Genomic DNA, 126,982 nt, shown 5'->3' with positions numbered 1-126,982 from the left:
AGTCTAGGAGGGGGATTTGATGAGCAGAAGGCTTGGGAAAGTGGGAGAAGAGATGCAATGAGAGAGGGGTATTATAAATTGATGTAAGGGATGAGAGAAGAATAACGTAGCGGGGAAAATAATGAGAGTCTCATCCTGCTGGTCTGAAGCTCGCCTCTGCCTCATCCACTTTGATTACAGTCAGACAAGCCAGCCAATCAGGGTTAATTTCCCATCACTGCAAATCAGTCGGTCAGTGACTGGTTTTCAAGGCAACCACAAATATTTCCCCTGGTTAGCGACAAATGTGCTGATAAGCTGATGAATGAAGAGGTGGATGCTTAAAAGTGAGTTGGAGGTTGTCAGGCCTTGCTGCATGATGATGATTGTGAACTGATGCTTATTGAGGAGTTGGAGAAACCAGGAACATGAAAGCCAAAAGGCAATGAAAGTACACATCCACAATCTGGCCGTTCTGATGGACCACAGCTCAGAGATTGCAATTAATGTTTGTCTTTTGAATAAACTTTTTTTTCTTAAAAAACACAGATTGCCTCAATGCAACCTGCAGTTTCACTTAGAGTTTCCTTTTGTTTAGGACTGTAGGATAAGAACGTCCATAAGCAATTTCAATTTACTGGATGATCACATGAATTACCTTACGATATAATATGTATAAACTTGAGAATGAGAGTTAGACACAGAATGACAAAGAGAAAAAGGTTTTAAAGTGTTTGATAGTGTTTTAAGAGCAAAAATTAAGTTCTCGCCAAAGGGAAAAAAGTGACGTTGCCACAGAACCAGTAAATCATGTCAGAGCATCTTACAAGCCTGGAGGAGAATTCAGTGGTTTCCCATCAACTTTCTGACTCCTGAGTTGTTGTTTTCTCTTGTATTGTTTTATATTCAAATGTTAAAATACAGATGCAGAGAGGTCTCGAAACAACGATTTGGACTTAGTAACTGACTGAACCTCTTTTGGGTCAGATTCTGGCCACTCCAAACAACTTTCAATCTGCAGTTTTCAACTTACTTAATATTTAGGGTCGTTGACATGCTCCATCACCCAGCGTTTACTAAGCTTCATTTGGTAAACAGCTGTTATGTGACGATATTTTCCCCTTGCTGATGGACAGCTGTTCAGGTCCAGAGACAGATGTACTTAAACATAGTTGTTGTTTTTTTAGTTTTTTATTGAAAAGCAGTATCTCCCTTTGTGATGTCCTACCACGAACCTATGCAAGTAAATGGGTGGGTGGATGTTGTCTATCTCCACTGAATGCTTTAAGCATTTAGCTGTTACTTTGGGGGGCTTTTTCACTTCAGTGAGCAGTTCGAGTTTTGCTGTATATGGGGATCTTCGTTCAAAGGCAGACAGCAGCAGCAACACTGGGCCACTTAGCGTTTATCACTGATATAAAGTCTGTTTAAGTGGAGATGGATCCTTGTCAAATCTCTTTACCTTGTTACTTTGTAACACCTTCCAGCAAATGTGTCAAAGACTCCAGGTTTGCCAACTCCTGACACAATTATCGTTTTTCCCAGCCAAAACTGAATGTTTGAACAAAATCACATATTAGAATCAGAATCAGAATCAGAATGGGTTTATTGCCAGATGTTGAGGTTTACAACATTAGGAAATTGCTGCGGTGCTTCAGTGCAAACAATAAGAATTAAAGTGCTATGTAGAAAGAAAGATATATGTGCATGAGATATACATGAGATATATACATGAGAATAAGAATTATGAGTGCTACGTAGAAAGATATATACATGAGTGCAGGTGGTGATCAGTGCCAAACATGAAATGATGCAGTGACACAGCGTAGGGTCATGTGTTAGTGGCGGGGACAGTCATGTGGTTATTGTTCATGTGTCCAACAGCAGAGGGGAAGAAACTGTTCTTGTGGCGAGAGGTTCTGGTGCGAATGGACCGGAGCCTCCTGCCTGAGGGGAGCAGGTCAAACAGACTGTGTCCAGGGTGAGAAGGGTCAGCTGAGATCCGGGCTGCACGCCGCAGTGTCCTGGAGGTGTACAGGTCCTGCAGAGATGGGAGTCTGCAGCCAATCACCTTCTCAGCAGAGCGCACAACACGCTGCAGTCTCTGTTTGTCCCTGATAGTGGCTCCAGCGTACCACACGGTGATGGAGGAGGTGAGGATGGACTCGATGATTGCAGTGTAGAACTGCATCATCGTCCGTGTTGGCAGGTTGAATTTCTTCAGCTGCCTCAGGAAGTACATCCTCTGCTGGGCTTTCTTGATGACGGAGGTGATGGTGGGCTCCCACTTCAGGTCCTGGGTGATGGTGGTACCCAGGAAGCGGAATGAGTCCACAGAGGTGATGGGGGTGTCAGTCAGGATGATGGGGGGGAGTGGGGCTGTGTGCTTCCTGAAGTCCACAATAATCTCCACTGTCTTCTGGGCATTCAGCACCAGGTTGTTGTGGCTGCACCAAGACACCAGACGTTCAACCTCCCTCCTGTAGGCAGACTCGTCCCCGTCCGAGATGAGCCCAATGACGGTGGTGTCATCTGCGAACTTGATTAGCTTGACAGACTGGTGGGTGGAGGTGCAGCAGTTGGTGTACAGGGAGAAGAGCAGAGGAGAAAGAACACAGCCCTGAGGGGAGCCGGTGCTGATGGTCCGGGAGTCCGAGACATTCTTTCCCAGCCTCACGTGCTGCTTCCTGTCCGTCAGGAAGTCAGTGATCCACCGGCAGATGGGATCAGGCACATTCATCTGGGAAAGCTTGCCTCGGAGATGGTCTGGAAGGATGGTGTTGAAGGCAGAGCTGAAGTCCACAAACAGGATCCTGGCGTAGGTTCCTGGGGAGTCCAGATGCTGCAGGATGAAGTGTAGAGCCATGTTGATGGCGTCGTCTACAGACCTGTTGGCTCTATATGCAAACTGCAGGGGGTCCAGGAGGGGGGCCGTGAGGGTCTTGAGATGGGAGAGAACTAGGCGCTCAAATGACTTCATGACCACAGATGTCAGAGCCACGGGTCTGTAGTCATTTAGTCCAGTGATCCTAGGTTTCTTGGGGACAGGGATTATGGTAGAGGACTTGAAGCAGGCAGGCACATGACATGCCTGCAGTGAGGAGTTGAAGATGCCAGAAAACACTGGGGCCAGCTCGTTTGCACAGTGTCTGAGGGTGGCAGGAGACACACCGTCTGGGCCGGGAGCTTTCCGAGCATTCAGACTCCTAAACTGCTTCCTCACATCTGCTTCATGAATATGAAGAGTTGTGGTCGGAGGAGGTGGTGTGAAATCCTCTTTTGTGTGGGGTGAGGGGGCGGGTGTTGCAGGTGAACAGTTTGAAGGTGGTGATGGCTCTATGGAGGGGGGAGAGGTGGGGGAATGAGTGTCCAAAGTGCCTCTATTGTTGGGGTCGTTGGAGGTGTGAAGGCTGCCTGATGGCTCGTCAAAACGGCAGTAGAAGTCGTTAAGGGTGTTGGCTAAGAGCAAGTCATCAGTGGAGTGGGGGGTTTTAGGCTTGTAGTTTGTAATATTCCTAAAACCTTTCCACACAGAGGCCGAGTCGTTCTCTGAGATCTGCTGCTGCATCTTCTCAGAGTGCTGATGTTTGGCAATGTCCACTTCTTTAGTGAACCTGTACTTGGCCTCTCTGTAGCAGTCCCTGTCTCCGCTTCTGAACGCCTTACTCTTTTCCAGCCACAGCTTTTTGAGTTTAGGAGTAAACCAGGGTTTGTCATTGTTATAACTCACCCTGGTGCGTGATGGCACAATGCTGTCCTCACAGAAGTGGATATAGGAGGTGACAGTGTCCGTAAACTCGTCCAAGCTGTTAGAAGCAGCCTTCATTGTGTCCCAGTCTGTGGTCTCCAAACACGTGCGAAGCTCCTCCACAGCCTCGTTGCTCCACAGTTTTTTGGTCCTCACGACAGGTTTGGAGAGCTTCAGCCTCTGTCATTAACACCATATTAACACCAACAACAACAAAAAATCTATAATTGGCATGATAATAATCAAATCTATTTTCTTTTCTTGGATCCTTTCATTTCCATTTTCCTTTTTTACATGTTCCTCATCTAATATACTAAATAAGGCACATGGTACAGTATGGATCAAAAACAAGTCACTCAATAGGGTATTAAACTATGTACCCACTATCCCGTCTCTCCATCTCCAGCTTGGCTTCTTGTCTTTTTTTCCCTGGGCCACTGGCATCTTGTATACTTCCTCTTTCACTCTTTCTGCTATACTTGTGTCACAAATCACCACTGACACTCATCTCCACCCACTCCAGCCTGCCTACACTCCTGTCTTCACCCCTCTTGTGCACTGTCTGCTGCTTTGGATGGTTGACTCCAGGTATTTAAACTCATCCACCTTCACTACCTCTACTCCTCGCAGCGTCGCTGTTAAACTCATCAATATAAACGGGAAAACGGAGGGGAATACTATGAAGCAAGTGGTACACAATTCAGTTCAGTTCAATTCAACTTTATTTATATACCACCAAATCACAACAATTGCTGAAAGCCAGGTTTTCATTGCGCAACTGTCTTGACAGGTAAGAGATTCCCATTATCACGACACTGATTAGCAACTCTTAACCCCGGTTGTCAGCTTCAGGGTCTGAGCATGCTCACATGAAATGGGGTGTTTGACTTGTCATCTGACTCTCCTTCTGCAGAAAAATGGTTCAACCGAACAACACCCACTCCAATCTAAGCCGTTATCAGAGGAAAGGTGACACAGATCTATAAAATACAACACTTATGCTGTAAATAAAACTAATAATTCATTTTGTGATTTAAACTCAATATTTTAACTGAGATATATGTTTATTATGTATTTATTTTACAACTTGGAGCACTCTTGATGTTGTTGATTTCTAATGTGACAGCCTGACATGGTCCCATAGCCTAATAGAGAAGATCAGATAAAATCACAGCCTATGAATGCTGCTGTTTTCTAAAAGCTTAATTTTCAGCTGTGTAAAACAGACACAGCAGTGGATTAGGAGGACAAGAACGTACACATTTTCTGCATTTTGAAAAGAATGCATGAAAATTCCAGTGAGAATGCTTTACTTTAAAATTTACAGCAGCTTCATTCAGTGAGTATAAGCTCTACAGGTTGCATACATACTCCCCCAGAAGAGACTTTATATCCCACTTAAAGGCACGCTTTAAATAAAAGAATCAGTGAAAAATGAGACGCTTCCAGCAGATGTTAAGCAGACACTCTAAACATAATCTGCTTTGGACCATTTGTTCAGCATAAGTTACCATAGTGCTCCAGCCAGTGACACTGAAACCTCTGATTTAAGGCTCAACATACCTGGCTAACTCATTAATCTCGTCTCACAGTGCACCCTTTTTGCACAATCTGGCAAGAGAGAACCGAGAAGACTAATGACTAACAGGAAATGTGGCAGACTAAACACAGGTGAGACTAATGAGGGCGAAGCGTACAATCACAAAGGAGGGAAAAGAAACAGACAAGACTCAAAAACTGACACTATAAACAGAATATGAATGACAAAATAAAATAAGAAATAGCTAAACACAAACCCAACATCATGCCAAATGTCAGAATGTGCTGCTTTTATGTTTAACAGTGCAGTAAAAATTTAATTGATCTGAATTTTTCAAATACTGGTCAGATTTAAAACCCAAAATCTCAACTGCATTTTATTCAATTTTTAAAAACTACTTTAGATGTGAACACTGGACAAAAAAAAAACAAGAATCCGCAGATGAATCCATAACTCAGATAATTGCCATCTGTAGCAAAGCTATGTTTAAAAACCCCCAAAACTGACTGTTCTTTTCATTACTATTATTACATTCTGAATCATTATTCTTGCTTTGAAAACATGCTTTGGCAATATCGCGCTTAATTGAAATGAAATTTACGAGCTGCAGTACAGAGAAGACAGAGGACAGAGGAGACAGTGTTAGCCTGACATTGAGAGAGCTTTGAGGTTAAATGGTTAAATGGTCCAGGCCCTTAAGTGCCCCCACCCCACCTCCTTCATCTCATCCTCCCTTCGTCTTCCCCATTTCTCTTTAGATGCCTAATATAAGGAGAAAGACATCAATCATAACTCAGCCACAAACACACACTGAGAAGCACACACGCACACACACGCGCACACGCTTATCCCAATCTACATGTATATTATGTAGTATTCACAGATGGACACTGCACTGTGCTTGTGTGTGCATTTTAGAGATTCCAGAGACTTCCAGGGTAATAGAGAGATTCAGAAAGCGTGAAAGAGAGATGGAGCAATAAAGAGTAACTCTCTTGCTCCCACTCCTACATCTTTACCCCCAGCGGACCTCAAAATATTGGCTGTATTCCACTGCAGGTTTTTTTTTAAAGAAAGCAATTATTATCTGCCAAGTTTGAGGATAATTATGCAAGTTTTAAGGGCATTGTTTAGTTCTGTTAGTCTAGCTATAATGTACGAAAATAGATTTTAGGAATCACCCTGCTGAGATCAAAGTTAAAGTATTGTGATAAAAACGAGAGCAGCTGATCATAACAGTGCATTACAAATGGAACAAGACTGTTTTTCTGCCTACGGTTCGTTGATATGTAATTTACCTCATCATCCGCCTAAAAGAAAACAGTTCAGTAGGAACAGGATCTACTTAGTTTAATAGTAATCCAGCGTGCCTGTTTTAAAAACATCCACTTTGAGAAACTGACTTCAGTCCTTATTAAATGTTAATGCTTTTTTTTTTTTTAACTTAATGTCTGCTGTCAACAGTCAGAGCAATTAAAATCAGGAAAAACTGCAGGTTCTCGGGCTGGAGTTGACCCTTGGAAACAGACAGTGACGTCATGTAGCTGCTGCGAGCGTGGAAAACAACTGTTAGTGCACGAAAACAAGATAATGAGTAATAGAAAAGCATAGAGAGATCATTTAGAGAGAATATTAGCCTCAGACCGCGGATTGACTATTGTTTGCCGTTTTGTGCTTTTAAAGCTTTTTATTTTCATTATTTAAAAATATTAAATCGCACATTTTGATGTAGTATTCAAGCCAGCGGAATTTAAATGTAGTAGATGGCCTTTTCCTGTGAATATGTGCGTGGTTCCTTTCTCTTCAGGATATAAATTGTTCTTCGTGCTGAAGGATGTGGAAAAGATGTGGGAAATCACCTTATATTAATAAATGGCTTTTCATTAATGAATGGACTTAGTTCAGCTCTGCGCTTGGAGTGCTTACACCCACGCACAAACACACACTTCTACACGCACACAAAAGTCATACGCAGAAGGTAGCTTGCACTATGTGCTGCTACTAATTGAATCACGTATTACATTTCCTGGAGGATTAGCTTAGTCTGAGAAACTGGTGACTGCATGGGCTGCAGGACACTTGTTGTTTGTGCATCTGTTTGTATTCTGTATATTCACTGGGACGGAGAACCTTTATATCAGTTATTCATCTTGTCTGCTGCTCAATCAGATACTCAAGAACCCATCTCTCCCTCTTTCTCACCTGCAGGGATTACAGGAGGTGCAGTGATGGGACACACTAAGCTGGTTTCACAGTAAATTAGCATGCTGCTGTTGTGCTGGCCAGGAGGAATTATGAATGTGCCGCAATGGTTCCTGATGGAAGAAAGAGGCCGGGTGACGCACAAAGTGCTGGTTTTACTGGGTGATTTGCTGTTGCAAAAGCTGACTGTTAAGGGATTCCAACCTTCCAGACCTATAGGGGTCACATAAATTATCTATCCATCTATCTATCTATCTATCTATCTATCTATATATATATATATATATATATATATATATATTAGGGGTGCAACGATACACAAAATTCACGGTTCGGTTCGGTTCGATACTTTGGTGTCACGGTTCGATATTTTTTCGATACAAAAAAAATGTTCATGCCTTTTTAATTTGTCATTTATTAAAATTATAAATATATATTTTAACTCAAAAGTACAGTTTTTAAATTTAACCCTAACCCTTGTGCGTGTTTTTTATTTTGACAGCGAATGCGCACCTGCGGACCACTTATGTGCAGCCCTGGTTATTTAGCTCATCATATTGCAGCCACAGAAATTATTTTGTCCATGAAACCATAAAGCTGCACTTTCTTTTTGCCTTATAGTCTGATTTGTCATAACTTCTCCGTTTTGTGGTAAGCTTTTATTTGGCTGTCACTTCTTCACCCTGACCTGTCTTATTTGGCTCAGCAGAACTAAAATATATATCTGTCTGTGAAGGTTCTCAGTCATCCAGGTCATCGTAGTCAAATATAAATCCTGCTGCTTTTACACACGGACTCACATAAGCTCAGCGATTCTCTGCGCGATCAACCTCTCACATGTTTAAGCTGCGGGAGATTTCACTTGTCATGTTTGCATAGTAAGCTAACGATTAATAAGACGATGTCAGAGGAATTGGTGCACAAATTATCATCACTCACAGATCAGTGCTGTCGCTCTCTATACACAGTTCGCACGATTGCAAAGTGAAAGCAAAAAAACAAGCGCAAATTCAAACGCGATTTCAATATGTCACATATTGACAGTGGCTCACCGATGCCAATGACATAATTACCCAGCTACATTTCTGAAAGAATGCAAAAGCATTGACATATATTTTTCCTACAATAGCCCGACGGGCAGGGAAGAGATAGATTTTGGTAGCCCGACTGAAAAAATCGCTAGCTCCGGGACGTCGGGCTAGCGATATTGCAAGCCCTGTATCTGATTGAGGAATCACTCATCTTTGGAAAAGAGAGTTTATTACAGAGAAATGTCTCTTTCCAAAATAAAAGCTATACTATCCGCTTCTTCTGGGCTATATTCTCAGCAGCATAAGGAGAATCATGTGCTAACAGCTGTCTAAATGACTCGGCTAAAGTTAGTAGCATGCTTGTTGTTTTTGTCTTTGCACTAGGATGATGTCGGCGTAAATGTGCAGTCATATTCGTTGTGTTCCCGCTAGTGCTTTCAGGTTAATCTCGTTGAAATGACCTTAACGCCACAACACGGCAAATCTCCGTTAACGAGCTACCGCCGATCACTCCGTGCATGGGGCTAGACGGCCAACACGTTAACGAGCTAACTGCGCTAACACACTAGTTCACACCAATGTAATTGAGCATTGCATGGCACATTCAACATACTGTTTTACTTTAGTCCATGACTCGCTTACCTTCAGGGTCATACGTCACATGAAAACCAAAATAATTCCAAACGCCAGATCTGAATGACGTTCAATTTGCCTGTTGCAAGGAGAGCTTAACTTCTGTCTCGCTAGCTTGCCCTGCGCTCTTCCTTCTGACTATGCTGTCTGTGTTGAGCGCTCAGTGGATCTGCGCTCGACAGTGCAGCCTAGGCGGAGTAGTCGAACACAGATTCACTGAGCGCTCAACACAGACAGCATCGTCAGAAGGAAAATTGATAAAATAAATTACAAATGTTGTATTGTTCGATACATATGCGTACCGAACCGAAAGCACTGTATCGAACGGTTCAATATCGATACGAATATCGTTGCACCCCTAATATATATATATATATATATATATATATATATATATATATATATATATATATATATATATATACATACACACACTACTCTGCCAGGAAGTATGAAACAATTATAGAATAATATGAACTTTTTTAGAGGCTAGAACATAAGGAGTTGGGAGCAGCTTTTGACAGATTGGTTTTAGGTTTAAATCTGGATGTTAAGAGAGGCCAGTAGATGGAAATCTCTCACTCAAGCTGATCTACTCTACGATGATCTATATATAAATACAGTTCCTATTTTGAATCTACTGTTTGGCTGGCACATTTCTGTGTGGGTATTATTTATGTTTCTTCTGCGACTGTGTGGGTTTCCTCCCGCAGTTAGGTCAATTGGTGTTTCTGAGGGATGTGCGAGAGTGTCTGTCTCTCTGTGGTAACCCTGTGGTGGACTGGCGCTCACACTGTCCAGGAGGTGCTCCTGTGCCCTATGACAGCTGTGATAGACTCCAGCTGTCCAACTACCTGTCACTAAGTCAGGAAAGTGGTGATGGATGGATGCAGAGAGTTAGATGAAAAACTGATACCACTTCTGCTCGGTGAAATACAGGTATACCAAATTCCACTTACCAGAGGAAATGGGGTCGGCATTACAGTAGCCCTGTTTTTACCCTGTGGTAGTTCAAGCTAGCAGCTGTTGTCTCCAGCTTAATGCTAACAGTACAGATGTGATTCACGCATCTTACTTCCAGAAAGCAAAGTGGGACTGTTTCCCCAAATGATAGGCTATTTATTTGCGATGCAGAACGTCATTGTCAAGAATACTGAAATTCCTCCCCTCTTGGTCTCTGTAACGAGACCTGACACTGCCTCACGTCACCAAATGTTTGTCTACCTTTTGTTTTGTTCATATTATACATTACATTTTGCTGCACCGAGCCTATACTAATAGATGAATTTAAACACTTTAAAAAAAAAAATAAAGGTGTAGCTGGTACATTGCCATGCTAGTATTCTGGGGTCACCTAGGCTTGATGGGCAGGTGGTCAGTAGCTTGTTAGCAGGCTCCAGCTGTGAGCACACTGTGACCTTTGACCTGAGTTTGGAGCTTCAAACAGTTGGGAGCTCTCTGTTCTGTTTTCTCTCTCTGTCTCTGAACCTGCTCGTGTAAAGTTTGGGTTTGGGTCAGAGGTCAGGGAGTGAGAAGTAAATAATAATATGGTAAATATTCACACAGAGAGCAATATTACAATATTTATGTTTGATGGTGCTATCCTGGCTGGTGTGTGCTCACCACTGCTTTAGTTAAACAGATTATGGAAACTGCTGCCTCACTTCAACAAAATACTGCTGTATCATTACAGTGGATGATACAGCATTATTTTGTTATTTATTTCATGTATAAGCTACAGATCTCTTGTTGAGTCACTGATGTGTGTGTGTGTGTGTGTGTGTGTGTGTGTGTGTGTGTGTGTGTGTGTGTGTGTGTGTGTGTGTGTAAATACTGCTGTGTCTGTCTGTTACTACAATTAGCTGCAATGGGATGATCTCTAATAATCTTTTTTCTGTTCTCACCAGGATAAAACAAAAGACGATGTATATTTTTAAGCACTATAATGTCCTTTATATTGATTAAAACATTGCAAATTGTTAAATGTAGACAAACTACGAGGTGGTAGGATCTACATAAAGGAAATATACACTCATTGGCCAATTTAATAGGTACTGATCAACTACTTATTAATGCAAATATTTAATCAGCCACTTAAAAGGCAGCAATTGAATGGATTTGAGCACATAGACATGTTAAAAACTACCCGCTGGAGTTCAAACTGAGCATGAGAATGAGAAAGGTGATTTAAGGGAATTTGAATGTGGCATCAGACAGACTGGCCTCAGTATTTCATGAGCTGCTGATGTACTGGGATTTTCTTGCAAACCATCACTGAGGTTTAAAGAGAATGGCCCAAAGAAGTGAAAACTCCTTGCTGATGCAAGAGGTCAGATGAGAATGGTCACAGGAATGCAATAACCATTTGTTACAACCAAGATATGCAGAAGAGCATCTCTGAACCCACATCTCGTCAAAACTTGAAGCACGTGGGTTACAGCACTGCCCCTCCTGTTACCTAAGAACAGGAACATTTTGAAAACCAAAATTGTACAACAGAAGATTGGGGAAACTGTTGCCTGGTCTGATGAGTCTTTCTGCTATGACATTTTTGTTACCGTCAGAATTTGGCGTAAACAACATGAAACCAACATCCTTCCTTGTATCAGTGGTTCATGCTGCTGTGCTGATGTAATAATGTGGGAGATTTTGTTGCCATACTTGGGGGCCTTTAATACAAAGTGAGCAAATGCCATAATCTCCCCAAATATTGTTGCTGACCATGTCCATCTTTATGATCACAGTGTTGCAATAATTGGATGGCTGCTTCCAGGAGGCTCTGGTTCCTTGAACACGGCAATGGGTTCACTGTACTCAAATGTATTCCACAGTCACTAGATCTCATCCAGCAGAGCACCTTTGGTATATGGTCAAATGAAAAGCTCTCATCATAGATGCGAAGTCAACAATTCTGCAGCAGCTGTGGTGATACTGTTGTGTCAGTAGGGATGGGTATCGTTTAGGTTTTATCCGATACCGGTGCCAAATCGGTACTTTTGAAACGGTGCCGGTGCTCAAACGGTGCTCAAACCGGTGCTTAAAGAATGGAGAACACAAAATTGGTCCAAAAACCTCTCATGTTCAGCTGGTTTTTGTAAAAAGATAACAATGTTAGCCTTTTCTGCAGCTATGGGGCATATATGGTATCACTCTTGGCTGGAAGCAGTGCTTAAACAATGGAAAAAACACAAACTTTGTCCAAAAACCTCTCATGTTTAACTGTTTTCCACTTTTTCTTTGGTCATTTTAGCCTTTTTGGCCAGGGTGAAGGGAGTATCTGCCATCAAACAAGAAGACAGCCGCATGTAGCTATGATGATGTTTGCTAGTTCACCTTACATGCATTAATGTAATAACGTGGTTAGCCTACTCAACGTAAATTACACACGAACAACAATTAGCTACTCACGCAGAAAAGAACGGCTGCTGCCACCATCATCCGTCATCATTTCTGCTACACTGGCAGGGCTAGGGGCCAGGACTCTCCTCTTCGTGTTTTTGGGGGATGTTGCATAACAGGCAACCCACCCGCAGTAGATGCGCTCGGTGTGAGGTCTCGCAGCAAGCTATCAAATACGACGTATTTCTGGGCTTTTAAAAAAACGCTATGCGTCGCCAGGTGTTTCATAGGATTTGAGGTGTTACCTCCTTTGACAGTATCACAGTATCAGCTTGAAGCACTTGTTGCTGCTGAGTTTGCATATTTTGCTGTGAAGTACAGCCAGACTTTTGACCGCTTCGCCTTGGACATTTTTAATCTGTAGCTCTGCTCTACAAGAACGTACGTACCTGGGCCCGCCTACTATCCTCGGAAACGTAAAATGATTGGCTAGAAGTGTATCACAGCTCAGGAAAAAAAAGCACCGAAATAAAGCACCGAAATGTGCGCTGCTTTTCGGTCTGGTTACTACCGTTTATGTCAGAACCGGTGCCATCATGGCACCGGACACCGGTACCCATCCCTATGTGTCAGTGTGGACCAAAATCTCAGAGGATTGTTTCCAGCACCTTTTGGAAAGCATTAAGGCATTTCTGATGACATAAAGGGCTTCCAGGCCAATATCAGCAAGGTGTGCCTAATAAATTGACGAATGTATGTTTTTTCAATGAAAACATAAAAACATAAACATTACTTTTTTAATCTTAAAACAAGGCAAGGTCAAGTTTTCAGTCATTTGTCAGTGCTTACTTATACATTTATAATAGAAACTTGATTGTTAACTCCCAAACCAATCATTCCAAAGCTTCCAGTAGTTATCAGATTAACAACATTGTGGATCTTTTATTGAAAACCGTTAGTTTCCATTAGTGTATTAAAACAAAATAGTTAGAATAAAGAAACAGAATGACGATGATTTTTATTTATGTGGTGAAAAAATGGTCACCTAATGGTTGAGTTAAATAAAAATAATGGGCTATGGTATTCCCATTATAGGAATCATGGAATTAAAAAGCTTTTCAGATGTGCTGAAACGTTTATAGTGTCTGATGTTGGAGACACTTACACATGGCAACAAAAAGAGATGATATATGAGACGCCAAATGTATTATGAAAACCTTGAAATGAGGTAACTAAATGCTCTCTGTGATAGATTATTGATGGCTGGCATGTCATCTCTTTTCTTCTGCCATGCTGGAGTCAGTGAGTAAATCCTGGAAGTAACAGCTCTGAGTAACTGTGTAGATAACTGGTCAAATATGTGAAGACACTGAATACTTGGCTTATTTAAGTACTGCTGCAAATGCTTCCACTGTGACTGCACTCTGGATATAATATAATTTTGCGACATGCAAAAGAGTGCCAGAAGCCAGAACTGGCATGGACCACCCTCAGCTCAATTCACACTTATCCCTCATTATTCCATCCATCCCTGTGGTCTCACGAGGGGACAGTGGTGCAGACGACAACACTGAGGAGCTGATTTGCTCCTCAGTTAGAAGAGAATGAAAGATGAGTCAGAGGAGGACACTGAAACGATGAAGAGGACAAGAGTGGTGTTCACAGGCTGTGTAAAAACAAGAGAGACAGAGGGAAGAGGAAAGAAAACAAGATCAGAAGAGGTAAGTAGTTTACAGTGGTGTGTATACAGTGTGTAGGAGGAGTGCAGCAGGAGTAGGAAGAGTAGAAGAGGCATTGACTGGCTTGGCAAGACAATAAAAATAGTGCTGACATGGTACAGTTAATGTGTGTGTGTGTGTGTGTGTGTGTGTGTGTGTGTGTGTGTGTGTGTGTGTGTGTGTGTGTGTGTGTGTGTGTGTTTGTCAGCAAGTAACAGGGAAGTGGGAGAGTAGAAATGAAATCCTTCCCGGAGCAGTGATTTAAAAAAGAAAAGAAAAGAAGGAATTACGTGAAAACAAAGAATAGAAGTCCGACTGAAGAAAGAGGATAGCACAGGTTGCTTCGATTATGATTCCAGGTGTTAAATGGCACCTATTTAGTTAACTGCTGACAGGATCGATAGGGAAAAATTGAGAAGGGTAGGGAAGATGGAGGGAGGGAAAGTGGCAGAGGAGGATTGGAGACGGTGGGGGCAGCAGGGAGGACTGTGAGAGGAAATATGGTTGCCATGCAAAAGCAATGGAGAACAGAGGTAAAGGAGGGAGAAAAGAGAGATGGAGGGTTGAGATGATGGATGTGCTGCTCTCGTTTTGTGCCCCCTAACGAAGACTCTAATTAGTGTTTGTGTAATTCCACACTGTCTCCTCCGCCTGCTCATCTTAATTAACTACATTCATCTTCCCCTCCCTCCATCCATCCCTTTTTCTCGTCCTCCCTCCCTCTGCCCTCCTAAAATAACATACTGACTGTCTGAACCCCACCTGGACCAGACCTGCTTTTACTTACTCACTATCTCGCTTCCCCTCCCCTCCCTTCCTTTTCTGCCACCCGCTTTTATTCCCCCTTTCTTTCCATCCTTTTCTTTTGCTGCATGTCTTCTTCTTCTGTCTGATGTCTTTCTGCCCACCTCACCTTGAAAATACTCTGTAGTCCTCTTTTCTTTTTTTAATGCTCTGTCTCTCTTGTGGCTGACTCTGTTAGTGCTTGGCTAGTGTAAAAGCCTGCCCACCCCCGTGAGTCTCCAGGGCCATGTATTGTGACGGGCCATTTAGTCCCCCTGGTCATTAATTTCATCAATAGGCTCAAGAAGTAGCAGCGACAGAACCAGAGGTACATGGCTACTCTAAGTGACTCATACATTAAAGTCGACTGACATCTCCCTGACCAAAACAACTAGCCAAATTCAGCAGCAACTGTAAAACAAATTGGGGATGACACGAGGGAACCAAAGCAAGGAAACAAGCTAAAAGGAGTCACATAAATGATTTCAGTGGCTCCAGCTCTGCTTCAGCGGCGTGAGGACCATTTGAGTTTAGGGGACAGTTACAGAACTTGCAATGGCAGTCAGAGGAGAGGCAGAGACAGAAGGGGGTGTGTGAAGTGCATTTACAGATGGAGATGACAGGGCTGTTGATGACTGGTCTGTATTGTGTTATTGTAGAGAGCAGCGGACGGATCGGAGTCAGTCTGAAATGGCTTTCCCGCTTTCAGCCTTTCAGCAGTCAGTCAGTGTGACAAAGGACTGCTGGGAGTCAGAGCCTGCATTTCACAAAATCCAATCTCATCTCTGCGCATACACATGGACACAAATGAACACACCAGTGCCCTGGCAGACTTGCATACAGAGTGGTGAATATTCTGCCCACACCTTTCGCACAAACCCAGTCAGACATTCTGCCATACAGGGACCTTAGCACTCACTGTTGCACAAATCAGGTGTCATTCAAAGTCACTGCAAGAGAGGGAAAAAACTGTATTTATGTTTTCTGTACTGTGCATGTGTGTGTTTGCATATGTTTGTGTATATGGATGTTGTGGATGCAGCATGTTTGCTGAGAGCAGCAGAAATTGTTTTATTATCCTCTTTGGTGGAGACACCCAAAACCCACTTACATCCATAATGCACCATCACAACCCAGAATGTATTTCATCCTTTAAATTTGCCGGCAGCCATATAGGCATCACACTTTCTAAATCCAGACAAGACACACACACACAAACACAAATGGATAACCCACACACATGCCGCATTGATAGCCATTACAAGCTAATAGGTCCCACCTCCCGCTGAGGGTCAGAGGTTAATCTGCGCTTTTTCACAGCAGTCGAGCAGAGGAAAGGGATGGAAAGGAAGAGAGCGTTGGGGAAATAAAGGCTGACAGAGGAAAGAGGAAGCCAAGCAATGAGGCAACAGAGATAGCTGAAATAAGGGGATTGAGATAGAATAACAAAGAGGAAGCTACAGGCAAGAGAAAAAAATGGAGATACAGAGGAAGAAAGGAAAGAGACAGAAAGCAACAGATACAGGCCCGGATGACACAGAGTTTCCACCATGATGGCCTGGATAGAAGAAAAAAAACATCTCCCCACAGTTCTTTCAACTTCCTGCACATTTATGATGCCACCATCAGATGCACCAGGAAGCTGTCCTTCAGGGTGGAAGGTGCCTTTCGGCATTGATCTTAGATAAGCTTAGCCACTGGAATACCTAACCTTTAACAATAAAAGGAAAATGCAAATCTGACCTTAGATGACAGTGTATGTTAAAGCTCTTCCCACTCACCTAATCTGGGTGCCCACTGAGCTCGGCATCACCTGTGCTGCTGCTGTGGCTGATGAAATGTAGATGTTACAAAGAACGGGTGGCAGCTGGCTTTTTCAACCTGCACCTGTTCATTTTCTGTGCACGTGTGTGTGTGTGTGTGTGTGTGTGGGGTGGGGTGGGGGGGGGGGGGGCATGCGTGTCTGTCTAGGAGAAGGGGTTTTGTTGTTTATGTCTTTCTGTATGTGTATGTGCGTCCGTGCCTGTTGTCTTCAGTGTTTCTGTGTTGTCTGCAGAAGTACACAGTACTGAGACTTCTGATATATGAGGCGTCAGGAGCGTTTGTCTAAATAGCCCCAAAGCTGCAGTTGCCCTTACACTTACCCTGCAGTACTGGACATTCACTTTAACTGGAACCTAACAGAACCTTGTGCTGAATGACAAATTCATGAATTTATCTGCATTTTAAAAAAGAACGTTTGTGGAAAAGAAAGATTTCACAGGACTCTTTGCAGTCCATGACTCACTAGCTTGTAGAACCATCTTTAGCAGTAATAACTTAAAGTAATCATTTTCTGTGTGACTTTGCCTCACATCGTTGTGGAGTAAATTTGATCTACTCTTCTTTAAAAGGCTTTGTGGGCATTTACTTATTCACAGTTCTCCTAAGGTCCTGGCACTGAACCACTGAAGCACCTTGAGTCATTTCTTTTTCAGCCATTCTGTTGTAAATTTGCTGCTGTACTTGGGACCATTGTCCTGCTACATGACACAGTTTTTCCAAGATTTAGCTGTTGGACAAATGGCCTCATGTTTGACTGTAAAATACTTTGGTAAACAGAGGAGTTTACAGTTGAGTGAATGACTGCAAGGTCAGCAAAACGAGCCCAAATCATCACCCCCTCCACCACTGTGCTGTATTAATTAATTAATTTTCTCAAATAAGGCAAACCTCTCCATTTTGGTCTCAAAGGTTTCAACTTGTTCCCAAATTCTCGAGTTTTGTTCAGATGCAGATTTTTAAACTGAAGCCATGCTGCCATGATTAATTTTACAGAAACTAGGCTTCCTACTGGCAACCCTTCTGAACAAGACATACTCATTCAGTCTTTCTCTAATTGTACTGTCATGAACTTTAACACCTGAATGCTCAAGATCAGAAAACTCCCAAAACTTCTGCTTTTGTAGAGGGGATCACACCTTCCAATGATCAGTCAACCAAGTGCATTTGATTAGCACTGCTCTTACCCTAGTCACTGCCATGGAAGAAGTAATGATGCTCTTTTTCATAGGGCTGCGAGGATTAATATTAAATTGCTTATGCTATTACTTTGGGACACCTATATCAAAAGAAGATGTAAATACATTGACTTAATTGAGTTAATTTGGGCAATTAACCCCAAAATAAACCTTAATTCAAAGTTAACTAACACATACTCATTTAGACTACTTTCCTTTATTTGTTTTAACTTTTATTTTGAACTCTTTAAACTTTGGTCATCTTGTATCCTTTCTGCTCGGTTCATCACGCACAGATGTTGCACCACAATGACTACACTGATTCCTTTCATTTGAATGGATGGTGCTCAAAGACCATGAAAGTCTAATCCAATGAGCGCCATTACTTTGCTGTGGTGTGGTCTATCACAGTTTTGCTGCTCTATGATTGTAAGTCCATTCTTTTACTAAAACAAATATTTCAACTTGTTTTGAACTGTTAAATTAAAAAGTATATACTGTGAACTATGAAATTATACCAGCTTCTCTTTTTAGGGAAGTAATTATATGAGTGAATATCTGTTTTACTTATTTCATTTGGCATTCGATTCTTTTATAAAATCCTGGCAAGTAACGTGTATTTGACTAACATGTTGCATGCAGACAGCGGAGGCCTTTGTACAGTTTTAAAATGGTTATGCTATAGAAAAGGTAAGCTCAGTACATCTGCAGTAATTGCTGCATCTCTCCTTCCTCCTTTTCTTGCTTCTTTATCTACAGTGAGCCCATCGTTCTCTTCAGTGACGCACCCTATCTGATTTATGTCAAGATCCTTGCTTTAAGAAAAAAATGCAGAGTAAGTGACTGCACGAATGTGTGAGCGTGATAGTGAGAGAGACAGGGAGGGCGGGAAGAGAGATCTGCCATTGTGCTCGCTCTCTCTATGTGTGAGATGCTGGTTAGATATTTGCATGAAGGCTGTCGTTAAAATGATACACCTCTTAGCCTCGGCTGAAAATCAAGATTCCCTGAAGGCGCTGCATCAATTAAAAATTACAATTATTTATCCAAAGTGAGACATAATCTCGACACTCGACTCTAAATGACAGAAACAGCGTGAGCGTTTACTCATCGCTGGAGTGTTGATTGCCGTGTGTTTGCATGTGTGTCTGGATGCCAGGGTGTAGCATCTTCTGAAGCCAACTAAACTTCTTCCGACTTTTCTAAACGGATCTCTCGCGTTCTTTTTCTTTTTTCTCCTCTAAGAAATCTATCAAGAGTGATTCCCTGCATTAAAATAGCACGTGAAACAGGAACCTCAGCATTCCAGTTTTTTTGGATTAGCGCCAGTCTCTTCTCATTGAAATTTGGGATCATCCCTCTCTCAGCTACTGACACTGACTTCTGATGATGTGGAAGTTAAATAAATAAAATCATTTCTCCATGGTAATTTTCGTCAAACCTGCCAAACGCAGCCTAAATATTTGACATGGAAGGGGAGAAGATCAGTGAGAAGTGAGATCAAAGGATGTGGGAGTGGGGTGTGCGCGCGCGCGCGTGTGTGTGTGTGGGGTGGGGGTGCATGCGTGCCAGTGCGTATGGGCGCTTGAGTGTGTGTTGGGATGGTGCAAGTAGTGATGAAACGTATTCTGCACTGTGATATTTTCAACACCACCAAATTCCACTCCAGCTCCACCACACATGGGAATAATCTAAACTCAAAGCAACATCAGTGCGTGCACTCGTGTGTGTGTGTGTGTGTGTGTGTGTACACGCGTGTGTGATGGTCTCCAGTCACAAGCGACTATTCTTCATATTCCTGTCGCCTACTCTTCTTCCCTCTCATCTTCCTCTGTCTCCAAAACAACACGCGCGCACACACACACATAAACACACACACAAAACGATTGTATTTGTCTTTATCAGGCCCTCCATTTTCTTCGCCCCTCCTTGTGTTCGTCTCCTTCGTTCAATATTTCATGCCGTTGAGAGCGTATCTATTCTGAGCTCTCTCTTTCTTTCTCTCTTTCTATATACGCCCTCTCTACCCCCTCTTCCTCCATCTCTTCCTCGTCTTAAAAAACCCTCTCTCCACACATCACTCTTGCTGTCCTCTCCCTCTTTCTGTACCTCTATAAATCTCTACACCCCCCACCCGCCACCCCCACTCTCTATATCTCATTGCACTCCTAATGTTCTGTGCCCCATCTAACTTTTTCTCCCAACCCTGGCTTCCACTCTCTCAGTTCCTCTCCTCTCCCTCTCTTTACTCCTCTTCTCTCTCATCTCCTGCGTCCTCCTCTGGATCAGTTTGCGTGACTGTTCGAAAGTATCAGCTCCCCTTCTCCTTCCCTTAACCCCACACTCCTTTTTCTTCCTCTTTCCCCCTTGGATTCCCCTCCAACCAAAACACATAGAAAGCCCCGTTCTCTCTTTTTGCACCTCTTTCATTTTTTTTGGCATCCACCCCCTCTTCCTCATCCAATCTTAGTGGCACCTTTCCTTCTCTCCCCCTCTTTTCTTTCCCTCCTACGACACTCTTCCGTACTCATCTCCATCTCCACCCCTCACACACACTCCCCCGGTCTTCTCCTCCTTGCTCTTAGGCTGTACCAGTGTTGTTTTAGGCACAGCGGTGAAAGGTAAACAGAGAAATTGAAAATTCGTGTCAGTCAGTCGGGTGAGAGAGGGACAGGGAGGGAGGGAGAGCAGCAGAGGTGGTGAGGGAGCGGGAGGAGGCGGGAGGAGTGTCAGTACAATTTACTAACACAACAGTGAACAGTGAAGCAGGCCAAGAAACGGAGCGAGCAGGAGGCAGAGTGAGAAAGAGACTCCCAGTTCAAGAATGCCATCAGAACAAAAGTATTCAACAAAAAAAGGCTTTGCTGTATATTCACATGATGTTCATGCACATACAAGAGCCCTGCTGAATTCATCTCTGCAGTGCTTACTTCCTGGTGCCCCAGGAGAGGGATGTGAGCCCTATAGGGGCCTAATATCCAATTATCAGTGCTATGAGAAAGCTCCGATTAGATTTCGAGGTTTCAGAAAGAAGCCCTTGACAGATGTGTTGTTGGCCGGCTATGGGTTGGAAATGTCATAAGAGCCTCTGTGTCACCGCATGCAGTCAGCCCCGAGGTCGTTTCTCATAATAACCCCAATACAAAAGTAATCCAATAGCACTGCAACCCACGCCTGAAAAATCCAACCTGGATGATTAGAATTGACAGGGGCGTTTGCTGAAACAGAGCATGTCAGCGTCTGTTTAAGGGAAACCAAATGGAAAAGCGAGAAACCGAATTTTTATTATTCAAAAAAGGACCAAAACCGTGCCTCTGTGAGGGACAACTTTGTCTTCTTGATCTATAGTTTCCTTTAAAACACAGTCATATAAGATATTTACTGCCAGTATCTTGTAGCCTGTATACACTCAGTCGCCCATGTGCTATAGGATGAGATATAAAGGGCATGTTTACCTAACTGGTGATTTAGATTTCCTCACCTGCTTCTATAGTCACCTTTTTTCCGTTCTCAATAAACCAATTTAAAATATTCAGTGTTTTTGTTACTGAAGAAATAGAGATTGGATAAACCACAGACGCTGCTGTTAAAGATGCACGCTTCACAAATATTCTAGTCTTTTAACCGTGTCATCCCACCTTATAGGAGGAAACATCTTGAACTGTTTATTTTTTTTAATGACTGGGAGAAATAATTATTTGATCACTTCTGCTCACTTCTAAAGAAATGAACAGTCTCTATTTTTATGATAGTTTCGTTTTAATAGAGAGAAACAGAAAATCATCTATAAATCTAGAAAAAAAAAACTTCCACATTACATAAAAGTTATAAATTGATTTGCATATCATTGAGTGAAATAAGTATTTGATCCCCAAGAAAATCATGACTTATTGGCGAGCACAGCAGTAGGACGTTTCTTATAGTTGGTCACTAGGTTTGCACACATCTCAGGAGGGATATTGGCCCATTCCTTTTTACAGACACTCTTTCGGTTTATTGGCTGACACTTGGCAACTCACAGCTTCAGCTCCCTCCACAGAGTTTGTCTAGGACTGAGGTCTGGAGGCTGACTAGGCCATTAAATGACCTTATTGTTCTTCTTTAGTCATTCCTCTTCTTACTTTGGTGGTATGTTTTGGGTAATTTTCATCTTCAGTGTTCTGGCTGAGGGAATGAGGTTCATACGGCACATGGTCCCATCCATTAGTAGTAAGTCATCCTGTACCCTTATCAGAAAAACAGACAATGTTTCCACCTCTGTGCTTGACTGTGGGGATGGTGTTCTCTGGGTCATATTCAGCATTTCTCTTGCTCCAAACATGAGGTGTCTTATTGATGCCAAAGAGCGTGCTTTTTAGTTTAATCTCACTACGGCACTTTCTCCCAAGCTTCCTGTGAATCGTTCAGATGTTCACCGGCAAAGACGGGCACGTATGTGCACTTTCTAGACCAGGAGGATCTTGCAGGCAGTGAAGGTTTCGATCTACTACGACATAATGTGCTACCATTGGTGTTCTAGGTGACTTAGGTCCTAACTGCCTTCAGATCACAAATAAGCTCCTCCTGTGTAGTTGTGAGCTGATCCACCATCTTTCTCATTTCGTCACGATCACCCTCGCCCCATGAGGTAAGATCTTGTGAGGAGCTTTAGACCGAGGGCGATTCGGTTGCTATTCTGTCTTTTTCCATAGAAACGAACCCAGCATTAAAATTAGAGACTGTTCATTTCTTTGTAAGTGAGCAAACTTACAAATTAAGCAGGGGATCAAAAGATTATTTCCCCCACTGTAAGGTTACACAATAACACCTGAACAAATTTCATTTGCAATAAAGAGGCAATGAGATGGAAGTTAAACCCCCAGAAAAAGTTAATAAGTGTCCCTCGAGTTTTTAATATTGCATCATAGCCAGGAATAAAACTGGTCAACATTATAAAGGCTGTGTGATAATAACTTGGGAAATTTACTTATTTTGTGAAAAATGAAATATATCCGACTGCTGATTAAGATGCTAGTCAGCAGTTAGCTTAGCACAAAATCTGAAAATGGAAAGTGTGTTTTTATTTTTGAAACTTTTTTTTATTACTGTTTTCTATCATGGTGGCAGCATGCAATTAAAAGTGGGCAGGTAGAGGAAAAAAACAAAGGAGGGGGGCTTCAGAAGAAAGCACAATTTATGCTGAGCTGAAAATAACCTTGTTCATATTTAGCACACAGAGTAACCTCACGCTCTGAAAGAATATCATTTTCTCAAAGTTCAAGCACCAGTCTTTTTAAGGCAGAACGATTGAATACGAGACCAAATATTCACTAATTAACTGTACCAGATGTTTGACTGTGCTGCTGTGATACTACACTGTCTAACAAGATCTATGAACTGGACAGGCTGAGGAAGAATGATAGACAGAGGGGCAAGGAGAAAAGGAAAAAGAGGAGTGCTTATTAAAAAAAACAGCCTCCTTGATGTAACAGAGATGGAGAGAGAAGCAGAGGAGATCTGGACACCACCAGAAACAGAGCTAACAAAGGACAGAAGCAAACTACCAGGTAGAACGTTGCACACAGAGGAGAGAATTTTCATCGAAATCTGAGGGGGGAAAAAAGGTGAGAAGAGGAAGCAAGGATGGACAGAGACAGAGGGGGATAAAATGGACAGCTCGTGAAAGGGTTGGAAGTACCGGAGAAGACAGAGGGATTCCCCAATGGCATTTCATCCCTTTCTCTCTCTTTCTTGCGCCCCTTCTTCCCATTTCCCTCCTTTTTTCTCCCAATAAATCATTCTGACTTATCCTTAACCAACTCATTCCCAGCAGGCAGCTAGAAAACTGTAACAATCTTTCTCCTACCTGCAATTTCTCTCTTTCTCTCCCTCTCTCCATGTGTCTCCTTTCCTGTCTGGTCTGTCTCTCTCTCTCTGTATCACACACACACAAACACACACACCTTAAACACATGGTTGTGTCAGTGGAGGTGAAAGTGGTGGTCGTGGTGGGGAGGGGATTACACCTTGTCCCTGCAGGACATGCAAAGAACTCAGAATCTATCAGACACTGTCTGGATGTGATCTATTTGTGCATTAAAAAAAAAAGGCTGAATCTTAATATTACGGAGGCACATGACTTATCTGCAAGGGTACAGTTTGTATATTTCTGTGTATTAGTGCCCGCAGCGCACGGACGAGCCTGCGTGCGCTGCACCAATAACAGAATAGCAGGTGATGCTCCAACAGCGCTGTATTAAACTGACTTACAGTGTCTGGGGATCAAAGACGGGCAGTTGTGGAGAACAGGCCTGCAAGTGCGCCAGTGTATGCGTGTTTGTAGCTTTTGTAATAAACGGAAACATCCGACAACTCAAGGATACACACACACACACGCACACACACACACACGCACACACACACACACACACACACACGTCCTTCGGTGTGTGTGTTTGAGTGCGGTGAGGGGGTATAAATACAGATGGTCGCTGCAGACTTCTCTGGCACCGAGGGAGATTCGGAGCTTTTTACTTTCACGCCATCGGTGGAGGTCGAACAGTTGACCAAAAGAAGAAGAAGAAAAAACTTAAAGTTGCAGTGATGCCTGATGGACTGCAGCTCGGCCACGATATTGGAGGAATGCGCTTTTGTCGCTCGCTGGGGGTGGAGTTAAAAAGTGAACGAGTGCTGCCTACCAAACAGAGAGAGGCGGAGAAGGAGGAGAGAGAGAGAAGGGAGAGAGACGGGTGGGCAGGGTGCTCACCGTAAAGGATGGTTGTCGGAAAGAGTCTTGAAGACCTAATGAAACTGGCTGCTTGAATTGTTTGCAGCGATAATAGAGCTCAGTGGTGTGCTTTGCGTTTCTCGGATCCTTGGACGGAAAAAGAACTGCAGTAGCATCCTGATAAAGAAGAAAAAGAACAGTTAGGGACAAAAAGAGGTGGACTTGCTCAGTATCTTTGATTTTTGCATCGTTTTTTCATCCTTCATTTTTTTTTCTTCAGTAGCCTGAGCCTTGTTTTTTTCCTTCCACATCTGCAGCACGTAACTCTTTCCCGGCGCACCGGGCTGTTTGGTGCTCAACGAAAGACCGACCTCCCGTTTGGACCCAGTACCGTCCTCCCACACTCCTCTGGCGGGTTCACAAGCAGCAGTTCCCGGTGAGAAGAGAGGATCAGCTCAGTCAGAAAAAGCAGGGGGGACCGCACATACGGACAATACTCCCCCCCCTCCCCGTTTCTTTTTCTTTTTTTCCCTTTTTTTTAGTTGAAGCCCCCAGGATTTGTTGGGGAGGGAGGGAAGGAGGTCTGGTTTACGGAGGAGGGGAGGGTTCTCAGTTACTTTACAGCGCTATAGACTTTTGAGTTTTTCCAACACTTATTTACTACATCAGGTATGGACTTTGAACGTTTTGTATGAATGCATGAAGCATCTGTTTTCCCCCTCTCCCGTTTGTTAGGCATTTGCTGGGATGTTTGAGTCGCGTTGGTTGGTGGGGTGAAGGGACCGAGAGTGTGGCCGGAGAGACCAAAGGATCGGAGGCCGAGAGAGGAGCCGAGAGCATGGCTCTGGTAGCGCTGTCTCTCTGGGTGCTAATAAGTCTCACCTGGGCGAACCTGCTCCAGGTGTCAGCCAACAGGCATACCGTTTACTGGAACAGCTCTAACATACAGTAAGACCCCATTTTTCTTATGTTTACCAGTCTGTGTTTGTGTGTGTCTATTATTTCTCTTAATCTGCCCCCTCTAAAGGGAAGAAAATGATGTGCTCTGTCTGGCCCGAGCTGACGTATTTGTACCATCACACTTGAACTTCATCAGTTGTTTATTTCTCTTGTGAGCCTTGCTTCTAAAGCCTCTATCAGCCTTGCAGCAGTCACCTTCTCTGTCTGTCTTTCTTTTTTTTTAAACTTAATGGAAGAAATGATGTAGATCCACAGGCACTGTTTAAGCAGGCCTCTCACGTTTCTCCTAAGCTATTTTTGAGCCCCAAACAGCTCTGTCAGACCCCTGCTGTGAAGTCAAGGTGGCTCCAAACCATCTTTTCAACACCTTCTGTTGCACAACTGGTCAGACATATTTGGTTTCTGTTCCCTACTCAGCCACCAATCTCTGCTTGTAACATTTTACCCCCCCCCTTCTCTCCCCGTCTCTGCTACACCTATGGTGGATGAGAACAGAGAGAAGAAAAGGAAGGAAATCACATGTGATTCTCTTGCCTTCCTCTCCTCTCTCTGTCTTCTCCTCTATCTGGTTCAATTAGGAGCACTTCTTCATCCTGACCCCATTGTGTTGTAGCAGTGTCACTATTCAATCTCTCCTTCCCGCTCCCTCTCCAACTTGCTCTCTCCTTCTATCCCTTCCTAACCCCCTTTCTTGTTTACACTCAGTCCGTTGGCCTTTTTGTTATCCTCCTAATCCCTCGCTCCTCGCCCCTATCTCGAATCAAGTGAAAAAGCTTTTTCTCTCTCTCGTCTTTCTTCTTCCCCCCCCCTCTTTTTGGAAAGCTGCCTTTCTAATACTGTCCTCTTGAGTTCAGGGCTCTGCCACTGGATTCTTAAGAATGAAGCGTCAGTCTGCTGCAACACACTCTGGGTTTATGTTTCCTGGTAGAATTCATAGTAAAATGTTGCATGTATTAACAGCCATGTTTCAACATGGCCTACAGGTACTTTGTCCTGCGCTTGAATGAACACAGATGAAACGTGGAAGCCATATTTTTAGTAAGTTGTTAGATTTAATATAGTCGGCTTGTCTCAATAATGTCAGAAAATCACAGCTTTATGTGTCAGAAGTACAGAAGAGAGCACGCACCTACCTTTTCGCGCTCCATCTTGCAGTGAATCCTGTCTTTGTGCACAAAGTGTTTCGGATACCAGGTGTCCCTCAGAGCAGCTCAGCATGTGATATTTACCTCTTCAACAGAATTTACCGACCTCCTCGAATGAGCAGTCGGATAAATAGCGGTTCTTTTATGACTGTGCTTATTAAAAGCATAAACAAAGTGAAAGGTCAGAAAATACGGCGTTGTTTTACTTTAAGGAGGATGAATGAGTCTGCCCGCCAACGGTTACTCAAGGCCAGTGATTTTAGTTTACAGCGTGGAATAAAACAAAGAGAGGCAGGTGTATTTATACCTCGCAGCAGAATTACTACACATAAAATGCTGCGTGAAGTAATAGACGCGGAAGGTATGAGGATATTCGTTGTGACGTGAGTGGAAACAATATTAGTTTTCCTGAAAGTAAGAAAATAATCTCTGCACATTTTAGAGAGTAATATTGCACGCACAGTTGCTGCTAATGCATTTTAGCCGGTATTTATTCTCCAAGCACCGCCCGCGTGGAAGGTGCTCATATTCAATTTCTATATTCCCCCCCCCCGCTATAAAAATTTGATAATAAATGCTAATGAAATTCCACCTTCGCTTTTTATGTAAGAGACAGAAGTTGATTTTGGTAAAACGCAGGAAAAAGAAACACGCTAAAAGGCATAAAAGAAAGGCGAGACGTGAACCCCAGACCTCGGTTCAGTCAGCTCGATGTAACATGAGCTGCGTTAACCTTGGTGAAGTGCAAACTCAATTAAGCAATTTCAGCTGATTTTTTTTTTTTGTTGTAAATTCAGCGTGTGGTCATTTTTTTCTTTCTTTTCTTTTCTTTTCTTTTCTTTTCTTTTTTTTTTTAGAAAAAGCAGGGCAAGAACTCAAGCAGTCTGGAGCAGCCTAACCTTTAACCCTACTGTCCAGGACTCGAGCACTGCAGAGCCCAGCAGTCAGTCTTTTCTTTCTCGGCAGGTTCCCTGCCTTTACTGTTTTCATCCCAGTGGCAGAATATTCTTAGCCCCTGCAGTGTGAGTCTTTTATAAAAGACTGTGTTTAATTAAAGAACAAGCCGCATCTCAGCGGACCTGCCTCATCCCTGATCTTCCCCGTCTTTTTCTCTCTTTCTCGTTCTCACTGCACACATGCACAATGACAATGCACGAGCAGTGAGTGGGGCTAACTTTTTCAATTCAGCCTACTTAGTGAGTTAGGAGACAAAGGGGCCATGGACAGTGGGACATAAAAGACAGATAAACGGCAGGAGAGCCTGTCTAATCTACTCTTTCATTCACTACTGAACCATTTTTCTGCAGCGCAGATCCTATTTCCAGCATTTATTTTAATCTCTGTACTCAACAGCACAACATCCGACATTTGTAAGGTTGGCTGGCGTGTCTTTAGCCGTTGGCGATCCGCCTCCCTGGAGTTTCTCTAACTTGCAGTGTAGTGTGGAGGTTTAGAAGGCCAATAATAAGCTGTAGTATTGCTGTCAGATTGAGTGGTAAACACATTGTAAAGCCTCAGGACCCAGCAGTTTCTCAACCAGCTTCTGACCCCAAGCCACTCATCAACCACAAGAGACAGGCTGAGACTGTTACCAAGCATTAACTATTTCACACACACACACACACGCTTGCAGAAATGTGGGTCTGCAGGCCTACATTTGTGCGCATGCTAGCTCGCCCACTTACATGCGCAGCTTTGTGTGTGCACGTAAAAACACACGCACATCGCTGCTGTGTACTTTTTTTAACTTCTATAAGATGGATTATTTCCCACGTTTGCGTCTCGCACAAAGGCTGGTGCCACCGCCTATCAGTCACTTGTCACTGATATCCCTGGGCATGAATGTGTGTGTAACGGTGTGCATATTTTTTGCGTGTGTGTGTGAGAGTGAGTGTGTGCATGTGTGTTTGCCCTGTTACAGATGTCTGTGTTCATTGATGGGTGACCGAAACAAAAACAAATCCATCAGCCTGTTAAATCACACATTATCTTCCACCACCTGGCAATTAACCACTGCTGCGAGTGTGAGCGCGCGCGTACGCGAGCGTGTGCGTGGCTATACATGTGTATGCGTGTAATTTAATAACACAGCAGTTAACTGATTTGCATAATAGATATCTGCTGATATCTCTTAATTTATCAGTTGTATATTTTTCAAGCAATTAGGCTGCGGATAAACAAACACATAAGAAACTGTAGGCATTACGTGTGCGTTGTGTGTGTGTGTGTGTGTGCGTGCTTGTGCGTGTGTTTGTTCATGACACTGTCACCTCTATGCATACCTCTGGAATAAAGCCAGCTGTTGCAGGGAGAATTTACTCCTCATACCAATGCACATGTGCATGTGTGGTAATCGATGCCAAGGTGGAACTTGTTTTATATTCATCCGGCTTGTCGGAGTGAACAGAGACACGTCACGCAAGGCAGGAGAGAAATAATGCCAGGAATATGAGAAGACTGAGGCGGCGAGAGAGAGAAACACTGCGAGACTGGTTGGAGAAGGGAGGACGAATTCAGGTGGATGCTGTGTTGAATTGTAATAGGGCACGGGCAGGGCGGCCTTCATAATAATGATGATAATAATGCCCGGCCGGTGCCCTGATCCGCGCGGCGAGTTCGTACACGCGGCTGTGCCTGAGAAAGAAAGAGGGAGACTCTAAGACAGACGGGAGGGTCGAGCAGGCCAATCAACACTCTCCTCGACAGCAACGCAAAACTATCGGTCTCTGAGCCCTACTCGGGACAACAGTATTTACATTTATAAGTAGCTGCACAAAGAAGAGTATTACTCACAATCACCAGACCCGTGGCATGCATGTGTGTGTACAACCCATCTATCCGTGATGTTTGAGGTGCCACAGCTGTGATGTGTGTTGATGCACCCTTGCAGCAAAAGCCTCACACAGGGTTCTAACTGTGCTATAGACATATTTATCAGACTGTTCATTAGTAAGGAATCATGAGGCCACATGGTGTACAGGTGTGTGTCCATGCGTGGTGTCAGACGTTCACACAGAGATGTCATTAATTAAAAGCAATAGGGAACACCTGTGTGATGGATGACTCCTGTTTGCGTAACAAGATTCAGTGGTCTTCTCTGTCCTGCGCTGCTCCTCACTCTTTATATATGCGTGTGCATGCTGCAGTCATTTTTTTCTGATTGGACAGTTATTGCTTGGTAGGTGAGAGGAGCAATAAGAGATGCAAAGGAGGAAAATAAATGAATTTTTTTTTTTTTTTAAACTTTGCAGATGAGCCAGATATAAAGGGTGTGTGTCTTTCTCTCATTCTCCTGAAAGCACTCATAAGGTGGTGGTATTTTAATTTAATGTCGATTTTATGCGATATTTCCTGCTTTGTCAAATAAACTTGAACTGCATGTGCTAGAAAGTATGTTGCATTGTTTTGAGTTCTTCTTCACCTTTCGCCACCTACACTTTCTTCCTGTTTCTTCTCTCCTCTCCTCTTTTACACTTTGAAATGTTGACTAAAGCCATTTGCCGTGCATCTTTCTCAAAGCTCACACATGAAACACTCAAAAACCCTGAAAAATCAAGCCCACCATGTTTTGGGTTTTTTTTGTTTTTTTTTCTGCATCTCGATTGGCCCTTTCATTTCCTCAAATGTTGTCTCGCTTACACCATCGACTAATCGGAAGCGTTGCTGTGAAAATGAAGTACTGATGTTAAGTGTTCGTGCTTGCTTGGCCTTGGGTTTAGCACTAACTGGTCACTGTAATGGTTGGATTCAAAAAGAGCTTTTGGGGGGTCGAGGTGTGGGGGAATTTTACGGCTGTAATTCTACTAACACACATCTGAGAGTCACTGTGAGTCCGGCAATTGTGATCAAGCCTGGCAAAAAGTAAAGGTCTCACAGGTACAAATATCTGACCCAGGATTGGTATTGATTTATGTGACTGCTGATCTTGTTCTGGTGGTTCAGTGGTTAGCAGAGGGTGTTGTTATCAAGCCTTTTAGATTCCCTGTTAGAATTACCAACACTGTGTTGTTGAGGAGTAGAAATGCTTTCACCTCAGAGCTGAGTTAAACAGTCTTTGCTAAATTAATCTTCCTACACGACCTCGGTAAGAGAAGTAAACCATCGATCTAGAAAGAATATGCCTATTTTTATGACCAGGAATAATTAAAAACTGGTGCATGTGTTTGATAGTAATGTGGTTCCCTGTATTTATAATCCTATCAGTGTTTCTAACTGGTTGAGAATTTATTTTTGGTTGTCAACCTCATGGGAGGTGGAGGTGTAGCTTGGTGGGCTGCAGTGAGCTGCACATAAATGCTGTATTGTTGCAGACCGAGTCAGTTTTAAATTTCATCTGCGTTTTTACACAACCTTGTCGTGAAGAAATACTGAATAAATCAGTATTTCTTATAGATCAGTATGTCAACCGGCCAAAACGTCAAGGCTAATCCACATATGACCAGTATGTATTGATAATGTGATATCGATTTACTTGGAAATTGTCAGTGTTGGGTCTTGGATGAGTGACCTATGCGATTAATGACACTGACTAATAAAAACAAACACATATTTCGGACACAGAAACCTCTTTCATTGTATATTACAAACAGTGATTGGTATTGAAGCTTTGTAGGTCAGTGGGTATAATCAATAACGTGTTGCACATAATTTCCAGATTTGCCCTTAGTAAAAGATCTAATCACACTAGTATAGTAGTGTTTCATCCAGTCTGTAACTTAAAGTTGGTTTTAATTGCTTCAGTATATGTCTACATCTACTGGAATGTGCATGTATATTTATGAAGAAAGCACATATTTTATTTTGGAAATTCTGTGCTAATAGTCACAGTTTGACTAGGAAAGCTGATTTAAATAACAGAGTAGAAAAGCTTGATCATGCAACAGACCCAGTGGTGTGGCTCAAATCATGCATCAATATGAGATTAATTTCTTTAGAAGCTGTTATTTAAAAAAATTTTCTAGGTTGGTGCTCGTGTGGCATTTGGAACGTGCATGTGTTTCCTTATTGGTGCTTCCAGCCACTGCAGTCTAACCAAAGACGGGACTAAGAGTGTGAGTGATTGCTTTTCTTGCTGTGTTCTGTGTTAAGGCCACTGTATACTCTCACAGAAGTGCTGTCTGGACAGTCTTAAAGTGATTAAAAGCTCAGGTGTTCAGACACGGTGGGCGAGTGTTGTCCAATTAATGCAACTTTCCTAAAGCAACAATCTGACAGCCACACCTGGGCTCTGGCCAGGTGTGAAAATTGGGTGATCTCAAAATGCGGTGCAAATTCTTTCCTCCATCTCACTCGCTTCACTCTACTCACTGCCCAACACTCACTGCTAAACTGCACTGTGTTATAGTAACAGTGGGATTGCTTTTGTAGCAAAGCACAAGAGATTGCAGCCAAAATAGGATCTGAAAAACAGCCAGGGACAAATATGAGTCAGCTCTCCCGTTACTTACTCTCAGTGTTTTTGAATTACAGTAACTCTTCTGTGGTCCTCAACAGAGAAAGAGTCTTACTACAAGAAAATCAAATCATTTTTAAGCATTGAGTCTGTTGTTCACCATTTCCATTTCTGCGTTGTCTGGAGAGGTGGGCAACATAGTATACAACATATAGTCTCAAATTTACATCATGATACCAAAAAAAAATTGCAATAATGATATTTCTGATGATACAGAAAAAAAATTAAAATGAACAGTGATTGATTGATGCTTGCAGGCAGCAGAATTTATAAGTAAATGAAGGGCATTTTTCATCCTTCATTTCCAATAAGATGCTGTCACTGATGTCACCGTTTCTACTTTGAAGTGTGAATCTATTGAAACAAGGTGCCGGCAGCAGCATTATATTACAATAGTAGTGACACAGCATTAAACACAGTGACACAGCGTCACTCAAATGAAAGCACAAAAGTACCCCTGTAGTGTTTTTCTGGGAATTTTAAGTAAAAGTAAAACATGACTTAACAGTTCAGTTTAACAATAGCCAACGTAACTTTATGTTGTAGCCCTAAAGGTGTATATACACTAAAACAGGTGTGTTGTTTCGACCTTTATCAAGAACAGTTTACTTGCATGTTTTGTTGGAGGTTTCTGAAGTAGCTCTCGTATTAGGTGCTCTTCCTCTCAGACATGCCTGGACTTGTCATATTGTTTTCTGTATCTGTGAGTGTTTCTTGTTGTTGAACATAAACCCATGACGTTGCAATATGACACTTTTATATTGCATAGTTATTGTGAACTCTATGGTATGGCACAGCCCTGGTCGTCTAGTCTCTCACCTAAGCGTACTCCAAAAATATTTAACCTTATATGCATTGCTAATAGTTCTGCTTTCTTCTTACCGCTGTACCACTGACTCAAACTTGACCACTTTCTAAGCTTAAACAGATGCAAATCACCGCGTACCTTAAAATGTAAATGATATACTTGCACAATGGCACACACGAGTTCACACAGTCAAACACATTATCATCTTTTCTGTTAATGCTCTTAAAGTCGAGGTCTGTTCAGCATAACCTGGAGTTTATCTCAGGACAGAAGCAGTGTGTGCACAAATCAAATGGTGACTGCAAAGAGGAGTATCCTCAGAAATCACGTTGCAAGAACAAGAGGGGCCACATCAGAGTCACCGAGTCACGCAGCGCTTTAACTTAAAACGGTGCCGTTTGAAGCGGATGAATTGCCTTTTTCCTTGACGGCCAAATTATTGAATGACCGTCTTCCCTTGTTATCTGTAGATTTTAGGCAAAGTATGGGGTGCAACAAGAATTTATCTTTCCCACCCATGTGTTAAATTTGAGCAAATTGTCCGCAGAGAACAAGTCCCATAGCGACGAGCTGGAGTCAGAGCAGACAAAACACACACACATAAACACAGATGCACGCACTTGATGTTGTTGTTGATATGTACATAATACTCTGAGCCGCTGTCTAAGCTCCAGCAGTGTAATCAGGTGCTAATAACAAGGCTGCGATGTTTACAAGCTGTTTTGGTGTGTGTATGTGTGAAGTATATGTGAGCATTCTCTATATTCTATTCCCCACCAGCGCTCTAGGGGCTTTGGGGGTACTAATAATGACTGTCAGCTCCTGCACAGACACACACGGACGCGCACGCACACACCAGATGCTCCAATGGTGTGTTTGTGACGCGGCTAATGATAGCAGCAGAGCGGCAGTCTGAGGCCATATGCTGAGCCTGATCACAACAGAGCGGAGTGGTCTAGCGTTAATAAACTCTACTGACGTGACAATTAGTATTCCTCTGCATAAAGACAGTACAGTTCCACGTGAAAAATGCAGCTGTTTGCATCCAACTCTGCACAAACCAGGAATCAGCTGATGCCAGCCAGGACAATACAGAGGCGCAGCAGGGAAGGAGAAATGTTTCTATTGTCACTGCTCGCTGGGTAGAAATGTTGATGTTTATTGTTGAGCTTCAGTTATGAATATTGTTATCGGCTCGTCAAGACGTAAACATCATCAGATCTGAATTGTGAGGGAATGATGGGAGCTTTTATTGGGAAGTTAGCTTCTCTGTAACAGGTTTTCGTAAGACAGGAAGAATTGTGGTGTGAAAGTCTTGACTGTGAAGGTTTGTTTTAGCACCTGGTAGTAGGGAAAAAGGTCCTCACTTCAGCAAAATGCACAGGACGCAGAATTATGCTTATTCCATCCACAGAGAGACAGCATGTAGAGAGGGAGAGAGTCTTTAATTGAGGTTTTATCCATTTAAGCTGTCACTAAGAGGCCAACTCTGAAACCTTTTAACCACTCTCTTCTCAGTAATGACACAAATCAGAAAGGAAATGTGTTTGTGTCTGAGCTTCAGTGCGAATGTGTGCGGGTGCGGATGTGTTCATGCGTGTTAGCGTTTGTGAAGCAGGAGGGTAATTATGCGGAAATTGGGAAATGGCTAAGTGAATTATGACCTTGTTTCAGCAGAAGGCTTTAATCAGTCCCAGCCAGGCCAGGGAGGGAGGCAGAAATGTTCGCTGCACAAGCACTCTGCTCCTGATGGCCACAGCAGCCAGTCAGTAAAGCTGACAATCAGCCGGTCTGATGGGTCAATGCAAAGCAGTCACTCAGACTGCTTTAGTCCCAAAACCACCTGCAGAAAATGTATGCATGATGATAAGGCTGAAATGAGGGTTGTTGCATTCATGACACTTTGGTTCGTTTTTCTTCATTCTGTATCTGCGCAGCACATAGACTGTACATAAAAGATGCAGCCACTGAAAATTCCAGCCTAGTGCCGGCGTCATCACCATATTGTTATTCTGGAGCCAGCAGCAGCCACATTCAGAGAAAAAGAAGTGCTCTGCTATTGGCTAGTAATAGCAAGCTTGGATAGCAAGCTAATGGGTGCAATGTACAGAGTTAAACAACAGAGCAACAACAGCAGCGATTTCATTCTTCAAAACTGAAGCAAAAACTTCTTGAACACCTGCCAACAGGCCATATTATTTTTGATATAATTAATAATACTGCAGAAGTCACTAAAACCACAAACACTGTTGGGAGAGCTTCACTGAGACGAGGATCGGCTGCCGCTCACTGTGTGACTGAGTGACCCCAACTTTAAGCCTGAATATAAAAAAAAATAGTGAGTTAAACAGTGTTGTAAACATGCTAATATCATCTCTAAGCTTGAGCATTTAAACCTGTTGATCTAATGGGTTTGACTCCCAGTTTAAGCCGTCCCCAAGTGGCTACTGAAGAGTACTGTTGGTTAGGTGGGCTGGTGATTTATTTTCATTATCAATGTCATGTGACAGGTATACTGAAAACACAGAGCCTCTTTTTTAATTTTTATACAGCCTTGGTGCTAATTAAAAAAAGATTTCAAAATGCAATTATATCACTAAGATCATTGTTATTGAAATCACTTAAATGGACATTTCCATTACCAATTAATATATTATCTGAAGTCTAATCGACTGTAATATTCTCAGATAATTTGTGTGATATAACAGGACAAGTGAAATTTGCTTGTTACATTTTAATAGAGGCCAGAGTCACATGTGACATCACCAGATTGCTTGTTTTCTGACCGCTAGCTCAAAATCCCCAAAAATGTTCAGCAGAAAAAGCTTAACCAACTAACTCATATCTGATTGATTTCATGTCCGATTATTGTAGCTTTTGAAAGTGTCCTGTTAATCGTTTTACGAGGCCCTACAATCCAAACGAACATATATATACCACATATTTGTCGTGATCAAAAGTGGAAACTTGGTTTGAATATGACGCAGGAAAAGCTGAGGTTTGTATTTGTAGCTATAGCTTGCTTACTTTGTGTGCATAAATCACGACTACAAGTTTTGGATTCATTTTGGAATGAGCTTGAAAAGGTTGTTGTGCCGTAATGTTAACTGGTTCCAGGTGGTGCTGCATAAAACAAGCTGTATGATTTTATTTATTTTTTTATCAGAAAATATGTAGTAGTTCTGCCAAGCATGCGCGTGCTGTTGATGTTGGTCTCAATCTCCGTTTTTTTGCCTGTGATTTCCTGGTGGTTTTATCTGTGCCTTCATTGTTAATGTGTTTGTGCGTACACATGGATGCTTGTGTGTGGGTGTTAAGTGTTCATGTACAGCATGAAAAGCTCCTGCTGTTCTGATGTGTGTAGGGCCAGCCATGCTGCTGTCAGTCAGTGTGCCTCAGAGAGCCTGTGCCGCTCTTGGTCTGGTTGTCTATTTCTGCCAAAGCTGGATCGATGGTGTCCTACAGACTCTGCACTCTTCTCTTGGATGTTTCAGCCTGTTCCTCTTCTCTCTCGCTGTGTATCTGCTGCTCGGCCCTCCCTCCACCTCTTCATCTCACTTGTTGGCTCGGCCTCTTGGCATCACTTCCTCTTCTCCTCCTCATTGTCCTCCTCTGCATCATCCTACTACTCTCAAGTCTCTCTTCACATCAGACAATGAGCTCTCAGTGCGTGTGTGTGTGTGTGTATTAAGTGTATGCATTTATTAGAGCTTCTTTATGAGGGATTCCTCTTGTTGTATTCACATCTTGTCCAGGTTGCACTTGTGTGGTGAATGCCAATGTGATGCAGCGGTTCTGTACTAGTTTTAACTGGTATGCGTTTGTGTGTATGTGGCTTTGTACCAAAACAGTTCATTCTACAGAAATTAATCCACAATGATTCATCAGTTCATTGTCTCTCATTTGAGGACTTGTGTGAAATGTGTCTGGTTTTGGATAAAAACAAGGTATTTTACATTTATTTAAAAAAAAAGTAAATCATTAAGATTAAAAATAATTATTTTAACTACTTTTGGTCAGCAATAAGAATACAGTTAATATGTTGAAGGCTAAAAAAGGAGTTTATTAGTTTTTAGCACAAATTTCCTTAGAGTTTTAAAATGTGATCTATTTATATATTCCATTATGTGTATCTCTGATGAGAAGACTGAAAAAAAACTTACCTCAAAGCATTACCTCAGGCTGATGGAAATTGTGTTGGAAACACATGAATTATTGAGAGATTAGCTGATGATTCGAATCATAATCTGCAGCCTTAAATTGTAATTTTATATTGGTTATTGCTGTATTGTTAAATTTAAGATGCTAAAATTTCAAACTCAGTAATGATAAGCTGGAAAATACTCAGAACTTGGTAAAGTTTTCAGTACTAGTGGAGAAAAAATTGACAGAAAATTAAGACGCATCGTTTTTTCGTAAAGATCCAACAAATCGTAACATCAATGACAAAATTGTGTTTAAGTGCAAAAAACATCTAACTGTAAGGTGTGTGTATGACAAACACGTTAACACTCTCCTAGTGCAACAAAGGGAAAAAAAAAAAACGAGTATTTTTAGGCCGTCTGAGGTAGTGCTCTGCTTTTGCGTCATTCTGCAAAATATTTGCTTTTGCGACACCAAGATGTCTTAGAATTGCTTTCGTTTTTTGGCATTAACTTCGACTGCATTATTACATAACTCGTTGACTTTATGTATTTACAAAAATGACAGATTTAAATCTTATTTCCCTACTTATTTATAGACACCATGTCCTGCTTTTTTGTCACTGGTGTTACTTTAAACATTTAGCACACGTAGCCAGAGTCACAGAATATTAAAAATTATACAAAAATAAATTATATGTTACCATTTCCAATCAGGTGTATGCAGCCATCTGTTTGCTATAACTATGAAAATACTTCAAAATAAGTAATGATTCATTCCTTAAGTTTAACATAATTTCATTGATTTAACTTTATTATCATGTCAGTGTCTGTGACACGTTTTATTTGAGACAGGAAAAAACACACACACAGTAACATCGAGGTAAACCGTTTGGAGACACTTTGTTTGAACGTTCCTGACAAAAGGAGGATTATGTTATAATATTCTGTGAACAGCTTTTGATAAAGTTTTTCTATAGATGGGCGTCAATGATGTTACCATTAAGTAAGTAACAGCAGTGACAAATTTTCAGGAAAAATGCTTTTAACAAAATAGCTGCTAAAAGGCATCAAACCTGTGAGACATACTCTACACAAAAACATATTATTATTATTATTATTATTGACAATAATTTTTTGCTGTTTTTATTTTCTTTGTTTTTTACAAAAAAATTGGGTCAAACCAGTGACTTAAAGTGTCTTATGAAATTATGAGACAGAAGAGAAAAATTACAATACATTCTATAGACCGTCAGGAAATATGTCTCAGGAAGTCAAGTGATGTCATCAATGTCATGATTTTATTTCAAAATTTTATTTCTTAAACGGAAACATATGTGACATAGCTCCACGGGACAATTGCGTTCTTTATATATATCACATTTATTTTAAAAAATTGTTATGTCATGTTTATTGTACATTTGATAGGTACACTTATATTTTTGTATTTAAAAACATTTTTTTAAACTCAAAAGTGTGTTTATCCCGGGAGAAACCCTTGTGTGTTACTTGCGCCTATATATTAAATTAATGCCTCCAGAAGGTTTAATTGTTTAAATAACATAGTTTGTTCTTATATTATTTTTAACAGAAATAAAAAGGTGTTTTTCAAGTGTTATATTTCTGCAAAGGCTAGGGACAAAAATCTGATTTGGCTCTATTTTTTCATTGCTGATCAAACAGAGTTGCTAAGTTAGCCTGCCACTGGTTTTGTCTAATTGCTGGTAGACTTTTCTCTGCTCCAATCTGGGATTTTAGGAGAAACATGACACCTTTTAGACACAAAAAATTGTGTTATCCTGATAAATTAACGCTGTCTCTTAATGTTTAAGATGGCCAGGCTTTACTAACCTCACGAAATTCCTCATAAAATGTTATTCAGTCTTGTGAAGGTTCACTGCTGTTCAAGTGTTCAGCTGCTACTGAGTGGAGAGGCTGCGTGAAGGTATAAGTCAGCTGGAGGAGGCAAAGATAGGAGTGTTGGTGTCGACACTGCTGGATATTAGTGTCTAATCCAGTAGTAATTTTTAATATCTTTTCATCCCTGATGTCTACAAACGCCCTACAGGTAAACTGATGATGACAAAAACTGATGATGACAAAGACATCAGAGAAACTGATGATGACAAATATTATCTTGATACATTGTCCTCTATAGCGATGGCGTCACAATCTGTAATATGTAACAGCATCTTTGTAAATGAAGGAAAATATGCCCTCAAAAAGCAGGTATTAAGTCTTCACTGCAATCTATTGTGAAGGTGTGTGTGTGTGTGTGTGTGCGTGCGTTATATTATTATTCAGTTTTAATAATTTGTCAGTTAATTGCCTCTCTGATTTGCTTTCTCATTTGTTCACCATTTTCCTCCTGTGAATTGCTTTTTCTTCACTGTGAGTTAGTTAACTTGCTCATTTTACACTTATTCATTTAATAAGCTCGATGATGAGGAGTCGTGAAGTTGTGACTCTGTTACGAATTTTCTGGGGAATCCATTTTCGAGCATGTTTTAATCAATCAGATAATGTTTGACGCCAGTGTGTCATTGACGTATTGGAAGAGAAAGCAATGCAATACACAGCTTTAATGATATTTGGTCTCCTAATTCTCTGGGTGAAAACCAATAGATATAATCAATTTATAAAATACTTTATTTATTTATTTCTGGCTGGAATCCACTAATAATTGTGGTTTTGTGGATTTATACATCTGAGGAGCTCCATAACAGCTATACAAATCTAGTGCTTCTATAAAGCAGCTGCAGTTATTGATTTACATGAAATGGATATTAATAAATCTATGTATGTATTGTCTATGCTTGCTCTGTTTTTAAGCATGTTCACGTGTGATTCTCTGAATACCTTTGAGTTTTCGACCTTTAGTTTGGACTTCAGATGTGTTTTTTTTTAATGTATGTATGTTATATATTTTAATGAGGTGCATACATGAGTACACTGAAAAGAGTTGATGGTTGTCAGTGGAGGGAGAGGAGGATGGCTGAGAGCTAGCAATGCTGCCTGGCCTCTACGCTAACACCCACGCTGTCTGTAGGCTCTACTCTCTTCTCCTAGCTTTGAGGTACGGCAATGTGGTAGCGCCACCGTAGTAAGACTGCATATGAATGAGTGTGTACTATCTCTCAGCCAAGTTCTCTGTCCTGAGCGCCTGTCTTGTTTTTAATGAAAGCTTTAAGTCCAGGACAGCTGCTGGAGGTGGCTACATCCACTTTCTTTATTTCACATGTGCGATGGCGAGGGAGAAGGAGGGTAGAGGATTGGGGGGTGGAGGGGCGCGTGGAGGATGTGGGGGTTGCAGGGTTGTTGTAATGAATGTACTGCAGTTAAAAAGAATTCTGTGTCACTTCCCGGGAGAGAGGGAAATAAAGGTGGTGGCGGGGGAGAGGGAGATGTGGGAGGAGATGTTGGGAAATAGGATGTGTTGTGTTGATGGAGCTGAGTTCTTCGCAGCCAGACGAACTCTCCTCCCATTCTAGTGTTTGCGTGCATTTGTGTATATGTGTGTGCGTGTGTGAATATGCGTATATGTGTTGCACTGGGGTGCAGAACGAAATCAAGAAAGAAGGCATGTGAATGCCCCACAGCCTACGAGCATACCACCCACACATTTTACCCACATGTATTAGACCCATACATATGCATACTTCTCCCTTTTCTCCTCCTCTGCTGTTCTTTCCATTTTTCCCCTCTGCTTTCTCACCTCCATCCATGCACAAACACACACACACACACACGTACTATCTTTCACCAACACATGCACATATGCCGAAGAAAAAACTGGTTACACAGGGGCAATCTCTGTCTTTGCTCCCCATAGATTCCTCAAGGGGGTACATTGTTATTTGCTACCAGCCCTGATCAAATAAAATGGAACAAAGAGAACACACTCCGTCACACACAAATTCATAGAAACACACATACAGTCCTGTTTGCAAAATTGTGACTGAAGAAAAAAGAACGGCGCCACCCAACCACCCACTCGCTGTGTGTAAAATGTCACTCACACTGCACACACTCGAGTGTTTTCCCCTAGAGGTGAACAGTAAATCCCAACATATGTATTGCATCACGCATTGCTATAGTATCAGATGAGATAATCAGAACCTCCAAGCTACTCTCCTCTTAGGCTGGATGTGGCTTTGGAGATGGATGAGGATAGGCAGAGAGCGGGAGAGCAGTTTAACTCTGCATAAGGCATATCTGCTGGCAATTGTTGTTACTTAAAAAAAAGACAGGGAGCGCATACAACAAGAAGAACCAGACAGAGAAAAAAAATAATTGATGGAGGGTGAAGGAGAAGGAAAGGGAGGGCACCAAAGAATAGAGAAAGGAGGGCCCTGCCGAACAGTACTGCCAAAACCGAGGTCAATTGTGATGAAAATGGCCGTTCACATGACCACAATAGCGGCTGAGTGACAGCACTAAAGCGGCATGGACGGGCTTATCCTGATCACTCAGGGCCTTGACTGGGGAAATCACAATACCCTGGAGATCTGTCCTTTTTGGGCTTGGAGGATCACAGAGCGCCCACGGTCCCAAGCTTTGGCCCTGAAATGTCCCCAGCATTACCATATCAATGCTTCCCCGGCTATTCCGCCAAGGACCAGGGCGGCTAGTGATAGTGCCTGCCGGTTAGCATCGTCCTGTGCCTTCACAAGACTATTCAGCAGGGTGTCAATGCTAACTCAATACTAAGTGTGAATGGGAAGAAGTGTAAGCTCACCCCTGTAGCGTGAACCCATGTCTGCTGTGCATTCAGGCCAGCGTTGGCGTGTATATGATGCAGCTTTCACACATGCACTGCAGCCCTGGGCTTTTCTAGGCATTGCCGGGTGGATCTGTATGTGTCTTAGATTTGACTTTAAACAGACTTCAGCTTGCCAGCTCTGTGGTACAAAGTCTGTGTACAATAACGCTCATGCGGGAGCAGTGCAGCTAATTGTTTGCTGAATTCACAGCAAGCGAGGGGGCGTCATGTGTGCCTCCTGCACACACTACCCAGGTGCCACCCCTTGCCTAAATTAAAGTTAATATTTCAGTAGTGAGAACGCGTCTGATGCGGACTTCATGCTGTGTGCTACATGTGAGAAAGGGCAACTTCAGACAATACTCGGACTCTTGATGTTGTCTGCAGTTGGAATGTGTGAAAACAGCCCTTTTCCTTGTCTCTGCCTGACTCTTTCTTTTCATATTTCAAGTTGCTCTTATATTCTGGGGCTGAATGTTGAACTTTTTAAGTGCCAACTGATATGTGTCCGCTGGCAGAGATTTGAATACTTGAAAAATCTAAAGACAGGCATCCAGTTCTTGCTCAATTCAGACCAGTTTCTGATTCTAATCATATTTCTGCCAGTTTTGCACAAAATGTTTTTTATAGAAAGTTCTCAGCCAACATTTAAGTTTGTTTAAAAACACAAAACGTTTCTTAAAAACAACATGAACAAATTTGAACATCCACATTAAGAGACAACAGTGTGTGTCGCACTTATGCGACTCAAAGCCCCACAGCAACAACTTGGAGATTGCACGGCTAAAATTATTGCGACCATGTGCAAAAATCTTGCACACTCATTGCCTTTGAAATTCTTGCTTTGAAGAATGCGGCCAGGTCTGGGATCGCTTGAATTCAGTTGCCATCTTGAAATGATCAAGATAGTAATAAAATAGCAATAAGACACATGGTGCAGAAGAAGTGATGTCATTCTCGAGTTAAAAACATTCCAGTAAAAAAGTTTCAGAAGTAAGAAAAATAGAATTTGTTTATCTTTTTAGCTACGGAGAGGCGTTCATGTATCACTACCAATAAAGTGCAATACTTGTTTGTTTGCCTGATCAGCGGTCTGTGCATACCAGACTTAGCAAGTCTCCAACACACAACAATGCTGGTTCAGATGAAAGTTTTACTAATGTTTACGTTCACCACGGCCATCTTGGATTAACCTGGATTAATCTGGATTAACCTGGATTAACCTGGAGTTGGTGCGGATGCTTTGAATTTCAAAGTCGAAAATTTGGACTTCAGACTGAAACGTCAGTCTGCTATTAGCTTGTGACTGAACAGGGTCGAGTTGGCAGCTACATGTTGTAATTAACTGTGATAAATTGGTGAAAATCAGAAATGTGTTGAGATCTGCTACAAATCTCTTCCTGTCTACATACAGACAAATACACGATAACTATTTACATCCAGAGTCCAGACAGAACCTCACAAACTTGAAAGAGAAATTCAGAAATTCCTCACCAAAACGAGTTACTGCAGTCAGAGTCAGATGCAATCATTTGGAGACAGCTTGCCTCCCACGAACCAACCTGTACAGGTGCTTTGTGATTTAAAGCGGTCGTCCAGTTACATGCTGAACCTCTGGGCAGTCAGTTGGCTGCTGAAGATATTTGCAGTCGTTCTCTGACAGCAACAAACAAATGTAATCACCAGGCAACCTTAAAGTTTTCTTAGTTGCTCTATTTTTACTCCAATATGACTGAACAACAAATAGTTTAAACTTAGTGTATGTGGCTCTCGCAAATAAAAAGTTATGCTTGAACGCAAGAGAATAAATTCTACATGAAGGTTTTGGTACATCATCTCTGCTCTTACCATCTTTGTGCAGTTTGCTTCAGATAGAAGACGACCGAAACAACACAGTGGAGCAGGGTGTGAAAAATGAGAGCGCATGATGTGAGAGCAGGTTACAGCCTCCCCGTGTTCTAAACTTATTATATCACATGGCACTCGCAGTATATGGCCTTTTAGATCATTATAATGGGATTAGAGATAGTAGTCAGTAAGAGTACAAGCCACAATGTAGTGATAACCTGATTATTACGCAACGGGGAGGAAATGGATGATCTCGAGAAGAAGGGTTACTTTTTAAACTGCGAGCAGAAGGTGCGGAGTATGAGAGGGAGAGGGCAAGGAAGTAAGCAAGCAAGGAGGAAATCGATGAAAGTAAAGTAGAGGATGAACTAAAAGGGCAGTAAAGAGGGAAAGAGGAGGAAGATAGGTGAGATATTGGCCGTAGACTTCTTGCTTTGTCATTGGAAATCAGAGCCACGGGGCAGGACACTGTTTGATTTGGTGTTCTTGTTTAATCTGTCAGTCAACATGTTCACAGACACACACATACACACACACACAGATAGCCTCCAGTCTGTTACTGAATATTGGCAGAGAGCTGAGAGGTTATCATGCGTCGTCAGGTGCCAGACTGACTCTTGGTAGCAGGTTTGTCATTTGTAATTAGAGAGAAAAGGAGAGTTGGCTTGTTTTTTTTCTCCCCTCTCTCTCCTCTGTTCTCTGGCTGAAGGCTGTCTCTTGGTATCGACAGACAGAAGTGATGGGACAAACACGCACACACGCACACACAAATGCATGCACTGACACACATTTGATGGGCCAAGTTTGATTCCATTAAGTGGAGTTTGTCAGTTAGTCAGTGAAGTTTTGGGGGTGAATGCTGATGGCCCGACAGTGAATCCCACACAGATAAACAGGATCTGAAGCAGCCTGTTCAGACGCTCACAACACTGAGGGTGACTGAGCAGTGGCACCCCTAACTATGACTATTTTATGTCAGTCACATACACACACAGTCACACACAGCCTATCTGGTGTTGTATGGCTATGTGGTCACGGTCCATGCAGCTCTGAGTTCTGGTCACGGTTAAAAAGGCTTCCTTCTGGAGAGGAGGGGGGAGTGGAGTCTTAAGACGCGGTAGGATGTGGAGTGGAGGAGGGAGTAAGAGGAGTGGGAGATAATAGGAGAGGGCTAACAGTGGGGGTGGGATGAACCAAAGAGGGAGTAAAAAAGGGGAAGATAGAGGCTGAAGGTGGGTTTTTCTGAGTATGAAAGCCTGCGTGCCTCCAATCCTGTGCCATTGATGTATTCTAATGCTAAGTGTGCAATGCTGGGCCCCGACTGGTCTCTGGGAGAGACGAGGCTTTGATAGGCGCAACCAAACTCTGGGACAGATCCCTCGCATGCCATTCATATGTATATCTGTGTGTGCGCATGTACAAACAGGTTTTTTTCACCATTAAAGTAACTGTTTTTTGGGGGTATTTGGTCGCATTTCCATATCAATGTGAGCATGTTTTAGGCTGTTTTAGGCATCACACACCCTAATCCCAAATTAGCCCCAGGTCCAGTGCTGGTGGATGTTTTCATGATCTGTGTTTGCACAGTTCGGTGAGTGGCTGCAGTGCAGCAGACCATAGCTGATCATGTAACTGGCCATCTGCAGAAGAGGGCAAAGTGCAAAAATCTCAAAGCTTGCCCGATCTCTCCAGCCGTTGCTTGAAGTGCGTGTTTGCAACACGATGCTTGCATGTGTGTGTGTGTGTTGCGGCGTGTTTTTGTGCCGATTGCTTTGTTTGCCTTGTGTTCCGGTCTGTGGCTGATTACGGCGTGAAATTCCACACACATTGTATAGCAGTGGGGAGCTTTACATGTGGACAGACACACACAAACGGGAGCACACGCACAATAAGAAAGCAAAGCGAGAAGTCAGAGAGGCCTGTTAATGACTGTCAGGGACAGAAAGGGAGTAGGACTGTGGCGGTGTCAGGGCTTTGTGATAGATGCTGGTTGTTAAATGCCTTGCTCATAGGTTTATTTTTATGAAAGAAAGTGACCATTCAGATTCAGCAAGATTGATGCCATTCCTTTCCTTTTTCTCACTTTTTCACACACGCACAATCACGCACTGCCTGGATCCTAACACTCCTCCCCTCCCTCCTCATCAAGCCCAGAAGAGTCTCTCCCATCAAGCGACCCTTCTTCCATTTGAGCCCTTTGCCTTGTTTTTCTCCCCTTTCCTGCTCAGATTTGTTCTCCTTCTCTCATGCTTGTTCATCTTACTTCACCTCTGTTCACCTGCTACTTCATGGGCTGCTGTGCACACGCCCCCGTGCATATACGTGTAAGCATATATGTGTTTTTGCTAGAGATAGGCAGAGGGGTGCGTCAAAGGGTGTTCGCCTTAATGCTTTCATTGCTTTCCTTTCTACTCAGAAATATGATGGATGTTTCAAAACAGAGCGAAACTTGAATATCAGTGCCAGCCACTGATGCTGCGTTCACCTCGTGCGCGCGCGTGTGTATGTGTGCGCCTATGCTCAGAGGCACTGGAGGTTATTTGATCTCATTGTGTTGTTGGAGAGGAGGCTGCTCCCATGCTTTATGACCGGCGCTGTAGGGAGATATACAGGTTCACCTGCCTCTCCTCAACAATCCATCATCCCTCTCTCAGCAGACAAACGCACTCCCCTCATCTTATTACTTCCTCTCACACTCTCAGAAACATTTAAGACTTTCTCTCGCTAGCTCGCACTTACATGCAGCGTAATGTATGCGCATATTCTCAGTCTTTCTCCAGTTTGCTGACAGAAGTTGATAGAAATGACTTAAAAATGACTGCGTGCTCTCACGGTGACAGACAGCGTGCACGCGCGTTGTATTTTGGTAGTGTTGCTGCAAGTGATTATAAGTGTGGAAGTAACGCAGCTCCTTCGTTAAGATGTTAAGTGTGTGGTAAACTGAATGAGGACGACGACTCAGCTAATGACTGTTTCTGCACACTTCATCAGATTGTTCGTCTGCAATATTGCCTCATATCACTCTCTGGCAACATTGGCGCTTAATAGTCTGTGTACGTTAGGATAGTGTTTGTGTATGTGTGCGTGTGCGTGCGCCTGATCACGACGTATATTACTTTGTAGAGCCATTACAGTTTAATAGGCATAGTAGAATGTGCAGTGCATTAATGCTGCGGCAACATGAAGTAATGATACAATAAAACAATTAAATATGGTGGAGGAGAATTACTTTTTGAACAAGCCGCACCTAGAAGCAATTTTGAGCGAGACGAAATAAACAAAAAAGTACAGATCAGGCTTATTAGGAGGGGAGGATGAGCTCTGGCTCTTCTTTTCTTCTTCATTGACTAAAAAAGGTCAATATGACTGTAAATCTGCTGATTCATAGATGGATGAATGAAAGAGAAATCCCCTTTAGAGGGAGGTGATTTCTGAGTAATTATGGCCCTATTAGAGCAATTGCTGTTATCAATCAGTCTCTTTTTAGCAACATTGTTTAGAAAAAAACCCCATTTACAATTATGCAGAGCCAAATTCCATTTCTTGTTTATGCATTTTTTTTTCTAATAAAAGGTCCAGAATTTGAAGATGTTCAATTTATGGTGATGGAAAATAAAAGAAAGCTAATTTAAGAAGCTGGAAGCAGCAAATGTTTTGCAAATGTTTGCTTGAGAAATGACTTAAATAATTACTTGATATGTAAATCGCCAGAAGTTTTTTTTGCCATTCAGTACAAGCCAAATATTTTCAGTGGTAAAATTTAATTGCAACACTTCCCCAGCTGCTGCATAATATTGTGAGACGTACACATAAGAAGGCTGTTATTGTCGCTCCCTTTGAAGCTTGCAACTTTGGCTGTTTTCTGCATTGGTTTCCTTTGGGTACTCAAGTAAAATCAAGTATTTTATATAAACCAGCACTTTAACGGTCCTGCTGAGTGTCCTGTCTGCAGTTTACCTCTCAAATCACAGATGGATTGATATTTATTTTGTTTTGTTTTTCCCAATATTTTCAGCTTGTAAAGCTGACCAGTGAGTGATTGCTTATTTCTAAATCAAACAGCTTGTTTCTCACTTAGAACTTAGAAAAATTACTCCTTGGAAGATTTTCTTCACACTCAAGGGCCATGTCGTTTATATACTGTAGGGTTGTCACAGTACTAGAATTTCAAAATCATTACTGAACACCCCGGTACACTCAATGCTCTGTACTATTTTCGATATGATGAAAGGGTTTATTTTAAATAAAGATTACAAAAACAAATAACAATATCTATTTGCAACACTATTTTTGTGTTTATGTATGGCAAAAAATCATTGGTATCAAAAAAGTATCATAACTTTAAGGTGTGTGAGACAAGTGGTTTAAAATATGAAACTTTTAGGTTGCGCTTCTGCTGACTTGGCTCCATATTTTATTGCTTTCCAATGGACCTGGGAAGGTAGGCTGCCACTCTTTATACGCATTTGCTGGTGTACTTTTCTCAGCTTTGGTGTGGGAATTTAAGATAAACATAAACTTTTTAGACATAAATAATTAGCCATAGCCACTAGCTGCTTCCTTAGTAATAGCTTATGTAGCTATCAGCTAATTGCTAATAGTTTATTAGCTAACCATAGCTAACCCCATGTGTGGGCAGGTTTACATCTATACTTGTACAGTACTCCACTGTAGTTCGAACTGACCTCCCGAAATTCCTGACAAAGGTTTGTCCAGCTGCTTCAGCAATGAGTGAGAGGAAGGACTGTGTTCACACCTTTGTGCAGTCATATTGTGCAAAGGTGTGTGTCAGCTGGAGGTGAAGGTATCATTGTTGTTATACATGTGGCCACAAATGAGTATGTAATCACATAGGAATTTTTAGTAGTGATTAGTATCTGAGTATTGTTTTCTTTTACAACCGCTGAAAAAGTAACACGGGGACACTTTAATTTTTCTCAATGAAAGTGCAGTAAAACAGAAAACAAACTGATGCTCTGCTTTGCATTTAATGTAGCAGCAGTTCTTTGATGTACGTTTGCGTGCGGCGCTACTTTCCAGGTAGCTTGTATCTGTTTTCTGGAGAATTTCCCAAAATTCTTCTACAGGCTGTCTCGACCACTTCTGTCTTTTCATGTAATTTCAGGCTGACTTGATGATGTTGAGATCGGAGATCTGTGGGGGCCGCAGCATCTGTTGCAGCGCTCTTTGTTCATTTTCTGGCTGAAAATGGTTTTTCTGTACAGTAATTTTGCTCAGTGTGGTAGCATTGCTCTCTCTAAAGCCAGCATACATGCTAATGTCCATCTCAGTTGTGGTATGTTACTTTTTCTTTTTTTGTACAGAAATTTTTTTTTTTTTTAATTGTTACTTACTAACTTGGTTAGGTTAGTTTAGAAGAGAGTACTGAGATGAGATAAGCAATGCCATTGCATCCTTTCAATTACAAACTGTTCAATGCTGTGTCGATCTGAATCATAGGATGGCGCCGGTGAGGTCGGCTGCCGTCACGACTGCTCCGACCACTTTTTCTTTTTCTTTGTTTTTTAAGTTAGTTTTCAGCGTTTCTAAATCGGCAAAATCACCACCATTGGGTACATTAGGTATGACAGTGACACTCTTGTTTCTATTGGTTTACAATGTACTCACAATTCGAAGTTTTTAACTCCGGATCCGAGCTGGCCGAGTGAGATCTTGAGGGAGAACAAAGGGAAGCGGCGGCGGCCTAGAGGGAAGCGAGCCGGCGTCAGGAACAGGCTGAGAGCTCGTGCACACCGCACACCTCTGCCTAGCATCCTGCTCGCCAACGTCCAGTCACTGGAGAACAAGCTTGACGACCTCAGGGCCAGAGTAAAGTTCCAGAGAGACATTCGGGACTGCAATCTCCTCTGCTTCACCGAGACATGGCTGAACCCAGCGGTGCCGGACCACGCCATCCAGCCGGCCGAGTTCTTCTCGGTTCACCGCATGGACAGGACACGGGACTCGGGGAAGTCAAGGGGAGGCGGCGTGTGTTTAATGGTGAACAACAACTGGTGCAACAGTGCGAACGTTGTTCCTCTCACACGCTCCTGCACACCAAATCTGGAACTACTGTCCATCATGTGTCGTCCTTTTTATCTACCTCGGGAATTTACATCGGTCGTTATAAGTGCCGTTTATATTCCACCACAAGCGGACACGGTCACCGCCTTATGTGAGCTGCATGAGGCACTCACACAGCACCAGACACAACACCGGGACGCTGCGCTTATTGTGACGGGGGACTTTAATAGCGCCAACCTCAAACGCGCAGCGCCGAACTTTTATCAACACATCTCCTGCCCCACCAGAGGTGAAAGGACACTGGACCACTGCTACACTACGGTCAAGGACGGCTACAAGGCACAATCCCGCCCTCCTTTTGGTAAATCTGATCACGCCGCCATCTTCCTCATCCCAAAATACAAACAAAGGCTGAAACAGGAAGTTCCGGTTCAGAGGAAGGTCGCGCGCTGGACGGATCAATCGGTGGCTGCGTTACAGGACGCACTCGATGACGCAGACTGGGGCATGTTCAGAAACAGCTCCGATGATGATGTCAACGTGTTTACGGAAGCAGTTGTGGGATTCATCGGGAAACTAGCGGATGATACCGTGGAGACAAAGACTATCACAACGTTTCCCAACCAGAAGCCGTGGGTGGATAAAACCATCCGCGACGCTCTGAGATCCCGCACCGCTGCCTACAACACGGGACTCATGACGGGGGACATGGACCCGTACAAAGCCGCGTCATATAACGTGCGGAGGGCGGTGAAAGAGGCGAAGCAGCGCTACGGGAGGAAACTAGAGTCACAACTCCAACAGAGTGACTCTAGGAGCCTGTGGCGGGGACTAAGGACAATAACGGACTATAAAGCACCAACAACCGGTATGACGAACGCGGCCGTGACTCTGGCAGACGAGCTGAACACTTTCTATGCTCGCTTCGAGGCTGCAGCTAAGGTCTCCAACAATGCTAGTGTTAGCGGCGCTAACGGCTGCAGACAGGAAGATACTGCCAGCACCGGAAACGTGCTCGTCATCTCCGAGCATGAAGTAAGGAGAGCCTTCAAGAGAGTGAACACCAGGAAAGCAGCAGGACCAGACGGCATCCCAGGTCGTATCCTAAGAGACTGCGCATACCAGCTAGCTCCTGTGTTCACTGAGATATTCAACATCTCTCTATCTCAGTCGGTGATCCCCACATGCTTCAAAGAGTCCATCATTGTTCCTGTCCCGAAGAAACCCCACCCTGCTTCTCTCAATGACTATCGCCCTGTAGCCCTCACCTCAGTAGTGATGAAGTGCTTTGAACGCCTGGTCAGAGACTTCATCATTTCTTCACTACCAGACACACTGGACCCACTACAGTTTGCTTACCGTCCAAATCGTTCCACAGACGATGCCATCTCTCATCTCCTCCACACATCACTCACTCACTTGGACACTAGAAGGGGGAATTATGTTAAAATGCTCTTCATAGACTACAGCTCTGCATTTAACACCATAATTCCCTCCACACTCACCACCAAGCTGGAGCATCTGGGACTCAGCTCATCTATGTGTCAGTGGATCTCCAACTTCCTAACTGGCAGACCACAGGCAGTAAGGATGGGCGGACATGTCTCAGCCTCCACCACTCTCAGCACTGGAGCCCCCCAGGGGTGTGTTCTGAGCCCCCTGCTGTACTCTTTGTACACATATGACTGTGTGGCCACTACCAGCTCCACCACCATCATCAAGTTTGCTGACGACACCGTCGTGGTGGGCCTGATCTCTGATAACAACGAGACGGCCTACCTGAAGGAGATTAGGAATCTGGAGAACTGGTGCCAGAGGAACAACCTCCTTCTAAACGTCAGTAAGACAAAGGAGCTGATAGTGGACTTCAGCACTAAGCAGGAGAGGAACTACCAGACCCCCGTCATCAACGTGTGCCCAGTGGAGAGAGTGGACAGCTTCAAATACCTCGGAGTTCACATCACGCAGGACCTGTCATGGTCCTGTCACATCAACACCGTGGTGAAAAAGGCCCGTCAGCGTCTCTACCACCTCAGACGCTTGAGAGACTTCCAACTGCCCTCCAAGGTGCTCAGGAACTTTTACTCCTGCACCATAGAGAGCATCCTGACGGGAAACATCTTAACCTGGTTCGGGAACAGCACCATGCAGGACAGATGAGCTCTACAGAGGGTTGTGCGGTCAGCTGAGCGCACCATCCGCTCCGAGCTCCCTGACCTGCACTCAATCTACAGCAGGCGGTGCTGGACCAAGGCCAGGAAGATCGTGAAGGACCTCAGCTATCCCAACAACAGACTGTTCTCTCTGCTGAGGTCAGGAAAGCGATTCCGCTCCCTGAAGACCAACACAGAGAGACTGAGGAGGAGCTTCTTCCCGCAGGCGATACGGTCTCTCAATCACACCACCACACAGTACTGACCCACACATACAGTTCTTACACACACTGGACATTCTGGACATTGTTTTCACTTCATTACTTAAATCACGCTGCTGTTATTGTGTATATGCTGCTGTTATTGTGTATATATTTATTTATATTTCTTCATACATTCTTATATAGTTCTATATTGTGTATTTTGTTGTACAGTTATTTTATTTTCAACTTTAAATTATATATTTTATCTTATTCTCCCAGTTAAATTTACCCTTCATTCTAATTTGTGTTGTACAGTTATTTCATTTTTAACCTTAATTTATATTTTATTCCTTCCTAGTTAAATTTACCCTTTTTAATTTTTCATATTTATTTCCTATCTTATTCATAGCCTTTTCCTTTTTTGTTTTCTTTAGGTCACGAGCAGTTGTCCAAGCATTTCACTACATATCGTACTGTGTATGACTGTGTACGTGACAAATAAAATTTGAATTTTGAATTATTATTTTTTGGATGCATAATTTCTGAGGTCTTCTGAGCATAGGTCAGTGGTTGCTGAATGAATAATGTCACAAACAGGCTGCGAGATCTTCTTCCAAGAGATTGTGCAAACCGCCAAATGGTGGGAGACTAATTAAGATCCGACCTCAAACCATATTTAGCGTGGGCGACAGCCGTATGTGTATATCTGTGTTTAAATTGGTGATATGTTTATGTGATGTTAAGTGTAGGAGTCAGATTGACTGTAAACGTTGAGTCACTGACCAGACTAAGAAACCACCGGGAAATTCTGTGGTGATTTGCCAGTTTTTATGTAGGTGTTAGTTTAAAAGTCTCTCCCTCTCATTCTTTAATCTTTTTCGTCTTCTTCTATCTCCCCCCCCCCCCCCCCCCTCTTGCTCTCACGTGTGTCTTTATGTAGTTGTTTATTGGGATCTGTTGAAAATTAGAAATCGAAAACCCATTTACAGAGGTTACCTACGTAAAGTCAGCCTATTTGTCTCCTGTGAAATCGAAACTTTACCCTTTGCCTCTCTCTTCCTTTCTCTTTTCCCACCCTTTGAAGCTGTCTTTCTCTCAACCTCTCTCTTGTGGGGAGGGAGGGGGGGGGGGGGGGGGTCACAGCTCCACAATGGAGAAGTGATAAGAGAAGAGATAAGGTGATTGGGAAGAAATGAGGGAATTTCTTAAAGATATAGGGATGGACGGAAAGGTCGTTGTTGGGGAATAAAATGGAGACAGTGTTAGGGTGAAGCCAATTGTGGCACGAGATGAAAGCTTTTTTTTATCCTCGCTGAACAAGTAAAGTCAATCTTTTTTTAAAATGTATAATGTAAATATGTAGTTCAACATAGTGGCAATTTCTTTCTACCATTTTCATCATTGTAAGGCATTTTTTGAGAGTCTCAGGAAGTGACCTGAGTTACTGAAGAAGTAAAAATACTGTGGAAATTCACATTTGTTTTCAGGGAAAAGCAGCACCAATTGCACCTTTCTGAGCGTCCCGAGCTGCACAGGTCATAAAGCTTCCATCAGAAAAGTTGGTAGAGCCAAGTGCTGCTGGGACTGATGCTAATGTCACTAATGTCCCTCTGCATACTGGTGTGGGGAGAGATTCTGTGGTCAATGTACGGTCAGTGTAGGTGTAAATATCAGAGATCTATTTAAGTTACATGCAAATTTTATAAGAGTAAAGTCCACAGGTACAAATTTTAGGATCATATAGTATTGCAGTAAGAAATAAACCACCTTTGTGGTATAGAAACCCGAAGGTTGACACTGGATTTTATCTACTACTGCCCGAGAGCTTAGACTGGAACCACAAAATGTAACTTTAATTGATCCAAAATAAAATTCCTTGAAATTTAGTGGCTGAACAATAACACTGTGCACAATGTGATAACAGTGGCAAGGGTTCACAATCCAAGCCAGCAATTTGAACTCTAACTGCCCTTTTTAAATAAATGTACCTATACAAGTACAGGCTTTCCAACACAAATGTTTATGACCCTGGTGGATTTCACCCAGCACGAGGGTGAAGATACGCTCTATACCAGTTATTTAAAATAAAAGAAAGCTTGGTGAGAGGGTCATCTTGGGTCTTGTTTCTGGACTGTAACACCTCAAGCTACAGCCTAACATTTAGCTGTACCTGAGGTGGGTCAGGGGGTTTGTGGTGAAAGAGAGCAGAGAGACAGTGAATTTTAAGCTTGCAGAGATTTTTCCCAGGGTCAACAATTGGAGATTATTTTGATATATAGTCACACACGACTTTACAGTTACAGTTACAACACATATCTCAAGGTTTTAATGTATCTAGTGTCTGTTAATGAAACAAAATGTGATTAAATCGAAGGTCACACGGCAGGAGAAAAAAGCATTACACGAAGCCATCTTTGTTTACTGTTTCACACTCTGTACCAACAGTGACAGTGAAACACAGTTATGTCATGGCCAGCAAAAAGACAACAAAGATGATGAGACTCTGGTGGTCAAATTTTAGAAAGGAACAATAAATGCAAATGTACGTGGATATGAAAACTGTGCTTTTAATATATACTTGCAATAGTGTGGCTGTGGCTAAAGTAAATGTGGAAGAGAAAGACATGAAAAGATGGGTTGAATGATGAGGGTGTCAGATAGGGAGTTGTTAGATTAAACCCACGAAGTAGTTTAAGTAAATACAGCTATTTGGAGTAAAATAGTGCACAGAGCAGTAAAATTGTATTTTAAGAACACTGCAATACTTTCACAAAATATTTAGAAATTTGATTATATGATCAAATTGTTAGAATAACTTGGCATGCACTGTAAAAATTGATATTTTCGGGAAAAGCAGCACTGATGCAAGCTTTCTGAGCCTCCTGAGGAGCAAATATGTAAATAAATAACATCTAAAGAAATGATAAAAATAATGAAGCGTTGATGCATACACCTGGTAATATGAAGCGAGTTCACCATACCCATGATGTCTTTTGGTTATCTGGCTTTACATACCTGGCAATCAGGATAAGTGGTCACACTAAAGTTGTTATCAACTTGATAAGTTCACCGAGGGTTGCCCCTGTGTGTTCACATGAAAGAGGCAACGTGGGCAGCATCTGACCCGTCACAGCGTGGAAATCAGCTGCTCTATCTGCAGAGCAGCTGATTTTACAAAGAAAGATGAAACTATAGTTTGGGAAAAATATGAAGAAGTTACACACATAATACAGACTGAAAACGACACAGCTGCTAGAGCCAAGTCAGCATCACAGCTCTGATGGATTCTAATAGAGTATATCAATAAATTAGCATTAAAAGACAGAGTTGGTTTTTATTCTTTCTACTGCAGCCTTGGTGGTGTTTAATAATCTGAGTGCATTTCAGTATAAAAATGAAATTCAGTATAGTCTATATACAAATTTGATAAAAGGCTTATAAGTACAATGAGGTGCCCTGTTTTAGCATCATATATATATATATCAAACAGGAGAAAAATGAATCAAGTTGCTGCTTCTTATAACTGATGCACATCAGCGAAAGCTTAGACCCTTTTACTTCCTGAACTCTGATGTCTGAGGGATGTTCCAGGAATGGTGGCATTATTTCCTGGAGAATTGGTTGATCCAAAGGCAGTGAATTCATACCTGTTGATCTCTTACCTTTTCTCTCAAGTTACAAGTTACCGTTATACCCTTGTAAGAAGTGAACCACTTTTGTAGTACAGAAAACCCAGGGTTAACCCTAAAGTTACCTTCTTACTTGATAAGAGGAAATCCTGCCTGGTTCTACAGGCCTAAGGCAGGTCTCCGGGCTTCAAACCCTGAATGTAAAACTCACAGGAACCACGAAATCTTTAAATGAGTCACAATGAAATTACTTGAAAGTGATTACTTGAAAAATAGACGTATATTTGGAGTTTAAAATCCAACCCAACAATCTGAACTCTGAACAACTCTCCTTTTAAATAAATATAGGTATACCAACACAGAGCTTCAAGTAGAAATCTCTGTACTTAAGCCTGGCGAGGGGTCAGCTTAGGTCTTGTTCCTGGAATCTATCTTCTTCCACACCTCCAGCTGAGTCCTGTATTAACATTTAACTGTACCTGAGGTGGGTCAAGGGGGTTGTGGTGAGAGCAGACAGTGTGCTTTAGGCTTGCAGACATTTAATGTGTCTAGTTTCTGTTAACAATGAAACAAACAGTGATTTAAAAGATGGTCACAAGGCAGGAAAACTAACAAAAGAATAAATGCAGATGCACATGGGCACACAAACTGTGATTCCATATATATCTGCAATAGTGTGGTCGAGGCTAAAGTGAATGTGAAAAGATGAGAGAAAGGAAAAAGATGAGTTAGAGTGGTGAGAGCGTGAGATGGGGCGTTTTTTAGAAAAATCCCAGGAGATAGTTTAAGTAAATACAGCTATTTGGACTAAAATAGTGAGATAACAGACTGATAAAACTGTACTTTCACTGTAACACTAGCACGGAACATTTATAAATTTGATTATCTGATCAAATTGTAAAAAGAACCTGGCATCTGACTGTAAAAAATATTAGATATTTGTGGTGAAAAGCTGCACTAATGGCAGCTTTCTGAGCTTCTTGAGCTGCACACATTATAAAGCCTCCATCAGAAAAGTTGGAAGTGAATGTAAATGACAGGTATTAATGCTTTTAAATGACTGGTTCTTTTGTTACTTTTTAAAAACTTTTGTAAAAACAGTAGCAGGGGGCTAAAGTATCCACAATGTTCTATTTTATGTCTAAAATAATAATGAGGAGACCTTAGACCTGAGCCCTGTGCCACGAACCGAGTTAAACAAACCCAGGATATCAGGATGATCAGTCACACAAAGGTTGTTATCAGCTTGAGAAGTTCACACAGTGTTTCCCCTCTGCGTGTTCACATGAAAGACGCGGCGTTGGAAGCATCTGACCACGCAGTGTGGAAATCAACCGCTCTATCAGCACAGTGGCTGATTTCCATAGTGTGATAGGACAAATGCTATATTAACATTTGTTTGTACCTGGTTGGGGGGGGGGCGTGAGTCGGTTGTGGTTAAGGAAGAGGGGACAGTGTGTCGATCTTACAGGGATTTGTTCCAACTTTAAACCACCAAATAACGTGTGAATTATTTCAATAAATAGTTATACAGGAGTTTATTCAGTCGTGACACGTGTCAGGGTTTAAGTGTTTTTATTTGCAGTTAATAGTGAAACATAATGTGATTAAATAGAAGGTCACAAGGCGCGAGAACAAAGTGTATCCTTGAAAAGGCAAGTTTGTTTAAATGTTTGACACTCTGTACCAACAGCAACGGTGGAGCATAATTACATCATAGCCAAGAAAAAGACAACAAGACGAAGGTGGTAAGATGTTTGCAAGCAACAATAAATGCGTGTACGCACAAAAAAAACCCCCAAAGCAAAACAATGAACCAGTGCGTTCACATATTCCTGCAATAGTGCGGTCATGGCTAAAGTGAATGTGAAAGATAGAAAAAGATGGGTTTGAGTGGTGAGAGTGTGTTATTTAATGATGCGTGCTGGTTTGAGGATTTATGGTGAGAAATGGCATGGTGTGAGTGTGAGAAAAGAGAGGGGAGCGCAGAATGATGGAAAACAGGATTAGATAGACAACGCCGCGGGGAAGTGGTTTGGGCCCGTAGCGAGGAAAACTGTGCGAGTAAAGTGACAGAGAGAGCCAGTGTATGAGAGCGAGAGAGAGAGTGTTTGTGTGTTGGTGGGAGACGTAGGGCGGGAACAGAGTGGAGCCATAAACGAGTCAAGGTAGGAAATCGGGATAACCAAGAGCTGGCTAAAGAAGGAGTAAGGAGATGTTTTGGGAAAGACAGAAAGGAAGTAAGGGGAGAGGAAGCTGGAGAAGGGAGAGAGAAAGTCAGTGTAACTGTAACAGAGTCTGACACAAAGCTCTGACCTAAGCTAATAGCCTGTCTATTAATATCTCCTGCTAACGACTGCCACTCCCTGTCACAGAGTGACAGAAATCGTAATCCTTGTTCATCAGTTTTAACTTTTACTTCCTGAATAATGATCCTAATAAATTCTTTAAATATGGAGAGCAGAGTGACCTCCTGTGTGATATTTTATAATGACACTGCTGCAGTATCCTGGCAGCAGTGCGGCTGTGGGTTTAAAGGGCGTCTGCTTGGTTGAAACTTTAGATTTACGAGAACGTGTAGGAGGGGATATGGATTGAGTAACAAATACTGTTAATGAAAACGGTACGGTGTGGCATGTGGTGAAATGCTCTTGTTCACGTTGTTGATAAGAGCGCTGACACCACTGCTATGTCTGCTGGTTGAAGCTACAGTCAGCAGAAAACTGTGTAATATAAAAGATGCAGACGTTAGGAGACGTTTGCATCTCTAGACCAAGCTAGGCTCCCGGTTACCCCTTGTTTTGTCTTTGTGTCAAGCTAAGTTAGCAGGATGTAGCTCACTTTAAACAGTTGCAGTTGTACGCCTCCACCAACCAGTCAAAACTGCAGTTTTGGGGCACGCTCACACCTGTAGTACATTTGAGTCAGAATCAACTGATGAGTTTGTAAACTTAGAGCTTTTCCTTGAAATTTGGTTTCTTTTCACTGACAAAAACACCAACCGATGTCCAAGCAAATCAAACCGCACAAGAGAGCCTTCAGTCTGCTTTATTGCCCAGATGTGGGACAAGAGCAACAAAAGTAAATACAGGAAGAAGGTGCTACGTTCTGGTCTAGTGGATAACATTTAGGGTTTACATTAATTTTACAGCTAGCTGTCGTCTGTGTATTGTACATGTCTATGGTGTTCTGCCATCATCCCGCAATGCAAAACACACCTGGCTATGGGAAGGTGCTCAATCTTGCAGTGTACACAAGCTACATGGGTTAGTTTGAGGTCAGATCACATTCTCACTATAAATAAACCATTATAGAGTTTGTTTGGAACCATATGGAGACCACCTCCTCCAAAGGGTCTCTGTGGGTTTGTTTTGGTCTGCACGCGAGTCCAATGACCATGTTCGCGTCTGCACAATGAATTGCACAACGGGAGAGTGCGCAACCCAGAGTTTAGTGTAAACAGACATAAACATTGCAGATATGAAAAACACCCCTAAATCTCTTTCCATCCAGCTGTGGACTTTGACCTTTAGGGTATAAATTGTCTTTTTTTTAATCCTATTAGATATTTGTGTGGGAGTTTTTCATAATAGCATCATAGCTTCATAGCTTAAGGGCATTTGTACCAAATTTAGTGAGAAGTCTCTAAAGACGTTAAAGAGATTGATTCAAAACAAGAAGATAGATGGATAAATCGAAAACCTGAAAACATAATATTCCTTCCCCTGCATGTTACAGCTCGATGTGGTATGATTGTACTTGCTCTTTTTATGGGTTTTCATTGTGGATAGTACCCACTAATGTCTTTGGTACTAAGAGCACCTGCTTAAACGCTTTTTAGCAGCTTTTCCCCCCTCCCCCTCTGCTCACTGCCTTTAGCCAGGAGTCCAACTCAGCACCATGTACAGATATCTGAAATTTCTGTGTTTCTGGTAGAACCCTTGACATCACCCTTAGTAAAATTCCAGTGTGAATTCTGGAGCCAAGTATTTTGATCATTTTGAAATTGGCAGTGACAACTGAAGAGTGGATCTGACTGAGAAAATGAGGGACACTGTGTGCTTGTACAGTACTATTCAGTTACAGAGTGTACCTCCTGAAAACATAATCTGCGTTCTCAAATTCAAATTCAAATTCAAATTTTATTTGTCACGTACACAGTCATACACAGTACGATATGTAGTGAAATGCTTGGACAACTGCTCGTGACCTAAAGAAAACAAAAAAGGAAAAGGCTATGAATAAGATAGGAAATAAATATGAAAAATTAAAAAGGGTAAATTTAACTAGGAAGGAATAAAATATAAATTAAGGTTAAAAATGAAATAACTGTACAACACAAATTAGAATGAAGGGTAAATTTAACTGGGAAGAATAAGATAAAGATAAATATATAAATTAAAGTTGAAAATAAAATAACTGTACAACAAAATACACAATACACAATATAGAACTATATAAGAATGTATGAAGAAATCTAAATATAAATAAATATATACACAATAACAGCAGCTGTACAAGTATTAACCGGAAATGAAGAATATAGTGACCAGTGTTGTGCAAAACCAAAGTCCAGAATGTCCAGTGTGTGTGTAAGAACCATATGTGTGGGTCAGTACTGTGTGGTGGTGTGATTGAGAGACCGTATCGCCTGCGGGAAGAAGCTCCTCCTCAGTCTCTCTGTGTTGGTCTTCAGGGAGCGGAATCGCTTTCCTGACCTCAACAGAGAGAACAGTCTGTTGTTGGGATAGCTGAGGTCCTTCACGATCTTCCTGGCCTTGGTCCAGCACCGCCTGCTGTAGATTGAGTGCAGGTCAGGGAGCTCGGAGCGGATGGTGCGCTCTCGTCCTTTTATCCTTTGTTTATTCTAATGGAGACCATCATTTACAAAACAGCTGTAATAAAAAGGTCTTGAAACTGGTCAATGGGACCATAAATATCAGGTAAGTGTTTTAGTGAGGTCAAAAACAATACCCAAAGGGTTGTTTTCTTATAGACTTTTTATCTTTTTTGTAGCCAGAGGAGCTGCCCTCTGCTGGTTATTACATATAATGCAGGTTCTGCATTGGCTTTACTTTTTAGACCCACAGATGCTTCCATGTACTTTGCAACAAGCGACACTCTTTTGATGAGCGTTATGTAAAAGAAAGAAATAACAATAACCAAAAATCTGTTTTGTCACTTCTCTGCATTTTTGTCTGTGCACTGTGAAATGAATAAGGAGAAGTGCTAATGCTTGTGTAAACACACGCTAATGTTCCTCTCACTTGACACATTCTCAATTAAAACTTGATTCTAATGTGGCTAGAATTTGATTTACTTATATCTTACGTTTTTCTGTCTTCATTGTTAATTCTGCTTTAATGCACATGATTACATACATTTTAAGCACATCTTGAAATACCTCTCAGCCTCATTGAGGTCAATAACTAACAAACAGCTCAGAAAGCCTCAGGAGCCATCTGATTCAGTTAGTGTAGGTAATCTGTTTGTGTCAGTGAAAAGCTAAAAACTGCAGCGTCCTGCTCATCGTAAAAACTAACGACTGGTTTTATCTGGAAGTTGTGATGGACGCACTTTGACTGGAAAAAACTCAAAATCAGCAGTCACATTTGGAAGATGAGCAAAAACAAAGACAACAAATTTGACTAAAAAAGTGTGAATTTTTTTGTCTTCCTACATTTTTCAATAAATAAAATTTCAATAAAATTTGATGAACCTTAATTAGTTTATAAAACAGTTCCTTCTTTGTCCCAGTCTTTATGCTACAGACTGTTCCTTCATTTGGTAGGAGCTCTTTTTTTCTACAGAAATGGGAAGCTAATGGGGTTCAAAATCTGTAATCATCTGACCTACAGCTGCATTACAAAATACTAGGAAAACATTAAAAGCTTTTGGACAAAAGGAAAAGACTACAACAAGTGAGAAGAAAAGATGGAATCATCTTTTAAACCTGTGCTGAACAAAGGTCAAACTTCTCTTGGTCCAGAAAAAGCAAGCACAGGTTAGAGATGCAGATGATACAACATTAGCAAATAGTTGTGCTACACTAATGGCTCCATGTTTCTCAATGACAGTTAGGTGGCGTTTTGAATAATCAGCAAAAGAAATACAAATAATAGTCAACGAATGGATTCTTTTCCCTTTTCCTTTTAAAAGTACATATTTACATCGAGTTGTGCATCACTAACAAATTGCTTTATAAACACTACATATAGCAACACTGTCCAATCCCTCCTGGTTTGTCTTATTGGCTTCTTTCTAAACTGTAGTTGTTGCCTCCTAACATTGTCTTGCATCTCATCCTTGCACCTTCTGCCTGCTCATATGGCCAGAAAGATTATTCAAAAAGATGTAATGCTGCAAACAAGTCTGTGCAACACACGCAGGTTTCGTTAAGTGGGAGGTCTTTGCTTAGTGAAGCATCTTTGTCTGTGTCACACGCTCCAATTAAAGACGTCTGCATCCTGAAAAGCTTAACTCTTTTGAGAACAAACGGAAATATTGTAGATGACAGTAGATCCTTCTATTTTCTGTAAACAGAGCTAGAGAATGGTGTGTGGCAAAGATGAGGCTCTTCCCTCATCTCCTCTCGTAATCCAGACCGCCTGCCTGCCTGTCTGTCTTCTTTCTCCCTGTCTCGCTGACCCTTGACACGTACGCGCATACGCAGACCAATACACACACACAAAAGTATGCATGAGACAAAACACACACTTGAATGTTTTGCTGCCTCTCTGCCTGCCCCACTTTGCTCCTTTCTCAGTGGTTATGTAAAAATGGGACTAATGTGTTAACAGTGCGCCACCACAATGCAAAATACCATACATCGAGTAACAGTGTTATGTCACTGTTAAGCGGCGCATTTAACCCTCTGTAATGGACGGCGATGGGGAGCAGTGAGACGTATTAACAACCCAATATAGGCGCAAGTACAGCGGCGTGAGACGCGCTGGTGATCGCTGCTCGCTCTCTTCACAGAGAGGGATCCTTGCAGCGAGTGTGGGAGGAAGGGAGGAGAGAGTGAGGTAGCGAATAGGTTTTAACAAGTTGAGAAGAAGAGAAGAGAGAGACAAGAGGGTAATAAAAGACAGGCGGAGACATAAAAGCTGACATTGCAGATCCACACTCAGTGGGAGGTCCAAAGTGTTGTGTACTTCGCGCACCTCTGGAGTTTCTTTGTCTCATTTAGTGTTTCCAAATGCACTGCTGATGGCTGTGTTTGCCCATTTGCATGAGAGGGAGGGAGAGACATGTCCTGGCTGTCTGTTGCTGCGTTCAGCTACTGTCAGAGCCACCAGCATGGCTCACACACACACTCACACACATACACTACATATTAATGAACTGTAGTCTGTTCCTTGGTATTGCTAGCATGACCCACTGAAACGGAGCAGTCCCTCAGATAAGAGGCCACACAGACATTACATTAGACATTAGCCACGCATGAAGCCTCATGCCGCAAGAAACATCAGTACAGCCTTAGCCCTCCCCTTCATTTTCTTGCTGACCTCTCTGGCCTCCTGCTGTCTCTTTCCCTGACCACCCTCACATGCTCCTTCCATCTCTTGCTCATGTGATTCACACATCACTCACTCTTCTTCTTCTTTTTCACCCATTTTCACCACTAGCATCTTCAGTCTCCAATAGAAAATTTGCTTAAGGACTGCTTTTTTTTTTCCCCCAACGCAAACATATATCAGCACAAAAATATGTGCACACATCATAAACAAGGATTTAATTTGTGTGTTTATGCAAAGCCAGCGTTTGCTATTCAAACCAGCCGACCACAACCAATTACAACCAATCCAATTACTGTCTACATGCAACACTTGATATCAAGAAAAGTGTGCTCAGGCCTCTGCGAACAATGCCGCGATTCAAACGAGCACACGCTGCCGATTGTGCGCGCATGCCAGTGTGTGTGCATGTCGCCATGCTGGCTGACCCGCAGGTTATTCCCCGGGTTGGCTCGTCGTCATGTCTGATTGGCTGCCTGCCGGTTTCATCACATTGCGCCAGAGACAGAAGCAGACCTTGTGGCCTCCTCACCTACAGGTCTCTCTCTCTCTGTTTCTCCTCCTCTCTGTCTCTTTCTGTCCCTCGCTGTTTGCCTCTCAGTCCGATTGAGCCGAGCTTTGAGGCGAGTGTTGGCTGACTTTGGTTTTGTCTGGCAGGCCGAGCTGTGGGGAAGCACTTTGATTGAAGAGACAGAACAAAAGCTCACACTGCTATCTTTGAAGCAGCTGTCCTCGTCCGCAAGATGGTCTCACAGATGATACGCACATGGCAAAGAAATCCACGTGAAGACACTAACGCACGTGCATACGGGATGGTTTACTCATGCGACAATAGGTCAGCTGACAGGAACAGTTGTGGCACCTGTAATGTATGTAGAAGCAAACAAACATCCCTCTCTCTCGCCTCATCCAGCATATGCTTCTCAATTTTTTAACAATTAGGGTTTTGTTTAACACACCAGATAACAGTAAAAATATCTCGCTCTGGCCTACCTGCACTCCCAAATCACTACATATTTAATTTCCTGCAATTTAAAGTAAAAAAGATAAAGATTCTTATATTATAGAGCTAAATTTTGTCTATTTTCTCCCCTTTAAAAAAATTATTTTCTCTGAAAATTCTATATTAAAATATGCAATTTAAAGTGTGAATCATGCTATACATCCATCCTTCCATTTACTTATCCACTTATTCAGCTGTAGTCTGTCCCAGCTGACGTGGCATGAGAGGCAGATAACACACTCTGGACAGGTCGCCAGTCCATCACAGGGGTAACACAATGGCACAGACGCTCACATCCATATCGACAGCCGATTTAGAATAACCGATTAACCTTACACGCTTTTCTCTGGACTATCAGGGAAAACCTGGGGGAAACTACAAACTGAGAAAGGCCACAGCCAACCAGGAGGTCTGAACCAGGAGCCTCGCTGCTGTTACTGCCAAACAGTGCAAATTCATGTTGCCACGCTTACATTATCCTGAAATTACATGTAAGTTCAAATCAAGTCAAGTGTTAACAAATTTTAAAATAAAGGACTAAACTAAACTGGCAGTAATAGATTACATTTTCTAATATTTATTGCACTTCCCCAAATGTCCACTCAAAAGTTGACCTTCATCACTTCTTTTACCGTCTCACTGCCGCTCCTTTGTTTTGCTATAACTGAAAAAATGGAGGTGGTGGAGAGTAGAGAAAACACAGATGGTGCCACGTGGCGTTTGCTGCACATGAGCCGATGAGCGAGTTAAGTCTGCCTCTGAGAGATGAACCAGGTTCAGAGTTCAGACAGAAGAGCCAGAGCCGGCCGGCTCCTGGTATTCTCAGCTCAGCGGTAATGATAAACATTACAGCAAACTAATGGATGGGCGAGTCGGTCACCGCGGCCTCTGATGCCGCTTTATCTTCTTTCTTAACACCCAACACCAGATTGCTCACAACCTCCATGGCCCCGGACAGGAATGTGCGCTAAGCAAATCACTGACCGCACGGGCCGCCAATAAAGCTCGGGTTTGAATTTCAGTCGTGCCGTGAGCGGGGGGAGGGAGGGACGGAAAGACGGAGGCAGGGAAGCAGAAGGAGGGCGCTGATGAGGGGAGGAGGGATAGAAGGAACGAAGGGAAGGATGAAGGGGTCAGTCCTGTGAGATAAGGAAGGGCAGGGAATGCGAAATGGAGTATGAAAGCGAAAACAGATGGAGATATTTTACATAGAGGCAGATAGATGGTTGACAGGAGGCGCGACAAGGGGACAGGGTGGAGAGATAATTACAAAGATAGAGAAGGATGTAAACGACAGGAATGAAAAGGAAAGGGATTATAACTTTACACTATGGTGGCTAGATTGGTAGTGGCACACAGAGAGAGACAGGGGGAGGACAGTGGCACAGAAGACGAGAGGAGCAGGTGATGTCAGACAGAAAAGACTGGAAAAAGAGCGCGTTTGAAGGGGAGTAAGGACAAAGAGTGAGGGAGAAAGTCCTTGCCAGAGGGGGACAAAAACGTCAAATAGCAAACACTTGATTCATTTCTCTTGTGTGTGTGTGTTTTTTTTGTTTTTTCTCTCTCTCCTTTTTTTCCGCTCCTGGATGTCAGTTGTGGCTGTTTGTGTTCTGACACACATCTTTGAAGGACTACACACGCCTACGTACGGCATCAAACCTTAGCCAGGTGCGCACATACACAGCACCTTCCGTAACAGCACAACAACGGTCTCCCAAGACATACCAGCGTCTTTTCATAATCCTGAAATTGGCTAAATCAAAGTGCTTTTTACAAGAAAGCGAGTCGGTTTGTGTCAAGAGAGCTCCACAGCAGCTGAGGTGAGCAGGTGGCACATCTGGTTTCAAAAGAGATATTTTTAAACCCAGAAAGGAGCAGTATACCAATGACTTTCCTTTACTATTGTTGCATTCACATGTAAAATTAGCATTTGGCAATATGTGGGGGATAGTGTAGTGAAAGCGGAGGTGTAGTGCATCCCTGGATAGCTGTAAAGTCTGGGAAAGTCAGCTTACTATGAGTCAGAGCTTTTTTTAAAGTCAAATGACAAGAAGGAAATCAGTGTCATCAGTGTCTGGTGATATCAGGGTTAAAACTATGCTTTGTGTATGTTCGACTGAATATAAAGAAGGTATTTGACTCGATGAATAACACAGCTGAGTACAAGATCAGTGTAAAAGTACAGTTGGACCTGAATTTAATGAAGAATGAACAGACTTAGTTCAGTTAGCTCCTGTGAGAATGATCAACCAGGCCATGTTCTCCTGGCTGCATGAAGATCCACATATACTCTGTGCAAGGAATGTGCACTAATGGGAATAGGAGTTGGGGACACTGGAAATTTGGTCAGAAACAATCACACTGGCTGTCCCTGCATGTCTTAATGTTGTCTTGTTTCTCTGGAATAAATAATTCCACCAAGTCCCTCTGACATGTTTTTCTTTTAAATAATTGTTTTTCATCAGGTTTTTTTAGTTTGTTCGGGTTCAGTAAGTTCACTTTAATTGCAGTGAAAATGTTACAGTATTTACTTTAGGGCAGTATTTAATTTTAAGAAAATAGTATTGTATTTTGTATATATTCATTTTGTTTTTTTGTTTTTTGTTCCTTTTAAATACACTTCAAGAAGATTGTAGGGGAGTAAAAACAAGTGCAAAGTTACTTCAAAATCCATTTTGACATACATGACATAATTTCTAATATAATTATTTTGTATTATTCTTTATACTATATATATACATATATTACATGTATAGCATCATATTTAAATCTTTATACAGTACTTTCTATATGTTGACAATACAAACCACACTTGTAAGAATCATGCAAGTGTATGATTCTAAGTTTTTGATCAATCATTAATTTTACTTGTTTTTAGTTTTAGTCTTTGTCAGTATTATGAAACATACTGCGATGGAGCATCTCATTACTTGTCTTATTTTAATAAATGTTCATAGGTTGGGGTTTTGTTGTTTTTTTTTTTTTCAGCTCTTGTGAATACACACCTTTAAAACAAACAAAAAACAATTAAACAAATTTAATTGAAAATAATGCAAACTATCCTAAAACTAAACATTTTCCAAAACCCCCCAAAAAACAAACTATAGCAGATTTCTCTGGAAACTGAAAAGTACATCAGTAAAAATAAACTACACAAAAAAAGCAGAGTGCAGTACACTACAGTATTTAAAGTTAAATGGTAAATGGCCTGTATTTGTATAGCACTTTACTAGTCCCTAAGGACCCCAAAGCGCTTTAAACTGCATTCAGTCATCCACCCATTCATACACACATTCACACACTGGTGATGGCAAGCTACATTGTAGCCACAGCTGCCCTGGGGCGCACTGACAGAGGTGAGGCTGCCGAACACTGGCGCCACCGGACCCTCTGACCACCATGAGCAGGGTGATGTGTCTTGCCCAAGGACACAACAACCGAGACTGTCGGAGCCAGGGGCTCGAACCTGCAACCTTCCAATTGCAAGACGAACTGCCAACTCTTGAGCCACGATCGCCCCATGCAATATCAAAGTGGCAACAATTTTTTTTTTCAGAATTGGACAATAAATATTTAAAATTGTTCTTTGGATCATAAAACCTGTCATGTATATTAACTGTACCCTCCTGTGTATGCGTGTTTTCCCACGTTCCCAATTGTAGAGAGTGTGAATTCCAACTAGAGATGGACCGATCCGATATTACGTATCGGTATCGGTCTGATACTGACCTAAATTACTGGATCGGATATCGGAGAAAAATAAAAAATGTAATCCGATCCATTAAATATCATGAAAGCACCTCACAAAACTTGCAACACGCTGTAACTCACCTCAGAACGTTAGCACGTCGGAGCAGTATGCATCACGTGATAGAGCAGCTGTGGCATGCAGGACCTGTCGGTGGTCTGGATAGCATGTGGAGCTTCGCTAGCAACCTGGCATTTCATCTCCGACAAAGTTATCCCGAGAGAAGTATAGCAAGTGTGTAAGTCCATCTCTGAATGTTTGTAAAGCATTCCTGTGTTAAGCTTACCAAACGATATATGGAGCGACTGCCTCTTCTTGCTGCTACTTCAATCATGAAACTGCTTAACGATCAGCTGATCGGCTTTTCTGTCGCGAGTCCGTGTCTCTAGTTTGCTTTTGGCCCACTTTGCACCAGAAAGAGGAAACCAGCGGCTGAACAACAGCAGCACGTTTAAGCTTGATAAGCTGTTGTTAGAATTTATTTAATATTACTTTCTACTCCAGGATCTTTTTCTACGTAGCTGACGCTGGTAACTGTGCAGGGGCGCATCTAGCAAAGTTTAGCCAGGGGGGCCGATAGGGCATTAACAGGGAAAAGGGGGCACAAAGACATACTTTTCTTTCTTATTCTCATTTAAAATGTCTAGCTTTTAATAAATAATTATCTGACACCCAAAGTTTTAATTTGATGCAAAATGAATAGAAGTCAATTACTGTATATAGTAACTATTAAGTCTAATATATATATACCCTAGTAAGCTATAGTACTTTTTACTTTGGGAAGGTACCATCTGTGCAGTCTGCAATTTTGTTGAAGAAAGATGTTGAATCTATTTAATATTTCTTGAAAAATAATTGATTTCTGTGCATTTTTTTTCACACTGCATCAAATTAAGGTTGATTACGTTGATTAAGCATCATGAGGTGGAGCGTGAGGGGTGGTTCCCTATTTTTTATTTATTTATTTTTGTTGTTGCTGGGAGTTGGAACCCTATTAGTTAGGTTGCTTAATATTTACGCTAAGTACTCTTTAAAATACCAGAATAGGGAGGATGGTGTAGGTTTAAGTTTATTAGATTGATCAGTATTGCTGAACTATGAAATATTTTTTTTTTGCATATAGGTATAACAGAATAGCTTTAGTGTAGTTGTTGTTTTAAACTTGAGTATGAACTTATACAAAATGCAGCAAGATATTTAAAAAAAAACAGTTTTGTTGATTAAAAAACATTATATCGGATTCATATCGGTATCGGCAGATATCCAAATTTATGATATCGGTATCGGTATCGGACATAAAAATGTGGTATCGTGCCATCTCTAATTCCAACCAGGAGTTCCTACAACTTTGAACCTCCACACATACACATAAAGTCCGAAAACAAACACTCGCATCTTGTCGGCCGTGTATTCTCACCTCGCTCTTCCAAATAAAATAAAGCGAGAGCTTTCTGCTGACTGGAATGCTCTCGTTAGCCTGCAGAGTGCAGTAACTAGAGAGCAGTGCCCATTAGCAGATTGATGTTATGCTCACCTGAGCTGACAACTTTTAGGGGAAGCTGGATGAAGGAAGGCTGACTGAAAGAGTAAAGAGATTAGATGGAAACGAAGCCCGTCTTGTAGCTGTCCTGTTTGTGTGTGTTCCCGTCTCTGTCTGCATGGATGATGGAATTTGACGCTGACTTAGTGTCAGACTCCTCGCTGACACATAGTGTAGTTAAAGATTAGAGAGATGTGCACGAAAAAAGGGATGAGATGAAAGTAGAGAGATGGATAGATTTGGATGCACTAGTGCTTTGTGGTAGGCTGTGTTTTTAGTTGTCATCTCTGTAAATTTTGAATAAATGAAAATGGACTTTCTGCCCAAATAATTTTCATTTTCTTCCTCTTCGCCCTCGCTTCTTTTATGCCTTTCTCCTCTTCTTCTTCCGGTATGCTAACATGTCTGTTTGTCTATCTGTTTGCCTGTCTGTCTGTCCACGTGTCTCACTCTTTTCCCCTCCCTGCGTGGCTTATATTAAATTTTAATTCCCTGCAGTGGAGGGCCGGAGAGCCTGACAGTGACAGAGCCTGACAGAAGTGTGGCAAAGAAAATAAAGACAGTGTGACAGCTTAGTGGGGTGGCACATGCATGTGGATGTGTGTTTGTTTATGTCTTTGAGACAGTCGAGACATTTGCTTGTGTTTCTCTGTGTGAGGACTCTTTTCGCCTGTTGTTATGTTGCTGCTCTTTGTAATGTCTTTACATCAACATGAGGAACTTCGAGTGAAAAATGTACACGAATCAGTGTCAAATCTCTTCCCTCTCCTAAAAAGTATTTGCTCGGCTGTGTGTACGTGCTTTTGACTGTTATTGCGTGTGCGCTGTCAGCAGAAAGTTGGTGTTGAAACTGATAAACCATTATGCACAACGTGGGAGTGCATGTTTGTGTGCCATTTGGTGTGTACATACTGTAAGTGTGTGCGTGCACACCAGTGTGTGTTAGGTTTAATGATCTTTTTGATGGTTTTCTGTGGCGCGTATTGAGACGGATGGTCCATATGCTCTTTATGGCCCATGCATATTTCATATTCCAGCAGCAAAGCAGAGCAGAGCAGGCATTGCTTATATGGCCAGGATGTTGCACTGGGACGTGGGCTGACTTTATGAGAGCTCATATACCCATCCCACAGCTTTGTCCCCTTTGAATAAATGCCAGAGTACGAATAAATACAACACATTTCAGAAAGATGTCCATAAACCTTAAAGTTGGGCAAAGGCACGAGATCTCAAACGGACCCATGTGGCCATCGGTTACATGATTTAACATTGGTTTACCAGGTGTACGTTTGCATGTCGTTTAATGCAAAGGACATCACTTGACTTGAAGTCTTTACATAAAAATGCTAACTTTGCTTCTTTCCATTCCCACATAAGAAAACACACAAAAAACACACAATAGTGATTGAACTGATTCCATTTTCATTTTCTCTTCTCTCTTCAGAAATACCTCTGGGCACATGCAATGTGATGCTTTTTATGCCTCCAGCAGCAACTGCAGTTTGTTTTTGGAATAAAAAGATGAAGAGTTCAGTAGTTAGAATGAGAGAAAAGACTGAAACCCAGAAAAGCTCATCAAAGAAAAACCATATCACCATGATGTATTGTTGGTTTTTTTTTCTCATCAGTCTCTGCAAAAGATGTGAAGTCACATGAAGTACACGCACAAGAACATAGAAGGAAAAGAAAACTTGATATTTTTCCCATGTTTATGATACTATTTTATTTTTTAGAAGTCTTATACTCCTTCCAAATGCAGGTGTTCTGCATTTGTGAACCACTTGTACATAGGGATGGGTATCGTTTAGGTTTTATCCGATACCGGTGCCAAATCGGTACTTTTGAAACGGTGCCGGTGCTTAAACGGTGCTCAAAAGAATGGAGAACACAAAATTGGTCCAAAAACCTCTTATGTTCAGCTGTTTTTTGTAAAAAGATAACAATGTTAGCCTTTTCTGCAGCTATGGGGCATATATGGTATCACTCTTGGCTGGAAGCAGTGCTTAAACAATGGAAAAAACACAAACTTTGTCCAAAACCTCTCATGTTTAACTGTTTTCCACTTTTTCTTTGGTCATTTTAGCCTTTTTGGCCAGGGTGAAGGGAGTATCTGCCATTAAACAAGAAGACAGCCGCATGTAGCTATGATGATGTTTGCTAGTTCACCTTACATGCATTAATGTAATAACGTGGTTAGCCAACTCAACGTAAATTACACACGAACAACATTAAGCTACTCACGCAGAAAAGAACGGCTGCTGCTGCATCATCATCCGTCATCATTTCTGCTACACTGGCAGGGCTAGGGGCCAGGACTCTCCTCTTCGTGTTTTTGGGGGATGTTGCATAACAGGCAACCCACCCGCAGTAGATGCGCTCGGTGTGAGGTCTCGCAGCAAGCTATCAAATACGGCGCATTTCTGGGCTTTTAAAAAAAACGCTATGCGTCGCCAGGTGTTTCATCGGATTTGAGGTGTTACCTCCTTTGACAGTATCACAGTATCAGCTTGTTGCTGCTGAGTTTGCATATTTTGCTGTGAAGTACAGCCAGACTTTTGACCGCTTCGCCTTGTACATTTTTAATCTGTAGCTCTGCTCTACAAGAACGTACGTACCTGGGCCCGCCTACTATCCTCGGAAACGTAAAATGATTGGCTAGAAGTGTATCACAGCTCAGGAAAAAAAAGCACCGAAATAAAGCACCGAAATGTGCGCTGCTTTTCGGTCTGGTTACTACCGTTTATGTCAGAACCGGTGCCATCATGGCACCAGACACCGGTACCCATCCCTACTTGTACACTTGTGTCCAAGTATGCGCTTTGTAGTCGTTTCAACAAATCAGCTTTGGATCGCCTTCAGACTGTGCATCAGCAGAAGATCGCATATCAATCCAGTGTTGGCTCCAGAGGTTGCTGCTAGCCCCACACAACCTGTGGTGATCAGGCTTTTCAGGCAGTGGCACCAAGGTTGTCTTCCACTGTTATTACACTGTATAGACGCCACTGACTGTTTTAAAAAGCAGTTGAAGACATTTTTATACAGACAAGCCCTTAATTAACTTGTTGTTTTATGTTGAATTCTATTGCTTTACGTTGTTATATGTTACACTTTTATTTCTTGTGTTTTGTTGTGAAGCACTTTGTGATTATTATGTGTGCATTCAGTAAACCCCTGGGAGACACACAAACACAAAGTCCAGATGAAAGCACAGACTGTCACATGATGATTGGCAGGTCGCCGCCACATCGAGAGGTGTATCGACTTCATGAGAGAGCGTGTGTGTGTGTGTGTGTGTGTGTGTGTGTGTGTGTGTGTGTTTGGGGGGGTGGGGGCAGATTGACAGAGGAAGACAGAAAGGGAGGCAGAGGTGTCGTCAGAGGAGGAGTAAGCAGACGTCAGAAAGATTGAACCTGAAATGAAAAATTGAACAGGAGACGGATGGAAGGACGCTGATAAGGATGGACAGACAGAGGAGGGAGAGTAGGGCAGAACGAGTGATAGTGTGTGTGTGCTTTTGGGGGGATGTAGGAGGGGATGTGAGACGGATGTTGCACTGATAGACTGTCGAGTCTGACAGAGTCTGCTCATGTTCAGCAGAGAGAGTCAGCCACATCATCAGACAACGACAACGACACCTGCAAACGTGCACAGACAGATGCACGATAAGCTTATAAAATCCACACGATCTAAGGCTTCTAGCTCATAATCCTACACTATCAGTTTCACTCACTGTACTTCAGTGCATTTACATTACTATGGCAAACGAGGCTAGCCTGTGTCCCTTTGATTATCTAAACACCGCAGTGATACTGTGCAAATAGTCCACTTTACTGGTTTATTGTCCTGCAAATTAAAATGGCGTTTCTCTGAAAAGCACTATACCCGAGTGCGAGGAGGTTTTGTGCAGCAGGCCCCATTCAGAGCTGACCATTGGCTCTCAGCATTTCTCAGGCCTGATTAGGGGGAATGATTGAGCATATAGTGAAGCAAAGCATATACAGTTGCAATGAGTAACAGAGACCACCCCCACTTCCTTGCACACAGTCGCTGAGTGATTAAGTATACTCCCCAAAGTCAAAGTTTCTGTTTCCGCACCAGTCACCGAGTTGAGTTAAAAAACTGGCATTGATAGATTTTTAGCTCATTTATCACCCAACAAAATCCGTTTGTTTCTGTTATCACTTTGGCCCGCACACTGGAGAAGGTCTTAACGCTGAAACATCTGTGCTCCGCTTGTCTTTTATGTTCAGCTTTGATAAAGAATAAAAATAGAAAACTCTCAAGATCAAGTGAGGCAGAACATTGTGCAGGTTTTTTTTCTCTCCGTTCATTGTTTTACTCCATTGATTCCATCTTTCCTAAACGGCTAATTGAATGCTTGCTGTTTCGATTAGCACCGCGCTTCAGTCTGCATTCTTTAATTTCAGGCCTTTTTGAGCTAGTATATGCGAATATATGTAATTAATTCTCCCCGTCACAATGCATTAATAGAAATGTTAGAGCTCAATGTCATCTCCTATCTGACAAGAATACCCAGACGCTTTTAAACACTTAAATACTTCATGCTGGCGCCTGCTTGTCCAACCAAGTCCACTATGTGTCTCGCCACTTTGATGTATCTTACCCTGAGAGTAACAAAGCTTATAAGTGCCTTTAAAATGTGCTTGTTCTGATGTTATTTTCTTTTTTACTGAGAACATTGAAAGGTCACAGGGGGCTTTTTGTTATAATGACATAGTACTCAGAAGACGTGGGAATCGCAGAGAAACACATTATATACTAACTGCAATAGTGCCATCTAAACCTCGCATCACAGCACAGCGATGCCCAGCACAATTCAAGGCAGTAATCATGGGCATATGACAATATCTGTGGAATAGAAGAGGAAAGATACCCCTAAAAGGCAAATAGGATGAGTTATGTGTTTATTCACTGTATTGTGTTATCATTGTGTGGGTATATCATCATCATTCTTGTGTCATTTCACATAATTAGCTCTCTCTCGCTGTCTGCTCTGCCTATCCCTCCTTCCCAATCAGTTTCTTCTCCATCTCATGTTGGTAAACTTTTCTCAACTTTTCCCTCATATATTTTTTATAAGCGCCCACCTCGATGAGTCATAAAGGAGTAAATCTGGCAAGTCAACCCCGTCAGCTGAATCCATTTAGCTCGACTTTGTGTTTAATAAAAATATCAATATTTAATCCGGTTTGTCCGTAAAAAATTAAAATATGTTGCCATGTCTTGGTAAGTTAATTGTACATTTTCGGGAAAAAGCGCTTCTCTTTGGGGCAATCCCCTCCCCCCGTTATGTACAAGTGAAGCACTGTATGTCTGACTGGTCGTAAAGGACGTGACCGACTCGAGTTTTGCCTGTAGCCGTTAAAAACACACCCCTGCTCTCTCCCACTGCTTTTAGCCTTTATTTTTATGTTCATTTTGCAGCCGGACTGAGACGTAACAAAAGAAACTCTCCACCTAAAAACAGTGTGAAACCAAATTTGCCACAGTAATAGCTGATGATTTGTGATAATGGCAAAGAGTAATAAGTGGTACTTAATTAGCCATTAGAGACACAGAGGGGAGATGGTGGATAAAGAGGGGATGGGTTTTTTGCACAAAGCAATGAACCCCTGTAGTCCGCCCCCTCTCCTATTTTTTTCTTCTTCTTTTTTTTGCTACAATAGCACCATAGCAAGGGCTTCTTCAGTCGTCATGGAGACTAATGTTGAAAGCCAGCTGTGGTTTTGTCTTGGCAGCCCATTAAGCTGGAGCTCGGTTGGCACTTCTCTCGGTTTCTTTTTTTCTTTGTGGCTTTGCCTCCTTTGACTTACAATGGTGAAATATAGTCTCTCTGGTTTTAACTTGAGTTTGCGATATTGGCTGAGGGTCATATAAGGGTTTTAAATTCTTCTGAGCTTTTGTTTCACCTTGTTTGAAGTGCTCGTTGAGGGATACTTTTTCTTGCATCACCCGAGTTGGTCTCACAGAGCAGCACAGCTGGGTATGGCACAGAAAATCAACTCACTGAGTTTTAAAGAGTTTGGTTAAGTAGCTCCAGCTTCTATATGGTAGACCCCACCCACCTTACAGTTCAAGTAGGTTAAAACAAGTTCAAGCAGATAAAGAATTATCTGCCTGACCCTGCTCTGCTTGATGGATGGCGTTTCTTCTCATTCTACATTGTCCCTACGCCTGGCAAGCAGCGTTTCTTGCCCCGGATCCCTTATTAAAGTGGCTCAAGAGAGGGATCTGAGTAATGTTTTTGTTGTTGTTGAGAACCGTTTATCCCAGTGCTGGAGCTCTTTTCCCCACAGCCCTGATATTCAAGCCTCCCTGACCCAAACACATCAGTCAACAGGACATTGGTGCCGTGTGACTCGGCCAGGAAGTGGGCTGAGGCAGGCAGGGAGAGCGATTGTTATGCAGCAGATTGATCAGGTTTCACAGGACACCGCAAAACTATCAATCTGTAGGACTGTACACACAGCATGAGTGTTTGGGGGTCAAGGCTAGAGTTGTGTGTTTGGGGCGGGGAACGCAAGAATCAATAGCTGGGTCAGAGGGTAATGTCTCACTGAGTGCTGAGTCTATACACAGCCATCAGACAGGATCACTATCAATCATGGGAGAGCTTAGGGAACATACACTCTCTGCTCTCAGTGCGTCTCTTTGCCTCTGCTGGCCCAGTGTCTGATGGGATCACTATTGCTCATGTAAGGGCTTTAGGAACAGAGACAGAGGGAGATGTGGGGAAACAGAGGGATAGAGCAACGCAGGGTGGATTGATGGCAACAAAGTGACAGAATAAGAAGGAAAGATGGGTTTGTATTGGCAGACACATGGAGGGTGACACTTGGGGTTTGGGAGATAAAAGAAGCCTTAAAGTGAAGAAAGTCTTTGGAGCGTAAAATAGGCTGTGTGGGTGGGATGGTGGTGAAATGGACAATAAATTAAAGCTGAAAACAAAATCAATAAACACGCAAATTAAGGTAAAGACCACAAGTCCCGGTCTTACTCACAGGTTAAACAACATTTTTCTTAATTGAAGTATTCTGTCTTTCCTCCTTCCTGGTGTTGTCGTTCACGCTTTTATCCGCCTTCGTCTCTGATCTGTTTTTTTTTTGCCTTTTGTCTTATTCAGCATGTGTTTTTTTTTTTTCCCTCTTTTTGTTTTTTTTCCGACCTCGGCTTTTGCCATCTGGTGTTCCATGTGCGTTTGTTCATTTTAATTTCCTCACATTCATCCATCTGTGTCACGAGTGTTTGAACAAGAGCCACAAAAAGCGCATGTATGATTGATTGCAGAAACACACGTGTGGAAGAGAACATGCTTATTATTATACATAATGGTGTGGGAGTGTGTTCGCCGAATGTGGCTCTGTGTGTGAGCGAGACGGCTCGGTTCAAAGGGCTAATAACGATCGCCATTAGGTTTTGTGCTGCTGGGACAGTTTCTCTCTCTCACCGTGCAGTCAATATCCACAGACACCGAGAGGAAGGGAAGAAGGGAGACGGAGTGAGCGGACAGGACAGCGAAAAAGTCAAATGAGAGCTGAGAAATTAAGCAAAAGAGGGAGTGATTTGGACAATGCTACTTGTGTGATCATTTCGGTGCTTTGTGTGTGTGTGTGTGTGTGTGTGTGTGTGTGTGTGTGTGTGTGTGTGTGAGGCCACCTGGGAATAAATCCTGTTACCTGTAATATTTTGATCAATTACCAACGATGAAACATCGCTCAGCAGGCCTGGGCTGTATGTGTGTGAGAGAGGAAGTGTGTGCAGTGGCCTTGAGAAAAGGGAGCATATTCCAGGCTGTTGGACACACTCAAGACAGCTATTGATTTTAACAGGGAGAATTTAGAACCATTTCAATCCTTACACCCTATCAAACACCACTTTACACACACATTCAGGCACACACACACACACACATACTGTACATGTTCTTCAACTAATCCAGCTGGATTCAAATAAAGGGATAAATTCATCTGCAACCAGTATTTAATGAGACGGCATCATTTGAGCAAGCTTCTACGCACGTTTTTAATCAAAATTTGTCTGCGCGCTTCTTCTCATGCGGTGTTAAACGTAGACAGAAACAGATTGAAGATGAAGGTGATGAGAAAAGAAGGAAAGGCAGAGTAGAATGACAAGGCAGTGGGAAAGACTCGTGTCTGCCTTTGATGAGGGCCTCATTGATGCTACAGATCTCTGGGAGTCTCCATTCACCGGGGGAGCCGTTCAATTACACCGACCACTCCGCTGGCTGATTGGAGTCCTCCCGCAACAATGTTAGCATCTCTGTAGCGAGCCGAGATGGGATTAAGAAGTCTGGCCTCTGGAGGCAAAGTGGCTTTTAAGTCCTGATTGGCAATCATTTGTAACACTGCTGGACAAGTTTTAATCCAGCCCTACCTTGTGCCCATCAGGTGTGTCTCTTTTGATTTCTTTAACCTTGATTTATCTTGGCAAACAGTAACGCACACTTAAAGTCTTACAACCCAATCAGCCACCTGTGGTTTTCCACTTTTGATCAGCAAATGATTAGAAAAATTAAATTGAATGCTTCATACTTAAATCCAAAGATAAGTTAGCATTCACTGTGCCGAGTTACTATAGAAAGCTGTGTTGCTGAAGCACAGCTTCAAAATGGTTAATCTTCAAAGAAGGTTGATGGAAAAAGAAAAAAGTTGTTAAAAAGCTTAATAAAATACAGCGTCTGACATCCTTTTTAAAAAATGTATTACTACAAAGGGGGAAAAAGCATAAATGATTTATTTTTGCCTTGTTGTCAGCATTTAAAAACATAAACATACTTTAATAAGTAATAAAATAACACCATCTCTCCAGCGTGCAGGGAGATGGTTGTTTTTATCATTGGACGGTACAGCTGTGACGCTTTCTGATGCACCTGAAGTTAAATTTTTATTTAGATCAAAATTTTATTTTAAATAACTGGAGAGTGGGAGAGTAGGCAGCTGTGCATGGCTACAACTCGGAGAGAGTTGCAACACGTTAATTTCCATCAATCACCGACAAATGAGAAATTTTTGTCTTCCTCCTCACTCCTCACTCCTCCCCACCTTCCAAAGGTGAAAACACCCACTTAGGTAAAAAAGAAAATAGGACTGTAACACTATATTTTACAGAGTAGTGTTATTATTAAAGATCTAACTGTGTGACAATATTGTTTGGTTTATGTGCTGCTGGCAACAAAATAGCAAGGGTAGTTGTTGCTTAAAAATGGGTCATTTTAGCTCATTGCTAGGTGGTTGTGGATGTCTTATTCAAGTTTTGTGGCTATAAATGAGATGTTATTGTGATGAAATAAACCAATAGTGTCATAGGTAATAAAAGGTAAACACAGGTCATTTTCTTCTGCTACTAATTGTTTGCCAGGGAGCTTTATGGCATATTATACAAGGTATAATTTAACTTTTGTGGATATAAATTAAATGGTGTATGATAAAAGTTATATAATTCTTTTGTTCAAGGCATTATAGGTGCATAAAAGCTAAAAAAAAAAGACAGGTCATTTAACTCATCCATTGCTAGGTGGATGTTGGCAACATGATGACATTAAAATGTTTTACACTGATAACCATCAGGAAACTTAAGATGTACATCTTTGCCAAATTTTGGTACTGAACTCCCGATGGTCTGGGATGTCCACCCAAGGTTAACAAATGAGAGCTTAGACAGTGGACTCCAGAGTACATTGTAAGAGTAAGAGTTGCCAAAGAATTTAAAAACTGTAAACCCTTATTTGAAGTATTTACTGTGGCTTCAGCTAACCCCCAGCATGTATTACCAAGTTGGTAGAATCCAAGCAAAACATGAGGTTATCCCCCCCAGTGAAATTTGATCTAATCGATATAGAGTAGGAGAAAACAAACTCTTTCTTTCCAGGAAGTTTAACAAGGACATTCAGACAACATTCACAAAGTTGAGGTAACATCCGTGAAGTCGGCTCAACTTTTATTCTGAAAAATTTTCTACCATGTGTACACATCGACGGATATTCAAATGAGTGTGATGTATTTGACATGAACCCACAATGTTACATTTTGTGTCATTTATAGCAAACGGATTGAGCATGTTGTATTAAAGTTCAAAAGCTCTAGTTCAGAAACTAAGTGAGTCAGAGTTACTGAGGGAAAGTTTGTTACAGCCAGACTTGGCCTTTCTTTAACTATCTTGACACTATCATAGTTTTGAAAGGGGCAGAATGTAACGTCTCCAAATTACTGTGCGTCTGTCATGGTTGCATTTTCAGAGATATCTCTAAAAGTAAATCTGATTCCCCTAATAAGGAAAAATCAATCAGATGGCCTTCTTCGCAGCAAGCATTTTGACTTGGTGTATAAAATCATGTCAGAAAAAACACTGGTGTGACTAATAGAAAAACTGTAATGACAGCGCCACAAACTTCTGTAATAGCGTGATGGTAAACCAGGCGATCCACAGCCTAAGAACACTAAAACAAAGCAGCATTACTTTTATATTCTTTGATTTCTTCTTTTTTTATTCTTTTTTATATATCTATGTACAACTAATTGTAACGTGGCAAAGTGTCTTCAGTAAAAAAGACAGTTTATTCCCAGAAACAATGTTTGCTATCTGTTACATTGTGTTTTTTAATGTCTCTCCTTTTGTTTCCATGGCAATTTTCAAGCCCACTGCTGAAATTGAGCTTTTATTTTAAAATTTGCTACAAAGTAACGTTCTCCCACATTTGCTTACCTGTCATGGCAAGGTTTAATAAGCCATAAGAAAAATATGCTTAATAAGTAACATTTTCCACCTTAGCCGGGGCATCAGCGAGCTTTCACACCATCCCTTGTTTAAAATACCCTGCATTAGAATAATTGTAACAAATGAGAGCATTTTCAGCAGTTAATCAAACACTGCTGGTACAGTGAAATAGTGGAGCTATGCCTGGACACGTATCCCACGTAATGGGAATCACATAGATGTGCCATACACTATGCAGCATATTGACCAATGTGCTGTTCTCACAAAAAACATGGTCCTAAGGGGGAGACCCTCTCGCTGAATTAAATATTTGAGCTTCTACCTATCCTTATTGTCCTCCGCTGTCCACAAAATCTTCCATGTAACCAACAGAAGAGCACAGTAAGCCAGTCCCACTAGCTCTTGTTACAAAAAGGAACGATGGCGCTTACTGTCAAGTGCTTTATTGATATATGATGCTCCAACAGTCCACACAGATAATAAGTAGATAGAGGGTAACTCTGTGGCATTATGTTGCCTATGACTGATTTATACAGGCAACATACTCTCTCTCTCTCTCTGTATCTCCCTCACACTCTCTGATGTGATTTTACAGTAGTGACATTGATCCAGGCCCACTTTGATCTTGCTCTTAGCTGTTGCTCGCTCTCACTCCCTCCAGCTATCACCCTTGGCTCTCTGGTTGCTAGAGTCTGCTGTTTTTAACCCCAACTACCCCTCGTCTCATGCTATAAATCTTCTCATCTTTCTCTCCGTCTTTCCATCGCTCCATCTCTCTGGCGGATCTGTATACAAGTGATCTTTTGCTCTTGGAAACTTTTGCTCAGGCCGATGAAATGTCCCATCAGGTCTCTGGCTGTTATCAGCGTCACCTAGCCAGGTATCACTTGTAAGAGAGGAAATTAGTGGTGCCTCAACACAAAAGGAAACTGAGGCATCAGGAGGCAGCATCAGCAAGCAGCACATTCTGACTTTTCATAACCTGCTGGGCTGTATCGCTGCGTCTCTTTGTTTGGAATTTCAGGAAGCGTTACGATCTAATAAACTCCGGTATCATAGAGGGGAATAAAAGAAAATTCCAAAATGAGGCTGAACATTTTGTGATAGTCTTCTCAGCCAGAGCGACTTTCGCTCACGACTCTCAGGGAAATCTGTTTTTAAAATTAAAATATTTATTGCATTTTCTTTGGACTTGAAGCAGACGGCAGGAACGATATGGCTGGTACGTGACTATCGCAGCTTCTTTGCTCAAAAGAATGTTTTGGTACATGAATGATAGTCGTCAATATTTCAGTAACTGTGAGTCGACTTTTTGTTGGTAAATAAAAATGAATAAAAAAAGTGTTTTATAGAAGAATTAACACATTTCTCTAAAACATGAGTACATTAGTGTGTACCATTATGGTTAAAAATATAGTGAGCAAAGCATGTTAACAGCGTCTTGCATATACTGGAAATGCTGACCCAGGATTCTAATGCAGTGTCGCACTCATGCAGTAAATTATAGCTTAAAAGCTTTTTGTTTATTTGTTGGCCACATTATTGGACATCTTTTGAGCCGTAGTTAAACTGAACTGCTTTATACTGAAACGTTTCTATATTTACTGACATATGCATCGACTAAAATGTAAAAATGCCTTACTGTGTAACGCACTCGAGTAAAACCAAAACATGCTTTATTGGCTCATTTTTATTACCTGCATATTTTCTGATTAAAATTTATCTCAACTTGTCAAATTCATCGGGGTCATTCTTCTGATGAGAGAGTCTCAGTTCACATAATTCATAACTACATTTAAAGCGAATATTCAAACACACTGTATTTTTTATTATATGAGCAACATATAATGAAATCTGATTGTGTTGTTAAAATTGTTCAAAATGCCACATTGCATTTATTGTGCGTGGTTTTTGCTTTTTTTTTTCTTCAGCTTTTCATGTCTTCTGTGTCACGTAGTTGGTCATTAATCGAGTAATAATAATAAAAAAATCCTTGTGTATAGTTCAGAATTTGGATCATTTTTGTTTAATGCAATCAGTCTTTCTGCTTATGCAAGAGCCGTATAATTATTGTGATATATGAATAAGACTGCAATGCTCTATCTGCTCTTTAATCTCACTCTGAAATTGGTCTGATTTTCCGATTATCCACGGCGTGAAACAAAGGCTATTATATGATCTGATGCCACTTTTATATAAGATTGGTTTTGCTGTTAAGTCACTTATGTAGGATTTTATGTGCGTACATGTGTGCGTGTCAGAGATGGGGCTCCTAAAGATGTCAAGATATCAAATAAATGGCTGGCAAATCGCAGCGCTGTACGCTCGGAGAAATGCTCATTCGTACCTACTACACACCAAACCAGGACATACACAGTGGGAATCCTGTGGCATCTTTTATCTTGGAGGAGTGATTTGCTTTCAGATTATTCAAGATGCCCTGAGATGCCCTTCCCCTCATTTTCTCTCACTTTCTTTTCTGCCATTATCACTTCATCTTTCAAAACTTGCTTTTCTTTGGTATCATAAAACTCGCCAATTGCTGCTTCTTTTTTTTTCTTTTTTCTTTGTCTGCTCTATTCTGGCTTTCACTCCTCTTCTACTCAATTTGCATTCACACCTCCCTAGTGGAACCAAACTCATCGCTCACTCGAGTCCTTTCTCGCTTGCTTTCCATGTCTCTCTCTTTTGCATTCACTATAAATATAGTTCCCTTAAAGCATTTTCTGCATTTTTCTACCACTAATGCCAGAAAAAGTAAATCTCCTCTGCAGGCTATTAAGTGATGCAATGAGTGAAAGTGAGAGGGGTGGATAGGAGACGAGGCAAAAGGAGTAAAGGATGAATGTCGAACAATTAGTCTTAGGTTGCTCTGAAAGAAAGAGATGAGAGAAAAATGAAGAGGTCAGAGAAAAAAGAAAATCAGGATGGATTTAAAGAGAGCGGTAAGAAGTGATGGAGAGAAGGAGACATTGAGAGCAGTGTTTCGATCTTCATTTAATAATTGAATAATAATCTCCCTGGAGACATGACCTAGAACTGGCAAAGAGGGAGCGAGGCAGAGTCGGGCTGAGGATGACACACTGCTGCCCCCTTGTGATTTTATGGTGTCACCACTAGAGCGTCTGAGTGAACGAGAGCGGATGTGTGTACGCACATGCTCATCGGAGTGTGCATGATTTACAACTGCAGCCTGTCTCAGTCTCACAGATATGGGCCCGTGTCTGTGATGGGGAGAAAAAAAGGGGCTTTTGGATGTCAGGAAAGAACCTATTTCACTTTGTCACAGAAACTACACACACACATAGGCGCGCACACAAGCTCCCAGACACAGAATCAGACCTTATCTTCCTGTCAAGCTGAATCTTTTTTAGGGTTGACGCTGATATATGAGCTTTGGGGGGTAAGAAACGTTGCCGGGACGTTGACGGTTGACGTGAGTGCAACGTTGCGCTCAGGTTGATGTACGAGCAGTGGGGTTAGGGGACAACGCTGCGCTGACACCAGGAGAAGGAGCTGTGGCCCTGGGGCCTTGAGTCCATTCTGAAGAGCCAGCTCCGCATTCTTTGCATGCAGCAGCCCCGCAGCCACGAATACACACCCTCGCCCCCTTAAGCACACACCCGCTTACTGGTATTAATAACTCGATACCTCTGAAACAAAGATTTGTGTTACGCCCGGTGATTGTTCAAGCAGAAAGCATCCGAAAGACAAAATCCCGTGCAGTGATCTGAGATGTTACATCGCTGCTGCTGCTGTGCAGTGATGTATGTGATGCTGAGTGTTGAGGAAATGCCCAAAGCATGTTTATGTTTGTTTGTGTCATCTGTGTACGAACATACTCAAAAATTAGCACTCATAATATAAAGAGTGTAAAATGTGTGTTCATCAACACCTCTGTTCAGCTTTGCAATGGCACTGATTTCAAAAAAATGATGTAAATGATGACAGAAAGTGCCAGAATTTCAAGTAATATTTATATGTAGCTGTTTTGAGTGTTTAATAATTTAATCTCTGCTGCTTCTCTGCTTGTCCAGTCTGCGTAGGGAGGGCTACACAATGCAGGTGAACGTCAACGACTACCTGGACATCTATTGCCCTCATTACAACGACAGCCAGCGCATGGTGGGCACCGGAGAGCAGTACGTCCTCTACATGGTCAGCTACCGCGGTTACAGGAGCTGTGATCCCCAGATGGGCTTCAAGCGGTGGGAGTGTAACCGGCCTCACGCCCCCCACGCGCCCATCAAGTTCTCCGAGAAGTTCCAGCGCTACAGCGCCTTCTCGCTGGGCTACGAGTTCCACGTCGGCCAGGAGTATTACTACATCTGTGAGTGGAATCGAACCTCCTCTATATCTTATAAAAGAAATTTCACTAATGTCGTAAATGTCTAGATATAAATATTAAAGAACGATGTTATTGAGGTCAGAGCAGCAGGTTAAAAAAACCCCTGCTCGTTACAATATTACACATATAACTTTTATCTTTGAATATTCGGCTCGATCATCCAAGTCATGTCCTCGAGTAATATGGGGATGACAAATTGCAGCCTCACATTTAATCATATCGCCCTGCAGCCGTGCAGGCTCATCCATTTTGTTGATTGCTAATCAAATTAACTTGCAGCACCTTGTGCCAACAAGCCACTGTATAAATAATGAACTTTTAGCCTGTCATAAAACAGTGCCAAAACAGATATTACTGACTGTATAATCGGTGCAGTACTCATTTACTCCTGTACATATTTGTGTGTATTTGTGGGTTTGGTAATATTAACGTAGGATTCTGGTAGGTAAGTGAGCAAATCTACAAGAATCATGTGCCATCCTAACATTTTCAGACCACATGCAATAAAACATTCTACCCACCTTCTCGAGTCATTGTTTTGTGTCGCTGATTGCCAGCCGGTTGATTAGTCAAGTAGTAGTAACATAACATCTGGCTGATTGTTTTTCTATTTAACAAATGCATGATAATAGTGACCCAAACGGTTAATTCTGGCTATATTTAAGTACAAGCTCTGTAACAAAAGTGCACACGGCATTTAATTTATTGTGTGTTATTTTGTTGTGCAGCCACGCCCACTCATCACCACGGACGCGCCTGTCTGAGACTACGAGTGTACGTCTGCTGCTCCACGGGTAAGTCTCCTGCTTTGTGTTTGGGGGGGGGGGGGGTGATGTTTGACCTATAATGCTTGGACTTGTTCGCAGGCTTTACCTGGACCCATCTGGCCACTCTGCCCATCTGGAAAGCACCAGGCTCCCAACGAACTCACACACTCTCTGCATACAGATGCACACACAATCTAAATACAGCCTAAAACAGGCAGAGCTATTAATACTGCTGCTGAGTCTCCTGCAGCATTTTCACTCACAGCATAGCCCCCCACGTCCCAGCTCCTCTTTTTTCTCTTCTTCCCCGTCTCACTCTTCTTTCACTTTCTCTCTCTCTCCCTCTCTTTACAGCAGCAAAAAAAGGGAGCAGCTTCAGCTTTGAAGGCCCTCAACCCCCTCCTGCTTCCTCTCCACTCCTCTCCCTCTCTCTTCCACCCCTCCTCCCTCTCTCCCTGTCAGAATCCATTTATTGCCGTGTGCGGTCAGTGGGTGGCTATGTATATGTAGTGTTATCCTCTCTCGCTCTCCTGCCACCCTTCAATCTCTCGACCCGCTCTCACTCACTTTCACACACACACACACACACACACACACACACACACACACACACACACACACACACACACAGACTTTGATCCCTGGCCTGTCCGGTCCTTTGTAGTATTAACCTCTCCTCCCTCTTTCACCCCCACAACTCCATCACTCTCCATCCCTTTTCACACACTGACTCTCTTCAGTTTGATCTGCCTCTCCTCACATTCCCTCTTTTCCCCGTCTCTCTCTATCTTTTTGTCAGGGCTTCTTGTGATATTGTGGCTTGTCAGTCGGCATGCTGTGGGGTTTTTCAACCCTGCACCCTTGTCATGCCACTCTATTGGATGTCATGTTGGAAGTAATTAAAGTCCTCTTGGTTGGAGCAATAGTTTAACCCCTGCTCCCGTTTTTTTCAGCTCAATTACTTTTCTCTCTCTCTCTCTCTCTCTCTCTCTCTCTCTCTCTCTCTCTCTCACACACAGCTTCTGATGTGGACGATGAGCCAGGGCCTACAGATGGAGTCTACACGCTTAGACCAGGCCTAAAAATTGATGAGCTTGGTGAGTAATACACACAGGAAGTTCAGGAAGTGTAAGACACATCTGTCTGTTGCAGCTCGATTCACAAAAACAGCGACAGACTCTGATTTTGATCACTTTAGTACCAAATCAAGGAAATCAGATTATTTGCCTTCAACGTCTCATTGAAGTTAAAGCAGAGTTCATAAATTCATAAACAAGCAACAATGTATTAGTTATTAGTCTGAAATATTAAGTGACTGAAAATATGAAATAACAACTTCCTATTAATGCTGCTCGCTGTATTTTCAGCAGTGGATTATTGCAAACATGGATACGACACGCTTGTATTGGATTTGCTTGCAATTTTTAAAAAAAACGCATATGGTAGAAGATCATCAGCATTATTCTTTGAACGCGTCAGCTGGCTGACCAATGATATTGATATAGATGGCAGTGCGACTGTGCAGCATCAAAAGTGGCTAACCAAGTGAAATGATATTCAGCGCAGTTAACTTCACAGCGCCAGCTGGCTTGGCAAGCTGCTGATCCTGCTAAACAACGACATGAATATTCATTTCACACATTTCATGCCGTTTTCACCCAGATGAGCAGAGAACACAGAGTTTCTTGAAAATTTACAACAAAAAGTATAAAATTCATTCAGAAAAGCGGGGCCTCTTTAGATATCCCGTATTCAGATAGCCCCTGCCCGTTTGGAACTGCTTCCTGTTTGTCGTTGTGTTGCTCCGATTTGGAGTTATATGATTAAATTGATCGTGTGTATAATGTGAAATCTGTTGGCAGCGATTTAAGAGAGAAGCGAAGAAGTAAATCAAAAAATGACAGACTTTGGGATCACCTGTTCATATTGTTGATTTTTAGTGTTGTGGCAACAGCATAGCAACACAGTAACAACATGCAGGTAGCTTGGCCTACCTATCCAGCAGCCGTTACACAACCAGGCATGCTGGTATCAATCATAATCCTGTCTAGCTATCACACGCTCTCCTCCAAGGTATCTTGTAAAATATGGCGTTGCGTTGTTGTTAATCTCCCCGTGTGCCTGAGTGTTTGTGTGTGCGCGCGCTCGCATGCGCGCACGCGTGTAAGTCAGTTTGTTCTAATAATTGTCGTAAGAAAACTCATGACTGGCTGCGGCAAATAGCTGCAGGTCATGCGAGTTTCTGTGAGATACCGCTCCCTCGCTTCTTTTTCCTCTCATCATTCTTTCATCTTATTTCACTCTCACTCCATCTCCTTTCTCTATGCCCTCCTCATGCCTCTGCCTTTTAATTCCCATCTTCCGTTTTTCCTCCGAGAGCACAAGTAGCAATGCAGTCGAGGAGAAAGCCACCTAAACTCAGTTTATTCACCTTTTGATGTGTGAAATTGAGTTTTTCCCTCGTTTAATACTTTTCCCGCCCCGAAGCGATATTTATCTTAGGTTTTATGGTATTCATTAACACTATCACAGTGATATTAAAAAAAGTTTGAAATATTTTTATGCCAAAACAATTTTTAGAGCTAAAAATTCCCATTCGCTACTTAGCAACAATATATTACAATATGTACGATATATTCTTATCACATTTCCTCAGTACTTGGTCCTTCCTTGCTTTCTTTTCTAATACAGTAAATGCAAAACATGATTATTGCAAAATAAAATCTGTTCGCTACACATGTACAGATTTTTTATGCGAAGGAAAAGGACATTAAAGATCATTTCAACAGAAGAATATCTACATTTAATGTGTTAAACTGATAGAGACAGCTCGAGGACATGGCACTCTAGCTGTACTGTTGATAGTGAGCGGCTAACACAATAGCTGAAAAGAAATTACCCCAGCCCCTATGGGTCTTTTTCACCTGTAGTGCTGTGTTGCCAATTAAATTAATACGATAACCCAAGTGGTGTGAGAGGAAGTGAGAAGATCAGCAGGGAGCTGCGAAACGAGCTGAAGACAAAGAAGTGGTACAGTTTCCTGTTCTCCTCCTTCGCTCTCAGTCCTCCTGGCTGCCGGTTAGATGTCCTCACATCGTAGTTTTAATTACTGTTACTGAAGTTTCACACAGACTGCGCAGTTCAAATCTGCCTGATTATTGTGTGTAGAAATGTTGAAATAACTCAAATGTTGCGTATTGGAACCCACCCGTGTCTTTCTCCCCCCTTCTCTCCTCGCAGTTTATTTCCTGGGCACCTTCCCCTTTCAATCAATGTGGTTCCCTGCTGAATACGGCCACTAGCATTAGATTTCATTTAGATCTCATTTACAACGCAGATGGAATGGCGCTAGCTGCTCCCCGTGCAACCGTGCGATTACTGAAGGCTTTCAGTGGGAGGACGCTCATTTTCCCACCCTGTTGGCTCAGATTACTGCATCCGATGATCAGCTCTGGCCATTAGTAGAAAAATCTGTAGCGTGTTCTTGTTAATGGGGCTTGTTGTAGCAATTACTATTCCTATGAGCACAGTGTGTTTAAGGTACTTGGCATCAGAAGACAGCACAGTTACAGATCAACGTTTTCATACCTGCAGTTTGTAAATTTTGTAAATTCTCCCTATGCTGTGGTTTCTTTTTGAGGAAAAAAGGTAGCAGGTAATTATGATGTGCCACTGCAAGGGATGTGTGAAAGTTCAGCCCACTGGGTGTTAAGATATAGCTGGCAAAGCAGAGGTGAGAGGAAAGTCAGGTGTTTAGGACGGCAGTTTGTGAGCCCTGCTACATTACAGCACACCTGGCTACAGGAGCTCAAACTCCAGGTCACCCGGTAGTTGCATCGAGGTCAAGAGCCCGTGCTCATCACAAATAAACTTATTTCGGATTGTTGTGAGGACCTTTTTTCTAAAAAAAAGAAAAGAAAAAAAAAAGCGGGGGGTCTATCTGTACGTGAATGATCACACCTCTCCAATCGAACTGCCCCAAAAGTGAAAAACAACTGTTTTAGCTGGACTTAGGTGTGAAAGTACCTGTCACTGTTTTTTAGGTCAATTTGTAGAAAGAGTTGTGAGACAGTTTGCACTCAACCAGTTTAAACGATCTCTATCTGGCAAGCTTACACGTTTGCTGTAACGTGCAAACCTATTTGTGCATTTTTGTGGTGTATGGGAGAGCTGAATAACACAATTGCAACCTTTAAACACGCCTTAAATATTTGGTTTACAAAGCTAAGATTACACGAGAAAAACAGAAGCGAGATGGTCGAGTGCATTCTGGAGCAAAGTGTAACAAATAAGTAAATATTTAAAATGTGTTTTATTTATTATTTGCCCAATAACATGAATAACTCGAGCTTACCATTTATCCCTTCCAAATGTCACTGCTAATGATTCTGTTTACTTGCAGTTAAACTCCTGGAAAGCGTAATTATTTGCATACATGCATGCGGTCTGCTGTCAGTTTCTTTTGAATTTCTTCAGCAATCTAACAGCTGTTTGTTTGTGGCGTTTGTTTGGACAGCCAGTGTTTGTTTAGCTAACGTTCGCTCTTTATTTTTAAGTAACCTGCCTCTGATTTAGCATGTCAAACTCTGTTTACTAGTCGCGGCGAGAGCTGCGCGGCTTTTGCAGACAGTTGACTATTGTCTTCGGAGGCTCTGCGAGATGTTTGTTAAATAAAGACTATGTTGAAAGACGTGTGTATGAACCAGTCAGGCAGGATCTGATGAAAGGCGCTCTTGTAACAGTCTCGGTCACAGTTTTTGTGTGTTTGTTTTTTTTCTAACCTAACTGAAGCCTCAGTACTATGTAAAAATGCAGTACTAAATCACTGCAGTGCCCCTTTAATGAGGGCTTTCTGATGCAAGAGCGCCACAAATTATAAGCTCTGAGAAGACTCAACACATCTCACAGTGTCAACAAAGTCACTCTTAAATTATTTATGCCAGGACGTTTCTACTGAATTGCATAATGCTGTAAAAGTTCTTTTTAAATTACTCAGTATTCATAAAATACAGAATAAGGTCAGATTTATACTCCCACAGTAACATAATGTAGTATAAAATGTGTATAAAAGAGGATTTAGCTCACACACTCCTTCACAAACACAGATTAGACAGACGTAATCCAGTCTAAGCTACAGCACTGTGCAAAAGCTACTCTTATTTTCTTAAATTTTAGAATAAAATGCCTTTATTTTTGATTATATGGGAGTACAATGAAATTTGAAGCCTGTCTCTGAGTGCTACAGATGGATAGATTGCCGTTTGGACCTTGATTGTAGACCTGCTCGAGTGAAGGTAGCTGGTTGTCCTCTATGTTGATTTAATGACTCTCTGAACAGCTTTCTTGTCAGCCTCGGTGCAGCTGGCATACCACACCAAGATGCCAGGCTAAGTATACTCCACCGAGCTGTGGTAGAAGGACACAAGCAGCTGTTTGAGCAGGTTTGCTCTTTGCAGTGTTTCTAAGAAGTCAAATGGCTTCTGTGTCTTCTTCACGCGAGAGGTTGTGTTTAGAGTCCGTGTGAGATGAGTGTGCCGAGGATTTTAAAGCTGGGCACTCTCTCTACAATGTTTCCACTTATGCAAAGCGGAGCAGGTTCCTCTTCACGTCTCCTGAAGCTGACGATCAACTCTATATTTGGCTTCCAAGGAGACTTTCTTGCAGTTTTTAAAAAGCGGCCGTGAGCAATGGTTCTCCAGGCTTCCTGAAAGTCTTTCAAAGTTTTTCTTTGGGCATTGGCTGATTTTTCACTAATTTTCAGTACAGTCTTTCTGTCTGAGGGAAATGTCAGATGATTTTTTTGTTAAGTCCTTTATCACTGAGCTATTAATCACTCAATTTATTTATTTAACTCAAGGGATGAACCAGTATTGTGTGTTGGCACATCTTTAGACTCTTTATTATTAGCAGCCTGTAGCAAAAACACACGATTTCCTTTCATTTCTTTATCTGAGTCTATGAAAAATGTCAAAGATAATATAGTTTGACAGAATAAAATATCTCTTTCGGGTGTGTAGTGCTTTCTGTAAAAAAAACTGAGGAAACTGGACAAGTGGTGGACAAACAAGTGACAGCTCTAAAATAGTATCTACACCAGCATCCGGAAATCATGCAAAGACCTGACAGGAAAGATGCATCTAGATATTCAGCTGTTCCATCTACTGTACTGAAGCTTCATCAGAAATGGCCTCAGTGGAAGAGTGGCTGTAATGAAGCCACTCTTAAAGAAGCTTATGGAAGGGAAACAGGGAGAAAAGGCCAAATTACACAAAAATGGGAGCAACAGGTCTGATGGAGTGATGAATCCAAATGAGAAATTTCTGATTCTGATTTGATTTAAATTAAATACCATCTGCAAAGCATCTGATTGGCACGAGAATGATCCCAAACACACTGCCTGTGCTGCAAACACACACCTAAATAGAAAAACACACAGTGGAACACCATCAATCATGGATTGGCCTCACCAGAGCCCAGCCCTCAACATTATTGAAGCAGTGTGGGATCATCTTGACAGAGAACAGAAGAAAAGGCAGCCAACATCCAAGGAAGAGTTTTGAATGTCCTTCAAGAAGCCTGGAAAACTATTCCTGAAGAAATGACAGGAAAGCTTGTATCAGAGAATTCAGGCTGTGTAGAAGTATAAAGGTGGTGATTTTCAAGCTCATTAGAACTGTAAAAACGTTGTTTTTGCCTAATATACTATATTTCCATTTCGGTTTACACATGTTTCAAAAATGTCTTGGCAAGTTTCCCAGGAAATATGATGGGTGGCTCAAGACTTTTGCACAACACTGCATTTCGTGACTTCCAGATTTATAGACACTTACAGCTGTCTGAGCTTAATTATTAGGTAGATGCTACTTGCTTTTTGTGCACTGTAATATGTACATGCAGACGTTTGTATGTTTAGCTCAGCCCAGCGTGTCAGAAGGTCACAATGCACCTCACATGACCTTTGCACAAACAACTTGTACGCCAATAATTATACGGTTATTAACAGCAGTGGCAGACTATGAGTGTCTGTGTGTCTCTGTGTAATGGGGCGATTAGCAGAGCCTCACTTTGGAACCAGTTGTACGAGATGCTCTGCCGTCTGCTGTTGGTGTCTACAAAACCACATTCCTCTGTCAGTCAGCACCAAAACAACAGTTTGAAGCCGCACAGTGTCCTGACCCCTCAGCTGCATACTCAGTTACACCACGGTCAAAGCATTTAACCTGAGCTCCGCTGCTGCATGGACCTCATTAGACTGGCTGGCAAAGCATACCAGAGAAGCCCATCTCTAAAACCAGGTGTCAGAGAGTCATTACTCTCCTGTCTGACCCACGGAGCAGCTGGAAATATTCTGGAGATAGATACAGCGACGAGTGGAAACACTGAGAGCAGCCCTGCTTTATTTCAATGCCATCAGACCGTAAACACAATAGTTGCTAATCAGCATCAGGGACCTTCTGTACAGACAGAAAATTGTGCTCCTGTCTGGTCTCCAGTCTTATTAATCAAATGACTACAGAGGGAGTGTCTGCCCCTGCGTGTGTCTCATAGGTGCAGGCTTGTAGCAAACTGTCTGCTCGGTCATGTGTTTCTCACTTTGACTAGACATCAAAGTTTGGTGTGTTGCCCTCAAGAAACCTATTTTTAGCCTGTTTCCAGGTGTAAGTGCAGGGGTATTGGGGCTATTACAGTGCATACAGTAGATTTATGTCTCAAGTATGATGGGCAATGTGTCACCTTATTAGAACAATGAATGCTGTCTGGTAACAGCTGCAGTCTTTGTGTTGTTTTTAGTGCAGACTGACCATATTTCAGTGGGAGTAAGACTGAAAGCTGCCTTTTGTTCTCTTGGGCTGTCATCATTTTTTTTGTCACATTTGAGAAAAAGTTGTGCTGTGAAACCAGATTATAGCACATTTAGGAAGCCAGATAAACGCTTTTAAATGTTCCACTGAAGGATGAGCCGAGTTTTATTTATAGAGAACGCTTCAAAGCAGCAAAAAAGTGTTGCAGAAGTATGCCACCAAAACACAGGGAAAAAAGACAACTGGGCAATAGATAATCTAAAGAGTAATCGCTTTATTACATTGCCTACCCAATTACATACGGGTCTCAATTCTGTCAGACAGGTAGGTCTTAAGCGAGGATTTAGAGGGGAAAAATGTAGGACAGATCTGATATGAACGGGTAGTCTGTTCCGATGCTTAGAGGTGCCAGCTGAAAAAGTACAAAACCTCTTTGTTTGTAACTTGGACTTGAAACCACCTGGAGCATCTGGTCAGATGATCTAAGACAGGGATGGGCAACATGTCGTCTGAGACAAAGAGCCAGACTTTGAACAACAACATAATGCAGACTTATGCTTTGTGGATTGCGTAAGCATGGTATTCTTGTTTCAAAAATCAAGATATTTCTTTAGGACTTGTGACTGTTTTGTGTCAGTGGAGTGTACTGTAAAACAAAGTGCTCCATTTGAAGCCAGCTGTAGTCCTGGTACAGAGGCCAGGTAACAAGAGATAGCAGTTAGCTGAAATAACAATGCTTGTTTAAAACTAAAAACACACCAACAGAAATCCTGAAAGGCTCAGTGTGTTTGGGTACTGCACCCTGTGATACTTTGCTATACAGAATAACACATCCCAGCCACGTCACCTGAGGGGGAAAAAGTGCCTAAATTTTGTACCCCGAAGTTTAGCTGAAGTCTCAATTAGTAGAGGCTCTTGCTAATATTTTATATTATCTGTTATTTTAGTGTATTATTGTGTACTCCAGCCACTTGGTATTACTGGGTTGAACCTCTTTTGCCTAGAGAGCATCTATTTAACAAGGCACTGACATTTATTCATGATGCGAATCTCCTGTTCCACCACATCTCAAAGGGGCTCTACTGTATTGAGATGGATTTTAGGTTATGATTTTGGGGTCCTTTGAGTACAATAAACTCCTTTTCATGTTCATTAAACCAGTTTGAGATGATTTGATCTCTATGACGTGGCATATTATCCTGTTGGAAGCAGCCATCAGAAGATATGTACAGTGTGGTCATAAAGGGATTGTCAGGCCAGCAGCAATGTTTAGGATCGCTGTGGTGTTTAAATGATGCTCATTTGATGTTAAGGAGCCCAAAATGTACAAAGAAACTACCTAATACTACTTGACCATGTCTAATGTTCCTAAATGCATTTGAATTGTTGTCATGTGATTGGTTGATTAGATATTATTATTAGATTAGATATTTGCATGAACAAATTGCTGAACATTTGTACCTAATAAAGTGGCATGTGGTTATAGTGGTGATACATCGGAAAGTTGGAAAAAACTGTCCTTAACATGGTCTAAGATCAGACATAGAAATTTTGCAGCTAATATAAGGAGCGCTGCCGATGTTAAAGACGGCGTCTGAATGACCAAATAATAAAACCTTGGATTAAAAGTACAGAAAAATTCTCAGCTGACATGATTATAATTAAGATCTCTCTGTCTCTCTCCTGTTGTTGTTGCGTTCTAATAGTTTCTCATTCTCTTTTATTTTTCAAGCTGAATTTAATCCTGTTATTCCCAAGCTGGAGAAGAGCGTCAGTGGAAGCAGCCCATCCAGGGATCGCCTTCTTCTCACCGTGACGATGCTCTTTTTGGCCGCTCTCTGCATCTCCTAGCAACGGCCATCCCATTAGCGTCACCATGCCAACTAGCCTTGGGAAGGTGTACAATATCGGAGGAGAGGATAGGAGAGGAGAGGCAAATAGAGCAGAAAGCAAGAGGAGCAAGACTTTGAAATTAGAGTTTGGAAGAATCACAATGTGTGTGTGTGGGGGGGGGGGGAGTGCGTGTGTCTTTGTGTGCGTGCGTGCATGTGTGTGTCTGTGTGTGTACAGCTGTGTGTTTGAGGGAGTGTGGTTTTGGCAGAGTACAGGCACCTTCAGACACTTGGTGACACAGACTGAACCATATCTGGCATTAAAGTCAGCCTGTGCCCACAGGTGCAGGTGGGGGTAGACTGTTTGTGAGTGTGTGTTTTTCTGTTTCTGTGTGCGTGTGTGTGAATGTGTGTGTGTGTGCATGAGCAGGCCAAATGTTGAGCTTGTTGAATCCTGCACACCACACAAAGCATTTATTCCACAGGTGAGGTGGAGCTCAAATCCTAATAAAAAGATGAAATCCAACCACCAAACTGAAACCTATTTGAAGACTTTCCCTTGGATCTGATTGGCTGTAAGAATCCTTAAGTCTAGTTGCCATAGTTTCTTGCAACAAATAGAACTGAAATGAACTGATTCATATAGATTTCAGCGGTACTGAACTGAAATTGCCTTTTTGTTGTTCTTGTTGTTGTTTATCTTGATACTGGGAGCTTTTCCCAGCACACAGAGGAAAAAAAAAAATGGAGCCAGCTGATGAACTATGTTGGCCCCATGTAGTCAAAGTAGCCGGTAGTTCATACACAGATAGACCCTGGGACTCCAGACCACCAGTGTTTCAGTTGCCATTTCCACTATGCTGTGTCATTCTGTGTTCACCATCAGCGCTCAGAAGGCAAAAGGACAGAAAGGGGTCATGGGAAAATACAAAGCATTTAAATGTCGACTCACCATTTTGAGGAAAAGATAGAAGAGGGGGAAAGGAACCTGAATATGTGGCATTGACAGACAGTGCAAGGGTTTGTGGACGTTAGAAGTTGCTGTGCTACTTTTCTGTCTTTTCCTTGAAGTACTCAGTTCGTCCTCTGCCAGCTCCGAGGTTAATGAAGCACACGATGGCCATCGAGCAGCCATGGATACACTCAGCAATACTACGCTCCTCACAAGCGACTGCAAGCTGTTCAGAGGAGAGGAAGGGGAACCCGGAGGAGGGGACGAGAGAGGAGGAGCAGTCACTCACACGAGCATCAATAAATAGGTCCTGTCCAAGCCATGTTGGTTTAGCGGCCTGCTCTACCAACCCTGTTCTCTGTACGCCCATATGTCAGTTGCCACATTTTTGCGTTTCTGTTTGAGTGTGTTTTATGCGTGCCCGAGTGGGGAAAAAACAAAACCATCTCGAGTGTGCTGTTTGTCTGTGTTTGAGAGTGAGAGAGAGACTATTTTAAAAGGTACTAACAGCCTAAAAAAATACATACATCCACATACTGTACATCTTATAAGTATGAAAACGCAAAAAAGAAAAAAAAAATCAAAACACGACTAAAGCAGCAAGTTATACATACAAACCAAGTGCTTTGGTGGGGAGGTACAGCAGTCCAAAACTCAAACAAATGTACCAGTTGGTTGCTTCAGAATAGCGTTTCCATAGCAACTAGCACCTTATTCACCATGGTTACCCTACCCTGCCAACAGATGGACTCTACTAGGGCATGGCTTACCATAGTAGCTGATAACAATGATGAAGGTGATGTTGATTATAATGATAATAAAGAGGATGATGACGATGGACTGTGAGCTGGCCGTTAGTCGATAAGGACTGACGCCACGCGGCTCGCCCACCGGTACGTGAGGCGTTCAAGTACTCGTGTAAATGTCACAACAGAACAGAATGGAATTCTAATGTATTGAAATCTGACAAGGTGAAATGTGATGTAAGCATTTTTACAAACTTGAAGCTCAGTTTTCTTTGCGGTTGTTTTCCTTTCCTTTCTTTTTTTAATTTTCAGTTTTCTTGAGTTTGCTGTGGTACATAACTGCTTATGTTGAGATGGGAAGACGGGTTTTAAAAGTTTGAAAATTGGGTTGGGTTAAGCTTTATGTAAACCTGGGCTGCACTCTGTGATTCTCTTCAACTCGTTCAACTTTAAGGTAAAGTCATGCTGCATACTATGTTTTTAACAACAACACTGGCGCGTCGCTTTATTTCCTTTAAAAGACGCTCCGGTGACTATATACATGAGTTAGGAGATAATTAGGAGCATTAGTGAACTCGTGAGAACGTTTTTAAATGTAATCTCTGGCTCTGGGGTATAGACTGTAAATAAAAGATGGGCACAGCAACAGTGACATCACATATTGGTTTGTGAAGTCCAGTTTTGAAGCCATTATTTTAGCCTTTTGCCAACACTGCAAGCACAGGAAAGAGGTACAGTTCAGTGGCTTAACAGACAACTACTGGCTACAGCTTCCTGGCAGTCCACATGCCTAATTATGATAACTTTAACCTTTAGAAAAGTTAAACGGATAAGTAAACTAAGCTGAACTTTAGCCTTGAAATTTTAAATAGATGTCTTGTTTAATCAGTAAGGGCCATGACATTTGAAAAATATAGGCTTGTACAAGACATGACTTCTGAGAGGAGTTACAGAGTTGCATCATGGGAATTGTAAGATCAAGTATTTTTGAGTTGAGGATTTTATAGTGTGGACAGAAAGTTGGTATTTGTTATCTGTTTTAGCTGTTCTCGTTTTCATTTTGGCCATGTGCTTTTATCTTAAAGAAATCCCAGATTTATAAAAGGGAAGTACTAAAGTGATAACCTTTTAAAATAAACTATGTCTGTTTGCTATTAATTGTATATAGATAGCATATGTTTCACTGAGGCAGAGATATATTTTGAACCTTTTTAAAGGTGTAATTTTTACCTATTTTGGCCTTTTTGGAGACCTAAATGGGTTAAAATGATCAACATGTCTAGTAAGAAAAACTGAAAAGAATGCAAGTAAGTCTAATGAAATGTCACCCTGACAAGAGATTGTGCCTGTGGAAATAAACAAACAATTAAAAGACCATGTGTGATCCAGCCCCAGGTGTACATATAGCTCATGGTGGGAGGGTGAAGGAGGAAAGGTTTGGGTTCGGGTGTCCAATGGGAGAATTGAAGAGTTTGAAAGGTTAAATCACTCTTCAAGAAGTTGCACTTAAGAACTCAGACACGCGGGCGAGAAAACATGTATGTGTGTTCATGGGTGCGTTCGTGTGTGCAAATTATTGAGAGAGAGCGAGTGAGTGAGCGAGCGACAGACTCTTTGTTTCTGATCTTTCCATGTGTGCGTATGAATGAGAAAATGTGACTGATTGTTGTCTGGCAAAACAATAAAAGCATTTACTAGTGTTGGAAACAACAATTACAATCATGTTTACCTTCGACTGGAATGACTTTAAATGAACTTGAAAATAAACTGTAAACTGAACGAACCATAACAGAGGTTATAACAATGATCATGATAACAAAATAATAAGCTTACAAATGTTACTTTTAACAAGACGTGTGTTCGCCTCTTTATTTGCTTCCCCCTGTTAATCTCCCTCACCCTCCCTGCTCTCTAAGTCTTTGAGGATCTAAAAAAAACAAAATAAGCATGGAGCTAATCCAAGACAACAGATGGAGGGGTTGCAGAAAAAAGGTTTTACCTGGTATACTCAGTTCTCTGTAGATAATGTTGTTTGGGAGCTCACAGATGTGATTTTCCATATCAAAGTTGGTGTGGCAAGGCTCTCCCTCTGCAGTAATACCTTTACACACTCCGATTAGGAGAGATAAGCACTTCAATCACCAACCCAACATTTGAATGACAATGGGACAGGGCAGCAGTGTGTACCTGTACGTCTGGACCGGCTGATGGAGGGATAATGCTGCTCCTGATGTCAGAGTGCAGCCAAGCTTAAAGGCTGTGATGTTATGCAACAGGTTTCTGTCATATAGGTAGAGGTAACATATTCACCACTGAGTGACAGGACAGCACAAGGGTTGAGATAAACAGATAGAGTTGGGGTATAGAAGGAGATGGAGATGTGAAATGCAGAGTTAGACATTTAGAAAGATGAGATTATACAGAAAGTCAAAGTGTGGATATTTACAGTCATTTGAAAAGGACACTGCTCAAAGGACTATATGCAGTCCTAAAGCTAAGTATAATCAAATGCACTTAAGTGATGATTAGCAAGTTTTGGCAATTTGCAGGGCTGGAGCATTCAGGGGGTTCTTAACATAATGTCACAGATTAGTAGGCAGAGGACTCACTCGCAGGACTCTGAAGTTTAGAGAGAAGGTGAGGGTTTATTTGCAATGTGACACCAAGTGAGAATATATACATATATGGAACAGATAACACAGGGGCTCCAGGGGGTAGAGCGGGGTCCGAAGGGAAGGTCCAAGACGGGGGTACACACACGCTCTTCTTCCACTTGATCCGTAACTCAAAAATGTCCACAATAAGAAGCTAACGCTCACTCACACACATCCACAGAAATCCAGATGGCAGGGAAGACGGGCAGGGAGTCTAGAAGGCCTGTACACAGAGGAAAAAAAACAAAGTCAGGAGGAAACTCTAGGAGATCAAAGGAACACTTTCATAGGCTAGGCTACACTGACACTTGGTAGTGTGACGATCCAGCGAGGAAGCAGCCTCTCTTGCCATCTTAAGTAGTCTGCCAGGATCAGTGTGAATGAGCCACAGGTGTGTGTTCAGGGTGGGTTCAGAGGCGGGGAACAAAGGTCCAGTTCCGCCCTGGTGGGAGAGGTTAAGACAAAAAATACACACACCACGACCTCTCCAGATCTTGAGAACCATGACACATAATGCCACAATCTTCCCAACAGTGGATGTCCTCTCAAATTTACCACAAGATCAGACTGCAATGTTCAAGAGATGTTTTGTTTAAATTCAAGAGCTACATCTCAGACACAACAAGGCTCAGCCAGCATGTTACCTGATTAAGTTCATGACAGTACAGTTAGAAAAGAACTGAACAGGTGTGGCTTGTTTGGAAGTTTTGCTGTGAGAAAGCCTCTTCTTTCTAAAAGAACATGTCAACACGGCTTTGGTTTTGAAAGCTGTATCTGAACAAACCACAGGACTTCTAAGATGTTTCGCCATAATGACTAGTTTAGAGAAATCCACACACATATCAGCACAAACACATCATACTAACTGTTAAGCACGGGATTGGTGGTGGAGGGCTTGTCGTGCAGGCACAGGACCTGGGCATCTTACAGTCATTAAGTCGACCATGAACCGTACTGTATGCCAAAGTATTCTAGAGTCAAATGTGAGGCCATCTGTCTAACAGCTAAAGCTTGGCTGAAATTGTGTCATGCATTAGGACAATGACCCCAAGCACAGCAGCAAATTCACAACAGAATGGCTGAAAAAGAAAAGAATCAAGATGGTGCAATGGCCTAGTCAAAGTCCAGACTTCAACCTGATTGAAATGCTGTGGCAGGACTCAAAGAGAGGTGTGCGTGCAAATTAACTGAAGCAACAATGTAAAGAAAAGACGGACAAAATTCCTACACCATGACGTGAGAAACCGATAAACTCATAGAGAAAACAAGTCCTTCAAGTCATTGCTGCTAAAGGTGGTTCTACAAGCTATTGAATCATAGGGTGTTCTTAGTTTTCCACAGGACTTCAGAGACCTGTGGAACTTTTCTAATGACTTTCACATGACTGTACACCAATCCGGTATGACATTATAACCACTGACAGGTAAAGTAAATAACACTGATTATCTTTTCATCATGGCACGTGTTGGTGGGTGGGATGCATCATGGAGCAAGTGAAGATTTTGTCCTTAAAGTTGATGTGTTAGAAGCAGGAAAAATTGGCAAGTGTAAGAATTTAAGTGAGTTTGACAAAATTTAATGGCTGGACAACCGAGTCAGAGCATTTCCCAAACTGCAGCTCTTGTGGGCTGTCCCTCGCCTGCTATGGTCAGTATCTATCACAAGTGAACAATGGTGAAACAGCGTCATCGGCGTCCGACTCATTGATGCAAGGGGGTAAAGGCCGGCCTCTGAGGTCTTATCCAACAGGTGAGCTACTATAGTTAAAACTGCCAGAAACGTTCATGCTGGTTCTCATAGAAAGGTGTTACAATATACAGTGCATCACAGTGTGTTGCTTATGCAGAGCAGTGAGGGTAGCCATGCTAACCCCTGTGCACCACTGAAAGCGCCAACAATGGACATGTGAGCATCATGACTGGACCATGAGGCAATGGAAGAAGGTGGGCTGGTCTGATGAATCCCATCTTTTACATGGGTGCGTGTGCATCGCTTACCTGGGGAACACCTGGCACCACAATGCAACATACAGGGAGTGCAGAATTATTAGGCAAGTTGTATTTTTGAGGAATAATTTTATTATTGAACAACAACCATGTTCTCAATGAACCCAAAAAACTCATTAATATCAAAGCTGAATGTTTTTGGAAGTAGTTTTTAGTTTGTTTTTAGTTTTAGCTATTTTAGGGGGATATCTGTGTGTGCAGGTGACTATTACTGTGCATAATTATTAGGCAACTTAACAAAAAACAAATATATACCCATTCCAATTATTTTTACCAGTGAAACCAATATAACATCTCCACATTCACAAATATACATTTCTGACATTCAAAAACAAAACAAAAACAAATCAGCGACCAATATAGCCACCTTTCTTTGCAAGGACACTCAAAAGCCTGCCATCCATGGATTCTGTCAGTGTTTTGATCTGTTCACCATCAACATTGCGTGCAGCAGCAACCACAGCCTCCCAGACACTGTTCAGAGAGGTGTACTGTTTTCCCTCCTTGTAAATCTCACATTTGATGATGGACCACAGGTTCTCAATGGGGTTCAGATCAGGTGAACAAGGAGGCCATGTCATTAGTTTTTCTTCTTTTATACCCTTTCTTGCCAGCCACACTGTGGAGTACTTGGACGCGTGTGATGGAGCATTGTCCTGCATGAAAATCATGTTTTTCTTGAAGGATGCAGACTTCTTCCTGTACCACTGCTTGAAGAAGGTGTCTTCCAGAAACTGGCAGTAGGACTGGGAGTTGAGCTTGACTCCATCCTCAACCCGAAAAGGCCCCACAAGCTCATCTTTGATGATACCAGCCCAAACCAGTACTCCACCTCCACCTTGCTGGCGTCTGAGTCGGACTGGAGCTCTCTGCCCTTTACCAATCCAGCCACGGGCCCATCCATCTGGCCCATCAAGACTCACTCTCATTTCATCAGTCCATAAAACCTTAGAAAAACCAGTCTTGAGATATTTCTTGGCCCAGTCTTGACGTTTCAGCTTGTGTGTCTTGTTCAGTGGTGGCCGTCTTTCAGCCTTTCTTACCTTGGCCATGTCTCTGAGTATTGCACACCTTGTGCTTTTGGGCACTCCAGTGATGTTGCAGCTCTGAAATATGGCCAAACTGGTGGCAAGTGGCATCTTGGCAGCTGCACGCTTGACTTTTCTCAGTTCATGGGCAGTTATTTTGCACCTTGGTTTTTCCACACGCTTCTTGCGACCCTGTTGACTATTTTGAATGAAACGCTTCAGAAGCTTTGCAATTTTGAGACTGCTGCATCCCTCTGCAAGATATCTCACTATTTTTGACTTTTCTGAGCCTGTCAAGTCCTTCTTTTGACCCATTTTGCCAAAGGAAAGGACGTTGCCTAATAATTATGCACACGTGATATAGGGTGTTGATGTCATTAGACCACACCCCTTCTCATTACAGAGATGCACATCACCTAATATGCTTAATTGGTAGTAGGCTTTCGAGCCAATACAGCTTGGAGTAAGACAACATGCATGAAGAGGATGATGTGGACAAAATACTCATTTGCCTAATAATTCTGCACTCCCTGTAGGAAAAAGGCAAGACAGGGGAGGCAGTGTGATGCCTTGGCTAGTGATCTAAGAAACCTTGGTTTCTGCCATCCCTGTGGATGTTACTTTGACACACATCATCTATTGTTGCAGACTACGTACACTCATTCATGGAAACGGTATTGCCTGATGCATGTGGCCTCTTTCAGCAGGATAATGTGCCCTGCCACAAAGCAAAAATAGTTCAGAAATGGTTTGAGGAGCACAACAACGAGTTTAAGGTGTTGACTTGGCCTCCAAATTCCCCATGGGGGTCCCACCTCACAACTTACAGGATTTAAAAGATCTGTTGTTAACATCTTGGTACCAGATACCTTTTAGCTTGGCTGCTATTGCTGGCCAAGATCCACTCTGCAACACAAAACAGAGAGTAGCAACTATGTCTACAAGAACAGGGTTTTATTTCAAATACTTCAGGTGCTGTGAAAACTCTACGGTTATATATAATCCAGTCTGCCTGCTTTCTCTCACATAATTCCAGTCAACAAAAAGCTAAAACAAAAAAGAAAAACAGGATAGTATGATGATGTAGAGTGTTGGATATTCCAGGCTACCACAGGCACTTTAGGCATTTAGGTAATATAGCTCACGCACCACTCTAAGATTTCTGCACTTCCACTGCAAGGCCAGTAGGAGCTGCAGAAGGGCTCAACAATGTTTAGTATAAAAATAATTATCTGAAAGGAAATACAATCAGACACTCCTATGCTTCCAAGTATTAAAAACAGAAAAATATATTGAATTAAACAGCCACTCCTCACACAAACACAACTGTGACTCTTCTCATACTTCATGCTTGTCATAACGAAGGGAGCGCTTACACATCCATGCTGCAGCACCGAGTTCTGACCACTTGATGATGCTGTTCAGTCGCAGCTTTGGCGAGCAGAGGCACTGCTCCCTAATGCCCCTGACTTGTAATCCTTTACCTCAATACATAAATCCATTACAACCACAATGGACATTGTGTAACTAGAGCTGCTGGATTAATCGCACAAATTTATGTCACTGTTATGATATAACCGTTTAATTTTGCACACGTCACAATAGGTGAGTTCATGGGGAAGGCTTTGCTGTGGCTTTGTAAAGGTTAAAATCAATATGACTGCGTCTTAGTACTCGTACTATAACATATTGAGCAGTGAAAAATTATTCAAGGACTGCTCATCCAAGGATTCAGCAAATGACTGTGTAAACTCAAGGTCTTCCAGCCAAAGACTTGAAAGCAGCTTTTCTTTCTGCATTCATTTATCACAATGAGTCAGGCTGAAGAGAGCGAGAGAAAATAACCCCGACTTTCTCTGATTGTGTTTGTTTTATAGAGAAACCAACGTTATGCATGGCCAAGCTTGTAAATATGAAGCTGTTTACGACAGGCTAGTTCTACCCATGTTTTTTGCTCTGCAATGAAAACCTCTGACACTACAATTAAGCTGAAAAGTCTGTGCTGCATGGCTAACCTCAGGTCTTGTCTTACACTAAAGCTGTTTTCAATTTTAATGCAAATACAAAACACCGGCTCCTGTTTTTAAAACTCTTATCCTTACCTTAGCTAATGTATTCTTAACAAGCACAACACCAAAAAGCTATGAGGGGGTAAAGCAACCACTACACACTCGCCTCATTAGGTAAACCTGTTCATCTGCTCATTAACACAAATATCTAATCAGCCAGTCTCGTGGCAGCAACTCGGTGCATTTAGGCATGTAGACAAGACCGAGAAGAGCTGCTGAAGTTCAGAATGAGAAAGAAAAGTGATTTAAGTGACTTTGAACGTGGTATGGTTGTTCGTGCCAGATGAGCTGGTCTGTGTTTCAGAAACTGCTGATCTACTGGGATTTTCCCACATAACCATATCACAACTATTTAGTTACTAAAATTAAAAAAAAATAAAGAGGAAATAATTAATTTTAGTATTTTTTAGTTTGCTAAAAATTTAGATGCTGCCATGACACTTTTAAAAAGCTCTGTGTTTTTATTTTAATGCTTTTTTAAATTATTGGATCCATCCTGCCCTATATCAACGGTTTGGGCAGATGCTGGTGGTCTAATGGTGTAATAGAGTGGGTGATACTGTTTAGCACCAACTGAGCATCATGTAAACACTGCAGCCTAACTGTGTATTGCTGCTGCTACTTAACATGCACATCCCTTTATGAAGAGAGTGTGTCCATCTTCTGAAGAATACTTCCAGAAGCATCTCAGACGTGTCTCTTGAACATAACAGTAAGCTCACTGAATTCAAATGATCTTCACAGTCACTAGAAGTCAGTCCCATAGAGCACCTTTAGATGCACTGGAACAACAAATTCATATCATGAATGTGCAGCTGACAAATCTGCAGCAACTGTGTCATGCTTTCATGTTAATATGGACCAAAATCTCAGAGCAATGTTTCCAGCACCTTGTTGAATCGGTGCCATTAAGACTTAAGAGAGTTCTGAAGGCAAGAATGGGTCCAACGTGGTACTAGCAAGGTGTACCTAATGAATTGACCAGGCAGCATTTCAAGCTAAAAATGGAAAAATGCCAATAGAGTATTAAAGCTACATAATTACACTGAGCAGTGCAGTGTTTGAACCAGTGTTGGAACAGGGCGCCGAGTAGTCAATCAGAAAATGCAAGGTCCATTCATGTTTACTCACTCAGTTTATTCTTTGTGGCTTTCTGAGCTTAAAAATAACTTTAGTCATTACACTGTTATCAGAACTGTTGGCCATGGTGCTGGAATGTGCTTTTACTTTAAGATGTGGTTTTAGCCAGACCTTCCTTCAACCCACAGAAATGACTAGAGCATATATGAAACAGACGATCCCCCTGTTGAGACACACCAACTTTCCATGTCCCCTAAGGCACGTCTGTGTGCTGATGAGTCCTGTGACTGATGCAGCCACAAGGGAAGCCCTCCTACTCTGCCTTATGGTTCCTGTTTGAATAACCTGACCCTCGCCTTTCTGCCTGCATGTTAATTCAGTATTTAATGTGTTTCAGTCAGGGCTCTGACTGAACATAAGGGTGATTGCGTCAAGATGTACTGGATTACATGTTGTTTGGTGCTGATGCATATGATGTGTCTGTGTATGTGTGTCTATGTGTGTGTGTGTGTGTGTGTGTGTGTGTGTGTGTGTGTGTGTGTGTGTGTGCGCTTAATGATGCAGCATCTTTCCAGAACCAGCCCAGAAGGTGAAAGCTAGCTGAGTCACTGAATGCGGTGGAACCTGCAGCCAAATTCACAAAGCCGTCTCACCCACCTTTTTAATCATAACGCCTACATGGTGTTTAAACCTGGGTGTGGGTGATCAAGCGATGCACCTCAGGTAAATTCTCCTACATATTAACAAAAATTCAAAAAGTTTTTTCTCGGTTTTCCGTTGTTGTTTGTTTTAAATTTCAGGATAATGACATGTATTTAAGGTCTCAAACCTTCTTACACAGTTTCCATTCTGAATTTTATAGTTTTGATTCTAATGCTAAGCAACTCTTTGACCCATTTGAGAGATGCAGTTTTATCCCTGATTACTGATGCTGATCATTTAACCTGTCTTATATGACTTGAATTAGTATGATTATTTATTCATTTATTTATTTATTGCAATTTCTGCTTTTCTCTCACACATTAAATCAGCACATTTGTTTGTGAAACACTGCATGTGATTTACATTTCATTTGACCTTTTAACATTGATGGCAGAGTCAGGCTGTCATAAAGCATGAGATCTGAACCCAAACGCAGATAAAAAAAAAAAAAAAAACAACTAAAGGAACAAAAGACGAGCCTTTATTTCAGATGATGAAAGGTCTAAGATATAAAGTCCACCGAAAGTATAAAAAAAAAAAATCAAAACTGAGTGAGACATGCAGAAGACATTAAAAGATGCTGAGACCAAGACTGAGACTGAGATAGCACCTTTTATACACATGAGGCCAGTTAGGAGAAGTGAACAGAGCAGGACACGCAAGTGACAATAATCACGGACAATGAGACAGGAGGGAGGAAGTAAAATTGGACACAAGGCACTAGAAACAAAACTATCAAAATAAAACAGGAAGTGAGAACCATGATTGAATGGGGAAACAGACGCATGAATGAACTTAACTGGGCAGCTGACACAAGAACTAAAGATTCCACTAAAGGCTTGTAAGACTGTAGATTTAAATATATCTATATACACAGACCAATAAATAAAACTATGAATCCCAAACAACCTAAGAAAAAAAAGAAGAAGCAGAAACCACAAACACACGTGGGAACATGACACTTGTTAACAGGTAGCCATGTGCTATTTACTTATTGGAGAAACAACAATGAATTCTTCTGAGTAAACAGAAGAAAACTCATATATTATAATGAGTGTAACCCCTGCTGTACAAACACTGGAAAGGACAGCTTGGAGCAGCTCATTAGCACCTCTGTAAACGGCTTATTTTTTGCCAACCTTATAGAAAAACTCTTTTCTTTTTTCTGTCTGTTGTGAAGATTTGGTGAACAGCATGTGTCTGTAAAAACTGTAAACCTTTTCATGTTAACTTTTGTGTCTCTTTGAATCTCTTGCGACAAAAGCTGCCCAATTCTCTGTTCTGCATTTAAAGCGCTAAGTTAATCATCTGATCTCACAAAGCATGATGCTAAAGGAATAACCAGAGGACATGATTTGTGGATTTTGCTTCTAAGTTCTGTTCTAAAATAGGGACATTTAGATGAATGCAACTTTAAGTTTTTCTTAGAAAACTCAGCAGCATACCCAGGATTTTAGCTCAGAGGTGAAAAGACAGCCTTACTTTGTTCATCACTGTGGACGTTTCCATGGATTTCTCATGAAGCAAAAATCTTTTTTTCTCTGAAATACCTAGCAGTTTTGATGTGAATCGTGGAGTAATCCAGTCTCTGGGGACAAACTCACACACTCACATACACACATTCACTAAAAGCAATTTTGCTTTCATGCTCAAAGAGATTTGCTTTTTCTTGCTTCAACTGCTTAATCACCCTGACTAGGGTATGGATATATGTGTCCAACCATACTTAATGACTTAATGAGATAAGGAATTGTGCGAGTTCTCTTTATCATCCTGTCTTCCTTATCTGTACATTTTCCTTTCTCCCGGTTCCTCATCTCTCGTGTGGGCGCAACATGCGCGGCCCTCCCGTCACATCACACACATGCTCTGCTGTCTCTCTATTTAATCATCCTCCCTCCGAGCGGCTGCTCTGATGCTGTCAGTCTCCCCCTGATTTATGCCTTTGGCATTAGTCACCGCCTAACTTGCCCCTTGTCCCCTCCTCACAAGTCCCCCTCTTCTCCAAGTTTAGCACTAATCTTCTGCTTCTAAGACAGCACCTGCACAGCCCCAACAGATGGGATGGTTATATTTACTCTGTCTCTCTGTCTGGCACACACATCAGTACACATGTACTTTAACACTGTGCAAACATTTAAATGCACACTTGAGATGAAAGACTCACCGAGACCGGAGAGTGAAAACATCCTGCTATGATTTGTCAGATCAAGATACTAGAAAAGCATATTGCATATATAAAGTATTTGAAATGTTTCCAAGGTCAGTGCACCATTATGAGAGATAGCAACGTTGCGACGTAGTGTTTGTACTTCTTAGAACAGATTTTACTGTGAGACCATGTCTCAGATAGACTTAATGGAGTTAGGTCTAATTGATTAATCAGAGAAAAGGAGTTGTGCGATTTAATCGCCAAGTCCTCTTTTCTTATCCTGTAAGCACCAGATTATCTGAGCCAGGATTTCCGGAGTGATAGTCTTTAGTCTTTATTTTGGAGTGTGTGAAATGCTAATGACGACAACCAATTGTTCTAGCTGTTTATATGACGTGTGCAGGCAGGAAGTCACATAATAGTGGCTTACTGTAAATGTGCTACCAGTGTTGGTCAAGTTACTTGAAAAAAGTAATCAGTAACTAATTATTGATTACTTCCCCAAAAAAGTAATCCCGTTACTTTACTGATTACTTATTTTCAAAAGTAATTAATTACTTAGTTACTTAGTTACTTTTTAAAAACACAATTTACAACCTGAAGAGGTGATAAAGCGATAGATCTTTCAGCTCAATTCTACTTTTTCTACATAATCCATCATACAAAATGTAATCAAATGGAAAAATCTCTTTTTTTTAACTTGTTTTATCAGTTTTAATCTTTTAACTTTATGCATCAAGCAAAAATTATATATGCAACATTCTCTGAGTTGAATAAATTAGTTTAACATTTAAACCTATTTTCTGCACATTCCAGCACATAAAATAAAATATTTTTTGTGTTTACACTCACTCTTTCAAATAGATGCAAGTAAAACACAGCAGAAAATAAATAAAGTCAAAGACTCAGCGGTCCTGTTGCTCTATTTTCACCTATTAAGCAGCACTGCCGTAGGCGGAGGTTTACCCTGGTGCAGGTGTGCCGCGGTCAGTTGAAGAATCCGCGACTTTCTCTGTGAATTTCCCATTACGTCGTTGCGCACTCGGTGCTTGCTTGGAAGTTTAGGGGTTTTTTTTCGCTGTAAAAAGAAGTTTTCTCCCACAATCGATATGTGATCCATTGTTGATCTGCACACAGCTGTTGTCACTAACGCCGCACTCGCTTACGTCACTGTCGTGAGACATTCTCGCAAAAAAATCACGGTTTTAGTAACGCAGTAACGCAGTGTTCCTACGGGAAAGTAACGGTAATCTAATTACCGTTTTTGCAATAGTAATCCCTTACTTTACTCGTTACTCGAAAAAGTAATCAGATTACAGTAACTCGTTACTCTGCGTGCTACCTATGCGTTGTTTTTTTTTCAGTTTTTTAAAATTTTATTTTATTATTTTGAAGCCAGTGATCCAATGCAAGTACTGTAACTCCTTCACCAAATTTGTTTATACTCTAAGGACTTACCCTGGTAGATATACAGCATATATACAGCAACGTTTTTGATGAGAGAAAAAGGCACCAACTAAAAGGCCACACCAATAACAGTAACTGAGGTAGTAGAAGGTGAGTTATTTGACTCTTGGCTCCTTCAGTCCACGCGTCAAAGCATTCCTGGGCAAGATACCGAATCCCAAATTACTCCAGATACATTCATTGTCATGTGAGTGGGTGTGTGCTAATTAGAAAGCGCTTGTCCTCTACCAGAGGCCTTGGAGTTTGAGGGTCCTGCGAAGTATCTTCCTAGGACTGCGCTCTTCTCTGATGTCGTTCCTGGGAACTGCCCGATGCTGGATCCACTCGCCCAGTTTGGAGGTCGCTGTCCTATTTGCTCCATTTTATCACAGGAACCGCTGCTGCCTTTACCCTCCACATCTTCTATTTCCTCGTCAGTGTAGATACTGCGTGTTGAATATTCCATAGGTCCCACATCCTCTTCATGTATCTCCTTCCGCTGGGACTGCTTGTGTAGTAGTAACAGTTACCTTTTAACAGAAACACGGTACTATGGTTTCAAAAAGCATGTCACTCATGAACACACACCTCAAGCTTTTCAAAACAGAAGAAACACTACACAGAGTTCAACTATGAGACACTAACGATAATTTTTAACCTTACAACTGTTTACAACTTGCATAGTTCCCATTTCTGTATAGCTGTATATCTCAGATTTCTGTAAAGTTATTTATTTCATATTCTGTATAGTTTTTCATATTTATATCATGTCCATATCCTGTACATAGCTTGTACTCACTACAGCCTGTACATACTTATAGTTATAGAATATTCACAACATACTTCATACCGTGTACATTATAACATACCATAATAGACCCATTTCTGTAATATACTCACATATCTATATTATTGCTAATATATATTGTAATATATCTATATCACTAAAGCACTTCTGGATGGATGCAAACTGCATTTCGTTGCCCTGTACCTGTGCATGTGCAATGACAATAAAGTTGAATTCTATTCTATTCTATTCTATTCTATTCTAACAATTAGAGATGGCACGATACCACTTTTTTATGTCCGATACCGATACCGATATCATAAATTTGGATATCTGCCGATACCGATATGAATCCGATATAGTGTTTTTTAATCAACAAAACTGTTTTTTAAAATATCTTGCTGCATTTTGCAAGTCTGCAAGTTCATACTCAAGTTTAAAACAACAACTACACTAAAGCTATTCTGTTATACCTGTATACAAAAAAAATATTTCATAGTTCAGCAATACTGATCAATCTAAAAAATTTAGACCTACACCATCCTCCCTATTCTGGTATTTTAAAGAGTACTTAGCGTAAATATTAAGCAACCTAACTAATAGGGTTCCAACTCCCAGCAACAACAAAAATAAATAAATAAAAAATAGGGAACCACCCCTCACGCTCCACCTCATGATGCTTAATCGACGTAATCAACCTTAATTTGATGCAGTGTGAAAAAAAAAATGCACAGAAATCAATTATTTTTCAAGAAATATTAAATAGATTCAACATCTTTCTTCAACAAAATTGCAGACTGCACAGATGGTACCTTCCCAAAGGAAAAAGTACTATAGCTTACTAGGGTATATATATTAGACTTAATAGTCACTATATACAGTAATTGACTTCTATTCATTTTACATCAAATTAAAACTTTGTGTGTCAGATAATTATTTATTAAAAGCTAGACATTTTAAATGAGAATAAGAAAGAAAAGTATGTCTTTGTGCCCCCTTTTCCCAGTTAATGCCCTATCGGCCCCCCTGGCTAAACTTTGCTAGATCCGCCCCTGCACAGTTACCAGCGTCAGCTACGTAGAAAAAGATCCTGGAGTAGAAAGTAATATTAAATAAATTATAACAACAGCTTATCAAGCTTAAACGTGCTGCTGTTGTTCAGCCGCTGGTTTCCTCTTTCTGGTGCAAAGTGGGCCAAAAACAAAGACGGACTCGCGACAGAAAAGCCGATCAGCTGATCATTTAAGCAGTTTCACGATTGAAGTAGCAGCCGGAGAGCGAGAGGCAGTCGCTCGTTAAGCTTAACGTGGGAATGCTTTACAAACATTCAGAGATGGACTTACACACTTGCTTTACTTCTCTCGGGGATAACTTTGTCGGAGATGAAATGCCAGGTTGCTAGCGAAGCTCCAAATGCTATCCAGACCACCGACAGGTCCCGCATGCCACAGCTGCTCTATCACGTGATGCATACTGCTCTGACATGCTAACGTTCTGAGGTGAGTTACGGCGTGTTGCAAGTTTTGTGAGGTGCTTTCGTGATATTTAATGGATCGGATTACATTTTTTATTTTTCTCCGATATCCGATCCAGTCATTTAGGTCAGTATCGGACCGATACCGATACGTAATATCGGATCGGTCCATCTCTACTAACAATACACATGTATAACAAAGAACACGTGACATAGAGACGTGTGGTCTGTGACATATGTGGCAAGCCTGGGCGAATCATTGTCATTGTCTGATTCATGTCGAAATGTCACACATGAGTGAACATGAACAAACTGTTGTACCTGTGGTCAATATCTCTGAAATGATACATATCTTGTCTCTTTTCTGCCAGTTGATTGATTTTTAGCCAAAGTCTAGAGAGCATATGATGTACGGAGCACACTTTAACCTAATTCTGTACAACAACAACACAACACATAAACACAAACCTAAGGCTGCCATCACGGTGGACATATTGTGTTGTTTGTCATGTGAGGTCTTCAGACCAAAAGGATTTATCACACACGGTGACACACGTGCCATCACACCACCTGCAGAAGAGGGTACGGTTGCCGTTCCATTATTCATCCATTTATCCATGTCACATGAAAAGAGAAATATGTTTACTTCACAGCCCAAATGTCAGGTCGGGATGGTGAAAATGATTCTCTGATGCTCATCAGAATAGGAGTATAACAAACACGAAGCTGTTTGCTTAAATGTGGCAATTTCCATCTAGATTTTTCTTAAATTGCATTAAATTAAAAATATTTCTCAATTATACTTTCTCATCTCATGCAGTGTCACAGATTAAACGTGGCCATAAACCCTAAATGCACTTTTTAAATGCCACACCCTCTACTTCTGTAGACTCACAGATACATAGAAATGTGTTTTTTAAAAGGTTTTAATTTCCCCATTGGAAAAGAACGCCTGTGGTCAGCTTGGGGTCATTCGGGTTTAATGGAATACATTTAAGAGGATTCATATCTATTGTTTAGGTTCTGCATGTTCAGACTTTCTTAACTTATTCAGCCAGAAATGTAAAGCCACAAAATTATATGTAATCCAACATAAAGGCTCCATGTGTCTGTGACGCAGATAATTGTGGAGTTGATTGAATGTTATATGTAGTCTGATGGTTTAGTTTAAAAACCGACACTGTTGAACAAGAATAGTTCACAATTTAAAAATCAACCTAAACATACAAAATAAATTGAAACTTCACAAACAGAACCACCTTTAGCAGCAAGAACTTGAAGTAATGAGTTTCTGCGTAACTTTATCAGCCACACATTGTTGTGGAGGAATTTTGGACCGCTCTTCTTTACACCTTTGCTTCAGTTTGTTGCATTCATTCATGAAAAGCTCAAACAAGCACAAATCATCACACCTGCACCACCGTGCTCGGCACTGCTGTGAGGTGTTTGTGTTAATGGTTGTATAGGAGTTGTATTTGGTTTTGGACAGATAGGGTCTTGTGCATTATGGCCAGAAAGCTCCACTTTGGTCTCTACTGTTTGAAGGACCTTGTTTCAAAAGTCTGTTCAGATGCAACCTTGGAAACCGAAGTCGTTATTTTTAGAGAGGAGCGGCTTTCTCCCAACAACCCTTTCCAATAAACATACGTCAGTCTTTTAGTTCAGTCCTTTTCCTAATTGTACTGTTATGAATTTTAAATGTAAACACACATGAAATTTCTGATGATCAATTAACCAAGTATAATATAACGGCTCATTCTTACCCTCTTAAATTCCTTCGGAAGCAGTAAGGATTAAGTTGTTTTTTTTCACGTGACTGTAGTTATTTACTGTCAGTCTTCGTGCTAAGTTAAGCTAAGACCCACCGCTAGTGCATTTTCCACTATGTCTTTTTGACTGTGTGGGTTACTGTTTAATACTCAAACACTCAATTGGGAGTTAAATTATCTCTTTAATTTATGAATGAACAGAAAAAACGATTCTCTTGTGTGTAAGTAATTTATGTGGAAATGAGGAATAAAATGGAAAGCTCTGCTATTATTTGTTGGTTGACTAAGTTGGTCTTTGAAAATCCGTGGCATTCAGCTAGACTGAAGTGCTGCTTAATGGACCATGAGGCATATGGTGTGTCGTCTAGCTGCTGTTTTGTCCCTAGATTTTCACTTAATCTCTTGCCTCATTTTGACTCTAGCTGCTTTTTTTTGTTGTCCCGCATAAAAAGCAGACATCATTTTTTTCTTTACTCTAAGACTACCATCGCCACTGTTATCCACAAGTCCCTCAAATGCCCAACAACTTTGAAGCAAACAGCTGAGCCGTCATGGCACACACACACACACACACACACAAGCTGATGAGCACGGCTGAAGCTGTGAGCATGCTGCAACTTGCAAAGTAATGCTTGGCCCAAATAGAGGAATTAATGGGGGAAAAAATAACAACTAGTGGGACACTGACAGTGTGCACATGCGTGTGCATGTGTGTATAGAACAATCAGATCTCAATGGTTGTGTAGCCTCGCTACATGCAGTGTATAAGAACTTTTTTGGTTTGTTTTTACTGCATTCAGCTTTCGATGTGAATTTTGGCTCTGCTTTGCGGTGGCTGTAGCTCAGGTGGCAGAGCAGGTCAGCCACTAATCAGAAGGTCGGTGGTTCGATCCCAGGCTGCCTCCTGGCTGGATGCCAAATATCCTTGGGCAAGATACTAACCCCATGTTTGCCTACTGGTGGTGGCCAGAGGGCCCGGTGGCGCCAGTGTCCGGCAGCCTCGCCTCTGTCAGTGCGCCCCAGGGCAACTGTGGCTACAATGTAGCTTGCCATCGCCTGTGTGTGAATGGGTGAATGACTGAATGTAGTGTGAAGCGCTTTGGGGTCCTTAGGGACTAGAAAAGCGCTATACAAATGCAGGCCATTTACCATTTTGCTGGAACAAAGTGACATGGCAGAATACAAACCCAAGGCCAACAGTAGGTGTTGATTAAAAAGCCAGTGCAGAAGCTGTGCTCTGTTTTTACCTGCACACTGACGACACCATCACCACTTTCCACTCATTCTAATTCCAAACAGAGAGCACAATGGAGACGCTTACGTTTCATTTTTTCTTGAGGGAGACATCCTTGATATCAGCAAATATCCTAGCTGCATTAATACTCATAATAAAATAAATTCTAAACTGACTCTTCTAGCTGATGGCGAAAAAACAAACACACACTCACAGATGCTGATTAGTAAACATCTCCGAGGCTGTAACCTGCATCCTGGCAATGTAGGTTATGTTCATTTAGTTCCAAGCAGGAAATAAAGAGCGGGAATAAGGATCTTCCAGACTGTCATTACACATGAACACGTGCGCTTCTGCATCGGCGTTTAATTACACGTGCTTTGTTAGCACATGGAAGCACAAAAGAGAACGAGGCAAAGATCCTCTCGTGGCCTTGATGCTCTGAGCAGGCAGTGCAGTGGCCTAAGCTTGTAAAATGAGTGTATCATCCCGTGGCCCCCTGGAACACAAATAACCTCTCTCGTTTAGTCAAGACATGCACTAAACCTCCACTCATCTTCTTATCTCATGTAATTACAAATCAACATTGGCTTAATGTTGCAGGAGCTTCATGTCGAGTTTCTGAAAGCTGTTCTTCTTGTGTCCCAGAATGCCCTTTCATTATATGGGGGTATGTTAGAGGCAGATGAACCCCTCTGATTCTAATTATAGAACATCCTTTTGATTGGGATTCATCTTGAACTGCATCACTCACACTCTGTGCCCTTTGTGCGATCGGGGTCGAGATTTTTGAGGATAAATGCCAGATGAAAAAGCAAGAATTTACAAAATGACGGTTTAATCTTTTTGATTGTTTTTAAAAGATTCACAGACATTGAAATACACTTTCCTTAATGATAAATTCTGACGATGTTTGTGTGAGTAGTTTTTCGTGATGGGATTTCACCAAAGCCTATGGCTCGTAATTTGCAGCGATTTCATAACTGTTGGCTTTTTTGCTGCGCTGTCCTGATCCCCTCTGACCTCTGACCTTTGCATAAATCAGATGCCAGAAATACACCAACTGTTTTGATAATGACTATGAGAATCGGGATATTATAATGACAATTGTATAACGCAGTTATTGTTATTACTGTGATAAATCTTATATGCAACTGACATAACGGGTGTGTTCAGGTCACTGCATTTCATAATATAGACTGAGCCACGTCCTATATTGTCAGCCTTATTTCAAATGTGTGCTCCTGTGGTGAAACGCATTAGAGACATTGTTTTGTACAAACATTTATTATTAATAAACTTCATATGACATTCATGCATTAGCTAACGCATGGCTGTTATCTAATGTACTTCGCCTTTGCAGTCTTCTAACCTTAACCCCTATTTTGTTTTTTTGAATCTGAAAAAGGTCATCCCTTGATGCACAGCCATTTGTGTCTATTTCATTTCACCACAATGGTTTCCCATTAAATCCAACTACTCAGCCTCACTGTAATACTGTTTGCTTTCGCCAGTATTAAACACATACATTCAGCTTTCCATCTGTAACTGCAATTGTCATTTTTCCTGCTAGGATTAGAAAAAAAAGAGCGCAGTCCTGCTGTGATGGGTGCTGCAGATCAAACGATGCATTTCTGCTGATGCTATCTTTCTGTTGTAGGCTTCAGGGGTCTGTTTTCACATTGGCCACAAATTAAATGCTATTGGGGGTTTTGTTTGTTTCTTTTACAGCATCCAAGTGGGGAAATCTGTGAGGCAAAAGCCAATATTCTTCCTGCTTGCGCACACACCATAGAATCAGTGCTCACTGACTGCACTTTCACCATGACAAATCCTAAATAATGCCTATTCCTCTTCCTCAGGTTTGGTCCAGATATGCCACAGGGAAGGATGGCCGCTTAAAGTCTTTAACGCCTATGTCGAAGTCAAAGTGAACTTTATTGTCATCTCTGTATTAGTATAGAGAGGGATGAAACTGCGAAGCTCAGGGTCCACAGTGTACACAGCCTACAAATAAAAACAAGACGCCGTGCTTTAACATAGAGAACACTATGCATATAAAATACAATGTACATATATTATTCATCCATTTGAAGAGAGAACTTAGAATGATGGTTAAATGAACAACATGTCCTGAATGTATGGACGGCACAGTTGAGTTGAAAAAGAAAGTCCAATGCATCTTAACCTCTGCTCCCATAGAAATTCTTTCACCATCTGATGATGTGGACTGTACTAAGGCATGAGGTAATTCTTATCAATATTTACAACTGAGGACAAGATATCTGAGGAAAATCGCTTCCATATCTTTCCAGAAGGTAACAGCTGGAAGGCAGGTATTCACTTTTTATGTTACTTCTGATTTGTAATGTACAGTTATACTTGCCTCATACAGTGCAGCCTTGTAAACTGTACAAAATACACAAAAAGTTCCTGTTTTTATTCATCCCAGCCTTCTCTGGTTGCGCAAAGTTTTTATTTCACGTTCAGAAAGTACAAGCTTTTGGATGGTAAGATCTTTGGTTGTCTAGAAGAAAAGTCCAGAAATGAGAAATCATTTAAATCTTAAACACTGTCGAGACCAAATTTAATAACAACAAAAGACCCAAACATAATTAATGTGATTGAGCCTCTGCAGATAGTGAATGTATACACAGAAAATTCACTGAAAGAAAGTTACTCTGCAGCATTGCTAATTTTGCTAATTTACCTGTTTTTGACCTTACCTTTAATTAGCAGTGATTACTCCGCACATTCATGTAAACACAAATGCATTAACTGAATGTATCAGGCTGAAACTAAAAGCCTGATTATTTTTGACATTACGCACCCAAAAATCTGGTAATATATGTTTCCGGCCCCCCTGGGATAGGATCTGAGTGAGGGTGTATATTTATTTATTTTGTTCTGTATCTACTGTTGTTCGTTTAGCCATTGCAGGACTACTTTATACAATCGAATGAAGCATCTTTTGTTGATGTGGTGTCAGAGTGGTGTTGATTCAGCTCTATTGTTATTTTTAGCCATTCAAGCTGTGCAACTCCAGCAGGAGAAATGTTTCTCTGTTAATGTATACACCACTTTAGTCTGGAGTGTAATATTTCCCCTCCAATAGGATGGACTGTCTCACTTTTTTTTAATACAGTTGTACAGATTTTCATGCTCTCTTGACTTGCTCTAAAGCACTGCACTGAGACTGGTATTGTTTTTATAAGCTACAGTGGCGTGTAAAAGTCTTGAGGCACAATTTCTTTGATCTTTTATTGCTTTTTCACTCATTTTCAATCCGTCCACTGACCTATGAATCATTAAAGCATAAAAAGACACTTAACTCACAAGGTGAGTCAATGTCGTTTCTGCACCTCAGATTTACAGTCAATATCTTTTGGACAGTACTTTAGATTGATATGAGATATGAAAATAGTAACCAAAAACGTCTTTACTATATACTATGTATACTTTATACTGTAAAGGATCCTGGAACATTACCGAGGTTTTACAAACATGTGACTTCTAACCATGGTATGTTAATTTTTCTGCCGTTTTGGGGGATGACAATGACATAAGGAGAGAGAAATGGTCTGTTTGACATGACGACCATCTGCAACCATCTAGCAAACACTGGTCTTGAGGGAAAAATACACATTCCCCAAAATGTTGTAAGTGGTTGCTGGAAGCTGATGACAGTCGCCAGGAAAATCTCTGCTAAAGCTCCATTCACACTAGCCCACAGGCCGGTCAGTGACCCCCCCTGGCAAAAACCTGTCACTAGGTAAAAAATGTGTATTGTCCAACCAGTTGTGAATGATCTGGTTACTAGTACATTGCTGCAATTGTAGTTTTAATGGAAGTGACAGATTTCTCTTCAAATACTCGCCTTCTGCTCTCTGAGCTGTAGCAACATGGTGAAAAGTGTGAGGCAAACAAGCAATTTAGTGAACAAGTAATTCAATTAGGAGAGATCACTGGAAGAAAATGAATAGGATTTAATGATGTACAAAATCAGCCATGCTATTTGACAATTTGAATGAAATTAACACAGAGATGGGAAATAGGACAGGACCTCTCAGAGTATAAATGTTGGTGATGACAAAGATGAGATTGAGGCTTGTATGGAGGGACTTGTGTGAGGTGGAGATGTGGAGGAGGTGGGTTGCATTAAGGAGTCTGGAAGGGAGGACGAAAGATGAGCAGTGCAATTTAAAGTGCAAGCATGTAGGCTGATTGACCTAAACAAGGTGGGCAGAAATATGTCTGGACTACAGCAATGATGTATTGAGTTTTAGAGCGTGGGAAAGTGGAAGTGATGCAAAAGAACAGACTGGCAGCCAAACATGAACCTTTTTATTGAACTTGCGAACTAAGCAATGTGCTAGCAACCACTAGTAATCACTAGAAGGTTTTTGGTGGAGCTACTGCCAGAAACTACCAGGAACCAGTGCTAACTGGAGAAATACTCCAGCATCCAGCGGTTGTATCATAATACTATAGTATATATCATAATACCTTTGCCCTTGTGTGTATCGATGTTGTGGACAAAAAAATTAAAAGTTGATTTGACACCTCTTAGGCAGTGTAAGTTCTCGGGTTTCTCTGGTATTTGCATTGGTCTCTACCTAATTTAACATGGATTATACATTGCTACTTGAGAAAGACTGCATTGCCTTTGAAGAGATACTAGTTTACATAAACTCAGAGGCATCAATTTCCTCTCTGGTCTGATTAAAAGTAGCATCACAAACTTTAGTCATTTATTTCAGCAAATGTAAAAAGTAAACTAACACAAGAAGAAGGGGCATTACGTTATCTCCTCATCCATTGGTTAATGAAAAATAGCAACTAAACTTTCATTTATATTACGTTTATTGTATTAAATAATTTCAGGCACAGTTAATCTATCAGTGCATATCCATGGCTCAAAATCGTCTGTATTTTACTGTATAAAATGTTTTTTGCTACAACCATTTAATTAATTTTTAAGGTGAGATATTTATGAATTGATGAAAAAAAAAATCTCCCTGTTTTGTTGTACATCAGGAAGGGTTATCTGGTATCTTCAAAAATAAAGATTTTAAAAACAGGGTCTAACCCTTCTCCTCACTTCAGCTTATTTTTTTGCGATCAAAATGTCATCCTACATGACGGTTTGATAACATCTATTTTGGACTATTACATAAAAAAAACAAGTTATTAATATAGAAAATCTTGCTCTGGTTTTACAAGTGGGGATTTGAGCCTGCGCGCTTCCTGTTTTCGCCAAGGCTGAGCATGTTTGTGCAACTCCCATGAAGCTGGTAGATAGAAAAAAAAGAAAAAGAAAAACACGCACACATATAGTATGCTACATTACAATCAATCCAAACACCTCATTAACACCAATTCTGCGGGCTGTCCTTGCTTCTTTCGGCATCATCAGCATATTAACACGTGTCTACTGAAGGGTCGTACCAGAGTTTGTGAGCTATAAATACACCCACGCCCTCTAAAGACGTGTTATACAAAACAAGTCCAAAAATACCTCCTGTAGCGGAGAAGAGATTAAATGGGGAAGAGTGATGGACAGAAAAATACATAATGAAGACACGGCCGTGGGAGGGGGGGGGGGAGAGATAAGAGGTGGGATTACACGTATCAACAGCAGTAAGTCAGTGGGGCAGGACAGAAGGGGAAGGATGATAGATGATGATGAAAAATAATCTGGGAACATCTGGACATGCTGTCTCGGGGGTGGTTTCTTATACTGACAAATGCTCGCTCATATGCACAACATAGAGATAATAAATAATTTCTACTACATGACCCAAAGAACAGATCTGCTTTTGGTTGGCCTCCCTTCTCCGTCCATGACGACCGTCTCTTTGCCTGCTGCTTTATGTAGAATGTTTTTCCTTCTGTTGCCTCACAACCTGCCTCACTATTTAAGTGTTTTACTACATTTCCCAGAACCACTTGCACCAAACATGCCTGGACATATCCTGCCATTGTTTATATCCTGGAGCAGACCTCAGCAGTGATAGTTAAGGTGTTAGTGGTAGTCGCAGCAGGAGGTCCCCGGTGGGTGAAAGCCAGAGTTTTTGTGTCCATTACTCAAAACACAACATGCCTTTTGGCTGTGTTGCATCACGCTCTACTGAGGCCACTGTCAGTGAAGAATTTGATATTTTGCCTTTCCAGCTCTACAGAGGATTTCTCCCTTTTGGCAGTGTTGAAAGTGCAAGATGGTGAGTGGCCTTGATCTTCAGATCTGACATAAATGAGTAATAAAGCTGCCTTATGTTACTGTGTCTTGTTTTTTTCTATGCAAATCTGCATTGCAGCTTACGTATTATTATTAATATACTTGTAATTTTCCTCTCTCATTTTGGTGTTTTTGTTGGAATAACAAAGGTACTGACCTACGGATGCAGCTGTTAACTGTGGGATCTGTTTTGTTTCTCTTTTATCCTTTTTGCAGCTTTGTAAGAGAAGCACAGCTGTTAATGCAAAAACGATCAAATACAAAAACAACTTCTATTCAGTCTGTTCAGTGAGCCAGCATGCACAAATAGGAGCACCCTGAAAAGGACTCAATGAAACTGAGCCATCATTAATTTTATTTTCCTTTTTCTCTTGAAATAGATATAATGTGAAAAATCTCCTATTGAAATTGTTATTAGCAGTTGTGCTTTTAAACTCAAAGTATAACAAATGTCTAAACATGAAAAGGAATTTTGAACAACAAACATATCAAGTGGTCATCTTAAATAACTACACAGCACAAAGTCCGTAAAACTTCAGGGACATCAATCTGTCCACTTTGCAAGTATAAACAAATGTGAATCAGTTTCATCCACTTTGGTCCAAATGAAAGTGACACCAGGTGCAGCGGAGAGGCAGCTACAAGACAACCTCCCAGAAAGCAATGGTTTGCAGGTGGTTGCCACAGATCATTGCCCTCTCCTTATCCCGCCTGGCTGATTTTTCTCCAGTTTTGCTTTTCTGAGGAAACTACAGCAAAACCAAACAGAGACTCAGCGATTGTTGGGAGCATACAATTACTGGAATAAAGGGAAGAGTATAGCCTCTGATCTCCCTTGGCCTAGAATACAAAGGTTCCTCATCAGTGCTGGTAGTATGAGATGGTACCTGCAGCTCATTCAGGTTGCACAGGATATCCAGCTCCTGCAGAATATTAAATCCATAGATCCATACATGTCGTCACATGTATCATTACGCTATTTGGATATGTGCCTCCTGCACACTCTCAAAACTGTGAAAGACCAACTGAACACAGCAGCGGGAGTGGTATCTGAATCTTTGTGCAAGGAGGAACAAAAGGATCCCGGCTAGATCCCTACAGATGACCTCCAGCGATCATGTGCATGTTACTGACTAACGTATCAGACTCCATGGGTTTGGCATAAGGGTCTTTAGAGGAACCTATGCTCACAGCCCAGGACGATGTGATTGTTTTCAGGCAATTTACCAAGAACAACAGAACTGGCATGCCACCACTAGCGCCCAGTTCTCTTCGCACATTAGAGCTGGTTTGCGCTGAACATGTGACAGACGAGTCTGGAGACACGATAGCAAACACTGTGCTGTCTGCAGATGTAAGGAGAGAGGAATGGTCTGTCGGCACCGCTTGCAAAATTGTTGCCATATTGTTGGTGGTCTTGTTGGCTCTCCAGTGCACCTGTTGTCACTTTCATTTGCACCAAAGCAGGTGGATCTGATTCACAGTCATTCATGCTTCCTACAATGATGTGCAGATTGTGTCCCCTTCAGTAGATTGTTGGTGTTAGCAAGAAGACCTGTTGATGAGACAGGGTCAAAAATAGATAGAAACAAATGACTGATTGACTGGTTTTTGCAGCTGCTTCAAGTAGAGCCCATTTTTCATGGTTTTCCTAATGCAAGAGGACAGTATTATTAAAATGTGCCATCCATGCATTATTTAAAATATATGGCGCAGAAGCCGAACTACAAACTTTAGTTTTTCTTTATTGCTTTTTCTCAGCACTTAGGTTTCATCGTTAATGTCAAGCTGAATTGTGTTTCCCATATGGAAAAGAAATAGAAAACATATATATAAGTTTTAAAAGACTTGACGCATATTAGCTGTACTCATGAAAGTGCCCCCATTTGCATTTTCTTCATAACTCAGTCCTTTGTTTTATAATGATAAAGAGGACAATTTCTGTGCTAACAAAAGATCATTTTTCAAAGTAATGTTTAAATAATTCCACACCTAATTCTACTCTATCATTTTAGCACTTACAACCTATAAAAAAATTAGACCTATACTATACAATTTATGGTTTTCTTTTTTCCGTATGAATTAGAAATCACATGAAGCATAAGTGGCTGTTGTCAGAGTGTTGAAGTCTATTTAATAAGAATGTGTAATTTTTGCATGACAGACTTATTCATGTGTAACAATACGTACACATTCACAGACCACTTTATTAGGTATACCTGCCAATGCATGTGTCTTAATGTGTGGACAAAATATTTATTAGGAACATGTTTGAATTTGATGCAATGTGTTCCACCAGCAGCACCCACCGTAGCCTCAAAAACAAACATCTGAGAGATTTATCACATAAAAGTAGAATGAAAAATGTTCATCAGATGTCACAGCTTCACCCAGCAAAGTGGCTAGTTAGTGTACGTATCTTCAGTAAGATTAGGCCTCCCTGTACATGTGTTTGCTAACATCTACTGTGACTGCAGATTTAAATACAATGATTTGTAACCTGACCACGAATTGAGTTAAGGTCAAATAAAAAAACCTATTTTGAAGCCTGCTCTCTTTCTCAAACCTCTGTTATCCTGCTTCTCTGTGTCTTGTTTGGTCCTGTCTCAGGCCTAACAAACGGCCAGTAAATGAGTTTGTTCAGTTACAGCCTTGAATGCCGGCTCTCCTCACTCTGTTACCCACACCCACATCCCCTGCACACACTAATCTAATTGTTTGTCTTCGGACAAAAAGCAGAATTCTGCTCAAATCCATCGCTTTTGAAACAAACACATTTTTGACAGCCACAGTGGGCTCTGTGATACGAGGAAACTACAGCAGCACCAAACAGAGACCCAGTTATTGTTGGGCGCATAAAACGATTGGAATAAAGGGAAGAGCATAGCCTTTGAGCTCCCTTGACCTAGAATGCAAAGCTGGGCTACACTAGGTCCTGCCATGGCAGACTTAAGCTGTTTCTACAAATCAAGTCCGGACACTGTCGGGAGAATCAGGTCAGGACACTGTCCCATGTAGCACACAGTAGGAGGCTGTCCACATAACATGTGTTCTCACTACTGGAAATACTACAGTGGTTTAGGCCAGGGTGGCGTCTGGGTAGAGAATTATACATTATAGGCCTGCTCTATTCCCACATGTGCTCAAATAGACATTACATGGACTGAAAATGGGAGCAGGACATGTCTGTAAGAAACAAATATTTTCATTTCTTCAATGGTTTAGATGATGACTTAATTGCTGGTTTTGACGTGCCAAGCACAGAACTGAGAACTACATGTGAAAATTACCAAACCTTGGCTTTCTCCATAAATCACAGTCATTATTTTTTATATGATAAAGAAGAGCATTTCTACAAAACACCACATCATTCACTTTGGCCTTGGGCATTATAAAAGAAAGGTACAATAAAATAAGGGAAATTCACACTTCGCTGCAGGACTCTCAGCAGCTGTTGCTTCATAGATTTACTGCACTCCACTGTTTATTCTGCTCAGTCTGCTGTCTCCTGAAACCACATCAAACCTCCATTTACAAAGGCTATGCAAACAGGAACACAAAAGCTACAATTATCAGGTATACTTGAGTGGGAATACTAAACTAGTAACATAGACTGTAACACTTAGCAGGAGGCTTCAAATTTCGATGCCTGGAATAATGCTGACCGCACCATGGCATCACAGAGGAGTGGACACTGTATCGCATTAATGGTTGACTCAGATGAGAAAGCACAGAGCATGTGGTGAGGTAAACAAGAGAAGTGTTTCTGGTGATGTAAATAGTATAGTATCAGTGGCCGGCCTTACCAGCAGGCATGATGTCACCTTTTATAAGGTTTGATAAGACAAAGGTCCAATGGGTGTTTCTTTCCTTCTTTTCTTTTCTTGCTTGTCATCATGCTCGTGCATGCCTCTTTTTTTATGTACTAATGGATGCCTCCACACACTGCTGCAAAAGTGCAACCCGATGCACAAACAGAGACAATGCTAGTCTGATGAAGGGACAATAGTGTCTGTGTAAACCTTGAGAGCATTGCCGTGCCTGTCTCTGTGGGAGTTTGCAGGCACACAACAAGAAAGCTTCCAGAGCTGCGATTACAGTTTACATTGTTCAGGCCAAAACAGTACAACTTTCAAAGTCAATTCTTGAGAAACACAGGTGAACTTTGCGCATACAGTTGTAAGATAAAAGTTTTACTGAGTCGTGATAACACTTGTACAGGTGCACAGGCCCGCTCTCTCTTGGTTTATATCTTCTTTATATGACTTTCTTATCTGCTCTTGAACAAGGTGCACGCACAACTGGATAATAGTACCCGTATAATATTAAGCTTGCTGTGACCCAAAGCACGTACGCTCCAAACATGTGACTCAGCAGGGCAAAGGTAGATATAGCAGGTTAATGTTAGCATCCAACGAGTGTTTCTTCACGTACATGCTCCTTTCTATTAATAACCCAGACTTGCGGGTTGTGTTGGCAGTTTGCATTGGCATATCCCATATACCCCATAATAAAACCCAGCTGTGTCTGCTGTTGCCAAGGTAACCTAGACTAATTGACCAGTAGGAAGCAGGGCCAAATTACAATCTGTGGCCCTTCACTTGCCCTCGTTTCTATTCCTTTGCCCGTCTATGTCCGATAAACTTCTCCAATCCTTTCATTTCTTCACAACTCAGCTTGACAAAAACAAGGAAATGTGTGAGACAGAGCTTACTGTCTGTCTCCCGCGATTCTGTCAATTAAATGTAGCCTGTCTGAATCTGTCTGATCCTCCTGATGCAGTCCGGTCACTGTAATGACTCGTGCTTAATTTGTGGAGACTCTAGCAGACTGGACAATGCATTAAGGACACAAGGATCAGGGCTGAATTTTTATTTTTTTTTAAACTGCCCTAAATACAGATTGTCCACTGACTGTCTTTCTGCTTAATTCTCCGACAGCTTGCAAATGCACAGCCGTCATTTTCTCCGACAGCTGTATTAACACGGTGCCGATGGCACCGGACCAGGATCCTTTAAGCTGCAGTAGGTGTCCGTAATGTTGTTCATAAGTAAGGCTTACCCTACTGTTTGCTGTCTGAAGCTATGGGCGATAAGATGTAGGTCAGGCCAAGCATTCTGCATGAGCACTGTGAAGTTGGAGACAAATTGCATGTGTATACACGTGCATGTGTTGTTTGTTTGTTTGTTTTTCCTCCGTCTGTTCCTAATTGAGTCAGACAGACAACCTGAGTGATGCTGGTCTTATTTAGACTGCTTTATGTCCACGCATTTAGTCATTCACCACAGAAAAGTCAACAGCCCCGACAGTGCCAACAAGCACACTGACGTGATCGAGAAACACCCTGTGGCTCAATCCCAAAACACTTGTGCTCCACCCAAACAGTTTGAAAAACACCACCCAGGCCTCAGAGACCAGTAACTCCAGTGAGGTTGCACTGGGTGTATCACAAGAAACTGTGATTTCACTGACGTTATGTACATTTCAAAGTGACATCATGAAGTTTCTTCTGTTTCTGTCATTTCT

General features: G+C 41.6%; 1 protein-coding gene across 2 annotated transcripts; it reads left to right on the top strand.

The window, feature by feature from the left end:
• The first annotated feature begins 24,555 nt into the window (after positions 1-24,555).
• Positions 24,556-98,668, top strand: efna3b (ephrin-A3b). Of its 2 annotated transcripts, XM_085292048.1 has the most exons (7): positions 24,556-24,894; positions 24,996-25,114; positions 25,414-25,626; positions 84,408-84,700; positions 85,447-85,512; positions 86,505-86,582; positions 95,020-98,668. In XM_085292048.1, exons 3-7 carry the CDS (start codon positions 25,517-25,519, stop codon positions 95,136-95,138), a joined length of 666 nt encoding a protein of 221 aa, XP_085148174.1. In that variant the 5' UTR covers positions 24,556-24,894; positions 24,996-25,114; positions 25,414-25,516; the 3' UTR covers positions 95,139-98,668. The 2 variants fall into 2 exon arrangements, with proteins under 2 accessions (XP_085148174.1, XP_085148172.1); XM_085292046.1 differs by having other exon boundaries at positions 24,556-25,114.
• The last annotated feature ends 28,314 nt before the right edge of the window (positions 98,669-126,982 follow it).

This window comes from Mchenga conophoros, linkage group LG11 (genome assembly GCF_057382185.1).
Source record: "Mchenga conophoros isolate Kocher_MC1m ecotype Shallow Benthic linkage group LG11, M_conophoros_male_GT1.1, whole genome shotgun sequence".
Lineage (NCBI taxonomy): Eukaryota > Metazoa > Chordata > Actinopteri > Cichliformes > Cichlidae > Mchenga > Mchenga conophoros.
The sequence above is the reverse complement of the archived record's forward strand: the minus strand, read 5'-3'. Positions and strand labels throughout refer to the sequence as shown.

Excerpts from the sequence above, each read along its gene's own strand:
- efna3b (XM_085292048.1), top strand. The coding sequence starts at position 25,517 with ATGGCTCTGGTAGCGCTGTCTCTCTGGGTGCTAATAAGTCTCACCTGG. Across the intron at positions 25,627-84,407 it reads TGGAACAGCTCTAACATACA|TCTGCGTAGGGAGGGCTACA; the intron begins GTAAGACCCCAT and ends CTGCTTGTCCAG. Across the intron at positions 84,701-85,446 it reads CCAGGAGTATTACTACATCT|CCACGCCCACTCATCACCAC; the intron begins GTGAGTGGAATC and ends TTTGTTGTGCAG.